Here is a 144,179-nt window from a genome sequence, read left to right on the forward strand (position 1 = left end):
AATATTTTGATATGTTTAAAGCAAGTATTTGTAATTGTAGTAAGATACTTTTTGGGATGTATTTGCACCCATCTCTGATTATCGGTTAATACATTTTTTTAATAAATCTTAACAGCGATTAATCGATTAATGGTTAATCATTAACATCCCTACTTTGACATAAGATAGATAGATAGATAGATAGATAGATAGATAGATAGATAGATAGATAGATAGATAGATAGATAGATAGATAACGTTATTAATCCCCGAGGGGAAATTAGGTTATAATAGCAGCGGGTACATTCAATCAAATACAATCAAAAGGGCAAATATAGAAACAATAAGAAACAATAAAGTACTAAATACAATATACAAAAAAAGCAATAAAGTACTATATACAAAAAACAATAAAGTACTATATACAAAAAACCCAATAAAGTACTATATACAATATACAAAAAAACAATAAAGTACTATATACAATATAAAAAAAACAATAAAGTACTATATACAATATACAAAAACCAATGAAGTACTATATACAAAAAAACAATAAAGTACTATATACAAAAAACCCAATAAAGTACTATATACAAAAAACCAATAAAGTACTATATACAATATACAAAAAACAAACAATAAAGTACTATATACAATAAAATGCTTAAGTAAAATGCTTAAGTAGTTGCACTACTACAATAAAACTACTTAAGCATTTTATTGCATAGTTTTATTTTTCACAATGTCAAAACTGTTTTTATGTTTTTCTACGTATTGCACCTTTAAATATTAAGTCTGACGTGCTGCATTATAACAGTGACATTCATTTTATCATAAGAAATAAAAATACACACACGATACTGAATGCTCGCTTGTTAAACATACAGCTGTTTTAAGTGTAACAATAAATAACGCTCACCTGTGTTTTAAAGGTAATGGGTGTAGGTGCGTGTGTGCGCGCGCGCGAGCGAGTGTGTACGTGCCCGTGTTTGCGCGTGCGCGGCCCCTCTCACGTCAGCAGCCGGTGGTTTTCGGGCTGATCCGGCTTCTTTGGGCTGCCGGAGTTCACTGTATTGTAAAGGGAACAGTGAATCCGAGGAGGAGGGGGGGGTTCGTTTGCCAACACAAAAAAATCTCCCGATTGGCCTCACATCCGGAGTCTCGACGATCCTAATTTATCGCACCTTATACCCTCCTTTCTTTTTTTTTTTTTTTAAGAAACGGGAGTTTTATCGCTTTTATTAATTTATTCTATTCCTCTGTAGTTTATGGTTTACGTTAACACTCCGGGAGGGCAGAAATGGCGGCCAACATGTACCGGGTCGGAGGTATGTATGTCAATGTGGATCCCTTTTTTTTTTTTTTTCTGTATCAAACAGAAAGCCCTCCGCTTTTACATCCCCCCGGGGTGTTTATGTGTGGTTTATTGTGGTTGCTTTGCGTGTAATAGTGAGCTACGGCCGTGCCACACTAGCGGGGGATGCGTTAAGTTGGAGCGGGAAGGTGAGAATTTCTAAATATTTGGGATTCAAAATGGGTCAGGCCTCGCGTCTGTCGTGGCCACAGCAGCTAGCACGCAGCTAGCTTACAATGTAAACATTTTAACGAGCGTCGGCACCGTTGTTGGGCTCCGCTTTTCGGATAATCGGACCCGGAATACGGACGGCCGACACACGGCGGGAGCTCTCGGCTAGACGTGTGTTTTTAAAAGGTTGTTAAAATGTTACCACGGGGCTGTCTGAGGCTGCCTTTTGTATTTGCCTCTTCTGGCATGCAGCCATTAGTGCGAGTCCTTATTTAGCTAACGTTAGCAACCAGCGGTGGCTTCACTGATTTAAACCATTAATGCAGCTGTGGCGTCCCGTTTTTACACAACACGAGCAGCGTCCCTCGCACACTTTGTGACATTAGACGCTGGTTATTGTCACACAGTTCACCTACTTCCAACACAAGCGCAGTTTAATTAGCAAAATTGGCTTCACTTGGCTAGCTAGCTCGTTAGCAAGTCTGCTGGAATTCATCAAATTATTGTCTCGGTTCATGGCGTCGTTGCGTTGCGTCAGGGTCGGATTAAACCGTAACACCTTTTATTTACACGTCTACGGGCTCAAGTGGCACCGATGCTTGAACATGTCACAAACACAAACAAGAAGCATCTTCACCCAGGTGATTTATTGTGGACAACAATTTATCAAGCACCATGTTTCAGTGTGTCAAGCTTTGGTGTTCGTGTGGTCACCTCAGCTTGTCCTCCTGCTGCCTTCAGGTGCCTTAAGTAAAGTCCAACTTCTCTAACATAAAAGTTGTTGGTGCGTTAACATTCTGCATGTGATAAGAAATCTCACATGTAATTTGTATTGTTGAAATGTTGCCTCTTCATACATAAGTGCAGGAATATACAGGTTAAGCTTGGACTTTATTTATTTTATATTTTAAATTCAGAGGCACACACAAGTAGTGTTTATATGCACAGACTGAACGCACCTTAACAACTCTGGCATATTTACCTCTTCGCCGAACTGTTTATCTCTCTGAAAAATAGTTATTACAATATTTCAGACAGCACTTGGAGGAAGCATTTTTCTATGGCCTGATGCTTTCCAGACTTATTGTATATTCTGCCTGGTCGGAGCTCAATGGGTCTACATTTATGTCTCTTGGGGCTAGGTGAAGTCATGTAATGCTGATTTTGTTTATGAGCAGTGGAAAATTGATGACTGAAACGTACCCCTCTGTCCTCCCAATTTTATTTACGTTAGAAAATCATAACAGTATGGTGACGGGCTCGCAGGCCATGAGAATCTTTCAGTGCACATCCAGGGAAATTGCTTTCGCCTTGTTGCCCTGTTTGAAAGCCTCTGTGGTGTTCACTCATTACAATTGTCCAGTTTGTTAGCGGTCTTCATGTCTGTTTTTTAACCTGATCCTCCAGATGTAACAAGGCTGATAGATTTGTTTATTTCTTCACATTTACACAGATAAACATGCCTCTAGCGTTGGCTCCGTTGTAGCAGCAAGCCGCTAGTTTTCAGTGTTATATATAATAAATGAGGAGACCTCAACAGTATGTTACTCAGCCAGTTTCCAGTTCCTCAACTTACGTTTCACTGGTTTCAGTAAGTATACATATGTACATGTATGTGCATTTCCTGGTCACTTTATCAGGCACACCCATTCAATTTCATGCCAGATATTGCACCATTTAAGAAGATTATAATGCTGTCTCTATGTTGACACTGTTGGACAGAGATTAATTCAACTTTATGCTTATTGTTAAGGTCAGTTAGTGGTGGACTGCATTATATTGAACTGTGTTTCCCATATTCTGCTCCCCTCGTGCACAAACCAGGTTGGCAAAAGGTTAAAAGCGCTTGCAATCCAGTTCAGCATCACTGCAACCTCAATAATAAACATGTAGTTAAATTAGTGTCAATTAAAACCATTAATATTTTTGCAAATGTGTAATTTATGATATGAGTTTTGCTTTGAAACAAAATTTTGAACTGAGCCACGCTGACTTTATTGATTGTTCAGGTGGACCTCATAAAGAGACCACTGTTTTTGTTTTTTTCCTGGTCCCACAGACAGTTTCGGCATTACAGTGAAGTGACCAGTTGTGTGTTTTCTGTTACAGATTATGTATTCTTTGAGAACTCCTCAAGTAACCCTTACCTGATCCGCCGGATAGAAGAACTCAACAAGGTAATGAGGTGTTTGCGTGTCACTTTTGTGTGTGATTATTCCTTTTTATGCCCGAGGGTGAATAGCCAGGATTCCTCTCTGTTCCTGTCCCAACCCCCCTCTTTGTAATCCTGCGTGCGTGTGTGCGTTTTGTGACTTAAAGTGTTTGTAATATGATGGAACGTGACAGGTGTTCCCTGGTCTCCTAACTGCCGTTGATCACAGGACACACCTGTCGGGAGTGTGTGTGTAGGCGTGGCAGATTATTGTAATGAGCAGTGCAGGAGCTCAGATAGCTTTGGACTAAAGACCAGTTTATACCAGTTTTGAAAAGCGACGTCTTCTCATGTTTTTCCTGCTGATTTTTGATCAGTTGTGAAACCGCCCGTCTTAAACTATTTCCTAGGTGTGTCGGTTAAAAACAGACCAAAACTATGTTTAAATCCTACACAAGCATCTTTAACAGGCGTGTTCGAAAAGCATTTCCTGTGTTGCATATGCACTTAGATATTCAGATGAATTCATGTGATTATCGGACGGCGTGGGTGGAAATGTGTCAGATCAGGTCGGTATCAGCCTGAAAAAAAAAAAAAACGTATTGAGGCTGTAAATTATAAAACAAAGATCGGAGACGTTGTGATTATCCTAAGTGATAAAGTGGGTGGACAAAATAACAGGAACTCCTGGCAACATGATACAATGTAAAACAGTCGTCCTGTGACATTCGGATGGACATGTTTTTGTATGTTGCAATATATCATGCAGTGTTCCTGTTATTTTGTCCATTAACAATATCCTTAATTACATCTACCCTTACCTACAACTTCCTTTTGAAAAGCAGCAGCAGAAGAAGTTGGAAGCCGTTTTCTCAAGCCTCGTACCCCCCACGTCCATTCACTCGCCATCAGTCACAGCATTTAATAGTAGATGAGTCTTTAAGCCTGTCGGCCTAATTACACAGCGAGACAATCAATCAATCATTCGATCAAAAGCGCTGTTGCTGCCCTGGTCAGCCTGTCATAGCAGCATAGCTTGACAAGCATTCAAAGGCGCCAGGTCTCTTGGGAAATTAGAGGTTTGTGCAGGGAGGTGTTGCCACCTCTTTAAGTCAACCGGGATCCCTGTACTCTTTCTGTTGCAGACGGCAAGCGGGAATGTGGAGGCCAAGGTGGTTTGTTTCTACAGAAGGAGAGACATCTCCCACAGCCTCATCCAGCTCGCAGACAAACATGCAAGTGAGTAGGAACTCCTGTCAAACTTTCTGTTTAGTCACTTGTGTCAGTCTCATAAGAAAATCAGCGTTGTAAGTGATGATACAGTTTCCTCAGGATCTGTATGTTTATATACACTTAACTCAACGTTTTTAAGTCACTTTTTAAGCAAAAATGTGTCTGCACTTGCTTGTTTTAGCTTCATGAAATGCTTTTCCCTGTTGGAAATCATTGTAAATGGATATATATTTGGGTTTTTGGCTGTTGGTCAGGCATAACAGGCCATTTGAACACCACACCGTGAACTCTGGGAAATTGGAGGTTATGTCATTTGCTGGCAACACGGTACCTGACAACATGGTGTGAATGGAGCTTACAAATGGACTTCAGGTAAAAGGTAACACTCCACCAATTTTGCACATTAAAGTGTGTTAAGAGGTCTTGGAAAGTACTCCTGCATATGTGGAAAAGTAGTATAAAGCCTTCTGTGGCTCCAGAGGAAGCTGCTTATACTCAGTGGCACAAAGTTGCATTGTGGGTAAGGTAGGCACCAGGTTTTGAAAAGCAGTCCACTGGTCTAGCATTGCACTCCTATAACACTTTTCAACTCATTATGGACAATTTAAAAACAAATGATTAATATCGAGATCAGATCCAGAGATGTCACCTTTCTTTTCCATGCATTCTTCTTCCTTTTTCAAAACCTGGTGCCTGCATTACCCACAATGCAATGTAGCTACTTAGTGATATCACTGGTGGCAGTTTAGCAGATTACATGCAGCTTCCCCTGGAGCAACAAAAGGCTAAATACTACTTTTTTCTCGTGTGTAGTTGTACTCTCCAAGACCTGCAAACACACTTGAATGTGTAAAATTGCCAAAAAGCCGTTCACAGTTGGATTTTTTTGCAGACTAATTAGGTTGAGTTAACATGTTCCGGCCCTGGAACACGACCACAGCCGTAGCTCGAAAATTGCAATGGTGTTGTTTTTGTTTTGTTTTTGTTTTTTTTGTTTTGTGGCCTTCTATAAGTCAAACAACTAATTGAGGAATCGGGAAGCTACTTGGCAGATGATGAGAGAAGATAATCTGTGGGGGTAAACGCAATGAGACGACATTACAGTGCCATTTTGAAAACTGTATGGTTGTCAGGTGCATTTGAATTTCCTTCCTCAGTGAGGGAAACATCAATACGAGTTTTCCTCTTCATGTCAGTCGAGCAGGCATCTCCAGCTGTGTATCCACTTAGCATCTCCTTTGCGCATTTTACATTTACTCTCAATATGATGATGGTTTTTTTTTTGGTTTTGTTTCCCATGTCGAACATTGTGCCAGAGTGCAGCCATTTAGTCACATACATAGGTGCTCGGATGCTATTCATATCTGTATTTCACATTTATTCCTCAATTACTTATTTCTGGGAGGGAACTGGAGTATGAGTGTGGCTGTATGAAGGAAAGGAAGGTGTTGTTATCACAACATCACCTGTTCTGTGTGGGAAGCCTTTTACCTGTTTCCAGTGATGTTTCACTTAGAATAAAACAAGTTATTGATCATCTTCTGGACATAAAAGAAACGTTCCTTCTGCCAAAGCGAACCCGCCTCTCTGAAGAGAATGATTGAGATGAGGAGGGAGCAGCTGGAGACCCAGCGAGGCACGGTTTAGAAATTGAACATATACGACTGAGACTGACAAGAATGTATTGTGTGGCTGAACACTATTCACTCTGTGCCGTTTTTGGAAAACCAGTTTTGCGGATTTGTCTAGACTCTGTAAACATAAAGCAGCCTTAAGCACAGAAACGTAAACCACACAATGTGCAGGAACATATGCATTCATCACAGCCAATTCCACGAGCTATTTGGATTCAGTCGTCTCCCAGCTGGTCAGCCGAGGAAACAGAAACAACAATAACATTTAACACTGCCTACCACACTGGAAAGAAAAGGAATTCACACAATTTATGGCTCAGATTATTTCAAGGGGAAAACAAAACGACAGCCAGTTTATAAAAATGAAACAGAATGTGCAGTTTGTAGGAGTCAAAGCTGAAATGTCTGCACTTATTACCAAACTACCGATCAACAAGTTGAGCTAAAACAAAAAAAAACATCAATGTGTTGCTCTGAATGTGTACTTTTTTAAAATTAGGGTAAAAATTTCAGTTATTCGGGAGCTTTGTTTGCACAATTTGCATCCATTTTGTCTGTCAAGCTGATTAATCATTGCAGCGCAAGATCAAACAACAGCTGAGGGCTTAACATTAGCTCTAAGGAGAGTTAACCGGTTAGGGCTGAAACCTAAAAATACACATTCTCAACCTCATTGTTATCAAGCGGTGCAGATAGGTTTAGTTTTATTTGCCAATATTTTAAAGTGTCTGCCGATGAAATTGCTGCCGCCTACCCACCACAATAGAGGTGAGGTGAAATGTGTTTGTGGCACTAAAATCATCCCCAAATTAGATTTTATTATAACTCAACATTGCCTGTGACTGCTTCCTCTTCTACCATTCCTACCGAGGATGCATACGTCTACTCATCCACTGACCAAATCTTGAGAAATGTCTGCATCTTGATGTGCAGACATATAAATACCAACCGTTTGCTAACGTCAGTGACAAATAAGAGTTGGACTTCCTGTAGTTGACTTCCAGTGGTTTGCTGGTGGAAAGCTTTCAGCGTGAAGCGACAGCAGCACAAAAATCAGCTTTCAGTTTCCATTAGCTGTCTTTATACAGCAGTCACAGTTCTGATGCATCAAAGGAGAGCAGATCAGACGGCAACAAGCCTGCTGTCTGTTGGGTAAAAGTACGAACAGCCAACATAATGTAGGAGTGGAGCTCCAAAATGGAGTGACAGTGTTGCACTAAAATCTGAACATAAGGAGAGGCTTTTAAAGATTGTGAACCAGAGACACTGCTCAGTGGAGTGGACCGTCAAGGGATCACTTTAACTGAAGTGCTTGTTGAAGGGTCGTACAGCTCTCATGTTGGATTTGGGGAGGGGTGGTCCAGTGATGCAGGTGTGCAGAGGTTTTACGTCTGTCGCTTTTGTGTGATCTAACGAGGGCCACGAATGCCCTCGAGGACAAACTGTCCAAACGTTTTTGTCGTTAATTCCCATTTATCTGATACATCTGCATTTCCACTGTGCCACCAAAATTAGTTCTTAGCGGACAAGTTTGCCTTTTTTGTTTTTCCTGATGTTTCGCGTTCGACAGTTCAACAGTAGAAAGCAGCATGAAGGCCAGTGACAATGTTATGGTGATTACTCTTTTATATCCATTTGTGCATTGCCTGTTCAAAACATGCTGTCCAGCACAGTTTATCTGGTATTGTGATTGGTTTACAGAGCCTCCTGAAATGCTCACAGACTCCATCGGGGCCACCCTCGATAATATCAAACATGTTTGATATTTAAAATCTGGATGATTATATCGGTACTTTCCGAGCCAGGCCACAACAACCAATGAGAGAGGCATCGGTAAACATTCTAGTGCTTGAGGCTAACGTTGGCTAGCATACTATTGTTGAGAGAAATGTATAATCTTACCTCAGGTTCTCACTGAATAATAGAAAATCCACATTGACCATGTTTCCCCTCTAATCCAACAGAGACAAATAGAAAAGTATTTACATGCCAAAGTCTTTGATTTCAACGTTTGTCATTGTCTTGTGATGGAAAAGGGAAAAATATTTGTTTGTCCATTGGATGTCATGTTTCCATCACTGCTGAGTGGAGCTGTAGCCAGTAAACACCCATGAGTACTGCAGAGTCACTGACCTGGGAATGAATGAGGATTGGACCCTTTCCCACTGAAGACAAAAGCCAGATGTTGGTGGGTTATTTGTCCAGTGTGAAAGGAGTTTGACGGACAGTTTTTTTACCCTGGCCTTGGGTGTGGCTGTTGTTCTGTGGTAGAACAACAGTAATCTTTGTATTCAGACTCGTCTTCATGAACAAGTTTGTCTTGAGCATATGCAGGCCTTGAGGATTTAGCTCTGAAGGAGCGCCTTAAGTGCCTTAACCCCGCATTCTTTGTAATTGCCAACGGGGCAACTTCACTGGTTTCAAGTCCAATTGTGTGTTAGCTTATGAGAAAATGACCCTACTTCTTTTTATTACCTCAGTAGACAGTTTCCTGATGAGTATATGGTCTCAATCTCTGGTTTAAAATCTTCTTCAATACAGCATTGTGTTCTGATGTTCAAAGCAATGGGTGATGTCATAGTGGTTTTACACTTGGATGGAAATGAGTAATTATTCTCAGCAGCCAGAATGGAAGGTGGCCGTGCAAAAGCGTTTTACTAGGTGGGTGCACGTTCTCAGAGTCTCTCTTGGAAGACTTCAGAGTGTTGCACTCAGTTATTCACATGGAAAATGACAGAAATAGTCGCATCAGGAATGAAAAAAGAGATCTAGAGAGTGAAGTTCCCTCCCTGGCTTCTTCTCACCTTCTGCACAGCGGGCTAATCACAGTGTGAGGTGGGCGTGTGATTGTCGGTTTTGGAAAGTTACAGAAAGGTGTGGGAGGAGGGTTTTCCAAAGCTTTCTGACCATCCAACAAGCACTACTGAAGAAGCATACTGGCAACGTAAAGTGTGATTTATATCAGGAAATGGGGAATCTGGGGCTTCTCTAACAGGGATGTGACGCTGCACGAGTTCCAGCACTGGCTCATGATAAACAGCTGGTGTAATAATAAGTAGTTGCCAATGGCAGATGATGTTTATTTATCCAGGTATATGCCCGCACTGTGTGACTATGATTTAAAGTGTTTATCTGCCTCTTGGCGTTGTGTGCTGACTCAGCTGCAGCAAACTAATCCAGTATTTATGGATGAAAGCTGTTCTTAAAATTTCATTTCTAGTAATAGTCCCGAGCATAATAGCTTGAGTGTCTTAAATGGATGGCAGCAATAGTTTCTGATTGCAGGGATCTGAAGACGGCGCCGTTATGAAATATCATGAAGCGTTCTTGTCTGAAATCTTTGAGATAAATGGCTGAATGAGGGTGAAACCACATGTGACTTTGATAATCTATGATTTTATTTGTCACGATTAAGCCACTGTCATGTTTCTTGTCTCATATTCTTCAGCATGTGACACACGAACACCATTTTTTAACACCATTAACGTGTAATTGTCCCCTCCGTGTGCCTTTTTGCAGAGGAGTTGGAAGAAGAGAAGGAGAGCCCGACAGAGACAGATCTAACAGAAAAACAGAAACACCAGCTTCGCCACAGAGAGCTCTTCCTCTCCCGGCAGTACGAGAGTCTACCCGCAACACACATCAGGTACTGTACAAAGAAGCGCACACACACATCATCGTCAAGTGCAGGCAGTGCCCATGGACGGTCACTTATCCAGCCATGAAAAGACAAATGCTCACTTCCTGAGTTTTACATGGTGCTTGTTTCCTCCCTCTCTCCCTATTAGGGGGAAGTGCAGTGTCGCATTATTGAATGAGACCGAAGCAGTTCTTTCATACCTTGACAAAGAGGTGAGTCAGAGAGAAAAACAACTTAGATATGTCATCTTTTACTGGTGTTTGCCTGCTGCAGACTGTCATATCAGGTCAGGTCCGGCTCTTTCATATGGCAGATGACAAAAAACTGAGAGAGAGGCCTCAGATTGCTTTCATTGTTGATCAGTCAGCTGGTTATTCTTTTCATTTATCCTTTGGTCAACACATTTTAGCATAACATCACTCTAAAAACCATATTCCCACATAAAACCTACATCTCAGTGGCAACACATTCAATACATACTACCTACCTTTTTACTTGCCTGCAGTGCTTGAATAAGCAGTTGCAGCAGTTACCTTGATTTCCTTGTAAAACTTGACCTTGTTTCTAATTTTAGTATGTTACTGTTTTATAGATAGTTAAGTAGGATTATACTTTTAAACAGCAGCTGGGAAAACCAGGAAAGGGTTAGGGTTAGACTTGTCCAACAATCAGTCTTAAATTAGGCTAAAATGATCTTTTAAAAAGGTCTTGAAAAGCATTAAATTACGTATCTGACACCTGTAGACACCCTGTCTGTACGCCCAAGATGATTACTTGTTCTGTCCAACTAACATCTCAAGACTACAACTATTAAGTTTATTATCACTGGAGACAAAAAAGACTTTGGACCCATGGGACACAGAGGTTTTCAGGCCTTGGGCTGTTAGCATGGTTTCTAACATCAGCCGATATCTTTGCAACACAAAGACAACGTCCACATTTCTTTACATTATGTTCATAATTTTCAACAAAAATTCCTACATATTGCACCTTTTAAGATTCAAATGTATTAAAGAGTCTGACATTAGAGCTTGTGTCTTTGAAATATGGAGGCTGATTGGTGTGTTGTTTTCTTCAGGATACGTTCTTCTATTCACTGGTGTACGACCCGACACAGAAGACCCTCCTGGCCGACAAAGGAGAGATCAGAGTGGGACCGCGCTTTCAGGCAGACGTACCTGAAATGCTACAAGAGGGTCAGTGAGAACTGTACATCATTCACTCACCATGATTTATTTAATCGGACCTAAAAGTTGTGTTTCTAAATCTGTGTTGAAACTTCACTATCCAAACATCTATAGTGTATGTTTGTGTGATTGGTCTCCAAGGGTTACGGTGGGGAAGGGTAGTTGTTGTTTGGAGGGGTGAGAATATGCAGACTTTGTTCTTCTAAAGGAGATGATTACAGCTTTTTGTCCTTGAAGTATAGTATGAAAATAGAAATGTAGCATGAAGTATAATCTGCTAGAGGTTTGGTGTTAAAGCGCATGATTAACACTGCTTATTTATAGATTGTCCACACGTGACATGAACAATGATGGTTTCATGACTGACGTGATGAGCCGTTTGTACACAAGCAGCTTGAAAGTATAAGATTTTCCGTTAGTAGCAAAGTGTGTTTATAGTACCTGCTCTACCAGAAAGGTTAATACAGCAATCTCACAGGTCGATATTCATGATCATAGTATATGATGTTTGCTCGATGTGTAAGCTGTGGTGTGTGTATGTGTGCGTGTCCTGCAGGTGAGGCAGATGACAGGGACCAGTCCAAGTTAGAAGAGAAGCTGTGGGATCCAGAGTGTCCACTCACCAACAAACAGATAGACCAATTCCTAGTGGTGGCACGGTAAGACCTTTCATCACTGACCTGGACACTGACAATCACCTGACCACATCGACCGAAGAGACGGTATCATATAACAGCATGTTATGAGCTTGATTCCTCCTCTCTGCCGCTGCAACCAATTAGCCTCACTAACAGACAGATCGAACATTTTGTATTAAGGTATTAGAGTATTAGAAACCTCACTGGTACTTTTAATGCCATTATTTTAGAGCTGGGTATCACCACTGATGATTAAATATCGATTCACGCAGGGATATTTAAGTGAAGGTGCCAAGCCATTGTATGTGAAAAGACTAATACAAGAAACCCTCAAGTTTGGTGCATTATTAAGAATATTAATGTTTACATTTAAAAGTGAATTTGAGATTTGTGGGTAAAAAAAATGGTAACTTTGCTGTTTTGAACAAGCTTTGTGGCCATTAGTCAATAGATTTCTGAGTTTACACGGTGCCCCTGAATGCGCCATGAAGCCCCTCTGCCCTGTCTGAAACTCGGACACAGACAGACGGCAGAGAACCGAAACTGTCTGTAACTGACACCAAAACATGGTAGAGAATCTCAGAGTAGTTTTTCATCATGTTACTGTTGTGGCGCAAACATTTACCCACCAGTGTGGCGGACAACCTTGAGAGATTTACCTGCCAAATGGAAAATCTGGTGTTGATTTTGGACCCTGTCACACATTCAGAGGAAGACATTTATTTGAGGAATGATCTCTGATTTTATAAATCGATAGAAAGTGTTTTTTTGTTGTTTTTTTTAAACCCAGCCCTAATTATTTTCCTCTGTTTGTGGATTATAATGCAAGCATAATTGCAAACGTAATAGATTCTTGTTGTTGTTTTTCGAGGAAAAGCTCCAGAGTGAGGCTCATTATTTTCACGTGTTGTTCTACAAAAATTATATGTGGATTTGTTTGTTTATATTTCTATAAAGATTGATGAAAACTGCATTTAATATTAATAGCCGAAACACAGATTTGTGTTTAAATCGGTCCAAATATTCAAATGATAAATTACTGTGTTTGATTCATGGTTGGCCCATTTGTGCTGTTTTCTGCTCCCCATTACTGGAAGCTTGTGTGTGTGTGGGTGTGGGTGTGTGGGTTATTTGCTAAAAAACAATTAACAAAAAACAATGAGCCCATACTGTGTGATTTATAAGTATTGTGTATGGTTGTTTATGTGTTTGTTTGTGTGTATTTTTCAGGGCGGTTGGGACCTTTGCTCGAGCGTTGGACTGCAGCAGTTCAGTCAGACAGCCGAGCTTACACATGAGTGCAGCTGCAGCCTCTCGAGATATCACACTGGTGAGTTGGACACACACTCACACACCCTGAAGCACCTGGTTGTAACTTAAATGATAGATTGTGACCCGTTCTGTGTTCGTTGGCCGCAGTTCCATGCGATGGACACGCTGCATCGTCATAATTACGACCTGTCCAGTGCGCTGAGTGTACTGGTCCCAGCGGGTGGCCCGGTGCTCTGCAGGGATGAGATGGAGGAGTGGAGCGCCTCGGAAGCGGCCATGTTTGAAGAGGCACTAGAGAAATACGGAAAAGACTTCAATGACATCCGACAAGACTTTGTAAGTGTGTTTAACTAACTGTGCTCACACTCTGGCCCGACTCTGACTGACACCAGCTGCAACAGAAAACTGCCCTAGGTGATTGAATGAACAAAATATTTTAAATTTGATATTCAGGTTTGTATAAACGCCTGTTCAGATCAGAGATTCATGACGAGATTAGTTGAAACCTGCAGCTTCTTGCATTGTGCTGGTCTGAAAACCTTCACACCAATGCGACTAGAAGAGACATCTCCACTGCTACTTTGTAATTCTGTTACAAAGTTAATTTGTGTCACCTTTAAAATGTGTGTGGGAATCGTGATAGTGAGTTACTTTCTTCAGTTCCATTTCTAGTGATGATAAAATGGCAAAAACAAAAGGTGTGTCTGCCATTTCCACCAGCTGACAGTTTGTAACTGGCTTAATCAGCTGACTCGGTACGAGGTGCTGACTGCATTGCGTGAATTTGATTCTGTTCACTTCACTTGCAATTCATTTTAACAACAGGAGAGAGACGGAGGGAGATAACCTGATGAAGGTCTGAGTACCGAAACGTTATTAAAATTCATTGCAAGTGAAGTGAATAGTGTGCTGGAGTTTTGGTCTTCTCCTATGCACCTGTCGATCCACAGGTGTGCAAAAGCTGTATTCTGTGAATTTCATTGTAAAACGAGCCGCCAGCGACTTGATGAGCTGAGTCTCAGCCGACGCCATCAGCCGGCCTGAGTCATGCTTAGACTGGTCAGTTCATACTTCTGCAACTTTCCCCTGCAGTGATCTAAACCGGTTTCCTCTAGTCACGAATCTTTGGTCTGAACTGGGATTTGTTATAATTTGCGTTGTTGTCCACCGTGATTCTACCTACCTAAGCAAGTTGTAGGGAGCTTAAGAGTAAAATAAAGGGCTGCAACTACTGACTATTTTCATTATTGATTAATCTTTTCATTATTTTCAAGATTAATTGTTAAGTCTATAAATGGCGAAAAATTCTGCTCAGTTTCCCAGAGCCCAAAGTCTTCAAATTGCCTTTTTTGTTTTTCCTCATAGGGTCATTAACCATCATTAATGACAAAGAGAAGCAGCAAATCCTTAAATTTAAGAAGCTGAAACCAGCAAGGGTTTGACATTTTTGCTTGAAAAATAACTAAAACAAATAATCAGTTATCAAAATAGGAGGCAACCAATTTTCTTTTTAATCGACTGAACGATTACTTGACTTATCGTTCCCGCTCTAATGAAATAAAACTCCTTTGAAGGCTTAAAATGTGGCTGTTCAGAAGTGGTTGCTTTACTCTTAATGGAGAACTGAAGCTGTGGCTTGAATTGAAATGTTAAAATGTGCTCCAGTAATGAGTGAAGAGGCTTCATGTCGGGATGAAAAGTATTCAAACTTTCTCAGTTCACTCGTCCAGCTCAGTTCACGTCACAGCTGGCTGTTTCTTCATGTATGTCAGCTCTGCATCTGTATTGTGTGTTTGGCAGTACTTAGGTGGAAAATCTGGATTTTTGAAACCTCCTTCACAGATTGATGGACGGTGGAAGATTTATTATGCTGCAGATGTGATTTTAAGGAGTTTCTTTGGATGTTTTGGTATTTCTTCCTCCTCGGTGAAAACTCGGGACTCCCTCGTATTGCATGAATTCGAGCTGATCACACACACTGTTCTGTGAAGGACAAGTTTAACAGCTGCCTTTCAAGCCTACAGGGGATGACTATTTGATACTATTGAACTTTCCTTCCCACCAGCTACCACTTCTGTACAATAAAGGCAGGATATGGGTGTATGCGGTGGCACCAGGTGCTCATGAATACTTATTAAATGTGTGAATCACTGTGCGTGTGTGTTTGTGAGAGAGAGTATGTGTATTTTTTCTTCTGGGGCTCGGAACCAAGCAAAGCCGGTAGCTTTCAGCTTCTTTGGTCACGATGCGTCTCGCTCATGAATATACATGAAGGCTTTCGCACCCAGATGGCAAGAACATGAGATATTAATATCATTAATTTGCTCTCTGTCTCTCCCTCCCTCTTCCCTCCACTCTTCTTCTTTCTTCCCTCTTGTGCAGCTGCCATGGAAGTCTCTGACTAGTATCATAGAGTACTACTACATGTGGAAGACCACAGACAGATATGTGCAACAGGTGAGACTAAGTCACAGTTTTCAAAACAACAAAAATGTTTGATTCAAAAATGCGATGTGTATTCCTCCTGGGAATCGTCTGAAAGACTTTCCAAGGCTAAAAGTTGCCCTGTGGCGTTTTCTTGTAAACAAAGCTTCTGTTTATATTCAGGGTTTCATTCTTGAAGCCGAACCCCCTAAAAGATTTGTGTTTTTTATGAGAACAAACGAAACAAAGCCATCATTTAATGTTGTTTGTCCTGCCTTTAGGCCTTCATTTATGTATATGACATATTTTTTGTAGTTACACTCTTCTGTTTCTGTTGTACTTTTATCAGCTACGTAATTTCAAATCGGCACTTCGGTGATTTAGTATTGCACTTCCATAAAGTTAAAGGACTCGTGAGGTTCAAAATCGATGAAGCTGAGAAATGTTGAATATTAGTCTTTCGTATCACTCAGACTTGAAAAGTTTTGGATCCTACAATTCCCACGATGCCCCTCAAGAGCATCTTTCAGTAAACCTCCCCTGCCTTTTAAACACTTGTCTCCGATACCCCTTTTCCACTGGCCAAAAATCCCATTTAAACCCGCTAAGATCAGGCTTTTTGTGTGCAATGGGAATGTGTAAACTCGTGACGGAGGTGGAGCCCTGTTCATTCCTATGAAAGCTGCTCAGTGGTGTTTTGAAGCCAAAAAAGCTCGACTTCCCAGCTATGAAAATAAGTGGATCACAGACCGAGCCAGCTAACTTCCTGTTTAGTGCCCGGCTTACTTGAATGGGGATAAAATAATTTAATCGTGTGGCTCTTCTAGACTTTCCAAATGTTATTGGACCGAATGGCTCAAATCATGATAGTGAAATGAGTCATTTCGCGGGGGTTGCCAAGCTCAAAACAGTTTAGACACCATTTTACAGATGCTTCTTTCACAATGGGTCTATTGTTGTTTTCTCTTCTGTTGCAACTGTTTCCTGCGCATTCGTGACGTGAAACGTGACGCCAGTGACGTACAATGTGACGCTTCAGATAAAAATCACAGACAGGCTGCCTTGCCTCCGGTCTGGGAAAGATGGTCCTTGCATAAAACTGGGCTGTATATGCCGTAGAAAGAAATTGAAATATGTGCTACATGACCAGAGAAAACAGAGAAAAAGAAAGGGTTCCTCTCTCTCAAGATCCAACTACACTCTGTGTCCGTGGATGAACACTTACAAAATGCAGAACTGCAATCTGTAGTTGATAAAACCGCCCTGCAGCCACCAGATGACACATTTTGCCAGATTTTTGCTGGCACAAAAGCGGCGCAGGCAAAATGGAGAGTTTAACATTGTTCATTTGCATACACCACCAAAATTGTGGTGCCACAAAGCTGGTTGGAAATTGGCAAAGATCCTGTTGCTCCCTCCAGAGCCACAGAGGACATTACACAGCTGTTTTTACAGACTGAATAGTACACCCCATGAAAAATAAACAGAACTACTTAAGTGTGGAATTGGTGGAGTAAACTGAAGTGAAGGGAATTTTGGATGCAGGAAAATCAAAAACAAGGGTTCACTGAATTAACTAGCCGTGATGAAGTCAGAAAGCTGTACCTGAACACACCCCAAAAACTGCAACCGACGGCCAACTGGCTTGTATGTTTTCCACCTGAGTGAGAGGAAACAACTCTCTGTACCACCAGCTGGATATGATAAAGCAGCGTTTGTCATCATTTTCGCTTCATGGTCACTTCTAATCGAGAATATGTCTGATAAAAATGGCAGAGGCAGAGGCGAAATAAGAAGAAACCGTGCTAAATGGGTGAAATCATTGATACTACAGAGAGAGGCTCGAGGGTCTTTCCCAAACTTAATCCGTTCCCTTCTCATGCACTGATTCCCTTAACTGAACAGCCAACAAAAGTGATTGGAGAGGAGGTCACAACGGATAACTCTTTTAATGCCACAGAGTTTTCATGTACCTCAGCTGTAGATTATCAGTGAAACGTGTCTAGAAGAAAGGAAACGACACACTTGAAAACACATCGACACATTTAATGATTATCTTTGTAATCCCGCAGTCCTGTGTTCAGGCTGCCTGTCAGACATAATTCTGTAAGGTGTCAAACTGCCTCCAGAGGGGTTTTTTGTTTTTTTTTTTGCAAGACAACTGTTGATTTCTTTTGTTATTAATGAATCAATCCACTGTGTTTCTGTCTGAGCAGAAGAGACTGAAGGCAGCTGAGGCAGAGAGCAAACTGAAGCAGGTTTATATCCCCACATAGTAAGTAGATGTTGGTGTTATTACTGTACCTTCAGCTGCCAGATGATCATTGTTTTATACATAATTGATATGTTTGATTTAAAGCGCTGCACAAGCCGGCTGCAGTCAGCCTTAAATCTCTCCCTGAGAAGTTAAAACCTTTTTCTTCTCTCCGACAGTAACAAGCCCAACCCCAACCAGATCTCAATGACCAACGGCAAGATGGCGACAGTGAATGGAGCGGGCCCTGGGGCCTACCACGCAGCAGGCGGGGGCAGAGCCTGCGAGAGCTGCTATAGTGAGTTTTGTTTGTGTGTGTGAGAGAGAGAGTGGGTGTGTGTTTAAGCATTGCAGGTGTGAAATTGAATCACAGAGGCTGTGAGCACAGGTCAATTATAAATGAAAGGGAAACAATTCAGCGTTAGCCAGCCAAAGGACTTCTTTTTCAATATTGAGCTCTTCTGACTGAAAGAGATGCTTTCATCACTGCTCACCTGCTTATTTATTTGACAGCTGTGACTAATCCACTGATCAATATCTCCCCTTTGCTCAGTTCCTGAAAGCAAAGGGCTAACAAGCTTGTTGATGTGTTGATTTTTTTTTTTTCAATAAAAACGTCCTTGACGTTTACAGTTTCACAGTCCAAAACCCCTGAATGAATAATATGAGACAGATTGAAGTGCAAATCCTTACATTTAAAGGTGCAATAGGTACGAATTTTAGTTGAAAACGTTCAAAGATTAACTAAATGGTCAACACAATGCGGAAAAAATAACAGTTTTGATGTAATGTCAACACATTTGTGGCAGAGATAACTGCTAAAGTTAGCATGCTAACTTGATCCAAAGCTCCTGTGCTAGCGTTGTGCTCTGAGCTCCCATTCCGGACCAGTAAGTGCACCGCTAACTGAGCTAACCGCAGCTTCAGTTAGCAGCAGTAAGCAGTTTATTTAGTTAGTATTTTGTAATTTTGTACTTGAAACTTGGGATTGGTGCGATGTGTCAACTGGTTGATTAAATGTTGCTGCCCTCGCTGGTCTGCACCTGGAATACTAGTCCTTAAAACAACAAGCATCTGTTACTAATCTGTTACGTAGCTGTGTAATAAAGATTATGTGCAATATTTAAAGTGCCCTACCTTTTTTTTTTTTTTCATTTAAAATTGGATTTGGCTCTTGTTGAACATAATTAACGGTTTAAATTTTTGCCGTTTTTTTTTTTTTGGTGTGTGGACAGAGCTTCTTCAGATGTATAAATCACTTAAGGTAATCTCATCAGTCAGCAGCAGGCCTGCAGTGAGACTTGATACGACATTGATTAAATCATTTAGGGAGAGACTTGAGACAAAGAGAGATCAATATGCTGAGTGTCTGTGGGCCAGTTTTCTCCAGCGATGCTTTCAACTCTCATTAATACATTTCGTGCATTAACAGCCATGCAGTCGGCCCAGTGGTACTCGTGGGGGCCTCCAAACATGCAGTGTCGCCTGTGCGTTTCCTGCTGGATGTACTGGAAGAAGTACGGCGGCCTGAAGATGCCAAGCAGAGCAGAGGGCCCAGAGGAGAGGACCTCCCCCAGTCCAGCAAGCAATGTAAGCTCAGTCAGAAGGCAGATATGTAAAACACAGGGGATGTTGTGGGGGAGGAGGGTGATTCTGAAAAACATCAGGGTGTCTGCAGTTCTTCAAAACATGCCTATATTCACCTAACCTCATGGTTTTGAAGGAATTCAGTTTCTAAACCTATAGTTGAGTCAACACCCTTTGATAACGTGTCATTTAACCTTCACGAGGGCAGGATTTATTGTTTGACTTTGTCAGTTTTAGCTAGACGTACATTTTGCATACGTGTTGTTTTTCTGCATGTACTTTCTGCATTCAAAAACTGAAATGTGATGTCACTTGGTAGTAACATTTGAACATTTTATGAACAGTTTTTAGACGGTGAGAAGAACAGAGTCGAAAACCCAAATTCAGAAATCTCTCGTACAAACTTTGCCAAAACTTTTTTATGTTTTTATAGGACTGCCTAGGCATATGCTAGGAAAATGATTGAGGGGAAAAAAGGATTCAAAATTTTAAAAGCAGTTTTCAAAACACTTAAAATGTTCCTTAAGTCAAGTCAAAGGTTTTGTCATATGCAAAGGTAAAAACCAGCTTCCCGTTATAGTGAAATTCTCTGTGTTCTGCTCTGAGCGCTGTTTTACAATAAAACACATAAGAAAATAAAATGATTAGAAGATGTTATAAGAGATAAAGAAAGACAAAGAACATAATAAAATATATGAAGGACACTGTACGATATACAAATCTGCAGTATCAATACCGGTATCGATATCAGCTGTATTCAGTGTCCTCTGTTCTGTCCCTCCTTCCGTCCCAGGAGCCTCGCTCACGGAGTCACGGTCCTCGCCAGTCCAACCACATGGTGCCGATGCGAAACAGCGGCAGCCCCAAATCCTCCATGAAGACCAAGCAGGCTTTCCTGCTGCAGGCCACCCGCCTCACCAAGCTGGCCCGGCACATGTGCCGTGACATCATCAGGCTGCGCCGTGCCGCACGCCGGCCCTTTGTCCCCATTAACTGTGGGGCCATAAAGGCAGAGTGTAAGAGCTCTTTCAATTCCTCCTAACTTCTGCCACATGGACACACATGCAGACAAAACACACGCAGACACACAAACACACACGCGCATTCACCACCCTTCCTCACCCCGACTGCCCCACCATCAGCCCCCCATCTCTGCCCATCTCTGCCCCCCCGTCTGTCTCTCTTTCTGTTTTTATTATTATTGTTATTATTATTTTGGTTTTTGTATTCTCCCACCCCCTGTTTCCAATAAAGACTGCCTGTCCTCATAACTATGAGTTCTGATCATCTTTTCATTCGTGTTTTTTTATTTTTTTTATTCTTTTATCTGTTGTGGTTCTTAGTCACTGTGAACTGAAAGCCATTGTTGAAATGACATACAAAGATTTCTTGGTTGAACAGGGCTATTCTACACTCGCATAATAACTCATGTCGCTCCTGTCATAAACAAGTAGACTGTAATAGAAGTCGTACTCTAGTCTGAGCCGTATATTTACTGAATTTAGATGTAGAGAAAATGTATTTTACTAAGAGAAGCTCTATTTTGCACAGCGCCGCTGGCACAGGCGTGCCCACTCTGTGCTGTCATGGCTGATCCCTCAGCTGCGAATGTTTATTGTAAATACTGAACCTCAGCTACAGTGTGTTTGCCATCACCCTCTTTACGCGCACATTCTCATGCTGTTAATCATGTGTGTTTTTGTGACATAATGAGCTTTAGATTCGGACTGATGAAACTTGAAAGAAGGGAGGTCGAAGCTGAAATAAGAACCTCCTCTGGTTTGTTTGGTACAAAGAATAACTAGCTGCTCTTGACTTCTTTACTGCTGGCTGCATCTCCCGCTATAGATCAGGCTTATTCATAAGGAGTCATCAACCGGACCACGTCGTCGTGATATGGTCCCCCCCCCCCCCCCCCTCCTGTGTTCAGATCATGCAATATTCATATGAATCCATCATGTTGCCTCTTGTAAATCCTGCGGACAGGATTTGCCATTCAGAGCCATTTTCCCTCCCCCTCCACTCCTCTGCCTCCTCGTCCTTCATCTTCTAACAACTGTTGCAATATTCTCATCTCACCTTCTACCTCTTTTTTGCTCTTTTCTTTCATCACTGTGTGAATGTGAGAGTAGACCTCCAATAAAGTCACACCTGAAAGCATCTCTTCCGAGTCCTTGTGCTTCATGTGTCCCGTGTTATCTGTCCATCAACTCCACCACACTCAGAGGAACCATAGAGGCTCGCATCCCCACCCCCAGCATGGACTCCAGTGCCTGCTGTCATATCCATGTTTTAATGTATGTGTGCTTCCGATACGTTCCTTTTTTTTTTGTTGGTTTGTGTGTGCATGTGAGCATGTACTTACATCCGTGTATGTGCATGTGGGAGATGATTCTCTAATGGACATGCCATCCCTGACAGTAAGTCACCGCATTAACACCTCAGAGTGGTTTCCTCACTTGTTTGACTGCATTTGCATTCATTAAAATATAAAACATTTTCATTACATAAGACATCAAACAGGTGATCAGGACTGATTCTACCAACCTCTACTTGCATGATTCTGCAGAAATGTTAGGTCAGTGTTTAGTAGTATTGGTAAGTCTGAGCAGACAGAGGGAGATCATGCAGTCTGAGGACAGTGCGGTGGTTTGTAAAATGTGTGTGTGTGTGTTTGGTTTAGACATGTTAAGGGTGTCCGAAGGGCAGGGGACTCGCCTACCCAAAACCAGAGCCGCCCAGAGGAGCACTCTGACCAGTGTTCTCCAGTTTCTAGGTAAATAAACACACATGAGAAGTGTTTGAGCTGTACAATGTGCCTCACATCAACACTTTTATATTTCAATTTAAAGTTAATTAAACTTTAGTTGCAACTGATGTTTAAAAATCTTTATAACTGGTTAATTAATGGCTTCTAAAGCATTTAATTAACCTATCACTAACGTTTAATTAACTATAAATGTTTAAATGATGCTTATTATGAAGTGTCACCAGAACCAGTTGATGCAGCTCCAGTGTGGTGTCTCTTCCAGAGTCCCGTCCGGCAGCTCACGCCCCTCGCTCCCACCGCACCCCGGGCCTGCAGACGCCTCCCCCTCGACGCCTCCTCTCCTCCCTCCCGCACGGCCCCCACGGCATGCTGGGAAAACGCAGCTACCATCACCACAGCAGGGCTGAGCCGGACAGGCGCGCAGGTGCACACACACAGGCCCACGTTTCCAGAGCCGGACTAATTCCACAAAAAGTTATCATGGCTTGTTTTTCAATAAGGCTGTTGTTGCTTAACCTAATCCTGCCCAGAAGCAGAAAGTCATTACTTGTATTACTTGAACACCCCCGAAAAAAATTGGAAAATGCATCCCGTCTTGCTTTTAACCGAGTTACCTCTGATGTGAATGAACCTTGGGGACCAAACAGTGTTGATATCCAATGTTCTTGTCATCCTTTTTGCTTGATAAAATCCGATTAGTGGAAACACACCCGGAGTTGATAACCTTTTCTGCCATTTCTTATCTAAACTAGCTCGTTGGAGAGAATGACAACTAATTCTAATGAAAACGAATCAGCAGATGGGGGTCATTTGGATAATTTGGATGATTCAACTTCAGTCTGACACTTTGTTTTTTATTGGTAACTTCACTATTATTACTGAAATTGAAACACAGTCATTTGTTGCACCACTTGTAGCTAGGAAAAGAAATAAACTCATCAATAATATTCACAAGTGACAGATTCCCTCATGCATATTTTGCATCTTTCTCTTGTTTCCACAGAGAACCCAGGAACAACAAGTGCACCCCTCCTGGTAAGTGTCTTGTACTCTTATTTTAAACAAATCCTGCACAACTGCATCTGCTCATTTCAATAAGATAATATGTAAATGTCTTTTCTGCAGCATAACGGCCGCAACAGCAGCGGAAGCACCCGCGGCGGAGTGATGATCCGCAAGAGACGCCCAAACTGGATCGATGCCCCCGATGACAGCTTCTTCCTTGTCACCCGGGAGACCAGGTAAGCAAAGGTGACCCTTTTCTGACCTCTGATTGGCTGACTGTGTGTGTATGTGTGTGTGATAGGAAAGCAACTGAGGCCGAAAAGCAGAGCGACAGCAGACGAGAGGAATTGAACTGTGACAGAAATGGGACTCTCAGGAGTTATTTTAGTCCTGTGGTGACCTCAGACAGCTGTGTGGTGTAAACACACACAAACAGATACGACACATATGTGCCTAAATCCACACAGACGTTGAGTCGAAACAGAGTGGCAGCCTGCAGAGTCTTGTCACTAATGCAGCTCCATCTAGGGGTGTAAAAATGTCTCGTTTGGAAGATTTAATTTGTATATTTTCACCACAACACTCACTCAGCTCACACAGCAAAGAAACACTGTAAAAGCACCAAACCATACAGACCGAATTAAGACATTTTTCAGGCCAGTGGGACCAGACACTTTAACCTAAGTAGATATAATCATCTATTTAGTTATAAAGCCCTTAATGCGGCATGCCATCATACATCACTTCCTTACTGATCTGGTCACAAAGTCTTTATTTGACCCTTTCAAGTGATCATCTATTGCTGAAGTCTCAGGTCCAATCAGATTTTGTGCTCAACACCTGGAACATTGTCCTCTGCATCATTTAAAATGAGGTCATGCCCTCAATGATTCCTCCACATTTAGATAAAAGGCCGATTGAGTGAATACGATCTGGTTAAACCGGCCTGCTCTTTGCTCAGGTGTATGAAGCATTAAAGAGGCAGCTTAAAGGTCCAGCGTGTTGGATTTAGTGGCACCTAGCTGTGAGGATTGCAACCAACTGACGACATCCGCGTGTGACCACTGTCACGGAAAGTGGAACAAGGAGTGTTCGGTTGTTTGCAGTCCGCAACCTCATCGCTAGTTGTTTTTTTCCCGTTGTAATGATCAACTCTGACCTTAAATAGATAATATAATATGTAGTGAATACCTTTGTTCATCTTTTTCAAACACTTGCTTGAACAACTCAACCATCGAGGTGTTCAACAATCCCTAAATCTTTAAAATCATCAACTGTGAAATTGCATCAGCCACAGATCAGTTCTGTTTTCCTAGCGCCGTGTTTCTGTCTCTAATGTTCGCTGCACGTGAGGCGAACATGCGCAGAAAGAATTTATTTATTCCCACCAGAGAGAAACGATCAGCTTTACATGGTTATTAGGCGCGAATATTTTCTTATGAAACACATTATAAAAGGTGAATACCACCCCTCTTGATCTGATCAAAAAGTCATTCAGATGGGATTGGATCAGTCTCTTCCAGTTGAGGTGTTCACATGTGGCATTTTAACTCTGACTGGCCTATTATTCTGATTATTAAAGGAATATTATGTCCATGAAAACACAGTTACTGTACGTATGTTCGCATGCTGCTGTTAGAATTTGGCTTAAAGCACTGCTGTGCTAAGCTGCTAGCACAGCTTTAGACTCTCTGTCTTGCTAAATGTGACATTTGCAGATAATATTATATTATCATGGGTTTTTTTTTACAACTCAAATCGAATCAGATGAAATTGTGGTCAGTAAGAAATGCTAAACGAATGGAAATTAGATCAAATCGATTAGCTCCTCCATAAACTGCTCTTCACACAATGTGATGCCTCAGCAGCCTGCACTGTTCTGCTCCACTGACACTGGCTTGTATTGATTGTTTATTTGCCTTGTAAATACATAACTTGCCTCAGACCTGCAGTACAGGTATCCTCTGAAACAAAAGCTCAAGAACCCCAAACAGTGGATTGCGCGCATTCATGGTCGGTCTCGCTTTGCAAACACTACATCAATCCACATTGCGTTAAATACATGACTGAATATACTGTTGAATAAACAGACATTTATTTAATCACCAAAATCAGTTTCTTTTTATTTTTCTCACACATGCATAGACTCACACTGTCTCATGCGCTCACATAATGAGTCAATGTTTGCATGACTGTATGTGAAGGAGAAAGATGTTCCTCCATTAAGCCTGTGTCTAAATGAGCCATGGCACCGGGCCCTCACAGCCGCCCTCCGACCGTCAGGGCTAAAATTAGAGTAGCTAACTGGTGCAGATGGGCCAGCGAGGAGCCAGGCACCGCTGGGCCTTGAGTGGAAATATCATTACCACATTAACTATGGCTGCGCTCGTATGGATCACTCACTTAGCACCACGATCATGATGGTTGTATGTTTGCGTTTGAGAGAGAGACGGCATCATTATGAATACTGCACCCTTTGTTATATCATCGTGTCTGTTCGCTCTCCTTGTAGAGATACTTTCCCGAATAAAAGACATTAATAGATCTACTCTGAAAGGCTGCTGCTAATGAGAAATGAATGGAAGTTTCATTTTCTCCCCTTCTCTGTCTCTTTATCCCACCATTTCTCTCTCTCTCAAGCACTTATTCATGGAGGCAAGAGAGACAAAAACCAGAGAGACTGAAAGGGATGGAAAATTAACACTTTTTGCCGCATTAAAGAGTGTCATGAAACCTGATGATGAAGCTGAATCAAAAAATTATCTTGATTTTGCATTAATCCTATAGGTTAAATTAAAGTGTGTATCTAATTTTATGGCAATCAATCCAAAATTTTACTCTGAATCAAAAATGTCAACCAACTGATCGCACAAGATGAAAAGGAAGTGAATCAACTAAGTTATTAGGATTCATCCTCTGGGAACCATGAATCTCGCTACAAAATTTGGTGTCAATCTATCAGATGTTGAGATATTTTACTGGATAAGTGATATTTCACTCTGCGCCACAAATGTGAACTCATGGTGGCATTAGAGGCAAAGTCAGGGGACAGACAAAGTCTTCACGATTCATCCTCTGGGAACTATGAATGTCTAAAATTGTGTGCCAATCAATCTTAACTTATGTTGTGATATGTTACTGGAAAACTGACATCTTTAAATTGTGGCACAAGTCAGGGGTTGTCAAGGTTAATATGATTCATCCTCTGGAAACCAAGAATGTCTAAAATTGTGGGCCAATTTATCTGTGAGATGTTGAGATATTTTTACTGGATAATTGACATCTTTAAACTCTTGCAAAGTCAGGATATTGACAAGGTTATTAGGATTCATTCACAGGGAACCATGAATGTCTCAACTTTGTGCCAATAAATCTATTGGATTGAAAATTGACACCTTTAATCTTAAAATTAGACAGAAAATTAAATGACAACTAATCAAAGATGAGAAACACGAGGAAACAGAACGCGAGAAAGCAAAACAGGGATGTAAATGAGAAAGCTCGACATGTTTGAGTCTGGATTTACATGTTTGCTCTCCTCCTTCCCCGACGGCCAGCTGAGCAGACAAACAGCGCAGCTTTAGATAATGTGCCACCAGAGATAAATCTGCTCTGTTATTCTCCAGTTTATATTCTGCTCTGGCTCTGACTGACAAAACGCGTGTCACGCTGCATAAAAATCAGTCTCTGGAAGGAGCCGATGTGTTTTCCGGTTCACAGTACAAGAGAAACATCCTCGGAGCTGCTAAGGAGGAAGATGAGAGCATTTCGAGAGGCCTATGCAGTGCATTAAATATATTTTTTTTCTAGACAGCCTTAAGGGAACCACGAGCAATCATCCAAACGTTGTGGTTATGCATCTCACAGTTGTCTCTGAACGAATTCCATTAGTGCTGCCGTGTCCAACATTTGTTATATTGCCCAATGGTCTTGGCTTTAGTGCCTTTGGTCGCTGTGGGCTGTTAAAAGAGACTTCCTGTCACAGCACAAAGCCCACTTCGGTCTGGAGATTACCACCGAGCTCCTTTTATAAGCCTGAAAATCCTGCTGAGATGTACCTCTCTCTTACCTCATAACAGATATTAAAAACTCTATTACTGATGCTCAATAAATTTTGCACTCTGCTCTAAAGCGGATCCTCCTGAAATGAGAAAAAGTGGGTGTTTCTAATCATTTTCAGTGGCCTGGTGCCCTTAAAATGAACTTTACTGCTCACATTTAATTCCTTCTTTTATGAGTTTCTTCATCTTATGCGTGTCGAGTCTTTACACCGCTCATGTAAAGCTTGTTAGGTGCGCTTGAAACGGAAAAAGAAAAGCCTCTCTCTCAGTCGTCGCTGGCTAAAAACAGAATCAGTGAAAACTACTTTCAACCAATTAATCAGCCATCAGCCTCTGGTAAACTAATAGTATACATGAAAAATAAGCTGTCTCACAGAAACCAAAGCCTTCATCATTGTTTCAATATGTTACCACCCTTTTTACTGCAGGCTGTCGCTGCCACATTGCAGTTTGTACATTAAGTAAGGAGCCCATCGGTGGCTGCAGTAATTAGAGGCAGCTAAAAGGACTTGAAGCATCACGCCTGTGGTCAGATACGTATAAATAATGTATTCAAACAAGCATTATCTGCACGCTTAGCTACTGTGATCTGCTGAGACATAAAGATGCAGTCATGATTTACTGGCTTCCAACGAATTTTGAGCTTAATTATTTAAATATCCGGAGCTCGAACTCCACTTTCAAACCATGTTTCATGCAGAACAAAACTGTCAAAATGATCAAGCTTGAGCCAGCGCCACTCAGTGTGTCTCCAGTCGGCTGAGTCATGCTTCACTTCTATCATGAATAAAGGCATAAATTAATATGGTTACGCAGTGCGATGTCATGAAGTCACAGGAAGTAAAGGCGAGCTATTGACAAGCTCCCATTGGCGCGTACTTTTGGCTTTTTAGCTTTCAAGACCTTTTACATGCGCAAGAACCTATAAAACACTAAAGGAAAGATAAAAACTGAAAAAGCATATTAGGTCTCCTTTAAAAATGAATTCTTGACCTTTGAAACAGTAATTGAGCAGACCGATGAGATTATTCTGTTGGCTAATTGACTCTTACTACAACTAACTACTGTTTCCAAGGTCAAGACTAAACTTGTATCAGTGTATCTTCTTCTGCACTTATGTCCTGTCTTGTCTCCACCTGTGCAGGAGGGCCAGACGGCTGCTGTCGCGCTCCCAGCTGAGGCACGCTTGCCGGCAGCCCTGCGAGCAGATCACCCTGCGCAGGGTCTCCCAGGCCCCGCCGCAGGGGCTCATCCTCGCCCCTCCTCACCCTCACCCCAGCCTGAGGATGCGAGGCCCCATCGTCATCCACGACTGATCGGACCCTCCGTCCTCGGCACCCCTACTGCACATACACTAACAAATTCTCACCTCCTGTTCTCTCATAAAAACCCTCCTTTTGCTTTTTTCGTTCCTCAAAACTACCGTTCTAATTAATCCATGACGACACTTAAACACGCTGTCTAACTGTTGGGCGACAGAAGGATGTGATGCAATAGAAACATACACCTGAACCTGGCTGCAAGCGCTGCCTGTCTTTCATCCCCTGGGAATGTGTTTGTATGTGTGCAATCTGTATGTAAAGGTGTGGCAGAGAGAGAGAGAGAGAGTGTGTGTGTGTGTGTGTGTGTGTGCGTGTGATCATGCAAACAACACATGAGAGAACAAGGGGATCCTGACGTGTGCTGTTCTTTGGTTTTTATGGATGGACATAACAACGACAGAACTTTGTGTGACCTTTGTGTTGATGGTGAATTGTTGTGAAGTTTTATCAGTTTGTATAAGGTTACTTTGGGGGGTGGTGGGGGGGGCATGGGGACTGGTGGGGATGGGAAGGGTGGGGATGGGATGTGGGTGGCGGGGTGGGATTTGCATTTGTGGCAACTGAGATTCTTTTACCATTGAAAAAGAGGCTGACGTTAAAAAGAAAAATGCACTATACAAAGAATGAACCAGCAGCCTTTTCTTTTCTTTTTTCTTTTTTTGTTTAAAGAAACGGCTGCTTTAAATTGTGTTCTACCTGCAGTTTTTTTTCCCGCTCTTCTTGAAGTTTAAATCAATGAGCTGGAGCCGGTGTTGAAGAATGACAACCCGGAGGCATTATTATACAAACCTGTCAGTTATTCATGACAAATCTGCAGGAAAATATAACAAGGCAAAGAAATAGAGAGCCAGCTTACATCGAACAGCCTCCCTCATGAACCAGTGTATAATATATTGTAAATGTCATTACAGCACTGTAAATCTACTCATCCTATTTCTATGGCCGACTGTACCTACCTAGCCCTAACAATGGGTACTAAAGCACTTCCTTTGCAGCAGAAAAAGGGCATGAATCTGTCATATTTTCCTCGAGGCTGTGATGTGCCTGTGAACGTTTTGAGGCAGAACCAACGAGCAACTTTGCCAGCAGCTGTTCGCTGACATGTTTTATCTTTATTGCAGTTAAACAGACAGTCCACCCAAATATCAGGATTTTTTTTCCTCTTACCTGTAGTGCTAGAGAGTGTAGCAGGGATGATGTATATTTTTCTGCTAACGTGGAAGTTGGCATCGCCCTGGTTCCCTTGAGGGATTTTTCAAATTGATGTTTTCACCATAAACTCTGTGGCAAACGCAAGTTAAGGATAATTCAGCAAGATTATCCTCAAGAATGAACACCACTGTTTGTTTTTGAAGCATGGCTTCAGTCAGAAGAAGTTAAAAAGCTAACGTTAGGCTATAAACAAACTACATCGCGGTCACATGACTTCAACGTCACCACCACTAAGTGTGTAACTACACTATAAAATACACAATTTACCACAAAAAGATCAATCTAAAGACGGACTAGTGAGTAGATGAGTCTCCCTGTTCACACCAAAACAGTCTAGACGGATAAATAGCGCAACAGGTAATAGGAAAAATACATATTTTTGATTTTGGGGTGAACTGTCCCTTTAATCTTCACACACCCAAACAGTCCAGTTCATCCTGCTCTCAGACCTCTCACACTCTCTCCTTGCTGCTTGACAATTTTTGCCAGAGGGCCTCAAAACGTTCCCGGTGAACCCATCGAGCCTTCGGGCGTGTTTGATTATGAGTTTTAAGAACTGGCATCGCCGCCGCATGTCTTTGAGGTGAGAGCCTCGGCTGACCGATCGGGTCACATGATTTCTTCTCTTTCATTCAGAATGTTTATGTTAGTGTTTTCCTGTATGTCATGTGTTGACTTATGAATATGCTGAGAACAATAATAATGATAATAATAATAAAAAAACAAAACAAACGACAACAACAACATAACGCCATAACGGCTGACGGTGTCCAGTCTGAGTGAGTCATTTCTCGGTGTTATACTCCGTCAGCCTGCCGTGTCTGTCAGCCTCCTACTCTGTCTCTCTTTGTGTTGCTCTTGAGGGGGAGTGTAATGGATGGTACACACCGCGGCCTGTGTGTGGATGTTGTAAAATACCCTCACAAAATATGGCATCTTGACACACTGATGAGGAATGAGGAGCTCTCAGAACATAAATCATGTCCTCGGCAGCTTCCAGCCGGCCTCGAGGTACTTTTCTGCTGTTATATTCTGAAATTATTTTTCCTGCTACCCTCCTCCTTGCAGCTTCACAGCCAACTGCTGCAACAGCTGTGTGTTTTTGTTTCCGCCATATTTCCCTTACAGTCTCTGGTCCCAGTAAGAGTGAAAACAACAGCACAACAATAACAGAACAACAATATTTAGATTGAAAAACATATATTTTCCCATGTATGGAAGCCCACTTCTGCCAGTTTAAAAAAAAAGTCATAATTATGAGATAAAAAAGTCAACATTTAACTCATAATTTCGATTTTTAAACTCATTATTATGATTTATTTTCATAATTTAGATGTTTAATCTCATAATTTTGACTTCTTATCTCAAAATGTATGACTTTTTATCTCAAAGTTATCACTTTTTATTTCAAAATTATAACTTTCTACCTCATAATTTTGAGTTTTTATCTCATTATTCTGACTTTTTAGAGTTAGGTTTACGATTGAGCTTCAATAAATGTTTCAGCGTAACATCCACATCTCCTGAACTTTCTTCAGAAACAAGTTATAGGAGGCCGGAGTGACTGAGACTGAGACACTGGATTTTGAAGCTGATAACTTAAGGTAAAAAAGTTACATAATGTTGCTTTAACATGCTGTTGTCCACAGGATTTTGAAACCCGGCTGCAGGGATTTGCTCCCATTCAGCCACAAGTTCGTTGTTGAGGTCTGACAAGCTGTTGGATGAGGTCTCAGAAACTCAGACAGTCATGTGCTCGTGGACCTGGCTCTGTGCACAGAGGTGTGGTTGAATGTTGAAACAGGAAGGATATTTCCCAACATGTCGCCGCCAAGTTAAGAGCACGCTCACTTAGAGATGTAACTAGAGGGCCGAACCCCAAACCATGAAACAGCCAAAATCACAGGTGTGTCCACATACTTATGGCCATATAATCTACTGAGTTTGTCGCTGGCACAGCTGCACCTGTGCGAACCTGCTGCCTTCAGGTGCTGTCAGACACAGAGGACATTTAGACAATGTGGGAAAATGTTAGGAAGCAAAAAGTGAGTTTTTATCTTTAGCAGACATTTTTGAAGTGTGGAAGCTTTAAAATTAAGATCATAAAGATACATTTTACAGAATGAAGTGGACCGGTTGTGACTTATTATCAACTGACACTGATATTTTAAATTTGATAAACTCAAACTGGTCATCTTGGCCAACATAATTTCTGCTTTTATCTCATTATTATGACTTTTTAATCTCATCATTTTGGCTTTTTATCTCATAATTCTGAATTTTATCTCATGATTACGACTTTATATGACATAATTATGACTTTTATATCATAATTGTAACTTTTAATGACATAATTATGACTTTTATATCATAATTATAACTTTCTATTTCATTATTTCAGCTTTTATCTCATAATTATGACTTTTTATCTCATTATTCGACTTTTTATCTCATTATTCCGGCTTTTATGTCATTATTATGACTTACAATGAGGCTTTTCTCATTTTTTTAATCAAGGTTAATTTTACATCATTTGTTTTCTTTATTAACTGGCGGAAATGGGCTTCCCTACTCTTTAATATCACCATTGTAAGCCAACATATTCTTCTTCTTCTTCTTCTTCTTCTTTTTTTTTTACAACAATCAATGTATGTGTCGTTGTGTTGTGTTTTCCTGTTTGTAACTTGTGTATGTAAACACCAAAAGCAAAGAAGACTGAGAGGGGAGGGTCAGGTGTTTGTACTTAATTAGTATTAGTTTCTTTCTTTTATAATATAATATAATATATATCATAAACTTATTTTCAGACTCGAGTTGTTTCTCGTTTAACACACACGTCACATTTTTACCCCCGCTGTACTTGGAAGTCGGAGCTTTGTGAGAGGTACCTGAACGCAGCAGCTTAGTCGGCTGTGTGTAAGCTGCGGCTCTGTGATCCGTCCCTGCGGTCCGGTTCTGACCCAGACTCCACTATGCACAACGCTTCGTCCATTTAAAACACGAATCGGTCTAAATAAAACACACATGTTCGTCACAGTCCTCGTGTTTCGTTCTTAAACCCATTTCCTGTCTGTTTCCCGCCGAAGCTCCAGTGGCGCAATCGGTTAGCGCGCGGTACTTATATGACAGTATGCAGCAGAGCAATGCCGAGGTTGTGAGTTCGAGCCTCACCTGGAGCAGAGTTTTTAGACGAACCCTCACCTGGTGGCAGCAGGTACAAAAAACACCCACAAAACTACAGCCCTCGAGCTCAGTCAGAGGGGGGACTTCCTGTACTGCGTAGTCATGACGTCACTGAGTAATTCCCCCCACTACAATAACAGTGGTGATATATTCAGGTGCACCTGGGCTGCTCACCTCCTGTCAACAGGTGAGTTCATACAGTCACCTTGCAATGCTCTCATTGTGTCCATCATTAAAGGACTGTGCATCAAATATATCCAGAAAACATGATGTTAGCAGAAATCTTGTAACTTCTCAAAAGTATATATAAGTTAAGTACAACCATAGTTGTAGTAGTAGTAGTAGCTGCCACTAATAATCATTTTAATACGGAGCCCCTTGTTCACACATGAATCATGTTAGCAACTTGTGTGCACACGAAGATAAAATATATAAACTTACATAAATTGTCATGCTTACAGGCTCTGTATAACAACAACAACAATAACAATAATAATATTAATAAACATTGAACTCCCATTTGTTTCAGTAACTGTCATGTCAGTAACTTTATCACGTGGCAGAAGGATAAAGTAAAGCGTTTTAAAACATAAATAGTAATAAAGTAGTTGGCCTAAGTCATAATAGAGTAAATAGTCAGTGACAATCCTTCCTCAAACGCTAACAATGACCTAAAATGCTGTTTTAGCAGCTTGATAAACTAACTTAATCAATCAAACTAACTTAACAAGCACAGCAAAGCAACACGTTTTTATTTATTCTTTTGTTAATACTTTTATTGCAATACATTCATATTTCAGAAAAGCCAAAAAATATCCGTTGTATTTAGATGTATTTGCAATTATTATTATATTTTTGTGTTTTATACAGCCAGTGATACAGAAGAGAGAGGAAAGGCTGAAACAAACAAACATAATAACCCACTATAACAACATATTTATTCATACATGTCATTCATGCATGCATATAAAGTAACTAAGAGTGAAAAGAAAAATTAATTAATTAATTAATTAATTAGTTAAGGTGTGTCTCCTCCTTTAAAATGGGTTAATAAAGACAGAGATGCCTCAGTCCTCTCAGGTAAGTCTTTCTGCAGCGCCCCCTGCTGGTCTACAGTTTGAACTGCAGCTCTTGGTGTGATACCAGCCTGTTACCACTAGAGGGCGGTGCAGCTGCACCAGACAGAGCCCAGAGCTGCTGCAGCTCTCAACATGTTTTTCTAACTGTAGAGGAGTTTTTATCTTCCTCAAGAACATTTTGACAGGTCGCTTGTCTTACAATAAAAAAAATAAATAAAAAATCTATTTCCAGTCCAGCTTTTCAAAATAAAATACTTCAGCCTGCACACTGGACACATGTTCTTCAAACAGCATGTGCACACTGCTTAAATTCTTCACTGTCTCTTTCCATCTGTCACTGAAGACCCCAAGCATCTCCCATCAATCTTTTTAAACATGATTTTTCTGACTGTTACATGTTGTATAAATACATGTGTGTGTGTGTGTGTGTGTGTGTGTGTGTGTGCTCTGTGTGTGTGTGTTTGTGTGCAGGTCCGTCACCCTAAGCCCTTTAAAGCTGGGAATGAACAAGCAGAAGATTGCTGTAATGATGTGACCCAGATGTCCCGGGTGCAGATCCTCCAGGCTGAAAATGAGAGTGCAGATCAGGGCCTTGTACCTCCTGTCACCCCCTCCGCCCTCCCCCGTCCCTCCCTCTATCCGGCCTGGGACACAATCAGAGGGTATTTAGCAGCAGGGAATATGTGTATGTATGTAAGCGCATGTGTGCGTATCATTTGAGGGAATGTACATGTGTTGTCGCCGTCCCTGTGTGTCTGTGTGTCTGTGTGTGTGTGTGTATGTGTGTGTGTGTGTATGTGTGTGTGTGTGTGTGTGTGTGTGTGTGTGTGTGTGTGTGTGTGCTTAAGCTCATCCCGATCCATGTAAACACGAGGGATCAGATTTTGGAGTGTGTGCCACTTAGTTCTTGGTGCTCCGGATTAGATGTAACAGTTTTTTAATTTACTCTCCTCAGCTGCCTCCATAAGACGCTAAAGCCTGGCATGGCCCCACCAGAGACCCCCGTCACCTCACCCCACCAGACTTCACCCTACATCATCTCTTCCTCCTTCTCCTGCTATCTCCCCCCGTGTCTCCCTCCTCCTCCTCACCCATCCCCTGAGGTGACCAGGTGGCTGAACAATCACACACAGCACCCTGACAGTAGGCTCAGCGGGCCACTTTACTCAATGAGAAGCTCGGCGGTCATACCATGTGTGTGTGTGTGTGTGTGTGTGTGAGGGATTGAAGGGAAAGGGGACAAAAGACGGAGAGTTTAATATTAGGGATAAGCTGTGATTGAACATCCTGATCAGGGCAGAATGATCAAATTCTGCCAGTGATAATCCCCCATCTTGGAAAATTAAATACCACTCTGCTGTCTCTCTTCTGCTCGCTCACACTCTCTATCTGTCTGTGACATGCTCACACACACACACACACACACACACACACACACACACACACACACACACACACACAGTATTTAAAGAGGGTCTTAATCTGACCTGTGTCTCATAACCCTGCTTGGTTCCTTGGGGAACTGTTCTGATATCTGATGAGTTTTTCATTAATAAGACACAAGTCTAATCCTGAGGGAAGAACACAAAATGACAACGGATAAGCCCTGCTTTCCCCTCGCGCACACACACACACAGACACACATACACACACACACACACACACACACACACACACACACACACACACACACACACACACACCATAACTCTGATCCACTGATACACTATCTAACTAAACATCTTTATACACACACTTGAACTCGTGTTTTCCCTTTAATCTCCCCACCCCTGTTTTGTTCGCTGCAGCCTACATTTGATTTATTTGCATGCAATTATTCAAATGAATACGAATATCATCTGTATTTATACTCTGGTGAGGCAAGAACTTCTCAATAATCTACCTCTTTATATATTGTCAGTATTTTTATGCGTGTAATCTTTGTGCTGGTTTGTAAATAAGCCGTTGCACTGCAGAGTAAAGGGTTTAGGATGCTTGAAAGGAACCCATTTTTAACAACTTTTAAACACTAGTCTCCCCGATCCTGCAAAAGTCCCGTTGTTTTAATTACTTCCACTTTGAAATACAAACTTAATGCAATTAAAGTATTTGAAAAAGGAAAAAACTAGTGTTAATTAATGTTCTGTGTTTTTTCTACACATCCAAAAGGTCACTCACACACACACACACACACACACACACACACACACACTCCAGGTTTGCACAGTAAAATTGTCTGGAGTAAAGTCTTCCTTTTAAATCCTGAGCTCCATCAGAGACGTTTCATGCCCGACTGTGAACTCAACATCTCCCCCCAAAAAATCATCGACTAGATTATTTGAAAATGAGGGAGACATTTGTTTGTAACAGCCTCCCAAATGAGACTCATATCTCCCGCTATGAGACCAGGCAGAGCTCATGTTAAACATGCACTTATCATGTTCTGTGGGGAACCACCAGACTGGCTGCAAACCCCTTGACCCATTTTGCGATTTGACATCTTTCGTTCCGATGAAAAGCTTCCTTACTGTTTCCAGTTTCTCCTCCATTGCATCGGGTCGAGTGTGTTGCATTTATGAATGGCTCTGGTTTCATATTGAACTTTGTACAGTTTCTTGCAGGTACTAGATTAACCTGCTCGGCTAAGCTCCAAATTAATCCTCTCATCCTCCCTTTCTCTGTCCAGTATGTATAGTTTTCAATGCCAAAATACCAGGCTACCTGTTGACACTTATTTTCTGCAGATGTGTGTTGTGGCTGGATTAAGTTTGAACCGATTCCTTCCTCTATTGGCTTGAACTGTAACACCTGTGCTCAAACTGGAGTTCCTCTTTAAAAAGGTTAGAACAGAAGAGTGTGGGAGTAAATTACCATCCCTCGTGACATTTATCGAGGTCTGATCAGTGTAATGTTTCTTGTCATGTGCAGAAAAAGACATGTCGTACAGTAATGCAGTGGTCAGTGTTCCAATCTGCTGCTGCGTGTTGTGAGTAAATAATAAAAATATAGTCATATTTTTTCAAGACTAGGTGGTTTTTGGCTTCAGGTCCTTCACCCAGAAACTAAAGGTGCATTGTTTGGTTTTATGAGATGCATTTATTTTCAGGAACAGGTGTTATCTCATGAAAAAACATTTTTTAAATTAAAAATGGAAGATTATTTAAGTTTATTCAGGTGAAAACACTAAAATATCCCAATACTTCTTACTTATTCTGAGTGGTGTGTTTTCATTATACCTCCATGGTTGTTCCACTGGAACCCATTCAATGTTGTGCTTGATATAGACGCGCTTGGTATTCACTCCAGGACACTCGTACCCGTGTGTGGTTACTTCCAAACATATAGAGGATGAGGATAATAAGACATTTCAACTGTGCCACCTTTATTTTATTAATATTCTGAGTCTTGGCCGCCAGGTTGCGGTCAATCGACTCCCCCCCGCAAGGTTAAACGCACATATTTAAAGACTGACTCCGCCTATCCAGGTCAGCTACGGCGTACGCCAAAAACAGTTACGAGTGCACTCTACAGAGCCAATGCGTCACAGAACTTCGGTAACGGACCAATGGGAATGTAGTTTTGGACAGGGGCAGAGCTGAGTGACAGAAGAAGCAGCCAATTAGCCGGCGTTTCGCCTGGACGTTGTGACCAATCAGCGAGCATATGCCAAAAATAACACCTCCTCTTGTTCAGCACCCAAAGTCGAAGGATAGCTCTGGCCTTTCAATTGAAGAAAGTGCTAGATTTGTCAGTGTTGTATAATATAACCAATTCTCAGTGTCCATATGTGTTTTGGAGCGATCGGAATTGTCTTAATTTAATGTGAGAGACAGAACTGGCGTCAAACATGCGTAAAAATCAACGCTGTCCAAGCAGGGAACCACCGAGAAAGGAATTATCGCCGCTCTTCTGAGGCCAATCTCGATTATTTTTGTCAAATAAGGAAACATAACATAGCTAGCTAGCGAACGTTAGCTCCGTAGATAGCTAGGTTACCGACATATCTTCACACAAAGGCAGAAATCCAGCAGATAATCAACATTGGATCTACATTCGCAGCAGCAGGAAAACGTAAGTAGCATGCTAGTATGTGCGCTAACGTCATTAGCTTGAGTTTGACAAGCTGGGGAAATGCGTTGGCTCCACCGACAGCTAACTGTTAAGTTAACGTTAGCATGCCAGCTAACGTTAGCTAGCGCATATCAACACACCACTAGCAAGCTAGGCCTTTCCGTGGGGGGACCAGTGCTAAGTGGAATGGAGTTCAGCATGTGGTCAGTGGATTGGTATTTAACACAGAAACGCATTTCCAAAAAACAGCCAGTCGGTCCCATGCAACATAAATCGTGCTGTGCAATAACGTCAGCGTACAAACGGACCGTTGCCAGAATAAAACCCGATCCATCATCTGAAGTTTCAAACTTGGCTACCGCCAGCGACGGCGAGCCAATTCTGAATGAAGCAAATTCAAAGTAACACCAGTGTTAACTGTGAAACGACACGTCGGGCTCCAGTACTTAGTCTGGTCCCAAGCGAGCTAATCTAGTACGGTATAGGCTATACTAGCTGTAACTAGCTAATGACAGCTTAGCGGACTCTGTCATATGGGTGTCAAAATGGTTAGCTTTGTGATGTTAGCTTGGCGCTGTAATGGTATTTCTAACGACACAACATTGCATTTAAACAAAACAAACCGGCCTTGTCTTATTAATTTCAGTGCACAGCTTCAGTATGTGTGGATATTAATGAATTAGCCGTCAACATGTGTCACAAACAAAAATGCTCGCAGTGCCAGCTGAGTAGATACTGTATGTTGTGCTGAGTGACCTCAGAGGGTAATTACAACCACCAGCCCTCGTTGTTACAACCAGTATCTTTGTTTAAGCCCGGGAAATCAAGTCAGCACACATGAAATATAATCTCAGAAGATAACGCTTAATGTTAAGCCGGTGAGGCGTTTATAACCAGTCATGTTTCACTGCGGCAGGCAGCACTGCTCCTCCCAACACTTCCCCGACTCTCTACAGCTCATTATTCACCTCAAAAGTGTCACATTTACTGATAGAAATGGCTCTGTAACACTACTTTTTAGGGATAATGTGCGGTAGGTGTTGTGGAGCCGAAGGACTGTCAAATAACTGAAGCAAACTATAATAACAACATGTTTAAACACAAGCTAAATACTAGATCATTAGCTCTTAATGTTGCAGTTTAAACTGCTTTATTCAGTTGTTTTTGGTTGTTAACTGGAGTACGATGACAGCTGTACAAGTCTAAAGTTCATGCTTCATGCCTCAATTGATTGATGTCACAGCAGTGTCAGCTGCTATGTGGCGGTATGTTTATTTCTTCATTATATAGTCAATATATTGCTTTCTATAAGAGAGAGAGAGGAAGGTCTGTAGGCACAGACGGTGCTGCCTTGACCAGAAACATGTGCTTCACTTTAGATATACAGCTGCCCAGGCCATTAGCACACGTGATCGGCCATAACTTGATAAATAATGATAATGAATTGGTAAAAGTGGTCTTTGAATTTGTGCTCTGTGAGCCATTTCTTTCATGTTTTGAGAGCAGTCAGCAGCGAGGCGCTGACTCCTGCTGCTAACTTTTTGAACATTGTGTCCTGTTCTCTTCATTCATTCATTTTAGACTCTCTTGCAACGTGTCTGCTGTGATCAGTTCAGTAAATCACTCAGGAATCAAACCTATCAATCATCTCAAGTATTTATTTTTTTGTGCCAATATTGCAGTAGGCATTTCTGCATGTTTTCATTCAGTTATGACGAGGTCAAAATTTCCTGGTTGAAATTTTCCACCTGCCGACCTCCAAGTGTTCAAGGTGTTCGATGCCAAAAATTAACAAAACGTTGGCTGACCGTAACAAAGTGACGTCTCTTTGGCAAGTGAACACACAATTGAACCCTTGGCAGTGCGTCCTCCGTGCGAATGTACACAAAATAGAGGAGGATAAACGACACAAGTGATTATATATTTTATTTTACAGTACTTTTATACCAGGAAACGTATATTAATATTACATTCATCAGCCTAATACAAATACTGTCATCTGCAAATACACCCTAACCCCTCCCCATGGGTGCTGCCACTGTTGTGACGTCAGACAACTGCTCCCTCGTGAAGTCGGGGTAGATCATTTCGGCTCGAGTTTACAAGTAAGATTTCTGACTTTGATTGGCGTTCGATTGTACCATTTTCTCGCCGGAAGTCGGAAATGTTTGAGTTCTCGGTTGTCTGAAACAGAAATATTCCTAGTTTGACTCATTTCAAACAAGAGTCTCCTGTGACGTGGCAAAGAAAATGTTTTGTTGGATTTTATGTTAAGGTGAAGCTCCTATAATTCCCATGTGAAGAGGGCAAAGGGTGTGAGCAGGCCATCTTTGCTATCTCTTTTTATTACCCTTACAGTATGTGAGTTTTATATGTTCTCAGGTGATTGCGCCAGTCTAAATTGCCCTCCTATATTGCAGAGATTTGTCATCTAAGCCTCGGCTTATGATAACATTTCATCATCAGTTTTGTATTGTGCAGAGTTGAAATGTAGCCCTGCAGCCGCCCTGCTCACCTTCTCCAGTATATCAGATTGCGATAAGGTGCACAGGTGACCAGTATATGACATCACTGGGTGTTGGGCTTGTGCCCAGCGAGCCAGATACGGGAGGAGTTCAATAGCTGATAATCTTATCTGAATCAGCAGTCGCTGTGTAAAGGCTGAGGAGCAGATGAAACGCAGTGTCAGTGGGAGATTGAGACAGTCAACGAGCTTATTTTAGAAAAAAACTATAGGAGCGCACATTGATCTTCTGTAATGGGAAAGAATTCAAACGGGTTAAAATCACTTTAGTTTGACTGCACTTTTCTCTTCAGCTTACTTAGGTTATTCACTCGGACCTGAGCCCTGTATTTATGTCCTGTATTATGAACTCCTTTATGTTTTTTATGCGGATTTAATTGACAAAAAATCCATTTAAATATAACATATAGGGCTAATATTTGCTTTTAAAGTTGGTGCAATGATATCAAGTGTTCTCCCTCTATACTAGGGTCATGTTTTTATACTCATTGGAAAAAATGTCCATTTGCGTTTTCATAAACACCTTGAAAATGGGGTCAATTAGACAGTCGATCTGCAACTACTTTGATGATCAGTTAATTACCTCCACTGACGAGGTTTGTCAGCAGGATTACACAAAAACTACTGAATGGATTTCCACGAAACTTGGATGCAGCATGAGTCTCGGCCCAGAATAGAAACCCATTAACTTTTGGTGCGGATCCAGGTAAAGAGATGCATCCGGGCATTTTTCCGCACGGTCTTTAACCTTGCGGGACGGGGCATGTTTTGACATTTTAGTTAATTCCTCAGGGAAGAGTTCATAGATGTTGATGAAAAAAATCCGGCATATTTAGGTGACTGGTATCTATGAGTGAGTACAATATGGTGCGGACCCCTAAAAGGTCCCGATCCAACGGATTTAGATATGTTTTCTTAGAGGGTAGACTTTTTTTTCTAGTCGCTATTTTGTAGGCCAAACACTTAATCGAGAAGATAATTGGTCAATCAATCGTGAATGAAACGTATCGCTAGTTGCAGACCTGATACATAGTTACTGTATTTTCTGTCCTTTTAAAAAAAAGATTGATGTTCGATACCTTGGGGCAGAATTGATTCAACAATTAAGGCATAGAAATGTTTAACATTCATTAAAAGATAAAAATAATATACATTTCTGTACTTTGTTTTAAGCACAACCGCATCTAAATGAATTCACTTCTGACCAAAGCCAGACGAGTGGGAGGAGTATTGATACTGCCAAAAATGAGTATCGAAACTGTTTCAAATATTCAGAATCTATATGAATAGATAATTTAATAATGATTCAATATTTTTTAAAGAAAATCGGTGATTTGAGTGATTTGATGGAGAAGCCAAAATCTTCACTCACCCTTTTTGCCTCTGCTACACACAGAATCACCATCATCAATGCTTTTAATACTTTGTGATGAGTTACAGGCTCGGCTCTGCGTATTGATAGTATCTCAGTAACCCAGATAATCTTTGTTTTAGTTTGTAAGTCACTTGTGAAGGAAGGTGATGCTGGTTTTTAAGAAGATTATAGAAAACTGCTGCCAGGAGTGTAGTTGAGTCTTGTTGCTTCTTGAATGGAGAACACTGAACCTCTGTGAGGAATCAGTCAGTTAGTCGGTTTGTCGAGCGACGGACAACAATTCGGAAAATCGATCCAATCAATCCAATATTTGAAAAACGAATATCTTTGTTCAGAAGTTTTGTTTCGGACAGTTTTGGTCGGGCAAAACAAGACATTTGAAGATGTCAGCTTGGACCTTTTCATTCGCATTTTACTACTAATGTACAATATTGATTTTTTTCAGCCGTTGCTGGTAAAATAACCGATAATTTTTCATTTTTGTCTGTAAAAAAAAAATGTCTTTGTGTTTATTGGTGGATCACAAACCAACTGTAAAGGTGCTCCGACTGTATTGGATAGTATAGATGGTGGGGTTTGGCTTCGTATTATTGTTTCTATTCATTAGCTATAATTTCACAGATACCGATAAACAGCCGATGATATAAAAATCCCATTATAGGATACATGTTTGGCTCGATATATATCGTTCACTCCTGCATTTTAGCACAATTTCATAGACAAAATGAATTGATGAACCACAATAAATGACAGATTTATTGATAATGAGAGTTTCATCATATTGTAATTAGTGGTTGGAGTGAAGGTTGTTGGTCTCCACGTGTTTGTCTTACATTTGAAAACACAATAAACGTGTCAGGTGTTGCCGTTCATGCACGAGCGCTGTTGTAGAGAATCTGCTGCCATCTAACAGTCATGAAGTGAAAAGTTTATTATTGACTATCAAAGGAAAATAATGCATGAGACTTGAGTGATTTCCATTGACTGGTGTGATGCAGGAGTTGTATGTCCGACCTTGGAAGCACTGTGCAGCAGATGAGTGCTCAAAGGAGAGATGAAGAAATGGAGGGTCAATAAAGTGTGTTGAAGTGCTGCATGTTGGATCTGTGCACCTTTTGTTCTGTGTGTAATAAAAGAAATGTTAAAACAGAGGCAAGGCCAGGTCACAGTTTGATTGTAAAAAAGGTTGAAATGATTTCAGCGGTTGAGGTTAAAAGAAAGATTTAAATATTTCAGGTGTGTGAATGGACGTTATTGGAACGTGTGGCGAGTTCGGACGAGGTTGTCCCGTTGCAGAGGCTTTTCCAAATGTGGCTGTGAAATGTGACCCGGTGTGGTCCTCACTCACTGTCCTTCAATCCACTCTGGGTTGGCTGATTTAATGGTGATGTCTTGTGGTCCTCCTCACCTCGTAAAAATGTGGAAATACCTCATGATCGTGTTGTATTTATCAGGTGGTCATCAGTCATCCGTCACATGGACTGGACCAACGAGGAAAAAACCTCAGCAAAGTTTAAATGCGATAATCCTATGGATACTTAAATTAACGTAGCATTGTTCGCCAGTTGTCTATCATAGGATGAGGTGAACTCTAGTATCTTGGATCTTGTGTTGATACTTACTACTCTTTTGGTCATTTTAAGGCCCCATCCATGTTGAGCTAGCAAGTTGACAAGAACTACGTGAATCTCTGTGAGTCAAGACTTTTGACTTTTAGACTTTTAGGAGGCGCAGGTTCAGCCAGTGGTTCAGACTCATGTCCTACGTCCTTTTTGATGGTTAACGTACTGTGAAAATCTCATAGCGTTGCAACCTGGGTCAGAAATTAACACCTGTCAACTGCCAAATGCGGGTAGATTTGGGATTGTTTTCAGTGGTGTGATGGGGAAACTGGGCATGATTGTCATCATAGAAATAAACCATAAGCTTTTGATGTTAATTGCAACTTCGGAAATACCTTGTACAGACATTACGGTGTTATACGCAGGTATACGATAGAGAATGAATCTATGAAGCTGCATTAGCCTGCGGACAGTTGGCATAAGTTTAGTAAGCCTACAGATATTGAGATCACAATTTGTCCGCATAATGACAGTTTAGTGGTTAAATAAGCGATAATGCACGGCAAAGTGTTCAGACAGAGGAAAGTTTAATTACCTAAGAAACCAAGGGGAGGCTGAGTTTAATTAAGCCGAGACAAATTGTTGTTGCAGTCAAGATTTTTTAAACACTGTGTCTGCCTGACCTAGCTAATGTATTATTAGCAGGAAGCAGCAGGCTGGCCAGGCTGCCTGGCTGTTTGCAAGAATACACGTTAACTAAATTATCATCTGCAGTTAGTCCTGCTATCATTTTCTCAAGTCTCTGCTTTAATGTCACAATATATACAGGAAACTTAACATTAAAGGATAAGTTCACCCAAAAATGAAAATGCAGTCATTCTCTACTCAACCTCATGCCGATGGAAAGTCGGGTGAAGTTTCTGCAGTCTACAAAACATTTCTGGAGCTTCACAGCAAAACAGTCTTACAGCAGTCTCCTAAACACCTGAGGTAGATGGGATATTGTTTTAGGTAAAAGACAAAATAGCTCCATACAGCTTTAAACAACCGGGGTCACTAAGCTTTGTTGTGGACAACAAGCAACTCGTTATCATGGTTGAAAAAGGATGTCGTCATTAAGCAGTCAGATGCTGCCTGTAAACCGCTGTCCATAACTTTGTTTAAGATGTCAGCTTGGTATTGTTGGCCACTTTAGTGTGCACCATAGCATCTCTTCATTTGGCTCAGTTGTTTTCCCAGCCATGGCAACAGTTGCTCATGAAAGCAACACCAAGCCAATTTTTAATACTCGCCAAAATCTGATAATTGGTTGTTAACTTAACGGTCTGGACCTTCCTGGTCTCACTTAGCCAGAGCTATCTCCGCTGCACTGTGCCAGCACTCAACAAAGGTTTGGTTGCAATAAAAAAACAAAAAGAAAGCTCTGGCTTGTTTGGTTAAAAGAAATACAATCACAATCGCCTTGGGTGCACGTAGGGAGGCGAGCCCTGGCAAAAAATGGCTGGTTTCCCGCAAAAGAGAGGATAACAACTTCTAGCTTGTTTACGTTTGGACCATTTTCCATTTTCAATGTGAAGTTTGCTAGCTTCTAGGTTGTTGTTGTTGACACTAACACCCTGATAGTGGAAGGGGAGGAGATGCGGTCTGAAATAGTTGACCAATGGCAGGCTTATACCAACAATCTACATCCGGAGAGTCGGACTAGGAAGTGCCTTAAAAACAAAAACAAACATTTGTTGCAGATGCTCTAACCATCAAACTGTTATCAAGTCAATAGCATAAATAAATAACATCCCAAACTGTTGTCTCCTCAATTATCACAGCGTTTGGAGAGTCGGGCTTGGAGCTAAAGGGTGTATTGGTGTGTACACAGGGATAGTGCTGGAAGCTGTGTTAACATCGCTTCCAGGATAGCATTAACTGTTTTGTGCGAGTGTGCCTGCTCTCAGAGCAGCACTCAGGCTCTCTGCAGCATTATGTAATCCCCGACCTTCCACTTCCCTCTTCGTAGCCAGTGGTTTTTGGCAGACATGTGCGTCTTAGCATGAGGGGGTGTTGGTTTCGACCTGCGGTTACAGCACGGGTGACAGCAGTTTTGAGGGGGTTAAGTGGTTGAGAGCTCCTGTGATGTCTCAATGGAGATATTTTCTGGGGTTGCCTCTGCGTGCACGCGTGTGTGTGTGTGTGTGAGAGAGAGAGAGAGTGTGTGTTTTTGCCAGATGTCTGTTTGTTACCATTGTGAGCCAGAGAAATCTCATAGTATCTGCATGTGTTCTTGCAGTCTGCATGTCTCCTTTCAGGGTCTGGCTGCTGCGACTGTTTTTAATGGATGGATGATGCAACTCCCCTTTCCTCTCTCTACCAGGCAGCTGAGTGTGTGTGAGTGTGTGTCTTTTACAGAGAGTGAGAGAAAGACATAGAGAGGGGGATGTCGCTGAATGAAGCTCAGCCTGGATGTTTGCCCTGCAGGGTGGGTGGTTGCTAGGCAATGGCAGTGTGTTTGTTTTATTTTTAGCGAGAATCACTGCCGGTGAACATAACAGATTTCTCTTTCTCTCACACACACTCATACGTGGACACGCTTTCTTACCATACATGAACACATGGGCTACTTCTGAGCGGCGGTAGCCGGTGGCGAGAGCCCGATCGAGGGAATTCTGTTGATACAGTCATGCAGCAGTAAAGCAATAGAAATGTGAATGGCGTGGCCCACTGCCCCACCCTGGACATGAAATCTAAACCGTCCCGGTGTATTTATAGAGCGTCTTTTTCTCGCACATAGACTGTGACACTGCACACATGCGCAGAGCCGACGCAAACATATTCACACACACACACACTCGCACACGTTCCTCTGAAACCAGCTGTAGTCACTCCTTGCATGTACCAGCCTTTTTTGGGCGCTCATGTGGGAGGTAACGCAGAGCGAGAAATCAATGTGTTAAAAAAAAAAAGAGAGAGAGAGACGCGCTCGAGGCGCTTTTGATTTTTATCGATTTCAAGATCTCATGAGTGCTACACCATCCAAGCAATACATACTGTAAGTAGCTCCATACTGGAGCAGTTGCTGACATTCAGGTCAGAATTGATTGGTGTGATGGGAAAGTATAGCGCAGGTCAGAAATGCCAGAGATATGGCGTAAGGCGGTTGACTATTTGAAGACCGTGGCCGGTGTGAGGACCACGAGGTGCGGATAGTGTCTTCAGGTATAGCTGTTACTAAATTCCAAACATAAATATCTGCCGTAATGACCAAAATAATATGATTTATTAACATTAAAACATGACTCCTTCAAGTTTTAGTGCCTTTTTAATTTCTAAGAATCAGGCGGAGTAAGGACAAATACCAGGGGGTTTAATGGCTGCAGTACCACAAGTGGCCACTGGGCAAAATTGGAAGCGAGGCGGAGCGGTGCTGCCAAGTCCAGGTCTTATCAATGACTTAGGAGTCATTGACAAGCAGATCTGTGCTACCTGAACATACCAACAGAGTGTTGTAGTCAACTAGATGGTCACACTGATTGGATGTATTACTTCATGTAGCTCTTCCTTGGGTGACGTATTGTAAAGATACAGTGGAAATTATAGCAAAATGGCGGATCAGGAGCTTGTGCCAAAAAACTTTAATATAGTATAGTTTCAATGGTGGAAATGTAGAAATTCAAAGCCTACTTGGAGTCTGGCAAAGATGTCACTTCGGATCGTGATTTCCTATGTATGTTTCTATCTTCGGAAAGGTTTCCCTCCTCTTTATCCCTCTTTAAATGTTCACCGAGCAGCGTGAATTATAAGGCAATGAAACGGCAATTCCTGGCCACCTCCATTAGCTCTGTTAGCTTGTAGCATGCTATCTCAGACTCCCAGTGTCTGTAATGGACTCAGTTAGCAGTCAGTTTGACTTTAGATAGCACGTCATCTGGCAAGGCACTGGGTTGGCCGAAGCTGTGATAACTGTCCAGAGCAGTAAAATGCCTCCTCATAAGTGTTTTGGCATCTGACCAACAAGCCTTCAAACTCAAGGATCTGTTACTCAAACTGGAGTTCCTGCATTGTGGTTTATTGTCTCACCAGTACCCGAACCAACACAGCTCTTTAAATTTGTTTTAACACAGACTGTTTTCCCCGCGAATGCCCACTAACAAACCAAAGACGCTGTTTGACTGCATCGTCATTCATCTCCAGCCTTTGATTGTGGTTCACGCTCACTCAGAATGGATGTTTAATGGGAGTTTAGAAGACCAAAACTAACCCTCAAAGGCAGAGTCCATCCCCATTCAGCTCTTGCGAACATTTCAGGCCCTGCTGACTCACGAATGTCACTCTCTGTGTTCTGCCAACAAGTTAACTAATGGTATTAGTTACCTTGTGTTGAGAGTGAAAGAGACTCTGTGTGCTCACAGACGCTTTACAGCTGCAGCGTAATCCTCGACTCTGTGCCTCCTTCCTCTGCTATCTTTGTCTTGCTGTCAGGATCTCTGGCTCTCACCATCCATCGAGTAATTAAAAGCACTCTGTAATCACCGTATGAAGCAGCCTACTGAACTACTGACACCAAAAACTGATGATTTACGCAGCGATTCATAGTACTGCGGGTATGACTGTAGACAATATAATATTATGTCATCTTTTGTAGACCTGACAAACGTAGTCGGGTTTACTTCAGTCTCATTTGTGACGTTTTACACATTGAATTGAAAGACGACCTGTGAGTCATGACGGGCAACAACCACTTAAACCTAAAATAAGTCAATTGTCTCGATTGTTTATTACTTTAATTCATGTCGATAATGAAAACATACTAAATCGATTTTCTTGATGCAGATATTGCTACTAATACTGCTTAAAGATACTGATTACTGATACTCTTATTGCTAGTACTCTCCATAACTTAAAGACGTGACGTGAACAAATGATTCAACAGTTATTTTTGCAGCAACTGCTACACATGTCTGGTCAACAAATGCTGACTTCTGCTATCCACTGACGAGGCTGTGGCTGCCTGACTGACGTCCATGGGATTATTTAGGAACAGAAATTAGTAAAGCTTAAAACCAATGCTAACTGTGTCACAAGTTAATATCTGCAGAGCTATTTATGTAGCGATAACGAGTGTTACCTTTTACTTGATTTGGCTGAGTCGCATTTTTAGTTTGGCCCATTAGGTGCACTTACATCTCGTACGAAACAACAGCATAAGTAGGCCTGCATTAAATGGGAGAGTGCATTTATAGGAGGGGTGTAATGCCAGAGAACATCTCTCTCTCTCTCTTTGTTTTTCTGCACAGCATGTGTAATGTAAGTAGATGGGAGGAGTGAGGGCAGATTGTCAACTAGTTAAAATGGGTCGTCAAATTGATTGGGCGGTGGTTAATTGACCCGGTTGGCCCTCCCGGGTAAAGTCTATGTGTGGGAAACACTTGCAGTCAAACGCGCTGCTCAGCTTCAGATCTATACAATGTTGTATTTGTAAGTATTTCACGAGCTTGCTGGTGTTACCCACTTAACACGCAACGATGCTTGCTTTTCACTGCGTTATCATTCAGTTTAGTAAAGTGAGTCTACACTTCTGAATATTTTGCCCCGTCAGCCGTGACGCAACACCACAGAATGTTACCTCAGAGTTACGCAAAGTCAAATGTACTTGGCAGCTTCTTCACCATTATGGGAGATTTTGAAAATGTCTGCTACAGTATGTTATAATGCATTAACATTAAACAATTATAACTGATAGCAGCTCAGTCTGTCCAGGATCTTATCAATATTTGGTACTGAGCTCGTCCAGTACCGATTTAGTACCAGTCGTCGATACCCATCCCTAAACAACAGCATGATGACAATGTTTACCTACTTCCTTCCTTCTCTGAGTTATTACTTCGAGCCTGAGTGAGATTTCTGAGTTTAAAAATTTGAAAACTACACATAGACTCATTCACTCCAAAAAACCACACACACACAAAAACTACAGTCTGACAAATACATAATTTTTTGGGGCTGATACTGATACACAAACCTGCATTAGGCTGATATTGTCAGATTATTGTTCCAGCTCTGATCCTTACTCTGTAAACAGTTTATTTATGGAACGGTAGTGCATTAGGATAAAAGGGGCTGTCTTAGTGATGAATTGATTATCTTTTTGTCCTTGCTGCTGATGGAGTAATGATTCAATTTCTGTTTCTTTCTTCTCCTCCATTGATTAATCTGCAGCTGTAGGCAGCAATGGGTGCATTCCTGGACAAGCCGAAGACGGAGAAGCATAGCGCCCACGGTGAGGGTAATGGACTGCGCTATGGCCTTAGCTCCATGCAGGGCTGGCGGGTGGAGATGGAGGATGCCCACACAGCTGTGGTGGGCCTCCCCCATGGACTCGCCGACTGGTCCTTCTTTGCTGTCTACGATGGCCACGCAGGCTCCCGGGTGGCCAACTACTGCTCCGGCCACTTGCTGGAACACATCTTGTCAGGAGGGGCCGACTTCAGTTCAGGACCCGGCTCCGTGGAGGGCGTGAAAGATGGCATCCGCTCGGGCTTCCTGAACATTGACGAGTACATGCGCAGCTTCTCTGACCTGCGGCAGGGCCTGGACCGCAGTGGATCAACAGCCGTGTGCGTGTTGCTCAGCCCGACCCACCTCTACTTCATTAACTGCGGCGACTCTCGGGCCGTGCTGAGTCGAGACACCAAGGTGGGCTTCTCCACCCAGGACCACAAGCCCTGCAACCCCCGTGAAAAGGAGCGCATCCAGAACGCTGGCGGCTCGGTCATGATCCAGAGGGTAAATGGCTCCCTGGCTGTGTCCCGGGCCCTGGGGGACTACGACTACAAATGTGTGGATGGTAAGGGCCCCACGGAGCAGCTGGTGAGCCCCGAGCCCGAGGTGTGTGTGTTGGAGCGGGCGACCGAAGGAGACGAGTTTGTGGTGCTGGCGTGCGATGGAATCTGGGACGTCATGTCCAACGAGGAGCTGTGTGAGTTTGTCCGCTCACGACTCCTGGTGTGTGACGACCTGGAGAAGGTCTGTAACTCAGTGGTGGACACCTGTCTGCATAAGGTAAGCTTTACATATCACACATGATGTACATTAGAAGTTAAAGTGTCCACATAGTTGCCTGCTTTTCAGTTTGTCTTTAATTTTACTGCTATTAGTACTTTAATTTAGAGCAGAGCAATTAATTACAATATTATGTTTTTATCATTATCGAGACTCACGGGAATATTACCATATCGTGCAGCCCTACGTTAATTCAAAAGCAAAAAATGACTTTAAAATTAAATTGTTGTCGAAATCCATTGTGGTGTGTGGGACAGATTACCGTGAAAGGGATCATACTGTCTTTTAATGACAGATACTGATTTGAATGTGCTCAGAGCATGTCTCAATGCCAAGTTGGACAGTGTCTGGAAAGCTGCAGCAGTGACAGGAGTCATATTTTACTTATCACATGATGAGAGTGAGGAGAATTGGCCGATGCTGGATTTTTGTTTATACAGATATCGGGGAGTAAGAAGTTCAAATATCAATATATAGGCCGATATTCTTATATACACAGTATGTACACATAAACACACATTTCTGCACGTGATCCCTTAAAATGTGGTAATGACACCAACCTACTTTATTGTCCAAAATGACATTTGTGCTCAGAAACCGTAAACGTCCCTGGAGATTTAATACCCCAAGTATCGTTGTCTGAATTATGTTCTGTAAAAAAAAGAAAAAAGAAAAAGGTTTTGATATCTGCAATTGGCCAATATCAGCTGATAGTATCGGTCGCTCTACTACACACACACCTTCGAGCACAAAACAAGCGTGAGGCTGCCAAGATGAGCCTCGCGGGACTCAGAGACCAGACACACAAAGAGCTCCAAGTAAGCGCTCTACAGATACTGAGCGGCGTCAATGAATATCTTTTCCTGTATAAAGTCTGGTGTGATCAGCTACACCGGAGTTTATTAACTGGTGGGAAAATTTCCTCCACGTGGCATCCCTAAGCTAGTACTCCAAGAACCGGCGAGTGTACAGCAGCCTAGTTATTTTTACTTACTGGATGGGTTATCTCAAATAACAGCCACACACTGTCATAAATCTCCTCTGCCGCTGCTGTCTTTTCTGATGTATGCGACACTGTACACTCACAGAAAGTTACTCTGACCACATCGACTTTTACAAGGTAATGACAAGGTGACTACCCACTGGTTTAAAGCCAGAGCCCTATCTTGTCTCTTACTGTGTGTCCTGCCCAGTGTCCAGCCAGAGGTTGTGTTTTAGAGGTGAAACGATGAGTCAATCAGCAGAAAACTAGTCTGCAAATATTTTGATTATCTGCCTTTTCTAAGGAGAAGTGCTAAATATTTGCAGATTTAAGTTTTTCTGTGAGGATTTGCTGCTTTTCTTTCTTATATGATAATAAATTCAAGACTGTCCATAAACTTCAAAAAGACGGGAGAGTGTTCGACAGTGACAGCTTGTTACAGTCGGGCTGTTTTTCCAACATTTTTCAGTATTGGAGAGAAGCTGTTAGTTTGTCTGTTGATGTGTCCATATTGTAACTCACCCTTCTTTTATATTCTGAGCAACAGGACAAGAAAAGGTTGTTTATACGTGTTTACTATAACAGTGCCCTGTAAACACAAAATGTCATGTTCGCTACTTACTAAAACTCATTTTTTTGTATCCTTGAGTTCGTACACAAAAGTTGAATATATGTCCTTCCACGTATGACATCTTTAAAGCCAATTTTTATTGTGTTTTTTATTTTATATTTATCCTTTTGAGACCTGTGTTGTTTACTTCCATATTGTTTGTCCACCGGAGAGTCGTGACAAGTTCCTAGTTCCTCTATACTTTCTGCAATCCTCTGCACTGGCAAGTTTTGAGTATAAAAAGCAGCATGCTTAAGTTGACCCTTCAATGCTTGTAATGTGCGTGTGGTTTTTTTTTTTTGGCATCTTTTGTAAAGCAGTGTTAAAAACACTGACTGCTGGCCGGTTGCCTTAGATCGTTTCTGCCTGGGCTGAAGTTGGCCCGCCATACGGCTCTATTTGGCTCGAAGGATGTTTCTAGTGTAATGAAATTTAAAAATAAGACATAATATTTGTTGTTTTAATGTGAGGTAAAGTTCTGAACCTCCCAGGAAAAAAGTTTGTGCGCCTCTGCTTTAGATTTGACAAGAATGAGGAACATTATGACTACATAAACTTGAAAAATATCAAAGATATTAATGCATTTCCTTTTTTGGAAACATTTGTTTCTTCACTTTAAATTAGGCCTTTAAAAATAGTGTGCGTGTGTGTGTCAACTCGCAGTCGGAGAGAGGAGAGAGTGACAAAGCACAGCTGGTGCCGGTATAACGATACGGCCTGTAGCTATAACTTCTGGGAGAGAGTCAGACAGGGAGGAAGGAAGTCGGCCAGCGTGACATAATGTAACATGAATAAAACTTAAAACTTTACATCGACTGAACATTTTTGAGTTGCGTCAGACAGATTTTCCTCAGCAATGGTGGTTGTTAAACAATGCAGACAACAACTCCCATGACCCCACGCTACTTGTGTCTTTTGTTATGACATCGGTGTTGATTGAGAGACCTCTAACAGCAGAAATTACAGACCTCACCAGTGTCACGTTGATGGTTTAAACTATTTTTGTGTCACAACTACAAAATCGACCTCATGTATTGCATAGATTTAATTTCTCTCTCTCTGTTTGTTCTGTCTGTGCCTGTCCTCCTTCCTGCAGGGGAGTAGGGACAACATGAGCGTGGTGTTGGTGTGTTTCCCCGGATCTCCCAAGATCTCAGAGGAGGCCGTGAAGAAAGAGGAGGAGTTGGATAAATATCTGGAGACGCGTGTTGAGGGTCAGCACACACACAACACATGTGCACATACAAACATAACAAACACGGTTACAATAATCTAAGATTAGACTCAGTAATGTTTAAGAAATGCTTTAGTTGTGACAGTCGACCATTGTTGGTTTGAGAGTGTCTCGAGGAACAAAATATCACTGGCCGATTGTGCTGCGTTTGACACTTAGATTACTATAAAGATTGAACTGTTCAGTGGGAGATAAATGCCGACACTGTTCTTTGAGCCCAGCCGTCTTTCTGTTGCCTCTTTCCAAAATGTTTTTTAAAAAGGTTAAGGGAAACAAGCGGCCCCATACTGTGCTCAGTTTCTGTGGACATAACCAGGACAAAATAAACATTCTTTAGGTAGTACAAATATTTGAAATCAGTCTAGCTGCACACAGTGGTGCTGCAAATAGTAAGCAGATCAGATTTTTCCACTACTATGGATTTCTCAGAGAAAGGTGGCGGTTTAACTCTTAAATCTCGGTGTGTAGTATACCATAACTTGACCTCAGTGTACGACATGACCTCTCACAAACCCTTCGTCCTCTTTGCGTTTGTTTGTAGAGCTGCTGGGAAACTGTGGGGAGGCTGGAGTCCCTGATCTCGTGTCTGTCCTGAGGAGCATTGCCACAGAGAACATCCCCAACCTTCCACCTGGAGGAGGCCTGGCCAGCAAGTAAATACACAGCCTGGAACAACGTTGAACTGCATGTTTACACACATAGAAAATATGTTAAAATATGATTGGACTTCACCATTCACCTACCAATAACTGAGTGCTTTCAAGGACTCTTTGAAGGTCCCCCAAATTGGAAAATTCAGTCTTTATGTACTCACCCTCATGCCGATGGAAAGTCAGGTGAAGTTTCATAGTCCATAAAACATTTCTGAAGCTTCACAACAAGAGAGATCAAGATCATTAATTGATTTGAAAAGGTTATTTACACCCCCGACTCGCAGTTGAGCTTGTGCACCCACTTCAGATGGGGTGTGTGCTAGCGCTTTTAGCTTTAGCAGCTATTTTCTTTGCTTTAAAAAGGGTAAATAACGTCTTTTCAAGTCAATGTACGATCTCGAGGCTTCCACAGACGTGAATTACACTGGATGAAGCCATTTTATGTTTGTTTTCAGTTGTTTTTTTATGTTTTAAAACAAGTCCCCATCTACTTCAGTTGTTTAAGGGAATGCTTTAGCACTGTTTTGCTGCGGACTAGAAATCTTCAGTTGATTTTCCATCAACATGTAAATGAGGAGAAATGACTGAATTTTCATTTTTGGGTGAACTTTGCCGTAAATAAGATTACACAGTAAAAGGTATCACACCTCAGAAAAGTGCAGATAACACTCCTCGAAACACCTAAACATTCACATTCATCGGGGGATTCTGCAGTCTCTTTATGCATAAACAGCGGTTACTCAAGTATCGACTCAGTTGCTTACCTAGCTCCATTAAAATGATAATCAATACACATTTGCGAGGAATGTACAGACTGTATTAAGTAGGGAGTTGTTCTCTTTTCTAAGCAGCGAGCCGTGTGCTGTCTTGTGTGTTTACAGACGGAGCGTGATCGAGGCGGTGTACAACAAGCTGAACCCTCACAGAGAAGAGGAAGGGGTGAGTCAATCGCTCTCTAAACCCCTCACCTGTCCAACCTTACACCCCCACCCCCCTCACCTTCCCCAAACATGACCTCGTAAACACACACCAGCCCAGACAAGGACACTCTTTTGTGTAGGTGTGCATGTATGTGTGAGAATGAGAGTGAAAGAGGGCTGAGGACAGGATGGCAAGCTCAGTGAAACGCTTATTGACCGCATCTCATATTGTGCGGTCAGTTTCATTTTGTACGTCTCATTGAAACAGGATATACAGTAAGACCCCGATAACCCTCTTTAGTCCAGCAAAACCTACAGACGACTCAACCGACCTCAATTACTCTTTGATAGCACAGAAGCATCTTAGTTTATGTGAAGTATTCCAACTGAAATCTGTTCAGTCGACTATCTGTAATATTTTCCTTACAATACAATACAATGTACAATAAATTGCATTTTTAAAGATCCCCCCCCCCCAAAACATGTTTTCAGCCATGTATAAAAAATACTGCTTTGGACTCGCAAAACAACATTGCGTCCTTCTCCTGCATTACAAATATTCAGAGTGTATGGTGTGAACTCCAGTGTCAAACTCCGCACATATATAATTCTGCACGGCGAAGGCCAAACATCCAAGACAAGTGAAAATAAGAAAAACATGCTTTAAAAGTTGCAACATATTGATCACAATGCTGGTAAACAGTGTATAGCTGAAGCGTACAGAGCAAGTAAGTTAAAGTAACTTTTATGGTAGACTCCACACCGACTCCTTTCATGGTCATTGTATGTTTTTTAGTGAAACACAAGTAACTCACAGAAAAGTCATATCACTGTGATTGTGAGACTGACGATGAGCTTTTCAGATGTGTAACATAGTATATAGATTTGTTTGAGAATAGCCTGATTAACCTGAGAGTGAATACAGCTCTAGATAATATAAATCCACTCCGGAGCAATCAACATACAGCTGTGCAAACTCAAATCAAACTCCAGCTTCAGTTTATATAAAATTCATATGAAGTGTAGGAAGAGATTTCATCCTAAAGATAGACAGTAGCTGTTAAAGCCACAGGAACTTCACTTCAAGTGTTATTCTAGCGAAGAGATGAGCCTGGAAGGGTGGATGTGACGGTGGAGGTGTGTATATGAGGGGCACATGAGTGTATTTGTCATATTAATATCAGCTGAGTCTTGACTTGCAGGCTCTTTTCTCTGGGCTGTGTGGGTGCTGACCAAACCCCCCCCACCCACCCTCTCTGTTACACCACACAGCGAATATCACAAAGGGTTGTTGGTCACAGGGTCAGAGGTAGTGTTTGCATGGGCCTGTTGGACTGGTTGCACGGATGTCTCTGACATCGCCACGCTAGAGTGTGGTAGATATTTGTGTGACAATGATGTGAGTACCGTGTAGATGTATGTGTATGTGTGTGTTTGACCATGGAGCGTGCCTGCAGAGTCTGACCCCTGGCGTGTCACCTCAGGCCTGTGCGGGGGGAGAGGAGGAGAGTGAGGAGGGAGGTGGCAGCACGGCGGCTCATCTGCTGGAGGCTCTGCGGCAGTTCCGCCTGCACCACCGGGGGCAGTACCGCACGGTGCTGGAGGAGTCCCTGGCCGCGTATCACCTGCGGGGGGAGAGCGCTGCCGAGGGAGCAGGGGAGGGCAGGAGGACCTACGATGACGATGACGACGGCCAGGAGCAGCCCGCCTCCCCTCCCTCTCCCCCCTCGCCCCCGCCCTCACCCGCCACTGCAGAGCCGGAGGCCTGCCAAGACGCCCCTGAGTGCGATACCTCCTCTGACTGAGCACCCCGCCCGCATTAACCAACCAACCCATTCATACGCCCCCAGAGCGCTAGTCAGATGTGCTATGACCTCTCCTCCTCTTTCCTTCATCACAGAACTCGAATGGACACATCGGCCACTCCCTATCAGTAGTCTCCCATTGCTATTCATGAATATTTTAATAACGCAATGGAAGTAAAAATGGCCCCTCTGTCTATTAAAGTTCTGTCTCCCAACCACATATATACCTTCCACCTAATAAGGACTCTTTCTTTCTTGTGTGTGTTTGTCCTCTGACCACCTTGGCTTGGATCCCCAAACTTGCCAGCCACTTTTACAACTCGCAGACTGATGTTTACACTAGAGAAATAATCAATAACAAGTTACTATAACATGCAAAAGTGGCTGGTGAAGCAGAAATGAACCTTGCACTCCATGGCCTATAAATACCAGTATTGGCTTCTGGCTGATTTCCCACTTGAACCCCTCCTCCCTCCCCTCTCCAGCATCACCCCCCCAGCTTCACCCCCACTCCTGCTTACAGTGGACGAACTCACCAACAAAAGGAGAGGAGACCTCTCTGAACTGCAGCTGTGTTCAACACACCGTCTCCAGGCCATCTACAGACTCAGAACACACTCTTTTGTGTATATGTTTGTGTGTATGTGTGTCTGCATGAGTGTGAGTGAGCGAGAGACCAACCATCACTACTAAAAGTTGTGTTTTTGTGGTGGCGGGCGAGTGTCAGCCCGTTTATCGGCATGCTCGGAGATGCTAGGATGTTCGAAGCATTCTGGGTACAGAAAAACGGGGCAGTTTAACGCAGAGGGACACATGTGTGTAAGTGGGTTGGTGGGTGTGTACTTGTAGTCTGAGCTTCATTTCATTAAAATCGTTGCATATCACCACACGTGTTACTACAAAGGGGTTAAGACTACTTCCTGGTTGGGATGTAAATGTGTCAGTAAACATGACCAAAGCAGCCATAACATTAACATTTGTTTAAATGAAAATAACGAAAGTGAAAGTGAAAAGACTATAACCGCGCTAGCACTAGTACACGTCAGGAAACAAAGTATAGGATGGATGAAAAATGGAGAGAAGCCTTTAAAAAGAAAAATGGCAGCACCAGACAAAAGGTCATAAACAGCCTTAGACTTACAGTTCGTTGCTCTGCAGTGCAACACAAGGTGTGACGTGCTCAACGTTTGTCTGTCAGCTCAAATCACAGCTACTGTTGACACAAAGAGACAAGTCCTGGGTGGTGCCATAGAAAAGTTTAGGGAGGTGGCTGTGCACTGCACTGTAATGGAGGTGTGGAGATTACATTTGCCAAAATAACCAGTTAGTCTTCATCCTTGATGTCTTTGTCTCGTGAGACCAAAAGATGCTGTTTGAGATAAAGCCTGAATCTCACCTTTGTGTCGCCTGGCGAGGTTTGTTTTTGAGCGGGGAAGGAGCTCATTGCTGTCTCTTGTGGCCGTTGTGGGAACAACATCATTTTTCAACTGTAGTTCTCATCAACCATCAAGAACCAGTGAGTGTTTCCTGCCACAATGAGGTTAAGCGTCACAAATGTGAGATTTATAGTTTTATTATAAATGTTTTCAAACGGTATTTTGTTTGATTTTACGAGAGAAAAGGAAGCGGATGGTTTGGTGCATCTTCTATAAAATCATCTAGTAGGAAGTCCTGAATGGGATATTTCTTTTTAGGACTGGCGAAGGAATGACTTGTCCTACCCCAACCAACCAATCATCACCCCTCATGCCAAAAACTGACCAATCCAAACAATAAAGGCAGGGAGTACTCACCAGTTAGAGGCAGAGTAGGGCGGGTCACTCCTTCGCTATCCTAGGTAAAGACGCTCATCTGTCCAAACATGGCTACTGTTCGTATGTTAATGTGCTAATGTTTACATGGTAAAATGCCATCATGCGTATTAGCAGCTACTGGATTTAAATGCTCTTAAGTCACGTTAGCGTGATAACACGAGGTGTTTTCAGCTGAATTCTAATGTCATCATCGGTAACATGCTACCATTAGCATTCATCCCAAAGCACCGCAGAGTTTTAGTGCAGCTTTTCTCAGGAAGTACATGTGAGACGGAGGACAGTTGAGCTAAGTGAAGCTGTGCAGAGCTGAACGTGACTCATTCGCATCAAACATGTAAACATGCCTACAGTTAGCATGTTAGCACACATGGTAACAATTACTGCAAGTTCACATGCTAAAATTAAACATTCTGGTTTCTGGCCTGTTTCCATGCTAACAATCATCATGTTAGCTTGCTAATATGGTGACATTATGTTAGCATGCCAACAATTAGCATGCTAACTACTATTGCAAGTTCATATACTAACAGTAAACAGGTAACATTTTAGTATTTAGCTTGCTGGCACGCTAACAGTCAATATCAAGTGTTTGTCATGCTAGCTTGCTAATATGGTGATGTTTATTATGTTAACATGCTACAATTAGCATGTAAACAACTATTGACGTTCAGTGGAAAGTGTTTATCACCTTAGCTTGCCGATATGGCAACGTTTATAATGGTAACATGCTAACATGCTGTGTTATATGGAGAATTGTGTCCACAAATGTTTCTTCCAAATATTCATCCATCCTGTAGTTGCCAAGATTAGTTGCCAAGATATTGATTTCGGAGGTGTTCAGTACGGTTTTAACCTGTGGCAGGATGTGTTTCTGCTTGACAACAGCTCACTTCGAGTTTATTTCATAGCTCGGAGGTTATGACCGTTCAGAAAAATCCAGTCTGAAACTCTTAGTTTATTGTGAACATCTGATTCAAACAGACTGAACCGGCAGTGTTTTTTTTTTCTTCTCCTTCTTCTTTGAAAGCAGGCGCAGGGAGGTTATTGTAAGTCTACAGTATATAATGCCCAGCACCCAGTGACTCTGGTAATGCATGCACTGCACTTATCATGTCAATATAAGGCACTTAACTATCAGAGGGGAGGTTATGCTAAACATTGTGTGTATGTATGTGCGTTTGTGTATGTGTGAGTTGTATTTGTATGTGATTACGTTGGGCCGAATCAGTCCCACACGGTCAAAAATGACAAATGAACAAATAAAAATGATTTGAGGTATAATGCTACGATTTGTGTCAAGTGTATCTCTCACTGTCTTTGTCTTTTTGTGTCCTGTACCGAAACAGAAAGAGTTACACATTCTCTATTCAAAATATGTCATGAAAAATCCCTGACGTAGCCCCCGAGGTAAAAATGTCGAATCTTGATACGGAGCCATTCCCTGTGTTTAATGTGTTGCTGTGTTTCTGTGCAGGCTGTGAAGTTTTTGGGGAACAGCTCGAGCAGAAAATAAATCCTCACCTCTCTTTTAACTTTTAGTCCTTAGCCGCTGACTCGTAATTTCATCTCAGCTGCTCAAAGATATTTTTAATCTGTCGTCTCCTTTAAAACAATAGTGGCTCTCGAGTTTGAAAGCTCAAAATAAAACGCCTGCCGCCGCTGCGTCGCACGAGCTTTGGCGGCAGCAGCGACGAGCGGAGAGAGGGGAGCTGCGTAGACTGTAGGGACTCCGTTCTCTCCGTTTCTCTCCCCCCCCCCCTGTTTTTCAGTCTGACAGTTGGCCTCGTGATTCTCCGCAAGGTGAGTCATCAGAGGTCTGGGTTCTGGTTGTGTTAAGGCTGGGCAGGGGAATCTCACTTGTCTCTCCATTCAGTTTGAGTAGATCATAGACGGCAGTGAGGTTCAAAATGTGAAAGATTTGACATTATTAAAGGCATCAGGAAGCAGCATCTTAACTTCTGTGTGCTGGGGAGAGACGACAAAAAAAGCTAACACACCTCTCTCCATCTCTTTTTCCTTTTTTACTCACCCAGAGTGCCGGTGAGCTGGAAGACCCCTGGTAGCCGTGGCAACGATCTCTCCCCCCCCTCCCCCTCCCCGTCTCCTCCTGGTGATCGGCGCGGTCCGCCCCAGAGGAGGAGTTGTCTCTCCATTGCGCCATGTCTTTCTCCACTAAAAAAAAAGAGGACATGTGGTGTGTGTTGGAGTGCGTGAGTGTGCGTATGTTGGTTGTGCATGTGTGTGTGTGTGCGTGTGCGTGCGTGTTTGCAGCAGCGGGACAAAGACGAAGACGACAACTACACACACACACGCGTACTGCTTTAAAAACCTGGAGGGAAAAAAAAAAACGAAAATCACTTTTCAGAAATGTCAAGATTTTATGAACTGAAGCATTGTGATGGTAGAGATGATTTTTACCATTGAGGTGTTTGTTTTTTTTCTTTCTTTTCTTTTCTTGAATGTTGACATTGAACACCTGACTTCACAATGACATGAGGACCTATTGTGTGTGTGTGTGTGCGTGCGTGTGTGAGTGTGAGAGAGAGTTTGTGTGTGTGTGTGTGTGTGTGTGTGTGTGTGAGTGTTTATCAAGGAGGGCCAAGAGAAGACAGACGGTGGATAAAGACTTTGTATGTAATTCTTCTTCTCCTGGACTTTTTTTTTTTTGTGCTCCTGGGTCTGATAATTGCCTAACACACCTTTGCTTCTCCCCTCTTAAAAGACACACACACACACACACACACTCTCTAACACACACACGCACACACACATACACGACACACCAAAATCCATAAAAACACCCCCCTCTTCCACCCAACACTTCCACCTGTGCACGTATGTGATGTGCCACCTTCGCAGGGCACTGCATGAGGACTTTGGTTCGACATGTACAGCTACGTGGTTTTCTAGTCGACCCGGATTGGTTGAGACTGACTGAACCCGAAGGACCTCTGTACGCTGATTGGCTCCTGCCGTGTGAGAAGTGGAAAAGGATTTTGATTTTTTTTTTTTTTCTCCTTTTTTTTTTTTTGTTCGTTGATACTATTAGGATGATGACGATGATAATCATGATGGGGAAATGGGAGGTTTATTTGTTCACTGAAGAGCCGAGTGCAAGTTGGGACTCATGGAGGCGGGGTGGTGGGTTCGGTCTAGGGGGTGGGGGTGGGGGGGGGATTGTTGTATCACTGGTTGGACTTCCTGTAGGAGGAGGAGGGTTAGGGCAGGAGGGCGGTGGGCCAAACAGGTTCCCCCACCTCCCTCCCCACCATCATGGTTGGAAGTACTCATGACGGCGGACTGTCCTGACAGTGGAAAGATTTTTTTTTTTTTTTTTTTTTTAATGTTGTCCATGAGGTTACTAGCTGCTCGCTATGTAGAGTGAGTGAACTCCCTGTTTTAACCCTGTTCCTGGTTCTCAGACTGCATTGGTAATGTTTGTATTGCTGTTGTTTGATTGCACTCACATTTGATTACAGAAAGCGTCTATATATGAAATAAAATACCTGCCAAGGATCCGGTGGTGGCTGCGTATTTTAATCAGAGAGGTCGTGTCGTTTGTGCTTGTTTGTGTACGACTGTTTGGCCTCGTGCGTGATCTGCTGATGTTTCTCCTCGGCCTGCATCATGAAGCGAGATCAGTGGGTGAAGCAGCCATCTTTAATACAAATTTGAGGTACTTCTACTTTACTAGTCTTCTTCTCTCACGCCCCTTTCTACTTCTGCTCCCCAACTCAGAGGGAAATGTACTTTTTTACTCCACTATAGTTATTTGACAGCTTTAGTTACTTTTTATTAACACTTGCACACAAAACACATGAAGATCTTATGAAATACGTTGCTTTATTATAAACTAAAGCAACATTATGTAAAAAAAATGGCATTTTGTGCGATTTGGCGCCCCCCACTGTCACTGTCGTGAACACAAAGTCCAGGTCTGTAACAATTAGTCAGATGTAATGTAGAAACAAAACTCATTACATCATCACAATGTTATGTGCAGAAACCATCAACATGATTTGAAGCTGTTATTTTAAGGTGAAAAAGTTATGTAGTTGCTTTAAGCTCCTTTTAAAACTACTTTACTAACTGTCAAAGGTCTTTGTCTCACGTAGAAACGTGAGGATTTGCTACTTTTCCTTTTTAACAATCTCAATTTATTTTTACTAATTTTGAATTTTGGTTTTACTTAAGTAAAGGATCTGAATACTTCCTACACTCGATCAGATCAAAACCTGCCGACAGCCCGATCACTGACCAATCAGAACACTGGAAAAATTGAGTCCGGTTTCCTTCAGGATCTCAACATTGACATGAGCAGATTTTGAGGGTATGATAAAGAGAGATTTATCCAGGACGTCTGGGCTCAAAGGTGCCGTCTGTAAGAAAAGTAGATTCAAAAACTGACGCGTTGGCATCGTAGGACGGGACGGCCGCCATCCCAACGCATCACTTTTGACGAGTTTGTGAAAACCAGAGCATCGTCCGGTGATGAGACTCAAAAATCTACTTTTCTTACAAATAGCAACTTTAAAGCAAACTGAGCTAAAGTTCACCACAGCTGAAAATTGTGTTACACTTTTTTTTTTTTTTTAACACTCCTGTTCAAGAATAACACGAGGCGACTCGGTGATAATTAATATTGAACATTATACCCGCTGTTTTCTTTTATTAGAAAAGAAAGTCCACATTTTTAATTAGCTGGCAGTGAATTATAAATGCAGCACAAAAGGAAAGTCAAAAGGAAATACTCGGTGAGCATGTTGACGACACATTTAAAGACGTGTTCCTCGTGTTCGACAGTTACCGAAACTTTCCCCTCCGGTGTCGCTGATCTCAAGTCTTCCATTCACGGTTCTGATGATGTTGCTCAAAATAAGTTTCGCATGAACTGGATTGGAAAACCCAGAGTTTAAAAGTTAAACGAGCCTCTTAATAAACAGCTTTGAAAGGCTTAAGGTGAACTCGCTCCATCGCCGGCTCATCAGTCATTCAGAAAGCTTCCGCCTACATCATTTTCCGCTCTTAACCGTCTCGCCTCGTATCGTTTCGGTGTTGTGACGCTCACATTTCTCGACGAGACGAATCGCGTTAAAGTGAGGGCAGCAGCGCTAAAAGCGTCTTCAGGCGACATGCTGATGACCTGCTACTTTTTATGACCTCTACGGGGGAGAGAGTGCACACAAACCTTTTTCTGTAGGCAGGTAGTGTAGCAGATAGTTGAAATCTTGAAAAAGAAAGAAGGTTGTGTCCAAAGAACAGCGTGAATGAGAGGAGTGGAAGAAAAACAAACAAGTGTAACTGTAGAAATGTGTAAAATTCAGATGTAAAGGATGTTTTAAAAAATAGAAAACAAGATCAGCGTCATGGTAACACAGTGTGATGCGTAATAATGTGCAAAAAGACAATTAAAAGTACGAAAAATATGGAGTATATTAGCTCGGAAATGGCGCCAACGTCACCAGATTAGTTCATCGATTTAATCTGAATGAAGTGAAACAAAAAACGGTGGTTCAGTTCAATTATCAGGCGATGAATGTAGACAAACACCGTCCTCCACTCGATACAAAGATACTTGCAAAGATGACATTGTGATAAATCATTGTTTGTGCTGCACACACACACACACACACACACACACACACACACCGGTCTAATCTGTCACTCTGTCATAATTTGATCATAATCTCTAATCATAATCACGTCGTATCTTAAAGGTGTTCTCAATCTGGAGCGGGATTATGTGGGATTGCGGAGCATGTGTGTGTCAAAGTGTGAATGAGCAGTCCAAATATATTACATTATGGTGGTGTGTTTGTTGGTGTGTGTGTGTGTGGGGGTGTGTGATATTAATTTGATGATGGCGGGGTACAGAGAGCGCCCTCGCACTGAGTCCGCCACCGAATCCACTCTTAAGCCTGATATTACAAAACAATAGACACTGACCCGTTAACACGCTCCGCTTGTGCTCCCTTCATCTTTAATCTCTGTCACTTTAATTTGTTTTTGTGGAAGTACACGACATAAAGCAAAACAAGATTAATGCAAGAAACGCAGCCGCTTTGGTTTTTTTGGTTTAACGATCACATTTCTCGGGGACGTGGCGTCGGTCGGTCGGTCGGTGAGTAGACGTAAATATCTCAACAACCACCAGAGGGACTGCCGTAATATTTTCTACATATATTCATGGTCCACAGGGGAAACATTCATCTTTGGTGATGTTTTGACTTTTACCAGCAGGTCAAATCTTTCACTCATCCAGTGATACATCTCAAAAAGTTCTTGCTTTCAAGTTAAAATCTGCATTTAAAATGTTTCTCGAGTAAAAGTACAGAAGTTTTTTCAGCAAAATGGACTTAAAGTATCAAAATCAGGCAGCAATGGGCTCTTTTATGAGATCAGTGTTACGTTACGTAGCTCCCCATGGTCCCGAAAGATGGTGTTAACAGAAAATAATTTGTGCATGTTGGATTTAGATTGTGTGCAAGATTAAAAATATATTTTTAAAGACTTTGGGATGCTTCTAATTGAATAGAAACTGTATCTAAGAAGTAAATGTACTAAACAGTCCAATATTTCCCTCTGTGACATCGTGGAGTAAAAGCAAAAGTGTAAAGTTGCAGAAATTGGACATGCATCTGCTTTAAAAATGTACTTAAGTGCAGTATTTGTACTTAGTTACATTACACCACTGGTGTGTACAGGCTGGATTTGCATAAAACAGATATTCATGGTCCCCAGAGGAAGCTGAGTCATTTAGTGATCCTCTGACTTTTCCTCTGAGTGAAATGTTACGGCAACTACTGGACGGATTGGCATGAAATTTGTTTCAGACGTTCCTTGTGCCCAGAGGATGAATCCTGCTGACTTCATTAACTTTCCAACTAGTCCCGTCATCAGCAGGCTCGGAGAAATATGGACTACAGGTAACAGGATTAGGTCATCGGCGTACAAAAGAAAGGTAATGATTAAATAAATACGTTTTTGAGCAAAGTGTCATAAATTAGTTGATTTTTAAATGATTTGTCTACATAAAGATGTTCAATATGACCTTTAATGTTTTTGTGAAAGTACCAATAGTCATCCCTACAATGGGAACGCTGTTCAGATACCTGGTCGTAGATGTATGTTGTATATATCGTGAGAGTCAGTTCTACTTCAAGTCTTGTTCAATTACATAAAAACATCTCATATTTTCAGACTTTCAGCAGCTCTCCAGCTCGGTCTTGTTCCTCTGACCTCTTTCTTATTCACATTTTCTCCTCTTATTTGAATTGATAGCAGCTCCGCAACCTTTTAACCTGGAGCTGTTTGAAAAGCAGCCGCAGCTTCAGAAACTTCAATTTACAGGGCACATACACGATGACACCCAACCGCCCCGGTGTTACAATATTTCTATAATGCATTTGTATTTAATGCGTCCGTATTAAGCATTGTATTTATTCCTTTACTCTCCTGAAAGGTCAGCGAAGGTGTTCGTTGCCGGTGGATGTTGCGCTCTCTCCATCTCAAGGTCGGCTGACCTCGACACACCGAAGAACACGCCAATAGAAAAAGCAACAGATAAATTGCTCGGCAGGGAGGGAAAATACCAGCGGTGTGGCTCTTTCTCCTCTCTCCTTCACTTCTTCTTCTTTTCTTTTCTACCTGCTCCGGTGCTTTCACTCGACTTCTTCTTCCTCCACCCACTCTTGTGGATTTTTTTCCGCTTGGGGGCGAGACAAACGGTGACCGGCATCACGTTACAAACAAGACACCTCTCGTCTGAAGGCGATTTTTAAAGGAGTTCAATCTCCATACATGGTGAAATATAATATACTGATGGCCACGCTGAAATCCCTCCGTGTGTGTGTGTGTGTGTGTGTGTGTGTGTGTGTGTGTGTGTGTGTGTGTGTGTGTGTGTGTGTGTGTGTGTGTGTGCATGTTTGCGTGTCTTAGCATATGATTTTGAGTGGAGTAATTTAGCAGATGAGCGTGTGGCCATTGTTAGAGGGATAATCTGGCTCTTGCTGCTCAGATAGGTTAACATGCGGCAGATTAGACCAGATTACCCCAAACCACACCAGACAGGACAGGAGCTGTAGTCCCTCCTCCTCCCTTTCCCTCCCTCAATCCATCTGAGCTGAGCCTCCCCTCTTTGCCTTCATTTCACTTCAGACTCTCTTGGCTTTTTTATTTCTACATCCTCGTCCCACTCCTTGTTTTTATTCTCATCAGGCTTTTCTTTATTCGAGCTCCTCTAACACGTATTCCTACCATCACCCAACCCTAATGATTTGATTTCTTCTATTTGCAACATTAAAAAAGGACGTTTTGATCCCTGTCTTTGTGGTTTTCATTAAAAATCCATTATAAATCTTAAACAAAGAGCAGTATTTTAAAAAAAGAGTAAACATCATAAGATATAATGGACGTGTGCTACATATCACAGTGTACTCTTCATTAAAATATAACTACTTATATTCTGTCTCCATGTATTTAAACAGGTCACCATCGTGGGATTAAGGGAGATGAGCGTTTTTTGTGCTTAACGTGATATTACTGACATTTAAATACATTTATATATGAACGGTGCAAGTACGCCTGGTTTGGTTTAATTCTGTCGTTAATCGATACAAAACACACTTGTCCATATGTTCAATAAAATGTGAATAAATGTACTTTTGGTTTGTCCACTCTGGGCTACCGTACAAACATGGCGGACTCCATGGAAGATATAGAAGACAAGGTAATAAAACCCAACAACTCTTAGTTTCAGGTGAGTATACACGAATGAAAACACAATATTGAAAACATAATGCATGATTGTGAATACCTCCTAAATTCTCAAAGAGGTGAACAGATTTCTCTTTTTTCACTGATTTCTTGGGTAGATTGTTTGAAAAATGATTAAATCTGGAGGTGAATCAGTAAAACCAAGAAACAACAACGACTCCTGTGACAATAATACTTCTGTATAAAGGAAATTAACTTTAATCTCACTCATTCTCTCCGTTTCCTCTCCGCTGACGTGCTGTTTTGTTTGTTTCTTCACTCACTTGCATGTGTGCTTGGAAAGTGTTAACCCGCACCGACTGTGAGTCGCTGCCAGTCTTTGTTCGGGCTCCAGCTGTTTGTATTTTTGGCCGCTGTGGTTTGTTTGTCGGGCAGCTGCTGTGTTTGTGTAGTTTAAGCTATCAATTAAAAAAAAAACACCGTCGAGTGGTGAGATGACACCGACACAACACAGGATAATGATGTAATTACTGCTCACATCTGGCTCCAGAGGGCAGTGCGGCACATGAGAGGAATTATTAGTCAAATTATCTGATTATCTGATTATTTTGTTTGTTCAGTAAAGGTGTTTGTGCATCTGTCATGTCGTGGATGCTTGTTTTTTACTCATGTGTTTCTGAAAAACACCTCTCCTGTCCAGCTGTTTCAGCGCTCGCACAGCTGGAGTCGCCAGTCAAAAGTAGCGAGATTAACTTCGAGGTATTGGGTTACAAACCAATCAGGGGCCAGGATTAGTCGCCCAGGTACAGTTACTTGAGTACCTGTCCTCAGAGGTCAAGCTGTGGTCAAACGGTGACCACACACACACACACACACACACAGCCTCCCTGCCTTCAGACCAGTATGACGATGAGAAGACTCACAATTTGTGACTGTTGATCCTCGTCACGAGTCCCAGAACCTCAATGTGACGTCTTTAATTTACCCAATTTGTGTGAAAAACATTCCCAAATCAAATGAAATGCATTTTACAGCGACATTAAACCAGAAAAACTTATATATATCATATTTTAGAGGAAGGAACCAGCATTTTCCTTCATGAAGGACTTAAAGATATTATATGTAACATTTTTGATATCACTATATGCTGTTATATTGATTCTTTGGACAACAATACGATATATATGAGACAATATTATATCAATATCAATAAAGGCTAAATAAGAAATATATAAAATCATCTGCCCAGTTAACAAAATCTGTTCTTTTCTGCTTTTGGCCATTCAGAAAATAACTACAAATAAATAACTCTAAACAATTGTAAAGTGCAATAAAAACACACATGGCTTAACAACAAGCTGACAACTTTTACAAAACTATAACATACATCTCAGTAATAACTGTCAAGGATGCAAATGTCATTATTAGCTTAAGCCTATGGCATTTTACATTGCATGGATTAGCCTAGCAGCTTGCAGACTTTTCCTCCTTTCTACTAAATTAAAGGTGCAATATGTAAGAATTCATACTCCAAACAAACAGGGTGCAGCATATCACCAGAGTAACCGCTAACTGCTGCTAACTATAGCTGCTGCTGTTAAACTTGTGAGCTCAGAGCACCGAGGAAGTGTTGGTTTTGTTTACTTTTGGCTGGTTAGCATGCTAACTTCAATACATAACTCCTCAGACATAAAGATATAGCATCGTAGCTACTTATGTCTTTTGTTTTGGTTAGATTCTAGCAGCAGCAATTAGCCTACATACTGTGAGTTTAAAGGGATAGTTAAACTTTTTAGGAAAAAACACAGTTGCTCTTTCGTCGAGAGTTAGTTGAGAAGATGCCACTCTCGTGTCGGCACGCTAAATATGAAGCTACAGTCAGGAGATGGTTAATAGCATAAAAACTGGAAGAGCTAGCCTGCTCATTCGTACATTTACCCCCCATAAAACAACAATTTCACATTTTTGCACTTAATTTTTGTACTTCATGTTAATTTGTGAGCTTCAGAGGTGTCTCAAGGTAGATTTTGTTAATTCAGACAGAGCCAGGTCTTTAAGCTAGGCTAGCCATCTCCTGGCTTTAGCTACATATTTAACTCAAGAGTGGTATCGATCTTCTCGTCTATTTCTCAGCGAGAAAGTGAATGTGTGCATTAAATTTCACAAAACATTCAATTATCCTTCTAAATTATTGTTGTTGATTACTTTTCTGGCAACTAACTTGCCGATTAAGACTCGATCGACCGACACTTTAGCAACAGGTTAGCGTGTATAAAAAGCTCCATCCTCCCATTATTTCCTCGTCTTAATTTTCATCCTCCTTTAGTCTGCCACCATCTACCCCCCCCTCCCATCCTTCCTGTTTTTTTGGGTACCATTGTGCACCAAACTCTCCTGGAGCCCTGCAAGAGCACAAAAGCACAACAAAGACGCAGGAAGTGATTAGTGGCTTAACGAAGAGGAGGCTTTGTGGGGAGTTAGGGGGGCTGCACGGCCTCTTCCAATGAGACGGGGTGAGGGGGTTAAAGTTTCAGGGCTTAACAGGTCAGTGTTAAGTTGTAGAGGTCAGTGGACAGGTTAATTAGGAGCTGGGCTTTTGTTTACGGGGGGATAAGGAGGCGCAGAGGCGATTCACTTCGTATCCTCGCTGTGTTCCCCGAGCCACCCTCGAAGTGTCATCCACCCGCTTGTAGCTGCTTTCCCTGCTCCTCCCTGATAATTGTCCTGTCGCTGAAAGGAAAGATGTAGCTGAATTAACTTAATTGTCACCATTACAACGCACTCGCCCCCTCATCGCCACAACACACACACACACACACCTCGAGTACGTTTCTCTCGAGTGTGTTTGGTGTGTCCTTCCTGCTTCAGTTGCGAAGAATGTCTTTTCAACTTGGAGGAGCTGTGGCCATGACTGTCGCTCAGAGACTGTTGTGTGTGTTTGTCCATTGTTCTGCTGTTAAAACACACACAAGACAGAAACATGCTGCAATCCTCTGTAGACTCATGAATCTCAAGTAGAGCAGAACGAGCTACTGATGTTGAATGTATGTGTGGGAAGAGGAGAACAGAAACTTTACTGATGCTGAAACAGCTTTCTTGGCTGCTATAACCTTCTGGATCACCTTTAATCATCTGTGTTTGTGAATATGTCGATGAAGTTGTGCTGTTAGTCTAAGGTGCTTGGCTTCTTCTGATGAGCGGATCCACCAATTTATCAAAGCACTCCCATCAACCGCTGCTAGCATAAAACAACCTCGGTTCGCCGCCGTGCCGAGCTCGAGTTAGCAAGTTTTAAAGGAACAATATGTAAGAATATGAAGCCGTTTACATGCATTGTGGATGTGTGCCAATCCACCTCGCCTCTTATCCTACTAAGCCTACTAGTGACAATCGTTCACGACACTAGCCAACGTCAACAAACAACCAGCACCCAGTACAAGATAGACACCGACACTAGACTTCAAAGTCAAAGCTAACATACTGCAAAGCATGCTACCTAACGTAGCAAAATACTGTCGCGAATTCATGCGGCTGATTCTGCAGGTAAATTGACTAGCATGCTACTGACGGACAGGCTTCGTTTGAATCTCCATCAGAACTATCGGTAGTCCAGTTGCATTGTGGGTAGGCTAATGTATGGTAATGGTTTGACTTCACTGGATAATGTTAGCTAATGTTAGCTTGTCTGCTAACACAGATGAATTGCTAACTAGCTAGCATAGCAAAATACTGTCTTGGGTGGATAATGTTGGTAAATTGGCTATAACGGTTTGCAAATTGCTATTCAGCTAACGTTAACAACAATCAGCGCCTTACTTTCACTGGGCTGCTTTCTTACAATTTGTATTTCATTGTTTATAGGCTACTATGCTCATATTTGTAGTCCTTTTAACCTCAATTTTCTTACTGTTTTGTGTCTTTTTGTGGGGTAATTGTTGATTTTGAGAAGTGCCACAAATACATTTTTATAATTATACGTTATTATAAAGCTTATTCGATTGGATTTAATAAAGGCAGGAGAGATTACCCTGATAAGAATGAACCCTGTGCATCATTTGGGGTGAAAAACTGGCACACGACTCCTCACAGGGACATCTGTCTGTTGGGGTAATTGGCATTAACCCTTTTAATCCGAGTGACCCCCTTTTTTCACGCCCAACACATCTGCATTGGAGCTCTCGTACGAAAGAGTGTGTGTGACAAAACAAAATGAAGATTTTGCACAATAAATGTATTAAAAGTGTGTTTTGCTTGTTTTCGTGCAACGTCTTTTGTTTGTTGTGCCCAAAAACAACTTCTTTCTATTCATACTTAATACAAAAACACACACACAAGCATGAAGTGTGCCACACTCCTGAAGCATATGGCTCAGGTCAGCCAAAATGTGTTAATGCTGATTGAATATGCTGCTCTATTAGACTAATGTTAGCAGGCTGTATGGGCCCCGATGCTAATCCAAGGTAATAGAATGGAGCTGGAGCGCAGATTATCTCTAAACTTATGGATATTAGAGAATAGAAAAGTGATTAGAAAGTGATTAGAGTGGCGGGAGACCACTTAGAGAAACATACGCTTTCAGGTCCGGGTGAGATTTCCAATCACACCGGCCACATTACTGCTATTAATGATGCAAGCAGCTTACCGGCAGGACGACAGAGGTTATGAGATTGATTTGATAGGAGATTGTGATGTCGGCGTGGTTTAGTTCACCATGTTTTTTCATTTTATTTCTCTTGTCAAAGTCAGTTTTTCCTCTGCTTTGTGGTCTCCTTACTTGGTATTTTGCTTATGTTCTCTAGATTTTGTGATTCAAAAGTCATAATCAATATCAATAATTCCCCTGAATCAATAATATTTGTTGAATTGAGTCGTGTGGATATCTTTTTAAATTGTTCGGACACATTTTGTTCTTTTAGGGTTCGTTTAATGTGTCTTCTTTCTGTGTTGAGGCTTCTGGATCAGACAGAACCGACTGATCTGAAAACTATAATGATCTAAAACAATGATAAATGCTGTCTGTGACAAAAATTGTGATTTTTTTTTGTTTCGTTTTTTTGGTTTCTGATGCCGTTTTTGGTCATCTTCAGATCAGTTCCACTCGAGAGCGGACAAAAAACCAGTAAGTGCTTCTTGAGTCAAGTTTTTCTGAGTCAAAGTATCTGTTTTATGTTTTATGAAATGATACAGCGCCAATGAAAAGTATTCAGATTCAGATAAACAGATTTCTACACAGTAATGTTAATTAATTAAATATATATAATGTGAAATAAGTGATTGCATAAGTAAAAAGCACTAAAAGGGTAAAACATCCATGTGGCTGAATACTTTTTTATAGTCACTGTATGTGTCCAGCCTCCTTGTCCTCCTCAGGACGGAGATAAATCCTCTGCGTTTGATTGACAGTGCTGTCATGACAACCCCGCATCAGCTGAAGGATGACCAATCAGAAGTCAGAGTGAGGGTCCCTCCCTGACTCCCAGGTGAGCTAAAGAGTCAGACTTGAGCAGCTTTCTTGTCAGACTGTTTCAGAGACACGCTTCGTCTCCTCTCTGGCTTCACTCTGTCGTCCAGATGGTGTTCAGATCGCCACTCGACTTTTTCTCAGCCTCCCGGATCCTCCTGCCCCACTTCGCGGATGGGCCCCCTGTTCTGGCCCGGTCCAGGTCCCCGGAGGACCCTCCCTCCGCCTGTCCTCCCCTGGCTCTCCCTGGACTGTGTTTCTCTGCGGCGCAGATCGCCAGCGTCTGCGAGACTCTGGAGGAGACCGGGGACGTGGAGCGGCTGGCCCGCTTCCTCTGGTCCCTCCCGGTGACCGCAGACGGCCGCGACTCCATCTCTGAGCACGAGTCGGTGCAGCGGGCTCGCGCCGTGGTGGCCTACCACACGGGGAGTTTCCGCGAGCTTTACCACATCCTGGAGACGCACCGCTTTACGCGCGCCTCGCACGGGAAACTGCAAGCAATGTGGCTCGAAGCGCACTACCGGGAGGCAGAGAAGCTCCGGGGGCGACCGCTCGGACCGGTGGACAAGTACCGCGTGAGGAAGAAGTTCCCGTTACCGAGGACCATCTGGGACGGAGAGCAGAAGACGCACTGCTTTAAGGAGCGCACACGGGGGCTGCTGAGAGAGTGGTACCTGCAGGACCCGTACCCCAACCCCGGGAAGAAGCGGGAGCTGGCGCACGCAACCGGACTCACGCCGACTCAAGTTGGGAACTGGTTCAAAAACCGGAGGCAGAGAGACCGAGCGGCTGCAGCCAAGAACAGGTCAGTGACTCCCACTTGAAATAAGTTGTTTATTGAGTCTCCACAGGAAAGAAAAATCACGCATCGCACTGGAGAGCAGTCCGAAGGAATCACTGACTGTTTGTTTAGTCGCCTTCAGACTTTATTTTACTGTTAAAATCGAGGCAGCTGTAAATGTCCACAGTTGAATCCGTCTTCTCGTTGATCACTCACTTATTTTCCGCTCTCTTGTTGAGGCTATTTCCTCTCCACATGCAGCACAAGGCTGTGCGTAAAAAGGGCCATTCATGCGTAAAAGCGCGCGGCCATTCAGCTTGTAGGTTTTTTTGTTTTCCCCTGACCTGGTCGATCTTTTTTCACTCTCTGCCTCTCTATAATTTACTTCAGGGTCAGTGTGCGGGTCAACCGCTCTGGTGGTGAAGGCAAAACGTGCGTGAATGGGAGCAAGTGGCTCAAAACACACAGGAGATGATTTGGTGTTTGGCTTTGAGGGTTTCGATCGATTTAAAACAATTATTTATACAACAATAGATTTATTGTTTATGGTCATTTTAGGATTTTATTTTTACAAGAACAAAATTAAATTAGAAGTTTTGTTTTTCAGTTTTAACACAAGATTTTCTTTTATTGATCCCTCAGAAGGGAAATCCCAGTTACAGCCGCACAAGGATAAACAGAGAACATTAAAGGGGCAGTGTGTAGTTTTGGAGAAGAAATTCAAACTCCGAATTTTAATATTTACAATATTAATGAGGTAAAACTCAGAAATATATATTTCTTTTCATAAATGAATAAACGAGCTGTTCTCAGAGCAAAATAAGGTCCAAGAACACTGTTTGAAGCTAGAAAGGTGGCAGGGTCCGCCACATAAAACAACAAAGTAAAACAGTATGAAAAAAGAAATCAGTCAATGAACATATTTCTCTTCTGATTAAAAGAGAAATTAGACACAAAATGCAAAATTACAGGCGATAATAGCAGCACACACAGCTGAGGCTGTTCTTGAACTAATGGAGCCGTAACATGTAAAGTGACATTGTATAACATGATGATGTAATCATACCTGCAGTTTTCTGTATTAGTGTTGACACAGTAATGTAAAACAAACAGTATAACGTTATATTTAAACCGTGCATATTTCCATAGCATTATATTGTTGTTATTTAATGTAGTGTAACACAGAAATGTTGTGATATTAATGAAGACAACAGCAAAACAGCTCAGATAAGATATAAAGTATAATGAATATATAAACAGTTAAGTAAAATATATGCAAAGAAATTAGTCATATTATTGATATAATATATGTCTGGACAATATATTGATATTATAATATAAACGATAAATATATTATATTAGTTTTGTGTCCAGTATTTGCAAGTAAAGCCCAACAAAGACAATGGAGAGGGAGAGCTGGCTGGTCAGTGTGAAGACAGTTTGTGGTCTCCACTGCTGTTGTGCTGTGTGGCGGCAGTGGACGCAGCGAAGAGCAGAGCACTAGTAACTAAAGGCTGAAAGGCGTCAGGGATCCACCACCAGATCTTTGGTCTTGCTGAAGTTGAGTTTCAGGCGAAGCCTCCTGTAGTTTAATCTGAATCTGAGGTGTATGAAGAGGAACGGTCCTATCACAGGGCCTTGAGGTGTGCCGATGTTGGTGATTGCAATCTCAGAGGTGCTACCATCCATTTCTGACATACTGTGGCTGACCAGCGAGGTGGTCTGTGATCCAGGATGCAGCTTCAGGGTGCAGGGTGAGAGAGAGAGGGCCTTGTGGATCATGAAAATGATGATATCCTTTACTGTTTGGCTCGTACAGAAGGAAGGAAGGCAGTCAGTCAGTAGGGTCGTCGAGTGCCGTAGAACCAGCCTGTCAAAGGTCTTATGACACGTGATGTAAGAGCTGCAGGAGGTCTTATTAGTTTCGACATCTTCCTCGACTTCCTCGCTCATAACAACTCTTCCTCTCCTCGTTATTTTCAGGTTGCAGCACCACCGGATGTGTCCGGACGGAGCGCGGTCGTTCAGCGGAGGAGAGTGCAGTCCAGACGAAGGCGGCGAGCGAGCAGACGGAGAAACTCTTCTCTCGGTAACGGACAGTGACTCCGACTTGGATGTCTGAGACTTTTTAATCTATGAAAATGGACCTTCAGGACTCCTGTGAAGCTCCGGTGTGGATTACCAGAGAGAGGAGGAGGATGTACGCAGACAAAAAAAGGCTGGTCAGGGTTTGCAATAAATGTTCAGGGCATAAATCAGCTCCATGTTAAAGATTTGTTTTAATAGATTTATGTCTATGCTGCTTGTTTATTGATCACCAGCTGCAGATCAGACCCACAGTTTTTATTTTTAACCTCGTCCTCTCTGGATGGTGACATCGAGCCGTGGACCCCTGTTGGACTAAAACTAAGGGACCTAAACAGACCAGTGACATAATTATTCTTATTTTCTCTAATTGTGTGTCATTTTATTTTATTTTTTATAAATAAAACTAGTTTCTTTAGACCCCTGGATGTCCACTGCTGTAGACAATCAACACGCACTGAAGCCTTCTACCTCCCGTCCGACCTTTTTTTCAAGTTTCTTTTACCTTTGCGTCGACTTTATTTAAAGTTCACAGAGTTCACTGTGCAGTCTGTGTGTGTGATGTCGTCCTTTATGTTCAATCTGATGCTGAATAAATGTTTTGGTATTTTATATAAATAAAATTATTTAATATATGACTGTTATTGTGCCTGTTCTTCTTTAATTACACCGTATTTCATAAGGACTGTGTGTGTGTCTACAATTAAACATGAGTGAAACGTTAACAAATTGTTAATAACATAGTATAATACAGCTTTAATCATATTTAATGATACAGTATGATTAGACACATGAACAAATCCTTACAGTGTGTAATAAAGCATGTGTTAACTGTTAAAACACAGGTACTGATGATTCACAGGTGGGTTTAAATATGTTAATTGTTTAACTGTAGTTTCAACCTCTGATAAATGATGTTTGTTAATCTTTAATATAAGACGTAAAATACTTTATTTGTCATACAACGAATTTTCAGAGACCAGCAGCAGTCGAGAACAAGATATAAAATACAAGTTAAAAACAAGATGAAAAAAAGAAAAATAAATAAATAAATAAATAAATAAAAAGAGGAAGCATCGTCTTCTCACAGTATGTATTATAAATAATATATTTAAAGAGAATAGAGGCAATTATTCAATAAAACAGACGGATAACTAATATTTTTAGAGTTAATTTGTTCCAAACATGTTATTTTATCCTTTACTCCACATTGGTTTCAATAACTTTAGCTGCTGCTTTATAGATCCAGATTAATATTATGAAATGTAATCAACAAACATCTAAAATACAAATTCACATAAAAAGCTCCACCTCTACAGCTCTGTATTAAAATATTTAAACATTAATGTTTCAGTAATTATAATCCAATAATGTGATCTGAATTATTCTATATTTCTACGCTGCTGTATTATTAAGTATTTACTTAAATAAAGATCTGTGGAGTCGACTTCTTCCACCTCTGTCTGTTAGGTTTGGCTTCTTTTGATATCTTCCCTCTTAAACCAGATGTTTCACACCAGCCTCCAAGCAGCCTGCACAGTAGCATCTTATATATTTTTTGTTTTTATTATATGTAAAAAGTATTTTAAAAGAAACCCAGTTATTCTCTTTATTTCTGACCTGCAGACACCACAGAGTGAAGACTGAGTGGCGCCATCCTGCGGTCAAAATGAGTACAGCACACCTTTGTTGTTGGAATATGCAAAAAACTCCCAACTGCATTTTCATCTCTGTTAGGCCAAGTTTTTATGTCAGCCTGATACAGAAAATAAACAGCTGTAAAGTTCACAAACCAGGTCCCCAGAACACTGTTTGAAGCTAGAAAGGTGGCAGGGTCCGCCACATATAAACACAGTAAAACAAGTATGAACTTGTGCTGTCCTTTAAGGTCAGTTTGTTTATTCAGTTCATTCAGTTATGAAAACAAAGAGAGTTTGTTTATTTAGGCATAAAAAACTACAAAGTGCTCCTTTAATATCATGTCACACTGGCAGGGGTTTACTAAATAAAACAAATAAAAACCCAGGAGGAAAACTTCCTCGAAAATGCAGACGGCCGCTTGATCACCGTCGAAACATCAAATCTACGAGGAGCATTTGAACACAGCATTCAGTGACGTCATGTCCTGAACGCGTCATCCTCCCTGCAATGTGTCCCTCAGGCCAGCAGGTGGCGCAGCTGGTCCGGCCTGATTCATGATGCTCAGTATGGACATTTCTCTTCTCGTCCCCCTTTTTAAAAATACATACTGTATGTTTAATTAACTTGTACTTGTACTTTTGATATTTAAGTACTTCCTCTAATATCAAGTACTTTAAGACTTTTACTCAGGTCTGTATTCATTTTGGAGACTTGGACACAATATATCTCACTCAAGTACGACTTTTGAGTACTTTTTTAAACACTGCAAAGTAGCAGATATTGTAAATACTCAAGTACTTCAACATTGTACTAAAGTACATTACTTAAGTCAGTGTACTTAGTTACATTCCCTCACTGCAGGTACATACAGGAAGCCTATTTCTAGGTGGGTCTATGTAATAATAGACTCAACCATCACAGCTGTAATGTTCATACAGCAGCTGATGACTGCAGCACTGAAGAGGCAGGTAAGGAAATATATTAATTAAAATGCTGTTTCTGGAACTTTAAATGAAGTATGGAAGCCCATTAACACCAACATTTATCTCGTAATTCTGACTTTTTGTTTTATAATTTTTCTGATTATACAATGATTCTGACATTTATCTCATTATCTCGACTTTCTGTCACATGACTGCAACTTTTTATTTAATGATTATGACTGTTATGACTTTGTATATTTCATAATTAACACTTTTGATCTCATAATTTAATTTCTTCCCATAATTTTGACTGTTTATCTCATTATTTTGACTTTCATGTCCTTATTATGACTTTTTATCTCATATTTGTGACTTTCATCTTATTATTATGACCTTTTATCTCAAAATGTTGACATTTTATCTCATAATTGTGACTTTCATTACATGATTGTGACTTTAATCTCATTATTATGACTTTTTATCTTAAAATTTTGACATTTCATCTCATTATTATGAGTTTTCATCTCATTATTATGATTTTCCATCTCAATATTTTGACTTTCATCTCATTATTATGACTTTTCATCTCATTATTATGTCTTTTTATCTCATTATTATGACTTTTTATCTCAAAATGTTGACATTTAATCTCATTATTATGAATTTTTATCTCATTATGATTTTTTATCTCATTATTTTGACATTTCATCTCATTATTATGAGTTTTCATCTCATTATTATGACTTTATCTCATTATGATTTTCCATCTCATTATTTTGACTTTCATCTCATTATTATGACTTTTCATCTCATTATTATGACTTTTTATCTCATTATGATTTTTTATCTCATTATTTTGACTTTCATCCCATTATTATGATTTTTTATCTCATATTTATGACTTTCATCTCATTATTGACGTTTTATCTCAAAATTGTGACTTTCATCTCCTTATTATGACATTTAATCTCATTATTGTGACTTTTTACTCAGGTCTGTATTCATTTTGGAGACTTGGACACAATATCTCTCACTCAAGTACGACTTTTGAGTACTTTTTTAAACACCTCAAAGTAGCAGATATTGTAAATACTCAAGTACTTCAACACTGTACTAAAGTACATTACTTAAGTCAGTGTACTTAGTTACATTCCCTCACTGCAGGTACATACAGGTAGCCTATTTCTAGGTGGGTCTATGTAATAAAAGACTCGGTGCTGAACAACACAACCATCACAGCTGTAATGTTCATACAGCAGCTGATGACTGCAGCACTGAAGAGGCAGGTAAGGAAATATATTAATTAAAATGCTGTTTCTGGAACTTTAAATGAAGTATGGAAGCCCATTAACACCAACATTTATCTCGTAATTCTGACTTTTTGTTTTATAATTTTTCTGATTATACAATGATTATGACATTTATCTCATTATCTCGACTTTCTGTCACATGACTGCAACTTTTTATTTAATGATTATGACTGTTATGACTTTGTATATTTCATAATTAACACTTTTGATCTCATAATTGAATTTCTTCCCATAATTTTGACTGTTTATCTCATTATTTTGACTTTCATGTCCTTATTATGACTTTTTATCTCAAAATTTTGACATTTCATCTCATTATTATGACATTTTATCTCATTATTATGAGTTTTCATCTCATTATTATGACTTTATCTCATTATGATTTTCCATCTCATTATTTTGACTTTCATCTCATTATTATGACTTTTTATCTCAAAATTTTGATATTTCATCTCATTATTATGACTTTTCATCTCATTGTTATGACTTTTTATCTCATTATTATGACTTTTTATCTCAAAACTTTGACTTTCATCTCATTATTATGACTTTTTATCTCAAAATTGTGACTTTCATCTCATTATTATGACATTTTATCTCATTATTTTGACTTTCATCTCATTATTATGACTTTTTATCTCAAAATGTTGATATTTAATCTCATTATTATGACTTTTCATCTCATTATTATGACTTTTTATCTCATTATGATTTTTTATCTCATTATTTTGACTTTCATCTCATTATTATGACTTTTTTTATCTCAAAACTTTGACTTTCATCTCATTATTATGACTTTTTATCTCAAAATTGTGACTTTCATCTCATTATTATGACATTTTATCTCATTATTTTGACTTTCATCTCATTATTATGACTTTTTATCTCATTATTATGACTTTCCATCCAGCTATCACAATGTTTAACTCTCAACACAAATGTAATTTGGTCGTTTAAACATTTGTTCCGTCACTTCAGTTTCTCTTTATCTGTTATTGTGTGTGTGTGTGTGTGTGTCTGTGACCATGCATAAGGACTCACTGATTGACCGGCTCTATTGCCTGTCTGGCCATGACACACACACACACACACACACACACACACACACACACACACACACACACACACACACACACACACTCCATGCCTGCGGGTGAATTCCATCCCCCTCTTCGTCTCTTGCGCACAAAAAACACCTCTTCCACACACACACACACACACACACACACACACAGTCTCTCTCTCTCTCTCTCATCCGGCGCAGGAGCCCGGCAGCGCGGGTGACGCGTTTTGCGCATTTCCTGCAGCTCGCGCTCACTCACGGATTGAGGAGAGAGCGAGAGGGGACGGGAAACGGGGGGCGCGCGCAGGGACCGAGAGGAGGAAAAAAAAAAAAAAAAAAAAAAAAAACGGAACGGGAGCGGAGCACCGAGATGTGTCAGGGCTGCTCCTGAGCCCCGCAAAACACCGCACTGAGGGAGCAAAACAAAAACAAAAACGGGCGTTTGTTTCCGAGAGTACGCGTAAATATCGCGGTACCGTGAGGTCGAAGCGAGGAGATTATCCCGGGGAAAGCGCAAAGCGAGGGGCTGGAAACGGAGCTCCAATCCCGGATGGCTAGGCGCGGCTGCTCGCGCTCTCTCCCACCCTGACCCGGGAGAGACACACACACAAGGACCGCGGGGAAGCTCCGGAGCTCCGCACGAGCCCGGCCGGAGCCCGCTAACCCGCCTTCCCCCGCGCTCACCGCCGCTCGTATCTCGGCCTGTTTCCGCCGAAACGGGAATCTTGTGTGGACCATAAACAAACAAGGCAGCGCGCCTCAGCCAGCGACCTCTGAAGGGTGTGAGTCTGCGCTGTTATTGCGTTTTTCCAGCCCATTACGGATCCATCAGCTGCACTGTAAAGCGTGAGTGTGTGTCTTGTGTGCGTGCGTGCGTGCGTGTGTGTGTGCGTGCATGTGTGTGTGAGTGAGTGAGTCTGTGTGTGTGGGGATAATACAGTGTTCTGATATGGCTGTACGAGACTGAGAGTCCAAGGAGCCAGCGGCATTATGGGATGTAGCAGGACTGTGCAGTGACCCTGCTCATTTGGAAGGAAACACTCTTGTTGTACAGGAGCAGGAACAGGCAGACTAGCCTAAACACACACACACACACACACACACACACACACACTTGTACACACACACACACACACATCCCAGCAGCCTGCAGCCATGCCTGTGTTCAGTGGCCTGTTGAAGGTGCGAGTGTGTGAGGCAGTGGACCTGAAGCCCACCCCGTGGGCCCTGCGTCACGCCGTGGGGAAGAGCGGCTCCTTCCTGCTGGACCCCTACCTGGCCCTCAATCTGGACCAGACCCGGCTCGGCCAGACGGCCACCAGGACCAAGACCAACAGTCCGGCCTGGCACCAGGAGTTCTGCACTGAGGTCCGCGAGGGAAGGAGCCTGGAGCTGTCCGTTTTCCACGACGCGCCCATCGGATACGATGACTTCGTGGCCAACTGCACCATCCAGCTGGAGGACCTGCTGCAGAACGGCACCAGACACTACGAGGACTGGGTATGTGTTTGATGTGTGTGAGCGTCTCAGTGTGTGTCTACCCACAGTGCATTGGGGCAGAAGTCCCCGGGCCCCTGAAAGCCACAGGTTTGCATGTCATAAAGTTTTTCCAGGTGAAATGAGATGTGATGACAGACCCTGAGACAAACAAACAGCAGCCCGACTGTTGCATTGTTTGCATGGCGTATCATGGATGTGGTGGTACCGGGCAGTGCAGAGTGGAGCGGGCCTTCAGGAGGTACCTCCCCACAATATACACAACATTTTGCTGAATGTTATTTTTAAGTCATTCGTCCAGGAAAGAGACTAATGCAGCAGTTTGAAAACTCGTTTTCCGCAGCGATTGAGATGCTTTCACACAGGACACAACACTTGTTACGTTTCTCATTAAAATTTAAAGTTTTACGTCCGAATTGTTGCATCAATCTCCCCCCACTGTTCAGAGGAAATGGTATTAAATATCGATATTTATCAAGGTATTGTATCGAAGTTAGAAATTCCAGTATCGCGACGACTCTACCTTCAAATCAGCCGAGGTTTGCAATATTTTCATGGTACGACAACCATCTCAGAAGACACCACAGTGCTTTCATACCGGGGTTCAGTGTTTCCCACAGAATAGCTGCGTACCTGTGGTGGACGATGGTGGATGACGGTGGTTTGGGGGGGGAGGCAGCGACCCAGAATATCAGTATTTGACCATCGGCAGGTGGCTGAACACAGAGGTCGACTGACCCGTGTTCGTCTCCAGGGAAAGATCAGATGATACGTCAGAGAGTGAGGGAGGAAAGTGACTGAAAGTAACGCGAATAAAACTTTAAAACCTCGTCCGAGAACGTTTCTGCCCGAGTCTTTTGTTATAAAGACACGCTGCTTCATCGCGGCATCAAACTACGTCGTCGCTCACTTTACCTTTAATCCTTCACATGTCAAACCTTTGTCTCTTCACTGAGGAACATAGAGGTAATGTCTCTACTGCCATCATCATCATCATCACTATACTCTATACGTGTCTCCAGATGTTTCCCGGTCGTCCAGATGGATCTAAATCAGTGTATCTTGGAAAAAGTCTCGTCGTTCCTCCTTTAACTCATCTCGCAGAGCGTAATTTAATTCTGCAGCTTTCCCTCCTCGTTCTGTGACACGGGGAGCTGTTCGGACTTGCGTTAGATCTGATTTGGGCATCTCAGGTCCGGCCTCCTTCCTCAATTCCTCACATTCCTCCTGCCTTTTTGGACTCGTCGTCCCCGTCGTAGTTATATTTAATAAAGCAATCACAGCAAAGCAGATATTGTGAGACTTTCTTGGAGATGCACATACTGAAGCTCGGCAGCGGGGAAAACACTGAAGTTCCTTTGAGTTGTTACGGTTTCTCATCATGTAATTTGATTTGCGCCGGGACTATGTTGGCCCGCCACGTGTAGATCTGTATGTAAGGGGATAAAGAGCCGCTTGTTTTCGGGTCTGTGAGTTTTTCCTCCAGTTTTAACATGTGATCTCGTTCCACTCGTACGCTCTGTGTCATCTCGCCTCGCTTCAGATGAAAAGGCCGACGAAGGTGATCTCAGCTGGGAGCCGAGGACATGAAACTGAAATAACAGAATGACAACAAGACAACAAAACAAACGAAGACAAAAACAATAAACATTTCCAATGACTGGGATCGGCGATGATGTTTGATGATACGATCAGAGTCCAGGAGTCGAGATTAACGAGAAACAAAATGTGAAACCATGAAACAAAAACTAAAAAACACAAATTAATGACTTTATTTTATTTTGTTTGTTGCTCTTCAACAGCTGGCCCAACAAAATCCAACTCACTGAGGCTACTAAATGGCCAAAATGATATAATATCAACTTGTCTTTCTCTATTTTTTGAATTACAAATGACATCTCTGATCATCAGTTAAAACATTTTAAATTAATTACATTTCTTAACGACGATGAATCAATTAATGATCACTTCCAAAGCATGTTGTGAGTTACAGCAGTTTTTAACCTTTCAGGCAGCCATTTTTTTTAAAGTTTATGCTAATACACAATGGAAATAAACTTTTTATTTTATTTTGTTTGATTAAAGGTGCAACACGTGAGAATTTTAGATGAAAACATAAAAAAAATCTACTTAAATTATCAAGTGAATGTGCAGAAAACACCAACACATCCCCGCCAGTGCGTCCGAGCTCCCGCTAGCTGCACGGCTAAGTGAGCTAACTTCATGATCATGGCGTGTCTGTGTGGCTCAGACCAACACAGGGCTGCTGTTAAACCCTCTAACAGTTATTATCGCTATTTATTGTGTTTTTTTAATAGCGTGGGATTGTTTGGACGACTCTTAACGCCAGAGGTTTTAACACGGACGCTGCTGCTCTCAGCTGGATTAGCGTATGACCGTGATGTAATGTGAAAAAAAACAAAAACAGAAAGGCAACAAAATGTTCATTGTGACGAATCTCAAACCGCAATACCGTTAAAAAATGTCATCGAAAAGCTTTGTGCAGGATGCAAAACCATAACGGCGTGCACGTTGGGGTGTGAATCGGCGCACGGTTATGTAATCTTATACGTTATCAGCGCAGCCTCGTCCCTCAGCCGCCCACAGTAAGGTCAGAGCGTATGGATCAGTCTGTTGATTGACCGCATCCCATCGATCGGCGAGGCCGGCCCGTCGATACATCACAGCCTCGCAGCGACACGGTCCCTCCCCTCTCCGTCCTCCTCCTCCCTTCATTACTCCCATTATTCTCCACTTCTGCCTCCCCGTGTCTCCCTCATCCTCCCCTCTCTTCTCTGAACTTACTTCCCATCATCTTCCTCTTCCTGTCTCGCTTGTTTCCTCCCTCCTGGATGTGAAGTTCAGACTCAGCAAGGAAAATGGTGGGAAGTATAATATAAAAATCGCTTTAACTTTTTTATTTGGCTGGGAAACACACTTTCTTTCTGAAAATCCACCACGATCAACTTATTGTTGAGTGTTTTTTTTATCGCCATCCACCATAAAATCTTTTATCGTCCCGTCCCTGGCCTGTCCGTCTGATCTTAACGTACTGTCGGGTCCTCGGTGCCATAACCTCGTACACTTTCCGCCGCTCAGATGAAAACCGAGCTCTGTCTTTCTCACTTCCTCCGGCCTTCTGCCGCCTCACTCATCTCATCATCATCTCTCTCTCGTCTCGGCGCTTGTTATTCCCATCCTGTCTGCTTCCTGTTTCTCCCTTTTTTGTCTTCCACCACCTCGCCGTGATACGTCTCCTGTGGACCCGAGCGCTGTGGGCTGGACACAGGCTGCCGCTCTCGTGCCCGCCGGTGAAATATTAACCAGGCTTTGATGCTTATTAATTGTCCCACGCAGTAATTGAGATGCTCTGCGGAGCCCATCCCCATGGTGACAATGACAGCCCGTCCCCTTGGTGACAGCCTCTCACCCACAGAAACACCAGAGAGAGAGAGATGGGTAGGTGAGAGTTGGGGGAGTAATTTAAATTCAGGGCCTTCAGAGGTAGAGAAAGTTAGGAGGTTTTAATTGTGCTGCATGTCTATAAAGTCCATTTTACTTAATTTAATTCTAGATATTGTGTTTGCAGCTAGATACAACAATGTTTACAGGGTTAAAAGTAAGTTAAAAGTATGTATTTTAACCACTATAATCATTTATCACACCGTAGAGCTTCTTCTTAGACCAACACTGACACAACTTACCTTTTTATTTGTGCGCACAGTAAAGAGAAATGTGTTAATCCAACTCCAACGCTGCTGTTTAAGCATGTTGTCTGTAAGTTACCTGTTGTTTTTGAGTTTGCATTTACTGAAATGTGTTTTTTAGGTCGGCCACATAGGCTACCACTGTCAACAAAAATGTGTCTGTACATTCCTGTGGAAACTACGGTATGTCAGAGACTGAGACATGTAAAGGGTGATTACAAAAGCCTATAGGAACTCAACTTTTAAATTAGAAGTTTAGATTAATGTGTTATATTTGATAGTAACAGGTGTTATTGTGAAGCTGTATGTAGGATCCCCGCTAACATATCAGTTTGTTAGCTTGTTAGCTATGTTATCTGATGTTGTGTTAGTTAGCAAGATAAAACCAGTATGTTAGACTGTTTGTCAAACGGTTTGTTAGCTTCTTAGCTATTGAATCTGATCATGTGTTTGCTAGCAAGGTAACATCAATTTGTTGTCCTGTTAGCTAGGGTATCTGATGTTGCTAGCAGGATAAAATGAATCTACTCGCTTGTTAGCTGTGGCATTGGAGTTTGTGTTGATATGTGCTAAGCTATGTAGTTATCATCAGTTTATTAGCTTGCTAGCTATTGAATCTGATGTTGTTCTAGCTAGCAAGATAAAACCACTATAGGCTGTTTGTGAAACACTGTTAGCTTGTTTGCTATCTGATTTTGTGTTAGCTGACACGATAGAAACAGTATACTAGTGTTTAACTAATTAGATTGAGGGAGGTTAACGGTTAAATAATATCACATGGAGGGAAAAGAGGAGAAGGCTGTGGAGAAGGAGGATGCCAGCTATGGAGGAGGAAGGAGACGAGGTGTAGAAACGAGCTCTGTGTACATGTAAATATATCAGGCTGGTGGTTCAGAGCTGAGTCGAGCGTTGAGAGGCTGCGAGCAGCTTCCAGGACTCAGTCCGAGATGTGACGACCACACAGTGTTTGCCAGCCTGCCACTGTTTGACACTTGGCACCGACGCGCTCACATGCCCGTACTTAGAGTCAGGATTAATGACCGACGAACTATAATTAGAGGACGGTCAGCAAACGGTAAACAAACATAAACACAACAACTGAAACCTTGTTACAGGTACAGGAGTTCACCAACTTGCCACTTTCTTAAGTGACTGGGCCTTTGGTCATGACCATGTCACCATCCTTAGGCCAAAATGTGACTGATGATCATGGAGGACACGGCCATATTGTCACGATCCCTTTCTTTCCTCCTCGGTCCTCAGACTCCCTCGCCAGAGCAAGTTACATGGCAGCACAGGCTCCTCCCCCTTTGTGGTGACCTGCTGGTTAAGTAGGGCAGACTGGATTTAAGATGTGCTGTTGCCACCATGACAATACGCACACACAAAGACAAAGACAAGCACGGCGCTCTGCCCACTGATGCCAAATCAGGTCAACCTTTTGGTGTGTGAGTGTAACGCCGGAGGGTGTTTTAATACACGTTCTCAGTGAAAGGGAAGAAACGGGAGGATGTCTGAGAGCTCTGGGACGAGCAGGTGAAATCCACACCGCTCGTCCTCGTTCTCCCTCTGTGATCCCACGAGACTGTTTGTTATTGTCAAAAACCAAAATGTACAAAAAAAACAAACAAAAAAACAAAAAACAACTCATTAATAAACGCTGACTTTTGTGCTGGACTCACATGTTAATTAGGAACTTTAGCGGTGCTGGTCGGTAGCTAGCTGTTTCCACCTGTTTCCAGTGTTTGGGCTAAGCTACGCTAACCAGCTGTTTAACATATAGATATAATAGCAGTATTAAGCCTCTCATCTAATTTAAAAAATGCCAATCAGCACATTATCCAAAGTGTTGAACTGCTTTGAAAGTTACAAGGAGCAGCGCGTTTGTCTCTGTAACAGTATTACTCAGTGTTTGTGAGTCAGATATCAAACTGTTAGCTCCACAGAGCTGCAACAGTGAGTATAAATCAATTGGTCGATGAAAGCAAATTAAAAATTAAAGAAAACTTTTGTTTTTGTTTAGTTTTTGTAAGAAGCGACAGTGCAAATTAATAAAAGACAGAAATACATGAGTAAAAATGCCAGAATTACTCAAAAGGCAATTTTTTTTTGGTTATTGATTCATCGTTTCAGTCATTATTCAGGTAAAAATGGCAAATTTTTTATTCTTCCAGCTTCTATTGACATTTTGTAGACTAAAAAACAATCGATGAATCACAGAAATAACCAGCAGATTAATCAACAACCAAAATAATTGTCAGTTGCAGCCCTGTCGGATATGATTAACAAGATATTGTCATTATTACAACAATATTAAATATCTACAGCATGTCGCTGTTATCAGTTAATATAACACATAAGTATTAGTTGTATAAGTGTATTTTATTTTGTTGTATAATATAATACAAAGAAGGGGTTTATTTTATTGCAAAGTTGAGAAATATGGTTGAACAAAGACCAAAGAGCCACTAAAAGTATCATTATATTTGAAAACTGAGTAATGTAGAGTAACATCATGGTAATGTAACTAATGTAATATAGTAACTGTGAGCTAAAACAGTCTTTTTATAGACTCGTTGTAGATAAAAATCACAATATAAATGCCGAGCCTGAGGACAGAACTTCCCTCCCGCGGCTCGAGTCTCTGTGAAGTGTGCTTTCATTTAGACGGATCCAGCAGTGACGAGCGTCTGATGTACAGAGGCCGCTTCATTAAGCCGTCTGCCGGTCCATCTGGATATCTCGCACGCCGCTCGCCTCGACTGTTCGCGAGCTCTAAGATGACTGAACATGTCCAATCTTCAAAATCTAATTCTCCTCCTGTCTGGTTGATTCTACTGGACCGCTGGACCCGTTGTTTCGTTTGCACAGAGTGGGCCGGGCTTTGTTGAATCTCCCCTCCTCCTCCCTCCACCACCACACGGCTCAGCTCTTCTTACATTATTAGCCGTCTGTGATGTTACATTAAAGATGCATGACTCTCATGCTGTCTCACTCAGCATGGGCCTCCTGTGTGTGTGTGTGTGTGTGTGTGGAGCCGCTGAGTGATAAAAGGAAGGACAAACACACAAACACACACAACACACACATGTTATTGTGTTGGACGCGGTCGAGCTCTCAGAGCCGGAAAATGTGTTATTTGACAGATGGATGTGGGAGGCTGTCACTGAGACTAAACGCTCCTGAGAGAGGCCGTCTGGTTGGACGGAGATAGCGAGCTACGGTGGACGGGCGAGTGGGAGAGGGGTTAGCTCCGCAGTATTGATGCGACGCAAGCTTCGAGTGCCCTGTCTGCTTCGGTTGAGTGCTGATGCATATGGCGGTGTGTGTGCGTGGTGCGTTGTAGAGAGAGTTAAGCGCGCATGTGTGTTTAACCTTCCAGTTACAAGCACTTCCTGTATCTGTGTGTGTGTGTGTGTGAGGAGGGGTTGTGAAGTTATCCGTCGCTCTGGCTGTATCGGTGTCCTAATTGGACTAACGAGATTAATGAGGCGAACTAGATTCTGCAGCTCTTCTCTCTCCTCCCATCTTCTGTTTGTCGGGCGGAGAAAACCTCAGCGCATGTGTGTGTGTGTGTGTGTGTGTGAACTCAGGTTAACTCCAAGTCACGTTACGATCCATTTAATTTAACAGAAGGAGGTGATGTGGATACAATCTTTACTCTGGTGGTGGATGTGATTTTATTAGCGCTGAAACAAATGACTCCATTAGCCGACTGAAAGAGAAATAATTACTAATTAACGGTGTAAATCATCGTAAGTTGCAGCTCTGATGTGTTTTAATGATTTTGTGAATGTTTATTCATGAAATAACAAAATAGAAATGTCAGTTAAGTACAGATACAGGCTCTGAAACGTACTCAGAGTGTGATATAGTCACATCTTCTGGCCTGTCGCAGATAATCCAGCCCTTCACAGAGACATCCACAGTCCAGCAGCATCAAAAAACAAATTGTTTACAGCTCGTATAGAAACCGAAAGAGTCGGAGGGGAAGGTCTCGTTCTTCACGTCTGCTCACATATGGCCCAAAAAAAGAGGGATTAATACATTTAAATTGCTCCAATCGAATGTTACTTTGAAAATAGCAGCATTCAGGGATTTAACAAAAGATAAACATTCAATTTCTAACAAAGTTTGGGTTTTCAAATCTGTCCCGTGTAGACCGTCTTCCCAGACAAATCAAAAAAGAAACTCTGACAAAGAAAATAAACTCAAACCTCCAGTACCAGTCAGCTGATCGTCTTCATGCACACAGGATAAGTACCTTTAAGCTAACTGTGTCCTCTTCTTTGGACGTGCACAAGTTGGCACGGGAGGAGAAAATGGATCAGGGTTTATGGTTTCGATGGTTGAATCAGGTCGGCTGCAGCCGGTTTATCAAAGCTTGTGTCACTGAAGACAGCCTGCCCTGGCTGAAGGTGAGAGTTTGTGGGCAGAAAACAAAACAATGAGGGCAAAGATGCTCAGTTGGATGATAATTATGTCTAAATCTATTCCCACAAGCTCCCCTTTCACACACATGTAGCCATTTAATCCATTGTTAGTATAGAGATATTGATCAGCGCAGCTTTAAGAAGCTCCCAGTATGTATCGTCACATTGCCCGGACATGATGTGACTATTAAACACTGCACGATGAAACTAATCAATGCACCTGAAGTCGGGCCCTGTACAACCCCCGGGCGACCTGAGGGATGTCTTTTCAAAACATTACAGGTGTATTAGTGTTTGATTTATCCTGAATTACCTGCTGAAGGGTGGGGCTGACGACAGACAGGTGAGACAGGTGAGCTCAGAGTCACAGTAAAAGACTGTGGAGCTTCTTCACGGCGGACGTGTTGACGTGTCCGAGCAGGAGCAGCGCAGGTGTAACTCCTTAACATTAACGACGGCTGCGTTTTATGTGAGAGTGAAGCCAGATCGTACGACACTGAAGTCCTGGAGCGAACGCGACTGACGGGAAGCACGTTATGTAACTATTACTGATGTTAGTTACAGCTGTCACTGTTATATACACCTTTCTTCTTGTATAAACACAGGTGTTAATCCCCGTTCTGAAGTCTGGCTCGCTGCGAAAGCTAAATGGAACGAGACCATCGCTCGTGTTAACAGTCGCACCTTTTATCACCGGGACGAGTCACATTTAAACAGTATTCACACATCGAGCCATTTATTTCTTTAAAATCAATTATTAAAATCAATTAAACGTGTGAGTACAGGTCTCGGTGGTGAAGGTGTCAATTCGTAAGTCGTTTTTATATAAATTATTGCTACTAGAGCAATAAAATCAGTGAGTTTGCATTCCACTCGTCCACTCGTTTGCATTCAGTGAATTTTGTCTGCGTAGAAATACGAACAAATGGTGCGTTTGTCAGGTGAGCGTGCAGTTTTTAGGACAGTGTTGTGTGATTCAGCTTTACAATAACATTTTGCTGCAATAAGAAATAATCGAAATGAAAATAAAACAGACACTGACAAAGTTTTCCTCTCAGGACATACAGGAACTTGAACTTGGGAAAGAAGTAATTACATGTTAACCAGTGTTGTAAAAAGTACCCAGAAGCAGCGATGGGTTGTAACTAAGTACATTTCCTCAAGTACAATACTTAAGTACATTTTCTGCTGCTTTATTCTTCTACTCCTCGACCGTTTGGAGGCAAATATTGTACTTTTTACTCACATACATTTATTTGATAAATATAGTTACTACTACTACTTTTTTCACATTAAATAAATACATTTCATCAGCCAGGCAGGCAGATGTTATTGTGTAGACCCAGAATATACAGTATCTACATACAGTACATGTAAAAACGTTTGTATTATTTACTTTTACTTGTATTTTTTTGATACTTAAGTACATTTACTGTCTTATTCTTATGGGTGACTTTCACTTTGACCAAAGAAAAGTCATTTTTTAACACGATATCTTTACTTTTACTCAAATATAACTTTTAGGTACTGCAACACTGCTTAAAAGTATCAAAAGTACAAGTAAAAGTACATTATGCATATATTTACGTGTGTTTATACTGTATATGGGTCAACTGAGTATCAGCCTGGCCAATTTTTGGATCCAATACTCATCATTTATCTGATTATCAGAAATCTGTTGTTTTTCTTTTAAACCTGGTTACCAAAAAAATAAATGCACAACTTCTCAAAAAATGTAAATGTAGCGGAGTAACAAGTACAATATTTGCCTCCAGAATGTGGAGTGGAAGTAAATAATAGAAGAAAATGTAAATACTCAAGTAAAGCACCTCAAACCTCCATCTACTGATAGTTTCTTGATATTCAGCACATCCAGAAATGCAATAACATACGGTATCGTGACTTCAGTGTCTACAGGAAGCCTTGAAGATGAAGTTAATTGAGACATTTTCTTCCGACTCTGAACAAAAATTTGAAAGCATTGGTTTTCAGTTAACAGCTTCAGTAGCGAGGACACAAACCTGTGATCATTACCTGTCTGACCTGTCTAAAAATGCACCGTGTGATGGGTTTTTTACTATCAAACGATGGTGTTAATGCAGCTGAAGAGATTCTTCACCCTGCCTGCCAAGAATCACAGAAATCCTGTGTTCATTAGAGATTTCCTGGCATGATATTTAACACTGGCACAAGCTAATTCCTCTTCAAAAACCCTGTGTAGTAGTAAATTCTGATTGATTTGGATGAGAAAAAAACCAGCTCACAGCCCGAGTGGCCGCTGACTGGTAACGAGAGAACAGAGCAGAGTTTTTTTTTTTTGTTTGGCCGGCGTGCCACCTCAGGACCCGAGCCGCTAAATCAATGCTGCTGCTGTCCATTCGCTCCGCTCTGTTCCAAATCGCTCTGAGTCCATCTTTTCGGGGCTGAAATCCTCGCCGAGATGCGCCGTTATGCAAGAGGTTACGTTTGGGGATTAGCACATCATTTTTCAAGGGTAGACATCAAGAATCCGATGGCGTTTATAGGCCACAAATCCCATGCAGTTGTTACGTGTTACACATGCAACAAAAGGATGATACGCTCGGATGTACTAGCCGACATTTCTCTGTGTCTTTTGTTTGTGTGTTTAGCTTCAGATAGAGTCTTTGACGTCAGGGAAACATTGTGTTTTTTTACATCACTGAAGTTATTTGGCAGCTCTTGCACTATAAAGAAGTTAGGCTACCCAACCTTAAATCTTACTGGAGCTATCGAATATTAAATCATCCATCATCTAAGCCTTTTGTACCCTCATGTGTGCATAAACCAGAGGACAGGAACTTCTTTTTAAAATACAAGAATGTAAAAATTATTGGTGATCTGATCAGTATCTCCTGTTTCCATCATGGACGTATCAAGACACCTGGATACAGTCTTGGGAGACTTCCTGGGTATGAAAGTACCCGGGTCTTACGCGTTGTGCGGCCCGTGGAGCGTGCGAACTACAGATTTCTGCCAACCAAGCCAGCTAACTTCCGGTTTAGCTCCCCGCTAACTTGAATAGAGATGAAATGATTTCGTCTTGCAGCTCTTCTAGACTTCTTCTTGACTTTTATTGGACCGAATGGCTAAAATCACGACAGTCGAACGTATGTAATGTAACCGAGCGTCTTGGGTTCGCCTAACTGTGCTGCTTTAATAAGAAAATAATAAACAGGACATGGAGAAGTAACATTAAAGCACTGAGCAGCAAAAACCCCTCACACGACACCAACAACTCCTACAGTAGCTTACAGCAGCTCTGAGGGGACGCACCACTAAATCACGATGTTCCCGTGGTACAGCGCTCAGTACTCAATGACTGTCAACCCTTGTCAACGTTCGAATTAAATTCTTAGGTTGCCAACTTTAGGCTTTCATCCAGTGCGCCACAAAGGAAAAGAGGACAGGCAGCATTTCATCATAAATGTCAGGAAATACACTATATTTGATCAGATATTCAGCGTTTTCAGTGCTCTGATGCATTATCCTCTCATATGGTGTCCGTAACTAAATGTATCATGTAGCGGAGAGGAAGTATAAAGTAGCAGAAAATGGGTTTCATTTTTACTGCAAATGAATTTCGCTCCCAAATATCGATCCGAGTGCAGAAAAACTTGACATATTAAAAAAAACGGGGGAAAGAAAAGATGGATGCAACCTGAGGAAGAGCCACAGAGGAGGGATCCCTCTCCCAGGATGGACCAGAACAACATAATACACACATATATATATATATAAAATGTTTATCTCAGGCAATGATATTTCTAAGAGACCTTCAGTATAACAAATATCCAATCAAACGCCTGCAAAACATCTTTCCTTCTTCTAAACTCTGCATTTGTTCTTCTAATTGTGCATCCACATTATCCAGCAGGTCATGTTGGTGCTTGTGGCTGTGACTGTGTGCCTTCGCTCTGCATGCAGGGCGTCCCATTGTTTCACGCTCGTTTCCGTGCGATCTTTTGCGTCTCGTGTTCGGCGATGCACGGACACGTATATGTGTGTGTGCGTCGCTGCCTGTGTGTGCGAGTCTGACTGTTGCATAAGAGGATCGGCTGCCGTCCCAGAGCTTAACTAAGGATTTAAACCTCTCTTTCTCACTCTCTCTCTCTCTCTCGCTTCCTGTGTCGTCTCTCTCTCTCTGCTGCGCTCGCTCTAATCTCTCTAACTGCATGTATATTGTCGGGGGGGATGATGTCATTATTTGTTGAATAAGTCTGTGCGTATGCAGATGGTATGTTTGCTTATCTAGTGATGTTTGAGCAGGCAAATGTTCCCTCTGTTCTCCGAGTCGTGTGAAGTTCCCAGAATGAATTAGCCTCCATTTTGATGACACGCAGAACTCATCGTGACTTCAAGCTTTTTTTTTTTTTTTTGTGTGTGCTAATAAATGTATTTCAATTTAAAGCATAATGATTAAAACGAAGGAAACACGACGATTGAATGAGCTGCAGTTTTCGATAAAGTCGCTACGCCGGAGGATTAACGGATTATAACACAGGTAGCGGATGTGTCATAGTGACATCACTCCTTCAGTCTGTGTTTTGGCATCTCTGAACATCCCTGCGAGTCTAACAAAAGATATCGATTTTTACCAGTTTACAGTCTGTCGACACACAGAGGACTCGGCTCACTGGCGATCTAAAAATAAGAGCTTTGGATGAAACTTCATCCAACATGCAGCGCTGCAGATCTGTTGGCTGCAAACTCAACACAAGCAGCACAAGAACATTTTGTCGAGGAAGGAAGGAAGGAAGGATTAAAGCGCTTCATGTATTATGTTTTTTATATTTAGATAGAGCTGGAGCAATAAATCGATAGCTGTCAACTATTGAAGCGGCATTACGTAACTTTTTTTACCTTAAAATAACAGCTTCAAAATCATTTTGATGGTACAGTGAGAGGGGAGGATCACAGCGTTACATACATGTTTGCTTCAACATACAAGTCGTCAACACATCACATTGTTATGACGTAATGAGTTTTGTTTGTAGTCAGCACCTTCATTACCTCTGACAAATAGTAACAGACCTGGGATTTGTGTTTACGACAGTGGTGTTTTACTCGGAAACTGTGGGGGGCGCCAGAATTACACAAAATGCCAATTTCTACATAATGTTGCTTTAAATTAACAGCCAACTATTTTATAATCTGTGATTTATTGGTTTGAATGCTTTTTTTTTTAAGTAAAAAAATGTGAAAATTCTCAGATTTCAGCTTCTTTCCTTCTTCGTCCCAAAAGTTTGCACAGATATTTGTATATTCCACCTGCGGAAATCCACGTTTGACCGATGAAATCCTTTGTTTCAGGTCAAAATGGGAGAAAACTTTATCAAATTGATCTCACAACATCCAATACTGTAGAAAAAAAACACCTCAACAACCAAGTCAAGGAAAATATATTGGCTTGAGATCGAAACATATCACCAGAGTAACCGCTAGCTGGTAGCATGCTAACTTCAGTAGATATCTCTGCAACACAATACATAGACGCTATAAAGTCAGTACTGTTACATATTGCACCTTTCTGAGCGCTGTATCGTAGGCAACTGGACTTGTTTCAGTTTGTTGACGACGTTTCACCTCTCATCCAAGAGGCTTCTTCAGCTCTAACTAACTGGAGGGGAGTTTGCAGGCGTTTAAACGTCTTAAAGAAACTGAAACAAGTCCAGTTGCCTACGATACAGCGCTTAGAAAGGAATTACCATGACCTTCATCAACATATTGCACCTTTAAAGTTTCCACAAACGCAGGGGAAGGGGATGAAATCGGATCACGGCACCAGAACAAGACATTTAATAAACCAAACAACTAAACAATTAATCACGAAAATGATCAACAGATTAATCTACAATGAAAATAATGTTCAATTTCCCTTTTCTCTTAAAGGCGTTATGTAACACTGGACCTTTTTTATTGCTGCTCTGGTTTATAGTAACATAATATTAACTATGATGACATGCAGAAAGTTAATGATACACCTTATTAATCTCTGTATGGAAATGATCTTCTCTCGCACGCACTGAGCGGTCAGTGTTATCTCTGCTGCAGCAGGAAGGAACGCACTGCTCCACCGTGGCTGCATCATACTTATATTGACATGACACAAAGATTAACAAAGAAGGTAATGTTTTAAAGTTTTAGTCACTTTAAGTTTCAGTCTTTTGAGCGAAGGTGACCAAACAAAATGCAGGAAATTGTGGATTTATTTTTTCTGGGTTTGAAAAGGGATAATGTAAGTAGACTAAAATATAAAGCAACAGTTGAGTCGTTTTTAGACATTTTAACACAGAATTCCTGCATATTATATTTTTATAAGATAAATATGACAAGATAACCCAGTATAACTTTTTCTTTTCTTGGCTTGCAGCAGAGAACAGCAGAAAGACGACAGTATGTGTGTGTGTGCTGTTAACTCAGCTGGTCCCGGTGTATGGATACTGCAGAAAATGAGTATTAAAACTGTTTTAGATATTAAGAATCTGTATGTATGGATATTTTTGTTTGTAATACTTCAGAAAGAGTTGTAAGCGTTCGTACACACCAGAGAAAAATGTTCCCAGGTCAAGGTTACGCCATCAAATGTGTCTAAAGAGAGTCGACAAAAAAAAAAAAGCAGCCAATTCTCTAAATTTGAGAAGCTGGAAACAAAATGTTTTGGCTTTTGTCCTTGAAAAATCACTCAAACGATTAAAGGATTATCAAAATAGTTGCAGATTAATTTCTGTCCAACTAAGCACCATTACAGTTTTACTCTGCGGCACCACTTTCTTATGAATCTACACGATGTCGTGATGATTGTGTTCGTGGGGTGAAATAGGCTTTTTGTTTCTGCTCCAGACAGGCAGCAAGAGGAGGCAAAAAAAAAAAAAAATGCTGCTGCAACTTTGACTTTGGCAAAAAAAAAGCAATACGTTGTGTTAATCCGGCAGCATCGGCATGTTATATTTCTTGAGAGGTCTGCCAGCTCCACCTACCTAATTTACACATTGTGATCGCATCACAAGAGCAACAGAAACGCTGACGGTAAAATAAATGTTTATCCAGATAATAGATACGGACTGTGTGTTAATACCAGGAGGAAATGGGGTCTGAAGTGATGGTGTTGAGCACAGAAATGAAAATAGTGATGAAGATGGTGATGCTGATAATGATGAGTGTAATGGTGGTGGAGATAATGACCTCCCTCCATGCGCACTGGTGTGTTTGTTTGTGCTGGAGGACGGCCCCCCCGCTGCACCCACTGTTCAGCTGATTTACTGTTTGTCTCTGTCTTTGTCTCTGCAGATTGACTTGGAGCCGGAGGGGAAGGTGTACGTGGTCATCGATCTGTCCGGATCGTCCACTGAAGGTAAAACCACAAACCACGACGCGCTGTTTTACCAGTGAAAGGGACAGAAATCACACATGTACACACACACGGGAAAGTGTGGTGTGGTGGTGTGAAGCGGAAAGTACAGCGATGCCACACGCAAAGCCGACGTTAATGAGTCTGGAAAGGTGGAACTATTTTAAGATAATAAGCCGCGCGGGTCGTCCCTCTACCGGCACAACAGCTGCTAATATCATGAATGCATCACATGTAAAGCTGCAGGAGGCAATTTGAACGTACACAATGCAAAAGTTGGTCGCCCTGTGAACACTTCGCACCTCGTAGGGTCGGTTCTCCAAGAATCTGGTTCCTCTCGCCATGATTAATTAATCGCGATCTCGATTCATACATCTATACGATCTCATCTCTCTCCTGTTTCCCTATTCATTCAGGTCAGGTCTCTCTCCCTCCCTCTCATTCCCCCTCCCGCTTTCTCACTCAAGAAAAATCATGTCATCATGTTTATCGATAATCATTAAATGCAAACTCCCTAAACAGATAATCTCTCTCGTTTCTCTTCCTCGTTCACGGCGCTGGGATGAGGCGCTCGTGCTGTGAGAGCGCTGAACGTGGGTTTTCATTGACATTAGCTCGGTACCGAACTTCAACGCTAAGTTAACAGATCGTTGACTGAGTTCACAACAAGCTTACCCAGCAATTGGGTGACAAAAGTCCCAGCTGCATGAAGCCGGCGGCCCTTAACTTCAAAACACGCCACAGCCATCGAGCTTGAAAAGGGGCGAACATTAGCGTGTCCACCCTGTTGTTTCCACCGCAGCCAACTGGAGCTGGATGCAGATTCACATGAAAGACAAGAGCCAGATGTTAACGAGCCCCAGTGGGTTTTTTTGTCCGGTGTGAAGGAGGCTCAGACCTTGTTTCTGCAGCCCCCGCGTGGCCAAAACAACAGTTATCTGGTGCATCCTCGGTCGTTCATGCCTGTTTTTACTGCATCGAGCCTGGAGGCCGGAGCGAGAGATGGAGAGATTACTGAGGAAACACAAATTTTTAAGGTCTTCCTGTTTTCACAGAACGTTACTTCACATTATTAAAGAACGTTTCCTTCCTCCCTCTTCTCCTTCCCTGTTTCCTTCCTCCTCTATGTGTTTGTATTGATTAAACAAGGAAACATCACACACACACACACACACACACACACACACACACACACACACTCGCTCACATGCTGCCTGATAGGAGTGATTTTCACCTGCACCTGTGTAACTTCACACCTGGTTATAAATAGAAACAGTTCTCTGCCTTCCAGTGAAAGTGTGCATGTATATATATATGTGTGTGTGTGTGTGTGTGTGTGTGTGTGTGTGTGTGTGAACCCCAGCAGTATAACACAGAGGATAGTTTCTCTGTGAAGAGACGGATAAAGCGAGCAGCAGAGAGTGAAGAGAGAGGGAGTAGATTCTTAAAATAGTAGGTGAGATTGAGCCACGGATTACACACACACGCACACACACACACTCATGCACACACATATGCAGACTCAAGCGTCCGTGTCTTGCCCTCCTCATCGATGATTGGACACTCCGTTGTGACCTCACGACCCACTCTCCGCCCACTCCTGAACTTCCTCCCAGAGTTCAGCTGGCTTGAGAGCTCGTCACGTTAATGTATGCTGATAAAAACAAATGGTGTGTGTGTTTGTGTTCGTGTTCATGTGTGTGTGCGCGCCCTGATACGAGGGATGGAGAGATGGAGGGTGCGAAGTAGAGGAAGAGGTGGTATTTTTAGCAGATTTATTTTTTTTCCCCTGGTGCAATCTGTTCTCTGCAGCTTCGCAGGCTGAGAGGACTTGTTCTTCTTCCTTTTTTTACTCCTTTTCTTTTCTCGTCTCCGTCCTTATTGCATCTGTTTGGTCTCAGGAAGCAAATAACAATAATCTGACCTAATCTGACCATCTGCAGTCTCCCTCTGTTTCTGGATTCCCTGATCTCTCTTTCTTTATCCCTTCCTGTTCCTTTAGATATTTATTTATTATATTTTGTTTTAAGTGATTGAGGCCAGAGGAAAAATTAATTACATCTACTTGGAAATAAAACAACTTGTTTGAAACGTATAGAACAAGCATATATTTATGAATTTCAATGTAGGTGATGAAGTAAACCATTAAATATTTTGAAAGAAAATCTTATTTTTCGATACAGTATCTTCTTAGTTTTGGGGGAGAAAGCTAAACAAACTGTTTTTGTTTTCATGACTTGAATAAACTAAATAAACAAACTGACCTTAAAGGACAACTTCATACTGTTTTACTGTGTTTATATGTGGCGGACCCTGCCACCTTTTCCTCTGAGAACAGCTTGTTTATTCAGTTATAGAAAAATATAAGATTTCTGAGTTGTATTATTACCTCATTAACATTGTAATTCATATTATTACCACTGAAGTGGAACCACCAGAAGGTTCTGGAGAAAGATAATAAGGTAATAAGAAATCGTGAAAATGTATCTGCAGTCTTCTTCAACATTTTAATGCGGCTTCAGTCGCCACTTCAGCTTCGTTCAGGGGTTTACCTTCATCTATGACTAAGCTTCAACTTCAGCGCTTCAAAAGCTCTAAAGACACGTCGCACATTTCCGCTGCAGTTTTTCTGTTAAAGTGTGCACTCGTCAGTCGCCTCCTGAAATGAACCCTCTTCTCGTTGTATTTTTATTCAGTCTCATGGAGTATTGTTCAAGTGTATCTACGCTCATATTCAGCATTTCAGGGCTTCGGTCTCAGCTACAAGCTCCATTACTTAAAAGCATCATCTGCAGCTCTTTTTAAAAAGCTCCACAGAATAAAAATGACATTTCAACATGTTTCAACAACGTGTTTTAGAACAAAAGTGTGGACACTTCAATTTCAGCTTTATTTAGTCTTCAAAGATTATTCCACAAATGAGCCGACGATCTTATTAAGCATTCGGGGAGCTGTTTCAACCGTCACTTCAGCTTCCATCGGTGCTTCAACTTCATAGGGTGTTACACAAATGTACTGACAGTCTCGTTCAACATTTCAGGAACCACTTCAACTTCTCTTGGTTTCAGCTACAGCTTAAATTTGTTTAAATGCATCAACTTCAGCTATTGTTACCATTTCAAAAGCTCCAGAGAATCAAAATCTGAAGACATTTACAATATTTCAGCATTGAAAATGGAGCCGTTTTATTCAGATTTAATCTATAATCTTATTCTCTAATCTTATTTAATCAGAAAAGATCGATCTAAAAACTAACTCAATATTTGAAGAGCCACTTCAACTATCAATTCAACTTTAGCTGCAACTTGATTTCCTCTAAGAGCTTCGACTTAATTGAGTTTTGCACAAACATATCGATAATCCTGTTCTGAACCGACTCTACTGCCACTTCAACTCCTTTCAGTGTCTTCACTTTTGTTGCATCTTTATTTAGTTTTAAAGTTGCGACTTCAGCTCTTGCTGCCATTTCAAAAAACTTCCCTTTCCTTCAGAAAACGGAGCCAGTTTTGGTTTTATTTTAATTCAATGTTGAAAGATTATTTTGCAAAAGTGAAACTTAAATTTCCTTCAGAAAAAAAAAAAATCCTCTTCTGTTTATATTTGTATTGAATCTGTCTTTCAAGAGCCACTTCAGCTGTCATTTCAACTTCAGCTACAGCTTCAACTTAATTGAGTGTTTCACAAACATATTGATAGTCTCGTCCCGCATTTTATGTACCACTTCAACTCCTTTCGATGTCTGCCATTTCAAAAAGCCCCCCCAAAAAGTTTAAAATCTTTTTTTCTTTACTTTTCTTCAGAAAATGTAGCCAGCTGTTTTATTTTTATTCAATCTTGAAAGATTATTTTGCAGGTGCATCTCCAGTCTCGCTCAGTATTTCAGGGTCCACTTCAACTTCAGCTAAAACTCAACAGCCACTTCAACTTTTTATTTTTCTTCAGCAAATTTAGCATTAAGCATTCAATTTGTCCTTAACCTCAGTAGATCTTCTTTCTATTTCCATCCCCTTTCTTGCAGATTGATTGCTGCCACGCTCGTACTGTTATTCATTTTTATGTCATATTTGTTTATACCACCATCTGTAGTTCAGCCTTTCCTCCGTGCTGCTGGTCTCGGTGTCCAATCTGAATCTTCGGTCCGTCCGTATGTGTGTGTTTACTGGACGTCCGTCTCCCAGTTGGTCGGCCGGCAGAGCGCGTCTGTCTCCACGGCGATCGCTCTTCACTGTTGTCATGCCTCGTCGCCCCTCCTTTTGTCAGCATGCCTGTGTGTATGTGTGTGTCCTGGACAGATGGATGATGTATTATGTAAAAACAAAGTGATCCCAATAATGGCCTGTTAAGCTGTCTCCACACACACACACGTACACAGACACACAAAAACACACACTTTCACTCATATACACTCCCACACACACACACACACACAGAGAGAGTCCCTAGACAGCCTGTCTGTAATCGAACTCTGGAGGCTCAGCAGTAACCACATCTATAAGGCACTCAGGAGAGGGATGGAGGGAGAGTGAAAGTAGGACAGGAGCGCGGAGAGAAGGAGTGCGTGTGGGAGTGAGAGTGGAGGTGGTTCTCTTGTCTTAAGGTTACCCTCGGAAAGCATTTATGTTTCCGGGGAGATGCGGAGAGGAAGGGAACGGCTGGTTGGATGGCGCTCACTGAGGAGGAGTATTTTAATATGCTGTCCTTCGTTTTAGTGCCCACACATGGAAGTATAAATAGCACGCACACGTACGCATGCATAGGCCTCTGGTAGGTGTGGGGTGTTTGCGAGGAAAGCGGGAGAGAGGGGAGGGTGGGGGGAAGGAAGCTGAGAGGCCGTTGAATGATTAAACATCTCGAGCTAGCGTGATGCAAATGATCTTTATTTGTACAAGCAGTCTCAGGAAGTAAAATCGATGTGCGTAAGAAAACATCCGCGTGAATGCTCTGACTCATAAACACACACAAAAGTTATGACATTTTCTCTTCGCAGATCTTGTTGATGCACTTGTGTTTGTTCCCTCGACAGCCTCGGGGACCAACGAGAATGAGGAGCGGGTGTTTCGAGAGAGGATCGGCCCTCGCCGGAGACAGGGCGCCGTCCGAAGACGCGTCCACCAAGTCAACGGACACAAGTTCATGGCCACCTACCTGAGACAACCAACCTACTGCTCACATTGCAGAGATTTTATCTGGTAGGCAAAACACACACACAGAATTAACCTGTCGTTAACATTTCATTAAACCAACCTGACTGAAACGCTGACTCCACTGTGTGTGTGTGATCTGATAGGGGCGTGCTGGGCAAGCAGGGATACCAGTGTCAGGGTGAGTACTTTTCTCTTGACCGGTTCCAATTTCTCAAGTAACGCCGCACGTCATGTAATATTTAACAGTGAGAACACAGGATGGATTACATGTTGCTGAATGACAGCTGTGATTTGGTTGCAAGCCACCGTTAAAAAACCGACCATTACTGGATTTTCCGGGCCAATGCCGAGACTGATATTAGGGACATAAGTAACATATTTTTCACAAAGATCCCTCAGATATGGTTATCAAACACAATACGTACAAGCCCCTCGCAATACCAAATACAAAGTACAAGGTAGAAGGTAATTTATTTGTCATTGTGCAACACAGAGTTGCATAATGAAGTTCATAAACTCCTCCATGCTACACAAATTACAGAAACATGTATGCAGTTATTTATATAATATCACTGGCCAAGTTGCATTGTGGGTAATGTGGGCACCAGGTTTGGAAAAGGAAGAAGAATGCGTGGAATAAAAAAGTGATATCTCGAATACCGCTGTAGAAATAATTAGAAAAAATGAATTTGAAAACATTGAAAGCAATCCAGGGTTTTGCAGAATCATCCAGTATTTATGTTTGGTCTTGTGAGTACATTATTTGCCGTACCTCTTCTAATAAAAGTCTTCAGGCCTGACTAACTGTTCCTAACGTTGCGAATGCTTGATGTCGATGCTTCCAGTGTGCACGTGTGTCGTCCACAAGCGCTGCCATGAGCTCATCATCACCAAGTGTGCCGGGATGAAGAAGCAGGAGGACACACCTGAGGAGGTACGCACACAAAACAATAAACTGTGTATAACAAATCAACACAGCCACACTGAATCATGAATATGGAAAGAGCCGCTCGCCATTCAGGCCTGTCGTGAATAAATCTGTGTTACTTAAGGTAACATGTGTACACGGTGTACTTACACTTGAGCCGCATGCATTATTCCTCCGATAATGCCACAGTGACCTCTTTGTTACATTGTGTGTGTGTCTGTGTGTGTGTGTGTGTGTGTGTCTCCCTCTGTAGGTGGGTTCCCAGCGGTTCAGTGTTAACATGCCCCACAAGTTCAGTATCCACAACTACAAGGTTCCCACCTTCTGTGACCACTGTGGCTCCCTGCTGTGGGGCCTCATGAGGCAGGGCCTGCAGTGCAAAGGTGAGTTCAAGTGCAGTCGGGAATTCATAGAGTCAGCGCCGATGAGTGGATTTTGAGGTGCCAAACCAATATGTGAATATATTTGTAAAGTAAAAATAGAGAAATGTTTAAGTACATGTTAATTAATTTTTTTAGTCCTGTTGATGTTTCCATAAAGATTCCTTTTGAAAGGAAAAAAAGGGTTTTTTAAACATTTTAATTTGATAACTTGATACATTTCTTTAATTTCGTTTTCTTTTTTTTTTTTTTTTTTGTTGTCACACAGTGTGTAAGATGAATGTGCACAGACGGTGTGAGACCAATGTAGCTCCTAACTGTGGTGTGGACGCCCGCGGAATCGCTAAGGTCCTGTCTGACCTGGGAGTCACACCTGATAAGATCTCCAACACCGCACAGCGCAGGAGGAAGGTAACGGCTGTCACTGTGACTCTGCACATTCAGTCCCACACAAATAGAGATATTTCCATTAATACGTTTTACATTTAACAACATGAAGGACGTCAAGGACACAGTCCAATTTTGGGTGTGCCTTTTTTAAAAGATTGCTATTAGGTTCGTCTTTTCATTACTTTTAACAGATGGTTTTATTTTGAGATATATTGAATGTCATTACCGAGATTCTGATGTTATCCCTGAGAGACTCCTGTCTAGACGCTGGGACTTGCCCCTGTTTGTCCGTACTTTCTTTTCAACATTAAAAAGTTAATTCATTACAACAGATGGAAATAATATTTGAAACCGTGTGACGTGAAAGTGTTGAAATAATAAGACAGAAGTGGCACAAAATGTAACGCCGAAATGAAAAGCAAGACGTTCCTGCCACGGGCAGCTCACACACGATATGTGCCCCATTCATAAAGCTCACCATATCCAAGATTATAGAGACAACTCAAGGTTTGTAAAAAGGTTAGAGTGGAAGGAAAGGAAAGGAAAGGAAAGGAAAGGAAAGAGCATAACAGAACGGTCATGTTGTCTCCCTCTCTCTCAGTTGACTCCAGGGCAGGACCCTCCCCAGTCTCCTCCTGAGCTCTCCACGACTGAGGACAACAGCTTCAGCCAGCCAGCTGTCCCCACCTCCCCCTCACAGCAGGGTAACACACACAAACACACACACACACACACACAAACACACATCCATCAAAATCACACAAGATTTGACACAAACAGGCGAAGATTTCAAAACTCTCTGAGATTCGTTTCCGCAGCATGTGGTTTGAATGTGTTAATTTTACCAGTGAGAGGCAGTATTTCCATTTCACTAACAATATTATCTTAAAAATAAGTAGTTGAATCTGTTATTGTTGCTGTAGATATAACACTAAACTTGAATTATCTAAGAATTATCCCCCTCCGCCCACCACCACCATTTGGTTGTCTCAGTTAGTCATCGTCCTCTCACACTTTGCAAGCCGAGAATTAAAAGTTAACTTTCCTCTTTGTGGAAGGAGTCCCACTTTTGTTTCTATCAAGCCAAACGATGATAATAACGCTGCTATTTTATCAGGGATGCTGCAACTGAGTCATCCCAGGTTTTAACAGAGGATGCCATCGTCATATTTGAAAGTTTAGCAAAAAGTAAACAGTAACAAATAGTGAGCAACATTTCTAAAAAAAAAAGAAATCTTGACAGGAAAAAAGACAGTCGGCCTGTTTTCGCTGATGTCTGATCTGCTTTTTCCGTCGACACCCACAGACTTGGCAGGGCTGGATCGCCTGCAGGACACGCTGTCACTCGATCAGCAGGGACCCCAGCACTCCTCCTCCTCCTCTTCTTCTTCCTCCTCCTCCACCACCTCCTCTTCCTCCTCGTCCTCCTCCTCGGCAGGCAGGGAGAACGGACAGATCCAGAGGAGGACCCTCAAGGACTTCAACTTTATCAAGGTTCTCGGCAAAGGCAGCTTCGGCAAGGTGCGACGACACAGAGGAGGCGTTTGAGGGGGATGTCTGTTTGTTTATTTTCATAATTGAAACAGTGTTTTTTTTTGTTCTTTTTACAGCCTGTTTCATATTATTATTCTCAGGAAATATCAGGCACAGGATAGATGTGAATTAGGTTGTTTATAAGCAGCTGTTTCTACACATCGAATTTCACTTTTCCTTGGCAGGGAACGAGATGAGTGTGTAATCTCATGTTTGACTTGTTTTAACTCCTTCATCTTTCATCTCCAGGTGATGCTGGCGGAGCTGAAGGGGACGGAGGAGGTTTACGCCGTCAAAGTGTTGAAGAAGGACGTGATCCTGCAGGACGACGACGTGGACTGCACCATGACGGAGAAGCGCATCCTGGCCCTCGCCCGCCGACACCCCTACCTCACCCAGCTCTACTGCTGCTTCCAGACACGAGTACGACCACCAGACGGCACGCGCAGATTTGATGATTCATCTCTGCTTTCTCCGTTTCATGCCTCTCTCTCACTTCCTCTCTCTCTCTCTCTCTGCAGGACCGTTTGTTTTTTGTAATGGAATATGTGAACGGTGGAGACCTGATGTTCCAGATTCAGCGATCCAGGAAGTTTGATGAGCCGCGCTCTCGTTTCTACGCCGCCGAAGTCACCTCTGCCCTCATGTTCCTGCACCGTAACGGGGTTATCTACAGGTAAACGACGCCCACGCATTTTTTTGTTTTTCGACCAAGGACACCCTCAAGTAGATTCTTCATAATATTCACAGTGTGTCCTGAATTTGTTCAATTACTTGAAGAACTCATTTCACGCTCACTTCTCCCAGTGAGACCGACTGGTATGGAACCCAGATGGTGCTGATCCTCTCTCTCTTTCTCTGTCAGGGATCTCAAGCTGGATAACATCCTGCTGGATGCAGAGGGACACTGTAAGCTGGCAGACTTCGGCATGTGCAAAGAAGGCATCATGAACGGAGTGACGACCACCACGTTCTGCGGCACGCCCGACTACATCGCCCCCGAGGTGAGCTGAACTCTGGTTAATTGTTGAACTCTGGTTAACTGTTTATATATCTGCAGTCCTGAGTCTCCCAGTTTCCCCTTTTGAATGGAGAATCCAGACTACTGCCACCTGGTGGTGTGGACAGTTAATTCCCCGCACGCAGGCCCAAAATGTACAAGCTAGTTGGCTGTCGGTTTGCTCAAGTGCAGCTTTCAGCCAACAGAACATCTCACAAAATAAAAGACAATTAATCGAGAGCAAAAGAGGTAACGCATCTCCTGCTTGTTGGTCATCAGTGAACTGTGGACAGGGAGTCTGATCCCGTCTGTTGCACCAGCGGACATGTGTTGCAGTATTTAACACAGGTGATGTTGAATCAGATCCTGCAGGAGCTGGAGTACGGCGCCTCAGTGGACTGGTGGGCCCTGGGGGTGCTGATGTATGAAATGATGGCCGGACAGCCTCCGTTTGAAGCCGATAACGAAGACGACTTGTTCGAGTCGATCCTCCACGACGACGTCCTCTATCCCGTGTGGCTCAGCAAAGAGGCCGTTTCCATCCTCAGAGCGGTACGTGCCTCTTTCTGCATTTTCTTTATCTGATTATTAGAGCCATTAAATTCTCCTCAAGAGTGCATCTCATCCTCTTTAACGGTGATTCTTGTTGGTGCTTGAAGGCGTCCTTGGCAGAACGAAGAATAGATTAATTTTAGAATAATTTAATTAAATAGATTTGGCTAATGTCCTGAGTGTAACTGAGCTAATAACTAACACAAGTATTAATAATACAGTTACATGAAACACAGCAACTTAGAAAAATGAATAAACAGGATATGTAGACGTAACATTACTGCACTGAGCAGCAACAAACTTCTTGAGGGGCCACGCTACCTGACGAGGGGCCTTTTAAAGCTCAGTGTCACGATGGTACAGGGCTCTGTAGTCGATGACTGTCAGCTATCAGCATCTGCCAACACTAAGAGTGTGTAGGAACCCTGTTTACTGTTGTTTGTACCGCTCACTCACTCACTGATGGAGCACAATTGTTCACTGCCATTCGCTGCTCGTTCTGTTTAACGATGAAGACGACAACCCCCATGATCCCACGCTACCGTTTCAAACACCGTCTTTTGTTATTGTTTTGACTGAGAGACCCCTTGTGGTATAAATTACACACTGTGCCTTCAATCTAGAGGTTTGTTGACCCACAAATCAGCCCGCTGCACTATGAAATGAATGTCTGCGATTTGAAACACGCACATATCTTTCAATATTTGTCCCATGTTCGCACACTATCATTCATGATCTGTCCTCAGAGCTGCACACGATCAACTCGAGTGCACTTAACACAGAGGTGTTTCGATTCGCTGCGCTGTGACACCGACAAGAATAAAATAATGTCGGCCAAAGAGGTCAGAGTCATAACAATATGATCATAAAACCACAGCGGATCACAAAGTGCTCTCACAATGCTGAACAGATGACAGAACAAAAGAGACGCAGCTTTCAGCGACGGTAAATAACACCAGCACTCTGCTGACCTGTTTGTACCGTCCACAGAGCCATTAATGCCTCCGCTCTATTATTAGCACTCAAATGCTCTCTGCTCAGCCACTCGTTCTGCTTCTGTCCTCGTCACTTTATGGATGAAACCGCAGCTAAGTGTCTAAAAAAAGGGGCTGTTTTTTTTTTTCAGATGATGCAGTTTGAAATTAATAGCGTGCATTATGTGTGTGTGTTTGTGTGTAGTTCATGACCAAGAACCCGGCCAAGCGACTGGGCTGCGTGGTGAGCGCGGGCTGCGAGGAGGCCATCAAGACCCATGCCTTCTTCAGAGAGATCGACTGGGTGCTGCTGGAGCAGAGGAAAGTCAAACCACCCTTTAAACCCCGGATTGTAAGAGACACACACACAAGCACACACTGATGTTTGACATCCTTACTATTGTAGAAAATCTTCCTACATTTACTGACTTTTAATTAAAAACTGGATGCAGATTGTTTGGATCCTTATTCTCCACACATGCAAAAGTTACTGTGCTGCTGCAAGAACACTTCAGTCTGCAGCTTGCAGTAAGATGAGGTCATCTTGTGGTGGGAACAGGCCAGAAAACACTTTTGGAGGAAAATGCAAATGAGCCACTGACAATTCAGCTTCAGTCCCTCAAAAAATAATAATAACAGTCAAAGATGACGACGGTGAAACAAGGTGAACTTGGCTGTGCCGTACCACCAGACTCCATTCATCTTCCGCACAAATATAGTTTTACTTTTATGAATTATCCAACACTGATAAGTCCTGATGACAGGCATCAAGAATAACTATCATTATGGATGGACTGATTATCGGCCTGGCATATTATCGTGTCTCTGTGTTTTTGTGTCTGATTGCTGATAAAATTAATACATTTAAAATTCACTAGTTTGACTCTGATGCAGCACCACTCTGTGGTCTCACTCAACACTGTCTGATCGGTTACACGTCATCAGTAATAGCCTATCAACACTGAATAATCTGAATCTGTAAAGTAACTAGTGGGGTGGAAGTATAAAGTAGCAGAAAATGGAAATGCTCAAGTAAAGTACCTCAAAACTCTTGGTTCATCGTTACATTCCATCAGTAGTTATTTTAAATTTTGAATGTGTATCGTTCCAGATATCTGTTATCGGTCTCCTTGATTGCTAATAATTTGTATCAGTGCTGGCCCTCAAAAGTTAAAAACTCCTTGTAGTGTGTTCAAAATAAATAAAGATTTATGATTAAATACTTTTGGGAGCTGCTCTTGCACACACACAGTAAACAACATGTTCCCGTGTGTGTTACCACAGAACAAGAAGTAAGTCTCAGTGGTCAGAAGGTGTCGCTGTCATATCACTTTTACAGCGCAGCAGATTTTAGAGCGTCTTCCTCTGACGTCCTTCCCCTCTCTGTGTGTGTGTGTGTGTGTCTGCAGAAGACCAAGCGAGATGTGAATAACTTCGACCAGGACTTCACCAAGGAGGACCCCGTGTTGACGCCCACGGACGAGGCCATCATCCGACAGATCAACCAGGAGGAGTTCAAGGACTTCTCCTACTGCGCCCCCGAGGAGACGCAGACCTAACACACACACACACACACACACACACTGATCCAAAAACACTAAACCTGTCACGCACGTACGCACACACACACACACTGCTGACCATAAATCCCTTTACACACACACACACACACAATCACTCCTTTACTTTGAAGCTATTGGTTGTTGTTACTTTTGGAATATTCTTTACTTGCATTGTGTTGTTCTTGTTGCCTGGGTTTATTATGAATATAAATATGAATATTGACTATGAATATGAATATGAATATACACACCTGCACATGCTCTCACACACACACACACACACACACACACTGAAATCCCATGTTTTACTCACACAAACACGCTGTCACACACCTACGAGCTCACTGCACATGCTCAGACAAAAACGCACACACACACACACACACTGCTTCTCTCCCCAGCACACATGTGGACTGTACAGTAGGTGCTGGGTGCAGAGGCCTGTATATAGCCTGTGTTGAGTGGCTGTATTGTGTTGGTATCGTCTGCTAGTAAAGGAGAGTCGTGGCGCATGGACAAGCACCCTACCTGTGTTATTACTGTCCTTATTGTGGACCAGTTAGGGCCAAATACCCTTTGTGCAATACCCTGACTATCTATATATTTTACGGTTTTGTTTGTTCATGTGTTTATTTTTGTCTCTTTTTTTGTTCTTTCTCCTGGAAATGTTCTTTATTTGTGGTATGATTGAATTTTTTTTGCTCTCATCATGCGACAGTTCCCGTCTCGTGTGCACAAACTGAATGTCGAGCTTACAAGTTACAGGCTATCGAAACTAATTATGCGGAGCGGAGCGTTACAGGCGGCCTGTGTAGCAGTTTAAAAGAGCCCGATTTTTCCAGCTACTTCATCCATCTGCTAGTCTCAGAGTCCGTGTCTGTCCTGCCGGCGTGAATGTGCTGGCGCGTGGGCGTTATTTTGTCGTGAATGTACATTTTCGTACGTGTGAATGCGTGGTTTTATTCCCCCCTCCCTCCTCTCCCTGTGGGTGTGTGACTTTTTGTCTTCAGCATTTCTGTTTCTATAGTTACCATCAGTGTTTTCCTTCACCCCCCCACCTCCCTTTTCCTCCAAAGCACCAATTCCCCTTCCCCTTCCCCCCCGCCTCCAGCAGTCTCACTCAGCCAAAACCACTTGCTTTTCTGACTTTTTGCTTTTTTCAAGAATGGCTTTTTTCTTTTTCTTATTGCTCTCTTTCTTTTTTTATTTTATTTTATTATAATAATTATTATTATTATTATTATTGTAAAGTGTATCTGGAGGAAACCTTTGTGTATTATACTATAACTATACTATCATAGGTCTGTTACAGCCGGGTGAAAAGAAATGTGGAAAACCAGCAGCTGAATTACCTCTTATTTCAAACACACACACACACACACACACACACACACCACACACAGACTCCTCCCTCCTCTCTCTTCTTTCTCACTCGCATTCACACACACACATGCACACACACACACACACACACACACACACAGAGAAGGACTGTTGTCGCGTGTACTGTACAGTGATCTGAAGGCGAGCTGGTTTGCTCTGTGTGCAGTAGAGTCGGTGTGTAGTGAAGCTTTGTGCACCCAGGGGTAGGGCTGTTCCTGGTCACATCTATCTTACTCTGTGCCAAAATGTAGTGCAACAGCCAGGCTAGTCCTGTCTGGTCTGATTCCAATAAAACACTGAGCTGTCTACATCACTCCCAGACTCATGTGTCGTCTTTGCCTTATCCATTCTCGCAGCAGCAGATCTGCTTTTTTGTTTTGTTTTTAACGTGGAATGCTTCAAAGTTTGTGAGAGGAGAGGGTTGAGTGGTGGGTGGGAGGGAGGGAGGAAGAGGTGGGAGGGTGATGCTGACCTATCATCGTGCTCAGTTTGTGTAGAGGTGATGCATGCAGAGGGGAGAGAAGGAGGAGGAGACACTCGCTGTTCAGCCACTTGCCTTGTGACATTTGGCACCACTAATTGCTTCTCTGATTAACTCGACTACCTGCGACGGTGCAAATTGCAGCGAGGAGATTCCCCCGCCGTGCTGTGAGCTCCCGCCGCCATCGCCGCCTCTCTCATCTCTACGTGCACCATGACACCTGATAGAGACGCCCGTGGGACGCGATGACAGCCGACAAGGAGAAGAGGAGGTAAAGCTGCGTGTTGCTTTGTGCATAGAGACATTTTGATAACCATCAACCAACTTTTCCCAACTCTTAATTGTTATAAATGTCCTCCAGTAGACTTCTTTAGCAGGTTTTGTCTTAAAGGTGCACTATGTAGTTTTGGGGAAGACATTTTAATCAGAAGTGTGACTGATTTTGTCTTACTTTGTTTATTGCCACCTCTCAAGCTTCAATCAGTGTTCTGGTGACCTTATTTTCCTCTGAGAACAGCTTGTTTGTTCAGTTAAGGGGGGAAAAAAAATACTTGTGAGTTTGTATTATAACCTCATTAATATGGTAAATGAGTTTGACTTTGTTCTCCAAAACTGCATAGTGCCCCTTTAAAGCTTTTTGGGTGTTGTTTAATTATAAAACATCACTGATCAATGCCCTCACTGTCCTTCCTCCGTTCATCAGAGGTGGAGGAGCTGCTCAAGTCCTTTTAAACAGAAAGTATAATTAACAACACCCCGGTGGAAAAATACACATCAAAGCCCTGCACTCAGAATCACTCGTAAGAATTTAAAAAAGTAAAAAGCATAGAAATAACCTCAAATATGAGACTTCTCTTCTCTTCAGCGTCAGCTCAAACAAAGCGTTGCGTGCTTCCCTTAATATTGAGAAATTCTCTAAACATAATGTCGAAACGTCACCGTGTCGTCAGACTGAAACATGACTGTTCAGAATGACTGCAGAGTTTTGGAGAAATTACATTTCTGACCGGTTTTAGGTGTCGAAGGCCGAATCTGAATTTGCAAAGCTACAGCTCTAGAGAGCAAAGTGCACTGTTAAAAGTATTGCTTTAAAGTAGGGCTGCACAGTCAACCTAAATACTATCACAAGTGCAAGAAACTGCAGTTTTCTTGATAAAGGTGAACTGTGCATTAGCACTGTGTGGTTGCAGAGGTTCCCTCGTCTTGTTCTCCAGATGTAAGAAAACATGTTTGTTTAATACAGTGAATGTCACATCGTCATGATTTGAATAGATTTTTCACTGAAAATGAGAAGTGTGATGCAACTTTACATAGTAAGAACCTGAAAGAGTCCTGTTATTCTCACTATGACTCATTTGGATGAGTAAACCAAACACCTGTTTAGGTACTTTCTGTTGTACTCACGTTGTAATTACGAGAAGTTAAGCTACAATTTTATATTTCTGAGTGCAGTGCGTTGTCCCTTCTATGTTCGTGTAGGGTCTGTAACTTACTTCATGTTATTTATATCTCATTAAATCAATGTGAATCTCAGTACCGTGACTTGATTTTGTTGCAGGGCGATCAGCCGCGAGGCAGCCAGGAGGAGACGACGGGTGGAGTCAGACGTGTTTGGGGATTTGTCTCGTCTCCTGCCGCTCCAGCCGTCTGTCCGAGCTCACCTGGACAAGCCGTCAGTCATCCGCCTCACCCTCAGCTACATACGCACGCACACGCTGCTCAAAGGTACCAAAACATCTACAGGCCAACTTCTCACACATCACTGACCGAGCATATCATTGATATCTGTATATATTTTATATATATTTAGGGTAGAAGGCTCAAATTCTTCTTATTATCTTTCTGTCTCTAAATAAATCATGTTTTTAAGGCCTTGACATGCTTGAAAAGTAATGAAACTGCACACCAGAAGTGAAAACTCGGAGGAGTGTGGAACGGTCCGTGCACGCACCGACATGTGCAGGAGTGCGAGGGCCTGTTCGACACCGCTTGCAGCTTTGATTGTGTTTATGTTTATTTTATTATATGTAAAGACAGAGAGGCCACAAAGAACACTTTTCATTTTTACGATTAATCCTTTCCTCTATCTAATGTCAAAAACAGCTCGTCACAACTTCCCAGAGCCCAAAATGACGTCTTAAAATTGCGTCTTCTGTTTCTCTGTTCTCTGTCTGTTCTGTTTCTGAAGACTCTTCATTTACTGACAAAACTGACAGTAAAGGAGCAAATCTTTACATTTCAGAAGCTGGAACCAGCAAATGTTTGACATGTTTGCTTGAAGAATCGATTATCAAAATAAAATTATTAATTAATTAAAAAATATCCATTTATATCATCAGATCATATTATGCTTTAAATAATGCAAACAGAATTGAGGATTCATCCATGAATATTTGCTTGAAAAAAAGCTGATTCTTCAAAGTGCCTCTTCAATCAATACCTAATCGATACCTTATGAAGATGATTTAAGTCTGCAGAGGGTTTGGGAACTCATGCAGACGCTGAAATATCGCTTGTTTCTGTCTTTTCTTTGCAGAGCTGTATAATAAATCCAGCTTTGAAGGAATTTGTGGCACAGTGTCCAAAATACTCTATATTTCAAATGAACGTTTGAACCTACATGGACAGCAATGGGTAAATTCTGTGTCTAACATACAGCTGAGATGTGTTTTTTTTTAGCAGAACCTGAAAAAGATCAGTTTGTTGTGGTAAACAACAAGTCACAATAGTGGTGGGTTTGACACCGGTGTTAGACAGAGGAAGTCCCTGACAGTATAACACCTGGAACACACACACTCATAGTTTGTAACACAAAATAGATAACACACCACATCCTCTGGTTTTTAGTTCCCACGAATACTGAACCTCGCTGAAAATGTACAATAGAGCGGAGTCGTTTCACATGATTTTCACAGCAGTTTTGCAAAAAGAAAAAACAGCAGCACGCTCAGTAAAAATCACCTCCTTTCTTGTGCGTTTTCAGGGAGGACGGGGACAAAAACTGAGGTCAGTCACGCAGTAAAATATGCTGAGGTGAAGGAAGGTGGAGAGGATCGGCCAGAGTGTGATGAGGAGAAAGAGACGGAGGAGGTCGAGGCCTCGGATGAGTCGAACATGTACCTGAGGATCCTGGAGGGATTCCTAATGGTCCTGTCCACTGAGGGAGACATGATCTTCCTGTCTGACAACGTGAGCAAGTACATGGGCTTGACACAGGTACACACACACAAACCCACACACGCACACACACACAGGATGTAATGTTTAACGGTTTAAGGATTCAGGATTTAAAGATAAGTACTTTATGTCCTCTGACAGACTGAGCTGATGGGACACAATATCTTCGAGTTCACTCATCCTTGTGACCACGAAGAAATCAGAAGTAATCTACGTCTAACGGCAGGTGTGTGTGCGTGTGTGTGTGTGTGAGCGTCGAGCACTGTCAGCAGCAAGAGTGTGTGTGGTTTCTATGAGAGATCAAACAGGTTTATCTGTGCAGTGCGTTAAATTGCTTGTTTTTTAGAGGAAGTTTGGCGCGGTGCAAAGAGGGACTTTGTCATGAGGATCAAAAGCGCTCTGACACACAGAGGAAGAAGCGCCAACCTCAAGTCAGCTACGTGGAAGGTTAGTGAGAAACAACATCAATGAAGCTTGCACAGTCCGATCATATTTATTTGCTACGTTTTGATCCACCTCTCTGTGGTTTCTAGGTTCTCCACTGTCAGGGCCGAGCGAAGGTGTGCGTCGGCCCGTCTTCAGTTTCCTGCCTGCTGCTCACCTGCCAGCCTCTGCCCCTCTCACACACGCTCCTCAGCACACACACCTTCACCAGCCAGCACAGCATGGACATGAGGTTCACGCACTGCGACCAGAGGTGATTCACACACATGCATACGCACACATATGCTTCGTGAGACCCCTCTATTCGTCCTCAGCACTCGCCATAAAGTTTTGATTTTATGTCTGAAGGCCCTGACACACCAAACTGTGATCATAGACTGTTATGTCGCCTCACGCCTCCTGTTTCTCTGCACTTGAATACAACGCAAAGACCACAGCCAACACCACTCACGCTTATAGAGCCGCCTTACTCGACAATGAGTCTGATACTTGGAAATGTCACTGACGAAGACGTAGAGGAGAAAAATAAGGAGAAACCGCGCTGAAAGGGGCCTTCCCTTTCTTTTTCCGTTTCTTTTTTCTGCACTGATCTTCTTATCTAAACAGCCAATCAGAGTGATTTCTCTCAGCGACAAGCCGCCGATTATACTCACATGCTGAGTGGCCTTAAAAGCTTCCAGCAAGGGCTTTCCAGGACACACCGCACCGACCGCAGCCTCGGACGCTTACCGATGGCCCCGACCGTGTCTGACATGTAGGGTCCTTTATCTTATAACCTGGTGGCAGGCGTTATAAATAACTACAACTAGGATGGCACTCAGTAGAGTGCATACCTTCACCAAGGCCCAAGAGTCCCCTTCAATTCAATCAAGCCAAATCCAATATCAAACTCGACAGCCTGGAGTCACTCAAGTTAATGGGATCTATTCTGGGCCCTGGGCTCAGAAGTTTGGTGGAAACGTAACCTCCTTGGTGGAGGTAATAATCACACAGAAATAGCCAATCTTCTGGCTAATGGTCCGGTTTGCTTATGTAGGTCATATAGAGGCATCGGTACTTAATTGAGACTGTTTCATAACCAGCTAGAAGTTCCTTGTGGAAGTGGTGCTCGTGTTTTACTTCAACAAAGTGGTGCACGAGAGAGAAACTTGAGGTTGAATATTTCTGTCAGTGTGCACATCACAAAGCTTTGTTGATAAGCGAGCTGACAGATTATATATACACCGTGAGAGAGTGAAGTGTGATTATTTTAACTTCCTCCAAGCTGCTTAAAGGGAAACAGAAAGAGAAAGTAAGATTTTATTAATTTAGCGTGACAAAAATGATAAAACAATTCAGAACTAACTTAAAAACTGCTGTGTTGTTCCTTTTTAAAGTTCCCTTTTTTTAATTATAGACACTTGAACTGCTTAACGTCAGCGAAAAATGAACTTGTTTGTGTCTCCTGCTGAATAAGTCAAAGGTAAAAGTAACGATTATTGTCATTATGGATTACTCTTCACGATTAATCCTTTAGTCAAAAAATGTCAAAATAATGTAAAAACAAATGCTCGTCACAATGTGAAGACGTTTCCAAATCGCTTCTTTTTTCCAACCAACAGTCCAAAACACTACAACTCTTTATTTACTGTCATAAAAGACAAAGAAAAGCAGCAAATCCTCACATTTAAGAAGCTGGAACCAGCAAATGTTTGACACCTTTACTTGAAAAAAAGATGAAATAATTATCAAAATAGTTTGCAACTGATTTTCTTTTGCTCGACTGATCTAAAGCTCTAAGTTGATGTTCGATCTGCTCCTGTTAGTTGAAGAAAACAAGTATATGAGGCCGTCTTCTGTAAAATGAATTCAAATTGTTTCTGCAGAGTGACTGCGCTGTTAGGTTACGGTCCTGAGGAGCTGCTCGGCCGCTCCATCTACGACCTCTGTCACACGCTGGACACAAGCTGTCTGACCAAAAACCATCTGAACTGTAAGTAGTGAAACACACACACAGACACACACACACATTACACACCTGTGAATATCTCATTTCACCCATCTCTGTCCGTCTGCAGTGTGTTTGAAGACTCAGTCGGTCAGCGGTCAGTACAGGATGCTGGTGAAAGGTGGAGGTTACGTCTGGGTGGAGAGTCACAGTGCCGTCATACCCAGCGTCCGCCCCTCCAAGTCCAGGCCCGGCGCTCACCAGCCGCTCTGCATCCTCTGTGTTACCTATGTCCTCAGGTGTGTGTGTGTCATTTGATTTACTATTCTACAAGCTACATGTATTATTTTTTATAAACAATTTGTCACAAAAATCTCATCAATGTGGCCGTTACGTGGTTTAATGGTGTATGCGTGTGTGTCTCACAGTGGCGTGGAGCAGCCGTCCCTGCAGCTCTCTTTGGACCAGACTGTCCACAGATACTTGCGGTGAAACTGGAGCCTGAAGAACAAAAACAATCTTCTCTACCTCTGTCTGTGAACTCTTATCATCATATTATTTTCACTGATTTAACTTTTATTAAATAACAAAAGCTTTTCTAATTTGAAACGCCTCACTGTGTGTTTGTGATGCTTCTGAGGAGCTTGAAATGATAATCATAACCACCCGACAGCTCCGGCCCATGATTTGTCATTTTTTAAAGCTCTTTACTTCACATTTCTGCCACGCTGTTTTGCATAATCGTTGCAATGGCACGATATCTGCCTCCTCAAAGAAAAACTGGAAGCTTTAGGTGTAGACTGTGGTTGACAGACAGTTGACGGGGCGTAGTGAGAGTTGAAATGTGTTGACGATAGCAGGCGGTTTGACTTTTTCATGACCTCTCTGGGCCTGACCTTACTTCCTGTGGGGTTTCCTTCTGGGCCACCTGACACGTGGGGTGACATCTGACTGACAAGCATAGACATGGTGTACATTGCACAAACACACACACACACACACAAACACACACACACGGAATATATATAGAGCGACATGCATTGTGCTGATGAGGAGATGTGAGCAGACGCAAGTCAAAGCCACAGCTTCCTGAATAGAGCCACTCGAGAGGAAAGTTCTCGTGGGAACTGTTTCAACTTTTTACCTCTCGGCCTCTAAATTCACACACACACACACACACACACACACACACACACACACACACACACACACACACAGACACAGACAGACAGACTATTTCAAGTTTCACTGCAACTGGCTCTACTGGTGTGATATTGAGTTGAAATGACGGTTGAAATGAAAACAGAATGAAAACGAACAATGACGATGATCCTGTGTGAAAGTTTTGAAATATCAGAGGGCTAGCGGGCTGAATTTGGTTAAAAAGTAAAAGCTTTTGAGTCCGTAGGTGTTTCAATCACTGTATTTCAGTGTGCAGATTACATCTGATGTTAGTCCACCACACTATGGTAGCAGAGAGTGGGCCATCTTTTTCTCAGTTACCCATTTTCCGTTTTAAATAACACATTCTTGTGCACAAATGTATAAACCTTAAGACTTTTACTTCTCACTTTAGTTTAGAGTTATAAATGGCTCAGTACAGAATGTGCATTTGTTCACAAGTTGTCTGAGTCACAGCGCTGCCACAAATAAACTTCCAGTGTTGAGAAAAGTACCCAAAACTCATGATTGAGTTCAAGTAATATCGAAATATTACTTTGGTGGAAGTGAAAGTCGTTCAGATGAATAGTCCTTGAGTAATCTGATATTATATGTGCTGTTACAGTAATATTATATATATTAATGGTATGTACAGTATGTATATACAGTATAATATGGGTCGACTGATTGTTGGCCAGGCTGATCTGATCCAGCATTTTTCTGATTATCACAATCAGTGTTTTATTTATTATTTTATTATTATTCGATTGCCGATAAATTAAAATGTAAAAATGTGTTAGATTGTGATGCAGCATGTAATCTGCAATGTAACTAGTAACTAAAGTGATCGAATACCCTACATGTAGTGGAGTAAAAGCATAAAGTAGCAGAAAGTGGAAAATTAAATCAAAGTTACTCAAAAACAAAGAACAGCTATTGGTTAGATGTACTTCGGGGCTATTGGCACCCCACTTTACGGCCCTGGCACACATTTGATTTAAAATATTGATTACCATAACCCAGTTCCAATCATTCCTGTCAACTCCAGTGCAGCTGGTGGTGTTTTCACCTCGTCTGTCTGTCTGTGGACTGATTCTGCATCCCAGCTGTGTGAAGTTTTTATTTTTATGTACATATTGAACTATGTCCAGGATCTTTGTGGAAATAATCCCTTTAATAATCCCCACATATACATTAATTTCATTAAAATGTCGGTTCACGACATTCTGTCTTTAGAGGTAAGAAAGAAAATAAATGTTTGTAATTTAGGTGAACTGCTCCTGTATTTTTTAAAAACACATCTGGATTCTCAAAGTAACACATAAAAACACGTGTCTTCTAATCGCATTCTGCTTCAGACTGTTATGAAATGTGTGGATTTGTATTCTGACCCTCACACTGATGCAGTCACTCTACAGCAGGGAGGGAAACACTCTTGCTCCATCTAGTGTTTAACTGTAATCAGTAAAAACACAACATACAGCCAGCATCCTCTGCAGAGCGGCCATATTCCTCACAGTCTTTGCTGCAGACAGCGTCATGTGCACGCTTGTAAACATGCGTATGGACTGTACATCCCACAAACGCTCATCATGTCGGCTGGAAGATTCCTCGAAAGACCTTTGTAAGATCTTACACTTAACAGAGAGAGAGCAAATTTAACCTGAAAACAAATACTGCTATAAAATGTGCTCAAAACAGATATGAATAATTAGAAAACATAACAAAATAAAGTCACTTTTGATGTATATTTTGCTTTGCTGTAGCCATTACTCACTTTTATATTGTCTATTTATTTGTTTACTTATTTGGATCGTCATTAGCTGTTACCAGCGCAACAGCGACCCCTCCTGGGCTCCATAGAACAAATTACTGCAACAATTTACTGTGACTATGTAAATAAAAGTAAGTGGAAGGGATATTACATACATGTATAATGATACATAAAACTAGGTACAACATTTCTAATATAATCAACAACTAAAAACAACCTGAAGTGAAATCTTTGCAAGATGGAGACATTCTTCTACCGGCTGTTTTAAATCCTAGAGGAATGGATTTATATGTATTATTTACAATATATATCCCCTTTTCTTCTGGTAATCTTAAAAGAGACATATTGTGCTCATTTTCAGATTCATATTTTTATTTTGGGTTATTAGTATAGGTTTATATGCTTCAATGCTAAATAAACACCATCAGTTTTCTCATACTGTCCAGTGCTGCAGCTCTGTGTCACCCCTCTGTCTTTAAGACCCGCCCTCTTGAATACCCCGTCTGCTCTGATTGTTCAGCTCACACATGCCTGAGCCAGCACCGCTAACAACAACTCAGCAGCTGTGCTAAACTGAGCAAAGGTGTGACATGGTGAGGTAGTGTGATGTCACAAAGTCACAGAATCAAAAGCGGGACTGCTGACGAGGCGTTTCAGGAGCAGTGTTTTCTGTGGGAGAGAGGAGCTCCTGTTGGTGCTGACTTTGACCTTTTTAACTAAGATCTTTTCCAGGCACAAGAACCTAAAAACACAATATAGCACAATAGGTGTCCTTTAAATAGTCATATGTTCCATATTATATGTATTATTTACAATATCTATCCATAGTTTCAGGTTAGGAGGCTCTTGAGAAGCCATCTTGGCTGCTGTCATGAGCATTTTAAGTACATATTTGTCTGTGATATCCAGTTCCTTAGGTATCAGAATCTCAGTGTTTAACAGCGCATAGGATTTATCTGCCTAGTGACAAAGTTGCAGATTGCAACCAACTGAATACGCCTCTCCTCACCCATCCCTTCCAAAGCATGTAGGGGGAACTATGGAGGCCTTCGGGTGATGAAAAACGCAAAACCCTTTGTCCGTTTTCGGCAACTGTGGAAAGGTGGCAGTGCAACATGGCAGATGACCAAGGCTAAGCTAACGCAACGATCTTAGTTTTAGGCGATTATTCAAGAATGAAATCATAATAAAAATTATTACAGAATTATGAATATCATATTCAATTCCTTTAACTTGCAAAATATGTAAATTGTGTTTGATTTTTTTTTACACTTCTCGATACGAAGCACTGAGCATGAATGTGTTTATTGAGGGATTATCTGTTAATTAAGTCTGTAGTTTTTTTATCCTTAAATAACTGAGTCCTTTCTTTGATCCTCAATCTCTTCTGATAATTTTACAAAAAAAATAGTTCATCTCTCTATATTCAACCGCATCACTTTCAACTTTATGCCAAGCAAAGTGACACGAGTTTTGCCAAAACATGAAAACAAAACACTTCTGAAACAGTTTTTGTCCTCTGTGTTCACTTCTTCATTAACTTGAAAACCTTTTTCAACATGTTGGATTAGACTTCTCGACCGACATGTTCCGGTTGATTGTGACCATGCCGGTTTTCAAGGTGACCCCGGCAGTCGTTGGGTGATCTGTGCCTCTGCGTGTCGTTTCAGAAGCCTGATCACTCCAGTATGAGCAAGTCTGAGGCGCAGGGGGGCGGAGATACACTAAGAGCAGGAGGAGGTCGCGGTGGTGGACTGAGGGTTTTAATTTCATACTACCATGAGTAACCAGACTGAGACACAAAAACACAGACAGGAAGACGGTCCCTGTCCCTCCAAACTCTCGTGCGTTTCCAGCGAAAGCAACACGTGACCAGACTGAGCAGGCCCTTGTTTAACCCTCCTCTCCTCCCCCCAGTCACACCCCCATGGTCGGTGGGTGTTGTCAGGCTTTCAGCCAATGGCATGACAGTGCTCACCCTTTGAAACATAACCATGATAAATCAGTGTGTGTCAATGCAGGGAGGAAAACACTTTGAGAGAGGGTGGAGAGGGGGAGATGATATGATTAAAGCTAAACAGGAGGCACACAAACAGGGAAAAACAGGCGGAGAGATTGTGTATTACCAATCAAAGGCAGTAAAGAACTAGGTTTTAATGGAGCTATTTTTATCTAATCATTAATTGTCTTTTATTGGTCAATGCTGCAAGAGTAGATCAAGATAATGCAAAAGTGGTAAAGCCAGAGCTGAAACTGACCTCTGGTGCAGAGCTTACAGTTCAACGGTCAATCTGTTTTTACATCTTTACTGTAGGAAGTCTGTAAAACGCCTTTCAAAGAGCGAGGTTATTCATTGTGCTTTATGTGAGGGAAAGAAATTCATTAGATATTAAATAATAGACAGGAATATGGAATAAGGGAAATAAAGGTGCAGGAAAACAAAAACTTACCCCCAACATTATGTAGAAATTGGCATTTTCTGTTGTGCAGAAAGTGCGACACCACTGTCGCTCACTGTTTTGTTCACATGGGTGTTTGCCCGACGAAAATCGTGTTCACGACGTTGTATCAACACATTTTTGGGGGATTTTTGCAAATTTCAGCATGTGGACGTCTCTTTTTCCTTTGCATGCTGCTTTTTGAATGTGGTTGAATGTTCACGTCGTCCACCTCTCTTGCTTTGAAAGTGACTGGAAGGATGGATTATTGAAGCAACATTAACCATTTTTCAAAGGAGGACCCTCATGAAACATAAAAGTAAGGCTGTTGCCTTGTTCCTGATTAATTTCTGAGTAGCGACAGAGGCCTCAGCTCCTGATAATCTCTACTGCTGTTTGCTTATCTTCCAAAAAAAAAGAAAACCAGACAGAACAAACAGCTATGTGAATATTCAGATGTTATATCCCCTCTTCTGACTGTTCTAGAAAAGTCAGGATATCAGCTTTTAAGAGACAATAAAGCTTTATGGCCTTGTAGTACACAGCTAGAACAATGGGGAGATAAGCACTACCATTACTGCATTAGCAGGAGTGAAACAGTGCCGTGACATTGTGCCAGTTGGCTAACATGATTACTATTGATTACTTTGTCCGCCTGACATCAGAGTGACGGACACAGGATGTTCAGAACACTTACAAACCGAATCTCCACCAAACCTGTGTGAGTTTTTTTTATATATTAAACACCTAAAAGAGCCATAATTGGCTTTTCATATTGCGTAATTATGTGTTTGTACCACTGTTCAAGCTTTCTGAGTGTGTATTTGTACCTGCACCCGGGGGCATGATCTAATCTTATCTTCTGTGCAGAGTCCACGGGTGTAAAGCCCAGGTCAGGGCCTTCATTCAGACGAGCTCAGCACGATGACTCTCTGTGCCATGTAGAGCTGCAGACAATGTTCGGGTATATACATGTTGGTGAACATGCAATGAATGCAGTGTTAGATAAGAGCCACGCTATATAGATAGGGGTAGATGCACTGACATGAACATACAAGAAGCAAAAAAAAAAAACCTTTTTCATGAGCTCGACCACGTCAAGGGTGTAAATGACATCTATTCAAGTCAGTTTGGGTTCTTGGGGCTCCTCAAGACTTGGATTACATCGGACAAACTATATGGAGCCATTTTTTTATATTTTTGGTTGTTTTTTAACGATTATATTCCCCATCTACTTCAGCTGTTTAGGAGAATGCTACAACGCTTGCTCGCAGCTTTGTAAGGCTGTATGTAAACACTGCAGTGCCTGGAGAGAAGGGCTAATGTCATATGCCATCACGATGACAATGCTAACATGCTAAAGTGTAGCACAAATAATATTACCATGCTCACCATCAGGGCAAGTATTGGTGTGCTTACTTCCTAATTAGCACTAGTATTGCTTAAATGAATGTTTTAAGATAATTGTGGCACTGGATGAAAAGTCATTCTGATTCATCCTCTGGGGATACATAGTTTCAAGCTAATCCATCCAATAGTTGTTGAGATATTTCAGTCTGGAGAAAAGTGTTAGACTGACCTATGGCACTGCCATCTTTAAAGCCACACCGCTATCGTGGCTTCAAAGCTCTGCTGATTGGCAGATCCGTAGGTTGTGCCCATGATACCTTCCTCCTATGCTGAGTGAAAAGGCCGCTGATTAAAATTATCTTGAGCAATGTGGTGATGCCATCAAAGCTGAGAGGAAGACGCTCGCCCTCCCCCCCTCACCTCTTTACACAAACACACATACCCCCAGCTTTAATTTCCAGCTGTCTCTGAAATGCTTTCAAGCAAACCCCCATTCACACACTCTCACACACACAAACACAAACACACGCAAACACAAACACACACGCCATGAATGACCTCCTGCCCTAAATTACACGTTCTCACTTGGACGCATAATTGCACACATTGCGCACACACATCTACACAGAACATGCATATAAGTTAGGTGTTTGCCAGCACAATGACATTTGTATTGTCTTTATTAAGTACTGTATCAATACTAGAATGGCACTCGGTAGAGTTTTCATCAAGATCCATGCAATAATGAAAATATGGAAAATGTTAATAAAATTCCTGGATCCGTCCCTTTATCTGGATCCGCACCAAAAGTTAACGGGGTCTATTCTGGACCGAGACCAATCCTCTATCCAAGTTTTGTAAAAATCCGGTCAGTAGTTTTTGTGTAATCAAGTTGACAAACCAACCGATGGGTCACATTCTACTAGGCCTGATAAGAAAAACAGCTCTGAATACAGATTACTCCTTCAAGTTTAAAGTCGGCTCACAGTAACATCAGTATGAGATAAACAGTTGAAGGACAAACTGATTTTTGTCAAATGAAATTGTGTCTTTAATGTTTTAATGCTAGCAGCTCGGCTCAAGGGATGACAGCTCCAGACTGAAACATCTCGACAAACATTGGACGGATTGGCATAAACTTTCACATTCATGGTTCATCCATTCACTTATCCAGTAAAATATCCGATCATCTAACGGTTGGATTGGCACAAAATTTTGTAAACACTCGTGGACCTTTAACTTTTGATCTAGTGCCATTATCAGGCTCAGGTCGTCCCATTCTTTGGTTTCTGACCAAATACTTGCAAAACTAATCCCCATAAGCTTCAGTCGTACATTGTGTTTATTGTTAACATGCTAACACACTAATATGGTGAATAGGGTACATGTTAGCATGCCGTGTCAGCTAGTACAGCCTCACAGAGCTGCTAGCTTAACTGAATTTTAATTATTTTAATTAAGGCCATTGTGGATACTTTTCAATAGTCGCTTATGTGCGCTGGAAATCACAAACTGTAGCTACATCACCAGATCAACCCCCTCATTAACTGTAGCTGTCCATGAGGGAGGTTAATGACTGATGCGAGCACAAAGGGCCTTTTCAGCAGCTCCCATCTGACTCGCTCTCTGTTTCCCCTCTCGACTCACTCGACAGATCAGTGAACTGCTGATGACAGCAGGCCTCGTTTGAACACACGACAAAGTACAAACCTGCAACACTGCGGTACAAAAGATAATGAACAACAACGCTGCTGCTCGTCATATCTGCCAGCTCACGCTTCTACAAACTCAACGAAATAAATTATATTCACTATATCATCCATCCCAACACATGTCATGCAATAATGCGAAAATAAATCACTGTATATCGTTTAACTTTCCCTTTTCTTACTTTTCTTCCCTCCATCTTTGAAAGCCAGCGGTGCACACTCGGGAGCGCGCACTGTCAGTTAGACGGCGCGGGAGCGCGCCCTCCGTCGGTCCTCCTCTTCCGCGTGCGTCCCGAGGAACCCCCACTGCTCTCCGCGGCTCGTGCTGCCTTTTTAAGCAAACGGACGCAGCATGTCATTCCCCACTCGGCCAGAGGACGGGACCCGGTGAGGAGCTGCTGCGTCGTTCATTCTACCCCCCTTCTCCTGTCGTCACCCCCATTGTCCTTGTTGTTTAGTTGCCTTTTTATTACTTCGTTTACGCGGTTAGCTAGTTTTAGTCATGTATCGGTATTTCGGGGAGCTGCTGAGCCGCTCCGCGGGCAGTGCCCTGGCCTCGGGCTGCGTGGACTCCGCTCTCCCGGTGTCCTCGTCCCTGATGCGGGTCCGTCACTATGCCGACGCGGCGGACAAGCCCGACGACCCCAACTTCTTCAAGATGGTCGAGGGCTTCTTCGACCGCGGCGCCACCATCGTGGAGGACAAGCTGGTGGAGGACCTGAGGACCAGGGAGAGCCCCGAGCAGAAGAGGCACCGTGTGCGGGGCATCCTGCGCATCATCAAGCCCTGTAATCACGTCCTGAGCGTGTCTTTCCCCATCAAGAGGGATAACGGAGAGTGGGAGGTGATTGAGGGCTACCGCGCCCAGCACAGCCAGCACAGAACACCCTGCAAAGGGGGTAAGAATTCAGCCAAGCCTCTCCTTCTGGCCCCCTGTGCCAGCTAGCTTCAGCCAGCTACTTAGCATTGGTTAGCAGCCAGTAACATTAGCTAGCTAGTTAAAAGCACCAAACATAAGGCAGCTGCTGTCAGCACCGTTACACACAGCTTAAAGGTTTCATCCTCAGCTCGCCGTGCAGTTAACTACACCCATGTCTTTATCACGGATGCTTATTCGTCTTGTTTGTTTCCTGTTTGTCACAACTGGTCACATGAGTGTTTTTGTGCAGTTTACAGTGACCTTCCTGCTCACCTGTGGCTGTAATGTTACTGTAGTTTGTTAGCTTGCAGGCTAGCAGGAAGCAGCAGCCCCCATTTTTTTTGTGGACAGTGTTGAGCTCTAGTCGTCAATCTTAAATGTTTGTTCAAAATTATTTTTTGCCAGTCCATAATTCAGTGGTTTGATGGAAAACTGGATGAATGCATCAGTTAATTTCGTGTGTTCACTGATCTGGTCCACTCTTCATCTCATGTGTCTGATGTGCTGGAGAGGGCAGCTCTGAAAGCATCAGGTGTTGTGTCATTGAGCATTTCAGGCCTTTGCTGCACAAAACACATGCTTGACTATTGAAGACCTACTGCTTGCACCCTCCTCTGTCAGATGATTTATTCACACAGCACAGGCAAGCTCGGGCGTAAATGCACACCATTCTATAGATACCAATCACTGTTTAAACTGTTTTTGTGCAAGGCATAGGCAGGTCATGACAGTGACATATGCTCTTTGGTTCAAAGTTCAAGGTTCAAAGCGGAGGCATTATGGGCTACCGCTGCATTGCACTCTGGGTAATATGTGAATAGAAGGATATGATGTATAGGAAGACGGGAGGTGTAGGAGCTGGGGAGGGGGTGGTTGCGTTTCCAGGCACTCCTATTTGTCAGCAGCGTGACAGGTGTGGGAGGGCGCTGTGAAGAGAGGAGGTATTCTCAGTAGAAAGAGACATACCATTCAGTCAGCCAGCCAGTCAAAGGGCACATTTGAATGGTGTGGAGTGGACGTTGACCTTCTATTAACACTATGAAACCCCTCTGCTGTATCAGCTTGGTGTTGGGAATGTAGACCTATTCTGGGGAGGCATATTTCTGCTGAAGACATGTACATGGTGCATGGGCACTGTGCTGTATATACATGAATTAATTTAAAAGAATAGATGAGTCAACTCTCCCCCAAACTACTTAACAGTAATGGATCAGTGCACCTATTACTGAATCTCCAGAGAATCTGGCGAGGCAGCTATCAGCAATCAGAGCAGCATTGCCTCTGTACATCTCACGAAAGCCTGAGGAGAGCAGAGCATCACTTTGATCCAAAGCTCAAAACCAAGCCTTGCAGTAACAGTCTTTTTCTTAAAGTTTAATCCAGATCCAAGGTGCAGCTATTTGGTAATCACAAGGGCAGGCCACACAAATCAAAGCAAGTCTTAGTTTTTGGCACAAAATAGGTGGAAAATAGAAATTGGATAAAACTCCTCATTTGGACTCAGCCTGCCAGTTGCTGCTGAGTTGAAATATCTCATACATAATAGGAGTCTGTGTTAAACTACAGCCACTACCTGAACTGATCCTGCATTAATTCCATGATAAATTAAAAGGCATGTTTTTCATCGTAGTGTCCTGTTAAATAAGTCTGCTAGGTCCTTCAGGTCAAAGTCTTGGATAATAGGAGTGGGATAGGATTAAGAGCAGTTATTTTCAAGGGGTTTAATCATTAATATAGTGCATAGACCCTTGACTGTGTTCAGATCAGACTACAAAGTGCAAAGGCTGTTTTTGTGTGTGCATGCAGTGCTCATACACCCCCAGAGCTACATAGTGACAGCCGGGGGGGCTGGATTACACTGCTCTCTACTGACTTCTGAGTGAGTGAGAGTCTTAACTCAGTTTGGTGTGTGTTTGTGGAAGAGAGTTTGTGGAAAGTTTTAAATAATACCAGCCACTCAAAGTTTGTTTAGTCCGCAAAATTGCCAACATCCTTCTCCTTTTCTGTGCAGAAGTGGAATAAATCTGTGGGATCTTTCATGGTAATGTTACATGTCACATAGAAACCAAAAGTGCAGCAGTTTATCAAAGTTGCAAGGTTCAATTTATGATTTGTAGGGTTGCAACGGTATGAGATTATCATGCTATGATAATGGTCTCAGGATATATCACATATTCATGCTATCACTGTATTTATTATTATCATTGTTATCAGTTATAATGCCCCTTCAAAGAATGGTCAGGAATTTTGGTTGAACAAACACTGAAACTTAATATTACATTGAAAATATATATATTTTTAATAATACAAATATGGTAGACTTCAATATTTTATGTAAGCAAATGTACACGGTATGATAACCGTCAGTTTTCATACCATGGTGTACCTTTTTGAAACACTAATTGTTTGGGAGAAGTTACCACCACTAAAAGTCAATCAGTGTTTCTCGAAAATGTATTTTCAACAACTCTTGACACTCCTTGAGGAAAAAACTAAACGATTAAATGTCACCAACATTATTACAGCTTCTAATGGCATGAATAATTGTGTGCTTAATTGAAATACGACACTTTAAAAAAGCTTAAAAACTCCTGTTTCACTAAAGAAAAAAGACAAATCTCAAAAAACGTGTCTTCAAATGTGTGTTTTTGAGTTGCCTTAGACCCGAGAGGCTCTGAAGCAGAACGCTCCATCATGTCGGCCTTTGGGCCAGACTGTAGAAATTACACTGACCTGCTGAATTTTAGCGTGGGCTCAGTTTACGTCCCAAAAATCTGCCCTCCATTTTAGAGGAATGTGTTTACAGATATGTTTTGGTCTTGTTGCTGTGGAGAGCTGGTTGTTGGGTGGAAAAATGGATGGTTGGATGGGGGAGGGGTAGGAAGCCAGGCTTGTTTTTTTCCGTTTAATTTGATCAGTGAACTCAAGATTGTCCTCTGTTGATCTTTGGATGAATAGAAATGGAGATTGGGGGAAGAACCACAGCAGCTCTCTGAAACATAGCACTTTGTTTTGAGAGGTTTGATCTTTTGCTCTGACTACATTAATGCAAATGGAAGTAGGTGGGCACAAATTGTGTTATAAAGATGACATCATAGTGGGTGGGTTTTAGCTTGCAGTCAAACACATGAACATAGACGCACAGTGCTTTCGTCGCCATAAAGTAATCTGCCGTCTCCCCTTTGTGTTGTTTGCCCTTGGGTTTCTCTCTGTAAGCTAACTCTGGGTGAGCTATATTTGGTGCTCCCGGACAGTCTCACACACACAATGTGCCAGTGAGATGGAGTACTGTGACTTGGGCAGCCCAGCTGTATGATCTCATGTAACGCCCCACACAAGCTGGCCCACACATGTTACCGTAGCGACGGTAGTAAACCCCAGACAAGAGGAAGCAATGACTGGGGTCAGAGTGAAGGTCTGTGATTGGTCCGTTCAGTCTCCACCCGCCCATTGCTGCTACCGTGACTGCTAGATGCAATCAGTGATCTCTGACCTGTTCATGGTGGGACTGTTAAGAACATACTGTTCAGGCTCTGACAGTCGATCTCTGCCAGTCATTTCCTTTTTTCTGTTTCTGTTGACTTATGCATCTAGTGGAGACAGTTTCAGTGTAGGCTAACAATTTCCTAATGTTAAAGTCAAACATGGGCCAAAATTGTTACATATTTTGTGGTCTGAATGAGTAATAGATTCAAAGGTTTTGGGATTGGTCCAGTAGATCGCCCCAGCTGGCAGCCGTGAAATGGGCTGCAATGTGATCCATTTTTGTTTTGTTACTTTGGTGTTTTAATACGTTAGGGTGGAGCTGAACAAATCCTTTAAAACATTAAAATCACACATCAACACAAACTAACCTATTGATATTTTGCTGTCATTAGCTATATTTTTTGCAGTATCTAACAGCTGTGTGATTCCTTACTTGAGAGGAAGTTATTACAATGTTATTTCTCACCTAAAAGTTCCTTTTTTAATATTATTTAGTTATTTATAAGTGGCGTATGTGTTGCTGCAGAGGGAGTAGTAAAGACGTAAACAGCATATCAACCAGTTTATCGCGATATTCATGTGGGACAATACAGTGATATAACATTTGGGTTATCGCACAAGCCTTGCAGCAACTCCTGCGTTCTGTGAGGCAAAATAAGTGTTTTTTCAAAGGAGTCTGGTGGTTTTGTACAGAGCAATACAACAGCTGTTTCTAGTCAAACAACAAAGGCTCTTACTTTTTAACAAGAAGTAAGGCTAACAATGAATAACTTGGCGTGTTACTGGCAAAAACAAGCACTTCTAAGGCTCATTGATGCATTACAACGTTAGATATGGGTACGGACTGTTTCTTCTGTCCAAACTGTGTTCATTTAATTCGTATTTGTGCACATTTTCTGAAAGCTTACTGATGCGGGGAAAACAGAGCAGTACCATCAGAAATCATAGGGGACAAAGTCGCCAATAGTTCAAGCGTTCAAAATACAGCCCACATTAATTTTTGTCATGATTGTATGTGCTCTGTTTGAACATAGTAGAGACATTTATTTTTCTTTGTATGGTGGCCATGTTGTAAACTGCTCCCTGTGTATGTGTGTGTGTGTGCGCGTCCATCAGGTATCCGTTACAGTACAGATGTGTCTGTGGATGAAGTCAAAGCCTTGGCCTCTCTGATGACCTACAAGTGTGCCGTCGTTGGTAAGTATTAGTCTTAGCCTTCCACAAAGCCTGCTGCTGATTATCCCCTTCATCGCCACATACATATTAATACTGTTTGTCTTACCAGGTTCTTGTCATTTATCCACCGTTATTTAGTTAAAATTTAGTTCAAAAGCTAGCACGCCGCTGCTTTAGACTGCATTGCCACAATGCCCGAGAATAGATATCCAGCTTTTGTTTTGCTCCTCTTTCACTGATTCCACATTGGGTATGAATGTTTCTGTGGTTATTAAGTTGTATTATTCTCCTCCAGATGTGCCATTTGGTGGAGCCAAAGCTGGAGTCAAGATCAACCCCAGGAATTACTCTGTAAGCCTTCTAATGTCAATCCCCTCCCTCCCCCTACACTCACATGCACACTTACAGATGCACAGACATGTTTAACTGTGTGATGTGATACTGATAGGAAAGCAACAGAGCCTTAGCTGCACACTTAACATTCCTTGGACTTGTAGTTACTGGAGGGATATCAGTTTTCCTGCGTTTCTCTCTCTCTTTCCTGTATCCAAACACACAGGATGATTCAATAACACTAGAATGCTACGGGCTGGGCTGTTGGACCTTATCCTTTCATTTTGGACTTCTTGATTCATGAGAGGACAGAATAACCAAAAGCCTCTTCCACACATGGTTCCCGGTAAATTACCGGGATAACCTTTCAGGCACCGCTACTGATTTTCGCAATTCACACATGCAGGAACATTTCCATCTTACACCTTTTCACACATGCCATGGAAATGCCAGAATAGATTAAGTAAGATTAAGGAGTAAGACAAAGTCCAGCAGATGAGAGTAATGCAACACATATGGCTGCCAACTGCCAAAAAATTCAACAGAAGAACAGGAAGATGGGGCAGGCAAGGCCAGATGTAAGCGTACTAGGTGGAAACTTAGTGGACAAGGAGTTACAGTACTTAATATTCAACCAGTTTGCAAGACAAATAATGTTTTTGGCACCGTAAATGTCATCTGCGGAGTCTTGTGACTGTTTCTCTCACTCCTTGTGAACGTAACCCTTTATGAGCCATCCTTGCAATGAAAAATTTCAATCCGAACACAACAGCACCGGCTTTTTCCCAGAAATATTGCTCGGTCTTGAGCTGGGAAATTGGCAGCTGAGATTTCTGTGAATATTGATCCCTGCCTCCCATCCACAGACAACCCCATGTAGGAAATGTTTCTGCACATTTCAGGGATAGACTACATGTGTGTAAGGGGCTAAAGAAAGAAAAAGAGAGAGAACAGGAGCTGCCTGGTGAAGCAGATCATTAAATGTCTGTGTTGTTCTGGTTATAAGTTTAGTTTAAAGGCTTGAGGAATAGATGTTATGAACATTTTGTAGTTAAGTGAAAATTTAATCAATGAACTAACAGTGCCTTCACTGCCTTTAATTGGATTACAGATGGGGATTTAAGTCAGTCTGTTGATGGGTACTGTGAAATAAACAGACATGAAGCTCAGTGGCTGAGTTCACTGGAAGGGAACCCCCAAACATAAACCTCAGTTTTGTCGAAATAGTGTCTTTTTTATTTCCCATTTCTTATTTAGTGGCTTCCTTGAATGTCTATTACACTGTGACCAAACAACGACATGTTTTTCTTAAACAGAATGCTGTGTCTGTCTGTTGCAGGATAATGAGCTGGAGAAGATTACCAGGAGATTCACTATTGAGCTGGCCAAGAAGGGTTTTATCGGTGAGTCTTCCTGTGAATTTAAATGTTGATTAAATTTCTAGTGGCAAAATGTTTTAACTTCAGGTATTCATATGTCACACTGCTTGGTATCTGGTGCCTGACAGTGTTCTTGGCATTACTTGACTCAGTCACACTCTGGTGGTGAGAGGTGAACGTTTCCACCCAGAGAAACATTTCCCGTCCTCTTGGGCTGTTTATTCAGGTTGGGGTAGCTCAGGGTGTGCCTGTGTCAACTGCAAAGGCAGACAAATAATTGCAGTGAAAAAGAAGCAGGAGGATTGAGATAGAAAGTCGACTTGGACCTGGTATTTACAAGTGGAGAAAGCACATTTGTGAGCAATCTCACCGCTGTCATTTATTTAACTATTAGTTTCCAGAAAAAAAGTTCTGATAGTAGAGTTACTTATGTTGAGCGAGGCCACAGATTTACATAAACACTGGTTCAACAGGTTATCATCCCCTATACAGCTGGTTTGTTTACCCCCGTCTCTATGCATGTTCATGTTAATAATGTGTTGAGTTCAAACATGGCAAAGAGACTTGCACAGGAACGGCTGCCCAGACGGCAATAGTCGTGTCATTTGGTTGGTTTGGGCGATGTCTACCGGATCCACTGTCGCTCTGACAGCAATCTCAAACTGTCTCACCCAGCTGAGAAAACTGTCTCTTTGGATGTTATATACAATCAGGAGTCTGCACATGGTGTTTTATTTTTGAAAATATACTGCATTCTTTGCGTCACAGGCAACGCGATACAGCCGTTCCTGGCAGTTAAGCTATTAGTAGTCCCATCCCCTGCCACCTACCTCTCTGCATGCCTGCTTCTGTTTTTGGACCATCTAGAGTATGAGGCCCTTGAGGATACATGTATGTGTGTGTATATATACTGACACAAGGACACAAAGCCTGGCACTCACATTTTCTCTGTCAACCAAATTCTGCAGGTGACACAATCTTCATTCAAATGTTTTGGATCAGTAAAGCTACCTAGTTGTCAAAACCGAAACCTGGTTTGTGCTTTTACACTATGAGAAAATTCAAGTTTGTACTACTTGTATTAATCCTCCCTTCCTCCCTCTTCCACCCTTCTTTCCTGACCAGGACCTGGCATCGACGTCCCGGCCCCAGACATGAGCACAGGAGAGAGGGAAATGTCCTGGATTGCCGACACATATGCAAACACCATCGCACACACTGTGAGTTCAGACCTACGAGACCAAACCCGTACGACTTGGCTGGTTTTTGATACAAATTCTAAAATAGGCGAAATTAAAAGCAAGGAATGAGTCACATGTAAACCATGTGCAGTGGTTTCCTGCCGCTCCCTTCCCAGCTGACCAGTGAGTCATTCCTCCCCTCTTAAAAGCTGCTTTACACACTGAGGCCTGTGAGTGTTTGTGTTACAATCATTCTGTATCAGAACCTAGCAAACAGGGTATATTTGACTAAAGATGGAAAATATTTACTCGTGTGTGTTTAAGCATGTGTATATTACTGCTGTCATGGGTTGAACAAATAGTTGTTAGAATTTTTGATAGTCAAACACTCTTATCGACCTAGATTTAACCATCTTGAGGTCGAGGAAAAGTGTGAAGGGGAATAATTAGACCTCTAATGATTAGCTGATGTACACTGAACACTTTGAGGGAAGTTAAATCTAAATCTTGATAATTGATTAAATTAGTTTTCCAGCAAAAATGCAAAGCACTTTTCACAGTTTTTTAGCTTGAAAAACAACCAAAACAATCATGATAATCAAAACATTTGGCAATTATTTTTCTTTCCGTCAACTTATCATTTTAGTAATATAATTAATATTAAAAACGTGTATATTTGCATTTTTTTGTTTTTTGTTAGATATTTAAATGTTACAGCTTTAACTTGAAATTATTATTATTTTTGGGTTATTTATCTGCTTCTGTGCAACATGAAAGTAGTCCAATATGGTCCCAACTTCTCTGAAATTTGTGGCATTACTGCATAATAGTATCGTTATAAGACCAAAGAAGACCAAAGTGAGCTGCTGAATGTCTTTCCTTCACATATAATAGAATTTTAACATATTTTTTTTTATGGCTGCCACTCAGACACGTTCAGCTGGGATTAAAATACTTGTTTTTATGTAGTCAGATCTATTTTCTGTGTCACTTCTTCCCACGTGGAATCAGTGTCAGACAGGTGTAGAGTCAAAGTGTCAAATTTAATTGGCTCATGATCACATAGAAGGTATTGTGACACATTGTGTCCACACAGAATCAAAATACACCAAGCACTCCCTATACCTGTGTCATTAAAATGTCAGTGACTACTAACAACATCCATGTAATCCATTGTGGTGAGTGAATTTAGCTTTTTTCCTGCATTTAGTGTTTTTATTGATTTTCAACTTTCTCCAAACTACTCAGTTTCCCCTTCTGCTCTCCTCTTTATCCTCCTCTCACCTCACCTACAGTAGTCTCTGTCCCAGATACCCCCAGCAGAGCTTTGGAGTAGGTGACACATTCCTGCTCTGGGTATCCAGGGGCAGAGAGTTATGGGTAGTGAATAGTGATGTGCGTGGCAGTGTGTATGTCATGCAATTAACGCCATGACTGAGAGCTAAAGCTAATGCAGAAAGCAGATGTGCAATACAACTAATGGCCACTAGATGCTGGTTCCCAAAAATATCAAACTGTGTTGAACTCCATTGGAAAAAGTAGCAGATTTTTGAAATATAACTTAATTGTTCCTGCAAAAAGTTTTGTTCTCAATGCTGGCATCTTGGTGGCAATTTGACGTCCGTTGGAGAAATTAAGTCTTTAAAAATAATATGTTTTGAGCTGTTTTTCCTTAATTGATCCGCCATGAAGGTCGCTGCCTTCTCTCACAATGCTTTTCTGCAGTGGTGAACACAAATGTAAGCTTAAAAAAATCTCCTTTGGTAACCTGTGGGCATCTAATGCTATGTACATAATCTACAGTCTATGTTCTGATACTCCCTGTATGTGTGTGCAGGATATCAATGCCCACGCGTGTGTGACAGGAAAGCCCATCAGCCAGGGAGGTATCCACGGTCGTATCTCAGCTACTGGTCGCGGAGTCTTCCACGGCATTGAGAACTTCATTAACGAGGCGTCCTACATGAGCATGCTGGGCCTGACACCAGGCTTCCAGGACAAGACCTTCATTATCCAGGTACACACACACACACACACTCACACATGCATGGTTTGATCATAGTAGAAAGATTTTACTCATGAGATCCTAAACGTGCTGCAGATACTTGCACGCAGGATTTAAAGTTTTCATTTGAATTCACAATGAGGTCTTAGACCTCAATCAGAGCAGCGCCATCTGTTTTCGCCTGGCCCTGATCTCCTCATACCAAGCAGACAGCAGTGAACTGACGGAGATTCCCGTCTGTGTTCATAAGAAATACTCAATGACACGAAATCCTCAGTGATGCATTCCCTTTTTGAGCTGATGCTGTCTGGGCCGACTGTTCAGATACCTCTGTGCACAGAAGTGCAGCGTACAGCACTTTGTGATGACATTTCACTACATAATGTCTCTATATGAGAGATGTCAGCAGTTTACTCTACTTAGCAGTTTCACTTCTGTTTGTCGCTCTGCACGTGTCATCTGCACACACACAGACTGACACATGGGCAGGGAACCCCTTGGCACTGGCCTCCACTGCTTTCCTAGAATGCTTTCTATAATTACCAGGTGTTAATGACAACAGTATGATATGGTATTCTTCAAACGACCCTGTATGTTAGATGCATTTCACTCAACAGACATGTCTCTGTCAGGAAGGCAGTGGATAATCTGCTCTTACTTGTTTCTTTACAAGCCAGCAAATATCTTGTCCCTGCTAAAGAGAGATTTTCAAAGAAGCAACAGCAGAGAAATTATTATGTTGGAAGGGGATGACGTTTGTGTGGACGGGGTTATTTGGGTGAGGGCGTCATTGAGGTGGTGAAGAAGCGGTGACAACAGCTGAATCATGACGTGGATGTTCAAAAAGCTAATCCTTCTGTATGTGTGTGTGTGAATGTGTTTGAGGATTATGTTGTGGTGAGATTAGATTTTCTTAGAGATTTATTAGTGCGTGAGGAGAGAGCTGATCTCTAGTATCGTATAAGATCAAAACAAGGGCATGTTTTTACTCCACTGTTTCATTTAAATAAAAAGTCAGCTAAATGAATCCCCTGTTATTCTGCAGTTCTGTTTAATCCGAGTCAGGGACGTGTGATATGACGATACTGTATATAGCATGATCTCCTGTGAACTTACGTAATTGTGGGTGAGATTGCAAATCAGTGATTGGACCGAATGTCTAGATTTATTCATGTGTTTATGGACACTTTTACATTGTAAGCAGGCAACAGAAGGATTTATCCCTTGTGTCCATCTGTGCCTGTTTTAGGGATTGACCAATATAGTTTTCTCAGGGCTGATACAGATTATTGGTAATCAAGGAGACGGATAAACGATTTTGTAGTGAAAATGAAAATCTTATTGTGATGGACTGAAACTAAATACAGTTTACTCAAGTACTGTAATTACAGTTTTGGAGTATTTTCCATTTTCTGTTACTTCCACTCCACTACATTTTAGTGGCAAATATTGTAGTTTTTACTGATTCTATTTGATAACTTTAGTTACTAGTTACTTTGCACATTCAGATTATTAATACAAAATATATCTTAACTTTAATGAACAACTTTGATATATTATCATAGATTAAGATACCCAGCAGTATATAAATTAATTGTTCACCTTTACCAGCTACAACATTAATGTGATGAATGCATCAATAAATAGAATCCAGCAATATAATATATATTATTCTGAAATGGTCCATTCTGCACTTTTAGTACTTAAAGTAGATTTTAATGCCTATATATTTTTATTTTTTTTTAATGTATTTTTAGTTAAGTATCAGGGCCAAAGTAACACATTTTAAAATTGTTGCCACCATTGATTCCAACAATAAAAGGAAGATTATCAGATCTGACAGTTGTTTGATCCCTAGACTGTTATAGGGCCCAACCAGTACTTGATTTTTGGGTGGATGTTGGGAAGTCTAAAATTCAGATTTCTGATTCTGACCCACATTTACATTCAGAATGTTTTAATCAAACAATGGCACCTGTCTGATGTCTCATTTCAGTTCATGATACTGTAGATTGATAGATGATGTTATAACCAAAACCGGCCACATGGTGGCACCAGAGTATGTAGTTACATGGAGTTGAATCACAGTTCATAGTTGAGTAAAGCAGAGTGTAGCAATTTAAAATGTTGACTTTTGATATTGTTTAATGATTTTATAAGTGAATTTCATTGTGGTGTTGGACCGTGGTGTTAATTATCATGCTGTCACTTTTCACAGGGCTTTGGTAATGTGGGTCTCCACTCCATGAGGTACCTGCACAGGTTTGGGGCCAAGTGTGTGGGCATCGGTGAGATCGATGGAGCCATCTACAACCCAGATGGCATCGACCCCAAACAGCTGGAGGACTACAAACTGGTACCAGCACACCTTCCTTCCACTCTTCTGTCTCCTTTCTATTACCTTACTTCTTTTTTATCCTACTGATTCATTCTCACTCACATATATCACTATCATTCACACATCATCATTCGTGTGTCCGTCTGCACTTTCTGCAGAACAACGGCACCATTGTTGGCTTCCCGGGAGCCAAACCCTACGAGGGGAACATTTTGGAAGCCGACTGTCACATCCTGATCCCTGCTGCCGGAGAGAAGCAGCTCACACGTAACAATGCCTCCAGGATCAAGGCCAAGGTAAACACACACTTTGACTGACCCCCAGTGCTGTGCTTTGTGTTCACGCTTATTCACATGATTATGGACGGGGCAACTTGGTGGCAGTCATGTGAAGGGTTTGTTTTTTGTCTCTTCCAGATCATTGCTGAGGGTGCCAACGGGCCCACCACCCCAGATGCTGACAAGATCTTCCTGGAGAACAACGTCATGGTTATTCCTGTAAGCGCACACCTTCACACACTCGGAAATAAACTTGTTTCTTGAATGCAAAAACAGGTTTCTAGAAGTCTCTAGAACAGGGGTCTTTAATGTTTTTCAGGCCAAGGACCCAATACTGCACTTATCGTATAAAAAGTCTTTTACATAATACACTGGGTCTACAATAACATGTAGGGTGGAATGTAACAAGTACTCTACATGTACTTGAGTATTTTCATTTTGTACAACTTAATACTTCTACTCGGTACATCACAGAGGCAGATATTGTACTTTTCACTCCACTTTATTTGTCTAACAACTTTAGTTACTTCTAGGACTACAGTTTTTCATGCCCTTCCCATGCAGTGAAAACATGCATGTCAAAATGTGTTGATTTTGGGTGTTTGTGATAAACTGCAGGCAGAAAGGAGGTTTTCCTCCGTGTTGAGAAAATTATCTTACTTCTTAAGCTAAATTACTAAATAAACTACCAGTCACAAAGCTGAAAACAGGCTGTTTTCTTAGCTAAAGAAAACTTTTTATAGAAATGTGGTTCTCACAGCAGTGAACAGCTCTACAAAAATATATGATGCAATAGAATACAATACATTGCAGCAGATTAAACTACCCAACAGTATATAAAGTCTGAACCATAAACATCTACAGCAGTGAAATGCAACATAATGCAGCAGTTAAATGAATCCAAAAACTACAGATATAATAGTGAATCAACGACGGGTATATAGAGGTAGATATTTTAAATACAGTTTGCCGATTATACTTACATACTTTTACTTGAGTAGGGTTTTGAATGCAGGGCTATTACTTGTAGTGGAGTATTTTTATAGCGAAGTATTAGTACTATCTAACTACAGGATGTGAATACATCTTCCATCACTGCCTGATGAGCACCAATCAGGATTTTATTCAAAATGTGACACTTTGTGAGGGTGTTTGCTTTGGTTCCATCCCTGTCAATCAAATCTGATCAAACCACACCCATCTCCTTATGAGTGTTGTGTTGGGTGTGACACTCATCATAAATAATACCTGAGGATGTTTCTTCAAACTTTAAATGGGATTTTCACTTATTCGGTCGTGAATATTCAATGAAACTGAAAAAACAAAAATGTGTACGAATAATATTTGAACCATGAAGGTGGAACCCAAACAATAAGCAGAATAAAATAAAACTGTTGACTTAAGTTTATTCAAACTTCTCTCAGCTTTGAACCTGTTGTTCATGTCAAAATAATTAGTCACAAAATCATTTTGTTTAAAGTTTATTCTGTTGTCTATATTTTACAGAAGAATAATACCTTTCTTCCCAAAGCAAGTCTTACACACATTTTTTTGCAGTACAGAGGAAATGAATCAAAGTAATTACACACACAGTTGAGTCAAGACTTTTCCAAACGGGCAGATGTCTGAGTTTGTGTTGTTTCATCCTGCAGGACATGTACCTGAATGCTGGCGGTGTGACAGTGTCTTATTTCGAGTGGCTGAAGAATCTCAACCATGTCAGCTATGGAAGACTGACCTTCAAATATGAGAGAGACTCAAACTACCACCTGCTCAGTGAGTACAAGACACCTCCTTACGTTCTCCATAACATCCAGACAGACCATAGTATACGCGAGGCATAAGACAACTCTGTTGGTCTCTCAGCAAAAAGGTCTTGGGTTCAATTCGGGGGAGTTTTGCATGTTCTCCCCGTGCGCGTATGGATGTCCTCTGGGTGCTCCAGTTTCTCCCACATACATTATAAAACATGTATATTCAGTTAATTTTCCTGGTGGTGCCCCTGACCAATGCACTGGCTTAGATCTGGAGTTGGTCCCCGCACACATTATTTGATGTGTATATGACAAATAAAGATTCTTCGTCTTCTTTATCATTACATTTTCTTCAAATTTGATGTTACATTTTTAACTCTTATGACACGATTCTAAAATGGTATATAAACATCAGAAACACACATTGTATAGATTTACAGTACACAACTAATTTATTGTAAGAAAAAGTTTGTAATTGATTTTACAAACAAGGAATCTATTAATGACAATAAAATGGTAGGAAAAAGCTTTATTAGTCAGTGATCAGTAGTTTTTTTTATTTCTTATCAGCTGGGTGGGTTGGGTCCTTCGGGTCATCACTGTCATCACTGGCATCTCTGTCATCAGCATGTTCTTCATTTTTGTTTGCGTTCTTTGGCTTTCTTTTTGCTGGTCTTTTTCTTCTTTTTATCTTTCTGAGTCTTTCCCTTTTTTTCCTTTTTCCTTTTTTCGTTTCATTTTGTCTTACTCTTTTTAATACCGTCTCTTTCATATCTTCAAAATGTTCAGCAAACATCTTCGTTAGTCGTTTGCCATGAACAACAAACCTGCCATGATGTACATCTATGTATCCATCCTCATTCTGTAGTCTTAAAAATGTATTTTTCTCCCTAGAGGTAAGATTAGGATATTGCTGTGTGATTGCATACAGCCATTCTTCTCTATGAGTGCTTTCAAAATACCAGCTAGGCCTTCCACCTGTGGATGTAGTGTTAGAATGGAGCTCGTCTTTAGATCCTCCAGGGTTTTTATCAGAACTGGCCATCTATAAAAATAAAAAAGAACCGTTATTATTATTTTAACACGCTGCTGTTAAATGATACAACACATTCAGTAGTCAGACCTGCTGTGGTGTTATACCTTGTACTTCTCTTGGTGTTGTGTTGCCACGGGTTACTAGGCTGGTGTTGGTGGATACTCTGGTCCTACAGCTGCTTCCTGAAGCCACAAGACAAACCTCAGATCAGGATTCACATCAGATGTGGAAGTTATAAAGTTTATCCTACCCATCATATATTGCTCAAATTCACAAAGTAGTATTTCTTAAACACCAAGGCTCTGAAGTCTACGGAAGCCCTGAGGGGCAAGTGAAGACAGGCATAAATACATCAATATTTTTTTCTGCTTTTTTTTTTTTCATAAATCACTTTAACAACTTCAAACTTGCTCAAAACTACCAAACATTCAATAATTTTCAGGATTTTAACCCTTTAAATGCCAGTTTAATTATTTGAATTATTTTATTTTTTGTTAAAACACAAAAAATGAATTATTTTCCATAAAATAAAAAGTAGGGGGATGGAGCTTTTGTGGTGATTAGAGTCTTGGATATGTCAAAGATTAGCAGCAAAATTGGTTTGATTGCATTAGTATTTTTTATGTAGTGACAGATACTCCCTCTGGACACCTTTTGTGGCCAAAAATGCCACACACACACACACACACACACACACACACACCCTCTCTCAATCCACGTATCTGTTTACCTCAAACACACACACATCACATATTCAAAGCCTGGATACTTCTGTTTCAAATGTGTTCATATTTCATATGTTCTGTTGTGTTCTCTTTTGTTTCAAAGTTGTCGCAGTTTGCACAATAAGTGTTCACATTGATGAATCAGATGTTGATTTAAAAAATATTTCACACACACAAACGATCAGACATAAGAACAAGATCTGGCACTACATAAAAAATACTAATGCAATCAAATCAATTTTGCTGCTAATCTTTGACATATCCAAGACTCTAATCACCACCAAAGCCCCACCTCCCTACTATTTATTAAATGAAAAAAAAAATTTTGTGTGTTTTTTTTATTTTTTATAAATAATTAATAATTCAAATAATTAAACTGGCATTTAAAGAGTTTAAATCCTGACAATTATTGAATGTTTGGTAGTTTTGAATAAGTTTGAAGTTGTTTAAGAGTTTTATGGAAAAAAAAGCAGAAAAAAATATTGATCTATGATGATTCGATAGCAGTTTTTTTTGTGCGTGTACATTTTTGCCACGAAGGTGTCCAGAGGGTAGTAAATTTCACAATTTACACAAGGGCACAAGGGTTAAGTAACTGTGGTAAATAGAAAAAATTAATATAAAAATGAAATCTTACTGGATCTGTGTCGGTTGAGGCAGTGTCGGTGATGTTGCTGAGCAACTGGTGTCTGTTGATGTGAAGTCTGTCCAAGAGAAAGGATCTCCTGCAGACCACCTCTTTCCCTTTTCATTTATACTCTGTGTGTTGTTCACATACAGCCAATCAGAAAATAGTACGACCACAGTCTATCGAATTTCAAGTTGTAAAACTAGATCAATTAATGAACAACCAGAGTGTGTTATCACAGACGTTTGTTAAAGATGCAGACACAATGTGGGTTCTGATGTCTCTTTAATTTCTTCTTTTTCCCTGTTTTCTTTTCTAGTGTCTGTGCAGGAGAGTTTAGAGAGGAAGTTTGGCAAACAGGGAGGACCCATCCCTGTTGTTCCTACCGCTGACTTCCAGGCCAGAGTTGCGGTGAGTTACGTCTGCTGACGCAGACAAACAAATCGTGCTGCTCAAACATGAACAAATTCTTCTATACTGATACTTCTGCAGGTGGGATGCCTTTCAGGTCTTGACTGGTACATAATGCCTCCAGTTAATCGCCATGTGCTTAAAGTGCGACACTGACAAAAGCTCTCTCCCCTTCCAACCCACCCGTCTGTTATATGCTACCAAACTAACTCAAATCGCTCAACTAACTTGAGATCGACTTTGTGGTTAACGTTCATCTTCCGTTGCAGGGTGCCTCTGAGAAGGATATTGTTCACTCTGGGTTGGCCTACACCATGGAGAGATCAGCCAGGGTAAGTGATCATAGTGCACAGTCCAACGTGTTTGACCCAAAGGTCAAAGGTCAACTTCACTGCTACCTTCCATTTGTAATTCAGCACCATAGCTCAGGAACAACAACTTGACTGGTGCATACATCCGTGAGGCGGTAAATCTCGTA

The 144,179-nt window shown here is 41.8% G+C and overlaps 7 protein-coding genes and 1 non-coding gene across 10 annotated transcripts in view; all 8 read left to right on the forward strand.

The window, feature by feature from the left end:
- Positions 1-1,000: 1,000 nt before the first annotated feature.
- Positions 1,001-20,799, forward strand: mta3 (metastasis associated 1 family, member 3). Its single transcript, XM_073489533.1, has 14 exons — positions 1,001-1,310; positions 3,617-3,684; positions 4,805-4,898; positions 10,046-10,172; positions 10,315-10,378; positions 11,245-11,362; positions 11,910-12,012; positions 13,222-13,321; positions 13,411-13,599; positions 15,646-15,720; positions 17,904-17,962; positions 18,121-18,239; positions 19,374-19,531; positions 20,322-20,799. Exons 1-14 carry the CDS (start codon positions 1,283-1,285, stop codon positions 20,568-20,570), a joined length of 1,551 nt encoding a protein of 516 aa, XP_073345634.1. The 5' UTR covers positions 1,001-1,282; the 3' UTR covers positions 20,571-20,799.
- A 1,863-nt stretch (positions 20,800-22,662) lies between these two features.
- On the forward strand, positions 22,663-29,072 carry LOC141015454 (metastasis-associated protein MTA1-like). The gene is made up of 4 exons (XM_073489534.1): positions 22,663-22,722; positions 23,302-23,333; positions 23,424-23,539; positions 28,509-29,072. Exons 1-4 carry the CDS (start codon positions 22,665-22,667, stop codon positions 28,678-28,680), a joined length of 378 nt encoding a protein of 125 aa, XP_073345635.1. The 5' UTR covers positions 22,663-22,664; the 3' UTR covers positions 28,681-29,072.
- A 3,911-nt stretch (positions 29,073-32,983) lies between these two features.
- On the forward strand, positions 32,984-33,077 carry trnai-uau (transfer RNA isoleucine (anticodon UAU)). Its single transcript has 2 exons — positions 32,984-33,021; positions 33,042-33,077. It is a non-coding gene; the product is annotated as a tRNA-Ile (tRNA).
- Positions 33,078-37,870: 4,793 nt separating this feature from the next.
- ppm1bb (protein phosphatase, Mg2+/Mn2+ dependent, 1Bb) lies at positions 37,871-61,898 on the forward strand. Of its 2 annotated transcripts, none has more exons than XM_073489528.1 (6): positions 37,871-38,231; positions 49,900-50,742; positions 53,431-53,548; positions 54,110-54,221; positions 55,103-55,160; positions 60,794-61,898. In XM_073489528.1, exons 2-6 carry the CDS (start codon positions 49,912-49,914, stop codon positions 60,821-60,823), a joined length of 1,149 nt encoding a protein of 382 aa, XP_073345629.1. In that variant the 5' UTR covers positions 37,871-38,231; positions 49,900-49,911; the 3' UTR covers positions 60,824-61,898. The 2 variants fall into 2 exon arrangements, with proteins under 2 accessions (XP_073345629.1, XP_073345628.1); XM_073489527.1 differs by lacking the exon at positions 60,794-61,898 and adding an exon at positions 56,626-60,046.
- Positions 61,899-73,046: 11,148 nt separating this feature from the next.
- On the forward strand, positions 73,047-75,839 carry six3b (SIX homeobox 3b). Its single transcript, XM_073490029.1, has 2 exons — positions 73,047-73,741; positions 75,701-75,839. The coding sequence occupies exons 1-2, from the start codon at positions 73,047-73,049 to the stop codon at positions 75,837-75,839; spliced, it is 834 nt and encodes a 277-aa protein (XP_073346130.1).
- Positions 75,840-81,628: 5,789 nt separating this feature from the next.
- prkcea (protein kinase C, epsilon a) lies at positions 81,629-111,904 on the forward strand. The gene is made up of 15 exons (XM_073489862.1): positions 81,629-82,239; positions 97,685-97,748; positions 102,769-102,934; positions 103,033-103,067; positions 103,735-103,823; positions 104,071-104,200; positions 104,466-104,608; positions 105,189-105,291; positions 105,894-106,108; positions 106,370-106,543; positions 106,642-106,796; positions 106,986-107,124; positions 107,484-107,672; positions 108,852-108,998; positions 110,056-111,904. The coding sequence occupies exons 1-15, from the start codon at positions 81,895-81,897 to the stop codon at positions 110,203-110,205; spliced, it is 2,244 nt and encodes a 747-aa protein (XP_073345963.1). The 5' UTR covers positions 81,629-81,894; the 3' UTR covers positions 110,206-111,904.
- Positions 111,905-112,229: 325 nt separating this feature from the next.
- Positions 112,230-118,169, forward strand: LOC141015708 (endothelial PAS domain-containing protein 1-like). 2 transcript variants are annotated; one of them, XM_073489863.1, is made up of 9 exons: positions 112,230-112,343; positions 113,631-113,797; positions 115,056-115,288; positions 115,391-115,475; positions 115,596-115,696; positions 115,783-115,946; positions 117,559-117,665; positions 117,751-117,919; positions 118,049-118,169. In XM_073489863.1, exons 1-9 carry the CDS (start codon positions 112,318-112,320, stop codon positions 118,110-118,112), a joined length of 1,116 nt encoding a protein of 371 aa, XP_073345964.1. In that variant the 5' UTR covers positions 112,230-112,317; the 3' UTR covers positions 118,113-118,169. The 2 variants fall into 2 exon arrangements, with proteins under 2 accessions (XP_073345964.1, XP_073345965.1); XM_073489864.1 differs by lacking the exon at positions 118,049-118,169 and having other exon boundaries at positions 117,751-117,938.
- An 8,218-nt stretch (positions 118,170-126,387) lies between these two features.
- glud1b (glutamate dehydrogenase 1b) overlaps positions 126,388-144,179 on the forward strand; it is an 18,886-nt gene continuing 1,094 nt past the window's right edge. The window contains exons 1-12 of the mRNA XM_073489878.1: positions 126,388-126,951; positions 131,574-131,654; positions 131,929-131,984; positions 133,306-133,369; positions 134,471-134,565; positions 136,364-136,543; positions 138,750-138,887; positions 139,028-139,165; positions 139,286-139,366; positions 140,800-140,923; positions 143,610-143,701; positions 143,971-144,033. Coding sequence (XP_073345979.1) covers positions 126,555-126,951; positions 131,574-131,654; positions 131,929-131,984; positions 133,306-133,369; positions 134,471-134,565; positions 136,364-136,543; positions 138,750-138,887; positions 139,028-139,165; positions 139,286-139,366; positions 140,800-140,923; positions 143,610-143,701; positions 143,971-144,033 — 1,509 coding nt within the window. The 5' untranslated portion in view covers positions 126,388-126,554. The remainder of the gene's footprint in view (positions 126,952-131,573; positions 131,655-131,928; positions 131,985-133,305; positions 133,370-134,470; positions 134,566-136,363; positions 136,544-138,749; positions 138,888-139,027; positions 139,166-139,285; positions 139,367-140,799; positions 140,924-143,609; positions 143,702-143,970; positions 144,034-144,179) is intronic.

This window comes from Pagrus major, chromosome 20 (assembly GCF_040436345.1).
Source record: "Pagrus major chromosome 20, Pma_NU_1.0".
NCBI classification, from domain to species: Eukaryota; Metazoa; Chordata; class Actinopteri; order Spariformes; family Sparidae; genus Pagrus; species Pagrus major.

Coding starts and splice junctions, on each gene's coding strand:
- prkcea (XM_073489862.1), top strand. CDS start 81,895: ATGCCTGTGTTCAGTGGCCTGTTGAAGGTGCGAGTGTGTGAGGCAGTG. Junction 104,201..104,465: donor GCAGGGCCTGCAGTGCAAAG/GTGAGTTCAAGT, acceptor GTTGTCACACAG/TGTGTAAGATGAATGTGCAC. Junction 107,673..108,851: donor CCGTTTCCATCCTCAGAGCG/GTACGTGCCTCT, acceptor GTTTGTGTGTAG/TTCATGACCAAGAACCCGGC.
- mta3 (XM_073489533.1), top strand. CDS start 1,283: ATGGCGGCCAACATGTACCGGGTCGGAG. Junction 17,963..18,120: donor CAGGTTTATATCCCCACATA/GTAAGTAGATGT, acceptor TCTCTCCGACAG/TAACAAGCCCAACCCCAACC. Junction 19,532..20,321: donor CCCCCAGTCCAGCAAGCAAT/GTAAGCTCAGTC, acceptor CTTCCGTCCCAG/GAGCCTCGCTCACGGAGTCA.
- six3b (XM_073490029.1), top strand. CDS start 73,047: ATGGTGTTCAGATCGCCACTCGACTTTTTCTCAGCCTCCCGGATCCTC. Junction 73,742..75,700: donor GCGGCTGCAGCCAAGAACAG/GTCAGTGACTCC, acceptor CGTTATTTTCAG/GTTGCAGCACCACCGGATGT.
- LOC141015708 (XM_073489863.1), top strand. CDS start 112,318: ATGACAGCCGACAAGGAGAAGAGGAG. Junction 115,947..117,558: donor TTCACGCACTGCGACCAGAG/GTGATTCACACA, acceptor TTGTTTCTGCAG/AGTGACTGCGCTGTTAGGTT. Junction 117,920..118,048: donor TGTGTTACCTATGTCCTCAG/GTGTGTGTGTGT, acceptor TGTGTCTCACAG/TGGCGTGGAGCAGCCGTCCC.
- ppm1bb (XM_073489527.1), top strand. CDS start 49,912: ATGGGTGCATTCCTGGACAAGCCGAAGACGGAGAAGCATAGCGCCCAC. Junction 53,549..54,109: donor TCTGGAGACGCGTGTTGAGG/GTCAGCACACAC, acceptor GTTTGTTTGTAG/AGCTGCTGGGAAACTGTGGG. Junction 54,222..55,102: donor GGAGGAGGCCTGGCCAGCAA/GTAAATACACAG, acceptor GTGTGTTTACAG/ACGGAGCGTGATCGAGGCGG.
- LOC141015454 (XM_073489534.1), top strand. CDS start 22,665: ATGCTGGGAAAACGCAGCTACCATCACCACAGCAGGGCTGAGCCGGAC. Junction 22,723..23,301: donor TGAGCCGGACAGGCGCGCAG/GTGCACACACAC, acceptor TTGTTTCCACAG/AGAACCCAGGAACAACAAGT. Junction 23,334..23,423: donor CAACAAGTGCACCCCTCCTG/GTAAGTGTCTTG, acceptor TCTTTTCTGCAG/CATAACGGCCGCAACAGCAG.